Raw genomic sequence first — 126556 nt, forward strand, 5'->3', positions numbered from 1 at the left:
TATAGTGTTCCATTAGTACACTAGGTATATAGGGAATAGTGTTCCATTAGTACACTAGGTATATAGGGAATAGTGTTCCAGTAGTACACTAGGTATATAGTGTTCCATTAGTACACTAGGTATATAGTGTTCCATTAGTACACTAGGTATATAGTGTTCCATTAGTACACTAGGTATATAGGGAATAGTGTTCCAGTAGTACACTAGGTATATAGTGTTCCATTAGTACACTAGGTATATAGGGAATAGTGTTCCATTAGTACACTAGGTATATAGTGTTCCATTAGTACACTAGGTATATAGTGTTCCATTAGTACACTAGCTATATAGGGAATAGTGTTCCATTAGTACACTAGGTATATAGTGTTCCATTAGTACACTAGGTATATAGGGAATAGTGTTCCATTAGTACACTAGGTATATAGGGAATAGTGTTCCATTAGTACACTAGGTATATAGGGAATAGTGTTCCATTAGTACACTAGGTATATAGTGTTCCATTAGTACACTAGGTATATAGTGTTCCAGTAGTACACTAGGTATATAGGGAATAGTGTTCCATTAGTACACTAGGTATATAGGGAATAGTGTTCCAGTAGTACACTAGCTATATAGTGAATAGTGTTCCAGTAGTACACTAGGTATATAGGGAATAGTGTTCCAGTAGTACACTAGGTATATAGGGAATAGTGTTCCAGTAGTACACTAGGTATATAGGGAATAGTGTTCCAGTAGTACACTAGCTATATAGGGAATAGTGTTCCATTAGTACACTAGGTATATAGGGAATAGTGTTCCAGTAGTACACTAGGTATATAGGGAATAGTGTTCCAGTAGTACACTAGGTATATAAGAAATAGTGTTCCATTAGTACACTAGGTATATAGGGAATAGTGTTCCATTAGTACACTAGGTATATAGGGAATAGTGTTCCAGTAGTACACTAGGTATATAGGGAATAGTGTTCCAGTAGTACACTAGGTATATAGGGAATAGTGTTCCATTAGTACACTAGGTATATAGTGTTCCAGTAGTACACTAGGTATATAGGGAATAGTGTTCCAGTAGTACACTAGGTATATAGGGAATAGTGTTCCAGTAGTACACTAGGTATATAGGGAATAGTGTTCCAGTAGTACACTAGCTATATAGTGAATAGTGTTCCAGTAGTACACTAGGTATATAGGGAATAGTGTTCCATTAGTACACTAGGTATATAGGGAATAGTGTTCCATTAGTACACTAGGTATATAGGGAATAGTGTTCCATTAGTACACTAGGTATATAGGGAATAGTGTTCCAGTAGTACACTAGGTATATAGGGAATAGTGTTCCATTAGTACACTAGGTATATAGGGAATAGTGTTCCAGTAGTACACTAGGTATATAAGAAATAGTGTTCCAGTAGGGACACAAACAGAGTCAAGTGGCCTCTCCTTCTCAAGTACACTCATCTGTAGTACAAAAGTGTTTTTGAGTGTTGAGGTCTTTCTATCACATATAGTCCTGCTGAGTGGATTTCATCTGTGTACCTCTCCTATGGCCTTGAGTGGATGGGGAGGGAGGGAGGGAGAGAGAGAGAGAGAGAGAGATAAATAAATGAAGAGAGAGAGCGAGAGAGAGGAGGGAGAGAGAGAGAGAGGGAGAGAGAGAGAGAGATACAGAGAGAGAGAGACAGAGACAGAGACAGAGAGAGTGAGAGAGAAATAAATGAAGAGAGAGAGCGAGAGAGAGGAGGGAGAGAGGGAGAGAGGGAGAGAGAGAGAGAGATACAGAGAGAGAGAGACAGACAGAGACAGAGACAGAGACAGAGACAGAGAGAGAGAGAGAAATAAATGAAGAGAGAGAGCGAGAGAGGAGGGAGAGAGAGACAGAGAGAGAGAGAGATACAGACAGAGAGAGACAGAGACAGAGACAGAGACAGAGAGAGAGAGAGAAATAAATGAAGAGAGAGAGCGAGAGAGGAGGGAGAGAGAGACAGAGAGAGAGAGAGAGAGAAATAAATGAAGAGAGAGAGCGAGAGAGGAGGGAGAGAGAGACAGAGAGAGAGAGAGAGAGAGAAATAAATGAAGAGAGAGAGCGAGAGAGGAGGGAGAGAGAGACAGAGAGAGAGAGAGAGAGAGCGAGAGAGGAGGGAGAGAGAGACAGAGAGAGAGAGAGACAGAGAGAGAGAGAGAGAGAGAGAGAGAGACAGAGAGAGAGAGAGATTAAAGGAAAACCTTGACACCTTTTCTTAGAGAAATAAGTAAGGACAGATAGAATAATACATAATGATTCAGAGGGAGGGAGACTGCACTTCAATTACAACATCACTTACCATCTTAAAGGCCGTTGTTTTGGTAAACAGCCGGGCGATGGGGCTGGAGAGATGAAATGACTCTCAGAGCTACGGAGAAATTAAATTACTCTCAGAGCTATGGAGAGATGAAATGACTCTCAGAGCTATGGAGAGATGAAATGACTCTCAGAGCTACGGAGAAATTAAATGACTCTCAGAGCTACGGAGAGATGAAATGACTCTCAGAGCTACGGAGAGATGAAATGACTCTCAGAGCTACGGAGAAATGAAATGACTCTCAGAGCTACGGAGAAATGAAATGACTCTCAGAGCTATGGAGAAATGAAATGACTCTCAGAGCTATGGAGAGATGAAATGACTCTCAGAGCTATGGAGAGATGAAATGACTCTCAGAGCTATGGAGAGATGAAATGACTCTCAGAGCTATGGAGAGATGAAATGACTCTCAGAGCTATGGAGAGATGAAATGACTCTCAGAGCTACGGAGAGATGAAATGACTCTCAGAGCTATGGAGAGATGAAATGACTCTCAGAGCTATGGAGAGATGAAATGACTCTCAGAGCTACGGAGAGATGAAATGACTCTCAGAGCTATGGAGAAATGAAATGACTCTCAGAGCTACGGAGAAATGAAATGACTCTCAGAGCTGTGGAGAAATGAAATGACTCTCAGAGCTATGGAGAAATGAAATGACTCTCAGAGCTATGGAGAAATGAAATGACTCTCAGAGCTATGGAGAAATGAAATGACTCTCAGAGCTATGGAGAAATGAAATGACTCTCAGAGCTACGGAGAAATGAAATGACTCTCAGAGCTACGGAGAAATGAAATGACTCTCAGAGCTATGGAGAAATGAAATGACTCTCAGAGCTATGGAGAGATGAAATGACTCTCAGAGCTATGGAGAGATGAAATGACTCTCAGAGCTATGGAGAGATGAAATGACTCTCAGAGCTATGGAGAGATGAAATGACTCTCAGAGCTATGGAGAGATGAAATGACTCTCAGAGCTATGGAGAGATGAAATGACTCTCAGAACTACGGAGAGATGAAATGACTCTCAGAGCTATGGAGAGATGAAATGACTCTCAGAGCTATGGAGAGATGAAATGACTCTCAGAGCTAAGGAGAGATGAAATGACTCTCAGAGCTATGGAGAAATGAAATGACTCTCAGAGCTATGGAGAAATGAAATGACTCTCAGAGCTGTGGAGAAATGAAATGACTCTCAGAGCTATGGAGAAATGAAATGACTCTCAGAGCTATGGAGAAATGAAATGACTCTCAGAGCTATGGAGAAATGAAATGACTCTCAGAGCTATGGATACAAGGACTGACTACATTTAATTTAAAGTCCAAAAATGGACGTAACAAACACTGGACTGCCCCTTTACGTACATGACCCAATACCCACACACACTGCAGCACAAACAAGCAGTCTAATTTAATTTAGTTCTGAAATCTAAAACCACATCTCTCATTAATAACATAACTGCTACAAGCTCAGAGCAAAACAATTATAAATCATTATTTTAAAAATTATCATGTAAATTGTAAATCATTTCAACAACTTTGAATGTAAATTGTAAATAATTATAAAATATATATAATGTAAATTGTTAATATATATATTTTTTTATTCTCCATGTTTTTTAAATTTAAGATAAAGGATTTATAAACAAGACCCCTTACTCTCTGGGCTCCACACGTACATCTTCCACCACGACCTCTAACCTCTGTCTCTCTGTTTAACCCTGTCGATAATGTGTTATTTGACACTTAAAAGCTACGGCCCTGAAGATCAAGGATGAGTCCTAAAAGGCACCATTTTCCTAGATACTGTAGAGTGCTCTACTTTCGACCAGAGCCTTATGGGCATTGGTCAAAAGTAGTGCACTATATAGGGAACAGGCTGCGATTTGGAGTGTAGAACAAATCTATAGCCACAATAGTATTAAATGAATAGGTTTCATTCGTCAAGGCAAAGCACTGATAGTGTATAAAGAAGAAGATAACAAATAATATGAGGAGCTATTGGTCAAAACAATACTAGCATTTAGTCAGGAGAATTACTGTTAATGGAACTAATCTCTCTCTTTCATCTATAATCTTAGTCAGGAGAATTACTGTTAATGGAACTAATCTCTCTCTTTCATCTATCATCTTGGTCAGGAGAATTACTGTTAATGGAACTAATCTCTCTCTTTCATCTATCATCTTGTTTATTCCCAGTTAGTTGTGAATAGAGACAGAGACAGACAGACAGAGATAGCGATAGAGAGACAGACAGAGAGAGAGACACACAGAGATAGAGACAGAGATAAACACACAGACAGAGATAGCGATAGAGACAGACAGACCGAGATAGACAGACAGACAGATATTTGTAGTGAATAGAGAGATAGACAGACAGACAGACAGACAGACAGACAGACAGACAAACAGAGTGCAGGCATAGGACAAACTGAGCCCTCCCAGCGCCCCGGAGACACAGTACGCAGAGCCGGCGTAGGATACCCTGGGCCGAAACGGCTCACTGAAGACCAAACGCGCTGAGCTGGCACAATCCGCCCTGGCTGGATGCCCACTCTCGCATGGCACTTGCGGGGGGCAGGCATATAGCGCTCCGGGCTATGAGCGCGCACTGGAGACACCGTGCGCTTCACCGCATAACACGGTGCCTGACCAGTACTACGCAGTAAGCACGGGGAGTTGGCTCAGGTCTATCGCCTGACTCCACCAATCTCCCCCCAAAAAAGTTTTGGGGGGCTGCCTCTCATGCGTGCTGCGCTGCCTTGCCTCATATCGCCGCCTCTCAGCTTTAGTTGCCTCCAGTTCTTCTTGCGGGCAGCGATATTCCCCAGCCTGTCTCCAGGGTCCCTGTCCGTCCAATATCTCCTCCGAGGTCCAGGAGTCCTGAACCCTCTGCTCCTCGTTACCACGCTGCTTGGTCCGCTTGTGGTGGGTAGTTCTGCAACGGTATTCGTCGTCTGAAGAAGAGGAATCATCGGACCAAAGCGCAGCGTGGGAAGTGTTCATGCTTGTTTTAACACTATAACAAAATAACAAAATAACAGAGAGAATAACCGAAACAGTCCTGAAAGGTGCATAACACTAAACAGAAATTAACTACCCACAAAAACCCTGTGGGGAAAAGCTACCTAAGTATTGTTCCCAATCAGAGACAACGATAGACAGCTGTCCCTGATTGAGAACCACACCCCCGGCCAAAACATAGAAATACAAAACCATAGAAAAAGGAACATAGAACGCCCACCCAAATCACACCCTGACCAAACCAAAATAGAGACATAAAAAGCTCTAACGTCAGGGCGTGACAGTGATATGACATGCTATTCTATAAAATCCTTTCTCTGTAATTAATGTTACCTGATTACTTAAGGAGCACTTATCTTCCGACAGTGGTGAATAGAGAGACAGACAGACAGACAGACAGACAGACAGACAGACAGACAGACAGACAGACAGACAGACAGACAGACAGACAGACAGACAGACAGACAGACAGACAGACAGACAGACAGACAGACAGACAGACATATGATATGTATGTAGTGAATAGAGAGAGAGATACAGACAGAGACAGAGATATGTAGTGAATAGAGAGAGAGATACAGACAGAGACAGACATATGTAGTGAATAGAGAGAGATACAAACAGAGACAGAGATATGTAGTGAATAGAGAGAGAGATACAGACAGAGACAGACATATGTAGTGAATAGAGAGAGAGATACAAACAGAGACAGAGATATGTAGTGAATAGAGAGAGAGATACAGACAGAGACAGACATATGTAGTGAATAGAGAGAGAGATACAGACAGAGACAGAGATATGTAGTGAATAGAGAGAGAGATACAGACAGAGACAGAGATATGTAGTGAATAGAGAGAGAGATACAGACAGAGACAGAGATATGTAGTGAATAGAGAGAGAGATACAGACAGACAGACAGAGATATGTAGTGAATAGAGAGAGATACAGACAGAGACAGAGATATGTAGTGAATAGAGAGAGATACAGACAGAGACAGAGATATGTCGTGAATAGAGAGAGAGATACAGACAGAGATATGTAGTGAATAGAGAGAGAGATATAGACAGAGACAGAGACGGCCATGGAGATGCTAACAAAATAAAACACCATTCTCTGTCTGAGACCACACACAGTCCAACTAATGACACAACACCATTCTCTGTCCGAGACCACACACAGTCCAACTAATGACACAACACCATTCTCTGTCTGAGACCACACACAGTCCAACTAATGACACAACACCATTCTCTGTCCGAGACCACACACAGTCCAACTAATGACACAACACCATTCTCTGTCTGAGACCACACACAGTCCAACTAATGACACAACACCATTCTCTGTCTGCAGCCCTTCCATTCAAACACAGTAACACAGTCAGGGGACAATCGCAACAAACAACTGCAGCCTAAACAACTGTTGATGTTGGGAAAATCAACAGCCACAGTGTCTTCTTAACTCAGTCACATTGTTGTTGTTTCAAATCCCTGATTGCCCCTTTAACCCTCCAAACAGCCCGCGGCTACAGAGATTTCTGTAAATTAACCTCGACTTGCGTCATGAAAGCAGAAAGATCTGGTGAGAGCCATAGGCAGACATGGCTCTCAAGAGAAGACAGGCTATGCGCACACTGCCCACAAAATGAGGTGGAAACTGAGCTGCACTTCCTAACCTCCTGCCCAATGTATGACCATATTAGAGACACATATTTCCCTCAGATTACACAGACCCACAGATAATTTGAAATCAACATGTGAGTCATTTAGCAGACGCTCTCATCCAGAGAGACTTACAGCAGTGAGTGGATATGTGTTCATACTGGTCTGAGACCAGCCGCCCAAACAGCTGCACAACCAAAGAATTTCTGCACAAACTGTCAGAAACCATCTCGGGGAAGACCATCTGCGTGCTCCTCATCCTTGTTAAGTTCCCCAACATGAAAACCATCTGCGTGCTAGTCATCCTTGTTACGTTCCCCAACATGAAAACCATCTGCGTGCTAGTCGTCCTTGTTACGTTCCCCGACATGAAAACCATCTGCGTGCTCGTCATCCTTGTTACGTTCCCCAACATGAAAACCATCTGCGTGCTCGTCATCCTTGTTACGTTCCCCAACATGAAAACCATCTGCGTGCTCGTCATCTTTGTTACGTTCCCCAACATGAAAACCATCTGCGTGCTAGTCATTCTTGTTATGTTCCTAAACATGAAAACCATCTGCGTGCTAGTCATTCTTGTTATGTTCCCAACATGAAAACCATCTGCGTGCTAGTCATTCTTGTTATGTTCCCAACATGAAAACCATCTGCGTGCTCGTCATCCTTGTTATGTTCCCAACATGAAAACCATCTGCGTGCTCGTCATCCTTGTTATGTTCCCAACATGAAAACCATCTGCGTGCTCGTCATCCTTGTTACGTTCCCCAACATGAAAACCATCTGCGTGCTAGTCATCCTTGTTACGTTCAACAACATGAAAACCATCTGCGTGCTAGTCATCCTTGTTACGTTCCCCAACATGAAAACCATCTGCGTGCTCGTCATCCTTGTTACGTTCCCCAACATGAAAACCATCTGCGTGCTCGTCATCCTTGTTACGTTCCCCAACATGAAAACCATCTGCGTGGTAGTCATCCTTGTTACGTTCCCCAAAATGAAAACCATCTGCGTGCTAAATGTTGCTCGAATAGAAAAGGGAACAGTCACTGACCAACAAACAAGACGAAAAAGGTGGAGTTCTGAGAGACACCACAAGGGTGTCCACTGAGAGACACTATGGGGGTGTCCACTGAGAGACACTATGGGGGTGTCCACTGAGAGACACTATGGGGGTGTCCACTGAGAGACACTATGGGGGTTTCCACTGAAAGACACTATGGGGGTGTCCACTGAGAGACACTCATGGGGGTGTCCACTGGAAGACACTCATAGGGGTGTCCACTGGAAGACACTCATGGGGGTGTCCACTGAGAGACACTACGGGGGTGTCCATTGAGAGACACTATGGGGGTGTCCACTGAGAGACACTATGGGGGTGTCCACTGAGAGACACTATGGGGGTGTCCACTGAGAGACACTATGGGGGTGTCCACTGAGAGACACTATGGGGGTGTCCACTGAGAGACACTATGGGGGTGTCCACTGAGAGACACTATGGGGGTGTCCACTGAGAGACACTATGGGGGTGTCCACTGAGAGACGCTATGGGGGTGTCCACTGAGAGACACTATGGGGGTGTCCACTGAGAGACACTATGGGGGTGTCCACTGAGAGACACTATGGGGGTGTCCACTGAGAGACACTATGGGGGTGTCCACTGAGAGACACTATGGGGGTTTCCACTGAAAGACACTATGGGGGTGTCCACTGAGAGACACTCATGGGGGTGTCCACTGGAAGACACTCATAGGGGTGTCCACTGGAAGACACTCATGGGGGTGTCCACTGAGAGACACTACGGGGGTGTCCATTGAGAGACACTATGGGGGTGTCCACTGAGAGACACTATGGGGGTGTCCACTGAGAGACACTATGGGGGTGTCCACTGAGAGACACTATGGGGGTGTCCACTGAGAGACACTATGGGGGTGTCCACTGAGAGACACTATGGGGGTGTCCACTGAGAGACACTATGGGGGTGTCCACTGAGAGACACTATGGGGGTGTCCACTGAGAGACGCTATGGGGGTGTCCACTGAGAGACACTATGGGGGTGTCCACTGAGAGACACTATGGGGGTGTCCACTGAAAGACACTATGGGGGTGTCCACTGAGAGACACTCATGGGGGTGTCCACTGGAAGACACTCATGGGGGTGTCCACTGGAAGACACTCATGGGGGTGTCCACTGAGAGACACTACGGGGGTGTCCACTGAGAGACACTATGGGGGTGTCCACTGAGAGACACTACGGGGATGTCCACTGAGAGACACTATGGGGGTGTCCACTGAGAGACACTATGGGGGTGTCCACTGAGAGACACTACGGGGGTGTCCACTGAGAGACACTATGGGAGTGTCCACTGAGAGACACTATGGGTGTTTCCACTGAGAGACACTATGGGGGTGTCCACTGAGAGACACAATGGGGGAGTCCACTGAGAGACACTACGGGGGTGTCCACTGAGAGACACTATGGGGGTGTCCACTGAGAGACACTATGGGAGTGTCCACTGAGAGACACTATGGGGGTGTCCACTGAGAGACACTATGGGGGTGTCCACTGAGAGACACTATGGAGGTGTCCACTGAGAGACAGAACCTAAAAGACAACAACAATAAGACACCACTACATTTGTCCACTAAGAGTCAAACAAAAGAAAAACCCAAACTTAAAAACAGGAAGCAAAACAAAACCCGATAAAGGCTCGTTTATCCTCCAATAAGGAGCGTCCACTAAGAGTGACCCGATAAAGGCTCCTCCAATAAGGAGTGTCCACTAAGAGTGACCCGATAAAGGCTCCTCCAATAAGGAGCGTCCACTAAGAGTGACCCGATAAAGGCTCCTCCAATAAGGAGCGTCCACTAAGAGTGACCCGATAAAGGCTAGTTTATCCTCCAATAAGAAGCGTCCACTAAGAGTGACCCGATAAAGGCTCCTCCAATAAGGAGTGTCCACTAAGAGTGACCCGATAAAGGCTCCTCCAATAAGGGGCGTCCACTAAGAGTGACCCGATAAAGGCTCCTCCAATAAGGAGCGTCCACTAAGAGTGACCCGATAAAGGCTAGTTCATCCTCCAATAAGGAGCGTCCACTAAGAGTGACCCGATAAAGGCTCCTCCAATAAGGAGCGTCCACTAAGAGTGACCCGATAAAGGCTCCTCCAATAAGGAGCGTCCACTAAGAGTGACCCGATAAAGGCTAGTTTGTCCTCCAATAAGGAGCGTCCACTAAGAGTGACCCGATAAAGGCTCCTCCAAAAAGGAGCGTCCACTAAGAGTGACCCGATAAAGGCTCCTCCAATAAGGAGCGTCCACTAAGAGTGACCCGATAAAGGCTAGTTTGTCCTCCAATAAGGAGCGTCCACTAAGAGTGACAACCCGCCACATCTCCCAAGACAACAAGAGCTCTGCGTCGGCCACTCTTATTGAATAGAACCTGGGCCGGCGCAGGTGAAACACCTTCCCACTAACGAGATGGCAACCAGCACAGGTGAAACACCTACTGACTAACGAGGTGACACGAATCAGTGCGCCCTACGTGCTAACGAGCTGGACGTGGGGAAAGTCCAAACCGAAGGCTGGAACGTCCAGGGTCTTAACAGCATCATTACTGACTTCAGTGGACTAATGCTCACCTCTGATGACCACTGGCACGCTGGACAAGACTGCTCTTCACGGATGCATTTAGCATTTCACCGACGGCACTTTGAATGCACAGAGACGCCATGACAACGTCCTGAGGCCCGCTGTCATGGCGTTCATCATTTTACCTTTAATTCACTAGGCAAGTCAGTTCAGAACAAATTCGTATTTACAATGACGGCCTAGGAACAGTGGGGTTAACTGCCTTGTACAGGGGCAGAACGACAGATTTTTACATTGTCAGCTCTTGGGATTCGATCTAGCAACAGAGACACAAACAGAGAGACACACACACACACACAGAGACACAGAGACACAGACACACACTGGATAACACACAGACACACACACACACACACACACACACACACACACACACACACATAGGCAGCATGCAGACACACACACACTGGATAACACACAGACACACAAACACACACACACACACACACACATAGGCAGCATGCAGACACACACACACACACAGTGTGAAGGCCCTCTTCACCTTGAGAAATCAGATTACAATGAAACTGGTTGTATGAGCTGCACAGTGGCTCAGAGGGAGAGACAGCAACACACAGACACGAATCCAGACACACATATGTCACACACACTGGATAACACACAGACAACAGCAAGATTGACCACCAGCACACTTTCCTGCCAGCATGAATTTACCAACTGTTGCGGGTTCTGTACTCAGACAGAACCTCCCTCTCTCTCTCTTTCTCTCTTTCTCTCTCCCTCTCCACCCTCCCACTTTCTCTCTCTCTCTACCCTCCCCTCTCTCTCTCTCCCTCTCTATCTCTACCCTCCCCTCTCTCGCGCTCTCTCTCCACCCTCCCCCCCTCTCTCTCTCTCCCTCTCCACCATCCCCCTCTCTCTCCACCCACCCCCTCTCTCTCTCTCTCCCTCTCCACCCTCCCCCTCTCTCTCGCTCTCTCCATCTCCCCCTTCTCTCTTTCTCCCTCTCCACCCCCACTCTCTCGTTCCCTCTCCACCCCCCCCCCTCTCATTCCCTCTCCACCCCCCTCTCTCTCTCCCTTTCCACCCTCCCTCTCTCTCCCTTTCCACCCTCCCTCTCTCTCCCTTTCCACCCTCCCTCTCTCGCTCTCCTCTTTTAGTCTCTCCATCTCTCCTCCTTCTCCCTCCATCCCCCTTTCCCTTTAAAACAAACAGGTAAAGAGTGCCCCTATGTGGCCAACTAAGGAACTAGCACTATTCTCATCTTAGCCCTAGCTTTCTCTTGTTTGTGGTGGTGGGGGGGGGGGTTACGTCGTCAGTTGTACAACTGAATGCCTTCAACTGAAATGTGTCTTCCGTATTTAACCCTCTGAATCAGAGAGGTGGGGGGGGTCTGTCATAATCCACATCCACGTCTTCAGCGCTCGGGGGAACAGTGGGTTAACTGCCTTGTTCAGGGGAACAGTGGGTTAACTGCCTTGTTCAGGGGAACAGTGGGTTAACTGCCTTGTTCAGGGGAACAGTGGGTTAACTGCCTTGTTCAGGGGAACAGTGGGTTAACTGCCTTGTTCAGGGGAACAGTGGGTTAACTGCCTTGTTCAGGGGAACAGTGGGTTAACTGCCTTGTTCAGGGGAACAGTGGGTTAACTGCCTTGTTCAGGGGAACAGTGGGTAAACTGCCTTGTTCAGGGGAACAGTGGGTTAACTGCCTTGTTCGGGGGAACAGTGGGTTAACTGCCTTGTTCAGGGGAACAGTGGGTTAACTGCCTTGTTCAGGGGAACAGTGGGTTAACTGCCTTGTTCAGGGGAACAGTGGGTTCACTGCCTTGTTCAGGGGAACAGTGGGTTAACTGCCTTGTTCAGGGGAACAGTGGGTTAACTGCCTTGTTCAGGGGAACAGTGGGTTAACTGCCTTGTTCAGGGGAACAGTGGGTTAACTGCCTTGTTCAGGGGAACAGTGGGTTAACTGCCTTGTTCAGGGGAACAGTGGGTTAACTGCCTTGTTCAGGGGAACAGTGGGTTAACTGCCTTGTTCAGGTGTGGAATGACAGATGTGTACCTTGTCAGCTGAGGGCTTTTGATCAAGAAACCTTTCGGTAACTTGCACAACGCTCTAACGACTAGACTACCTGTCTCTCTAACCACTAGACTACCTGTCTCTCTAACCACTAGGCTACCTGTCTCTCTAACCACTAGGCTACCTGTCTCTCTAACCACTAGGCTACCTGTCTCTCTAACCACTAGGCTACCTGTCTCTCTAACCACTAGGCTACCTGTCTCTCTAACCACTAGGCTACCTGTCTCTCCAACCACTAAACTACCTGTCTCTCTAACCACTAGGCTGCCTGTCTCTCTAACCACTAGGCTGCCTGCCTCTCTAATCACTAGGTTACCTGCCTCTCTAACCACTAGGCTACCTGCCTCTCTAACCACTAGGCTACCTGTCTCTCTAACCACTAGGCTACCTGCCTCTCTAACCACTAGACTACTTGCCTCTCTAACCACTAGGCTACCTGCCTCTCTAACCACTAGGCTACCTGCCTCTCTAACCACTAGGCTACCTGCCTCTCTAACCACTAGGCTACCTGCCTCTCTAACCACTAACCACTAGGCTACCTGCCTCTCTAACCACTAGGCTACCTGCCTCTCTAACCACTAGGCTGCCCGCCCCTCTAACCACTAGGCTGCCCGCCCCTCTAACCACTAGGCTACCCGCCTCTCTAACCACTAGGCTACCTGCCTCTCTAACCACTAGGCTACCTGCCTCTCTAACCACTAGGCTACCAGACCCTCTAACCACTAGGCTATCTGCCTCTCTAACCACTAGACTACCTGTCTCTATAACCACTAGACTACCTGTCTCTCTAACCACTAGGCTACCCGCCTCTCTAACCACTAGGCTACCTGCCTCTCTAACCACTAGGCTACCTGCCTCTCTAACCACTAGGCTACCAGCCCCTCTAACCACTAGGCTATCTGCCTCTCTAACCACTAGGCTACCTGCCTCTCTAACCACTAGGCTACCAGCCCCTCTAACCACTAGGCTATCTGCCTCTCTAACCACTAGACTACCTGTCTCTCTAACCACTAGGCTACCTGCCTCTCTAACCACTAGGCTACCTGTCTCTCTAACCACTAGGCTACCTGCCTCTCTAACCACTAGGCTACCAGCCCCTCTAACCACTAGGCTATCTGCCTCTCTAACCACTAGACTACCTGTCTCTCTAACCACTAGGCTACCTGCCTCTCTAACCACTAGACTACCTGTCTCTCTAACCACTAGACTACCTGTCTCTCTAACCACTTGGCTACCTGCCTCTCTAACCACTAGACTACCTGTCTCTCTAACCACTAGACTACCTGTCTCTCTAACCACTAGGCTACCTGCCTCTCAAACCACTAGACTACCTGTCTCTCTAACCACTAGGCTACCTGCTGCTCTAGCCACTAGGCTACCAGCCCCTCTAACCACTAGGCTATCTGTCTCTCTAACCACTAGACTACCTGTCTCTCTAACCACTAGGCTACCTGCCTCTCTAACCACTAGACTACCTGTCTCTCTAACCACTAGGCTACCTGCTGCTCTAGCCACTAGGCTACCAGCCCCTCTAACCACTAGGCTATATGTCTCTCTAACCACTAGACTACCTGTCTCTCTAACCACTAGACTACCTGCCTCTCTAACCACTAGACTACCTGCCTCTCTAACCACTAGACTACCTGTCTCTCTAACCACTAGACTCCCTGTCTCTCTAACCACTAGACTACCTGCCTCTCTAACCACTAGACTCCCTGTCTCTCTAACCACTAGACTACCTGTCTCTCTAACCACTAGACTACCTGTCTCTCTAACCACTAGGCTGCCTGTCTCTCTAACCACTAGGCTGCCTGCCTCTCTAATCACTAGGTTACCTGCCTCTCTAACCACTAGGCTACCTGCCTCTCTAACCACTAGGCTACCTGTCTCTCTAACCACTAGGCTACCTGTCTCTCTAACCACTAGACTACTTGCCTCTCTAACCACTAGGCTACCTGCCTCTCTAACCACTAGGCTACCTGCCTCTCTAACCACTAACCACTAGGCTACCTGCCTCTCTAACCACTAGACTACCTGCCTCTCTAACCACTAGGCTACCTGCCTCTCTAACCACTAGGCTGCCCGCCCCTCTATCCACTAGGCTGCCCGCCCCTCTAACCACTAGGCTACCTGCCTCTCTAACCACTAGGCTACCTGCCTCTCTAACCACTAGGCTACCAGACCCTCTAACCACTAGGCTATCTGCCTCTCTAACCACTAGACTACCTGTCTCTCTAACCACTAGGCTACCTGTCTCTCTAACCACTAGGCTACCTGTCTCTCTAACCACTAGGCTACCTGCCTCTCTAACCACTAGGCTACCAGCCCCTCTAACCACTAGGCTATCTGCCTCTCTAACCACTAGACTACCTGTCTCTCTAACCACTAGGCTACCTGCCTCTCTAACCACTAGGCTACCAGCCCCTCTAACCACTAGGCTATCTGCCTCTCTAACCACTAGACAACCTGTCTCTCTAACCACTAGGCTACCTGTCTCTCTAACCACTAGGCTACCTGCCTCTCTAACCACTAGGCTACCAGCCCCTCTAACCACTTGGCTACCTGCCTCTCTAACCACTAGACTACCTGTCTCTCTAACCACTAGGCTACCTGCCTCTCTAACCACTAGACTACCTGTCTCTCTAACCACTAGGCTACCTGCCTCTCTAACCACTAGACTACCTGTCTCTCTAACCACTAGACTACCTGTCTCTCTAACCACTAGACTACCTGCCTCTCTAACCACTAAACTACCTGTCTCTCTAACCACTAGACTACCTGCCTCTCTAACCACTAGGCTACCTGTCTCTCTAACCACTAGGCTACCTGCCTCTCTAACCACTAGAATACCTGTCTGTCTAATCACTAGACTACCTGTCTCTCTAACCACTAGACTACCTGTCTCTCTAACCACTAGGCTACCTGCCTCTCTAACCACTAGACTACCTGTCTCTCTAACCACTAGACTACCTGCCTCTCTAACCACTAGACTACCTGTCTCTCTAACCACTAGGCTACCTGCCTCTCTAACCACTAGACTACCTGTCTCTCTAACCACTAACCACTAGACTACCTGCCTCTCTAACCACTAGACTACATGTCTCTCTAACCACTAGACTACCTGTCTCTAACCACTACACTACCTGTCTCTCTAACCACTAGGCTACCTGCCTCTCTAACCACTAGACTACCTGTCTCTCTAACCACTAGGCTACCTGCCTCTCTAACCACTAGACTACCTGTCTCTCTAACCACTAGGCTACCTGCCTCTCTAACCACTAGACTACCTGTCTCTCTAACCACTAGACTACCTGCCTCTCTAACCACTAGACTACCTGTCTCTCTAACCACTAGGCTACCTGCCTCTCTAACCACTAGACTACCTGCCTCTCTAACCACTAGACTACCTGTCTCTCTAACCACTAGACTCCCTGTCTCTCTAACCACTAGACTACCTGTCTCTCTAACCACTAGACTACCTGTCTCTCTAACCACTAGACAACCTGTCGCTCTAACCACTAGGCTACCTGCCTCTCTAACCACTAGACTACCTGCCTCTCTAACCACTAGACTACCTGCCTCTCTAACCACTAGACTACCTGTCTCTCTAACCACTAGGCTACCTGTCTCTCTAACCACTAGGCTACCTGTCTCTCTAACCACTAGACTACCTGTCTCTCTAACCACTAGACTACCTGTCTCTCTAACCACTAGGCTACCTGCCTCTCTAACCACTAGACTACCTGCCTATATAACCACTAGACTACCTGTCTCTCTAACCACTAGACTACCTGTCTCTCTAACCACTAGGCTACCTGCCTCTCTAACCACTAGGCTACCTGTCTCTCTAACCACTAGACTACCTGTCTCTATAACCACTAGACTACCTGCCGCTTCAATCTATTTAATTAAAATGTCTGGGAAAGAATGTACATAAAACCGATACAATTCCATTGTTATAAAACAGAATTCCATTGTTATAAAACCGAATTCCATTGTTATAAAACAGAATTCCATTGTTATAAAACAGAATTCCATTGTTATAAAACAGAATTCCATTGTTATTCTGACACCAGGGCCCATGTTAATAAAGCATCTCAGAGTAGGCAAGCTGATCTGGGATCAGGTCCCATCTGTCCACATAGTCTTATTCATTATGAACTAAAAGGCTAAACTGATCCTAGATCAACACTCCTACTCGGAGCCATCTCAAGGTCTATCCACACATTAATAATGTGGAATGAGAATGAGATAGAGGGATATCCTGGTGTGTAAAAATACAGTCTAGACAGCCTGTAAGCCTGTAAGATATTTCATTACTGAACAGGTAGAGCCTTTAAAGCTGTAGTATGTCCCTTTATGAGGCAACCCGACCAAACCCACGTAGAAATGTGAGTTATAGATCTGTCCTTCTCATTGAAAAGCAAGTATAAGAAGTGGTAGATATGTTCTATGCGCGCTATTTCTATGCTTTCCTTCTTGCGCGTTTTCCTTTGGGTTTTGTACACCAGCTTCAAACGGCTGAAAATACAATATGTTGGGGGTTTATTGAACTTATATCTCACGGTGGTTTAGATGGTACGGTGATCACCACACTCTGGCTGCTTGTTTGGTCAGATAAATGTGAAATTTCAGCGAACTGTTAGAATTTCAGCATCCAGGGAATGAGGGAATAATTTCTGCATATTGCACCTTTAACTCTCACTAGACGGTCAGCACCTTTAATGAGCAATAAGGTTTGAGACAGCAGAAGATATTATTGAAATGTTCTGGAGACTGGATGTTCTCTCTCTCTCTCTCTCTCCTTCTCTCCCCCTCTCCTTCTCTTCTCTCCCCCTCTCTCTCCCTCTCCTTCTCTCTCCTTCTCTTCTCTCCCTCTCTCTCTCTCCCTCCCCCTCTCTCTTCTCTCTCTCTCCCTCCCCCTCTCTCTCCTTCTCTCCCTCTCTCTCCTCTCTCTTCCGATCTCTTCTCTCCCTCTCTCTCCCAATCTCTTCTCTCCCGATCTCTTCTCTCCCTCTCTCCCTCTCTCTCCCGATCTCTTCTCTCCCGATCTCTTCTCTCCCTCTCTCTCCTTCTCTCCCTCTCTCTCTCTCTCTCCCAATCTCTTCTCTCCCCCTCTCTCCCGATCTCTTCTCTCCCTCTCTCTACCGATCTCTTCTCTCCCTCTCTCTCCCGATCTCTTCTCTCCCTCTCTCTCCCGATCTCTTCTCTCCCTCTCTCTCCCGATCTCTTCTCTCCTCTCTCTCCCGATCTCTTCTCTCCCGATCTCTTCTCTCCCTCTCTCTACCGATCTCTTCTCTCCCCCTCTCTCCCGATCTCTTCTCTCCCTCTCTCTACCGATCTCTTCTCTCCCTCTCTCTCCCGATCTCTTCTCTCCCTCTCTCTCCCGATCTCTTCTCTCCTCTCTCTCCCGATCTCTTCTCTCCCGATCTCTTCTCTCCTCTCTCTCCCAATCTCTTCTCTCCTCTCTCTTCCGATCTCTTCTCTCCCTCTCTCTTCCGATCTCTTCTCCCCCTCTCTCTCCTTCTCTCCCTCTCTCTCCTCTCTCTCCCTCTCTCTCCTCTCTCTCCCGATCTCTTCTCTCCCGATCTCTTCTCTCCCTCTCTCTCCCGATCTCTTCTCTCCCTCTCTCTCCCGATCTCTTCTCTCCCTCTCTCTCCCGATCTCTTCTCTCCCTCTCTCTCCTTCTCTCCTTCTCTCTCCTCTCTCTCCCGATCTCTTCTCTCCCTCTCTCTCCTCTCTCTCCCGATCTCTACTCTCCCTCTCTCTCCCGATCTCTTCTCTCCCTCTCTCTCCTCTCTCTCCCGATCTCTTCTCTCCCTCTCTCTCCCGATCTCTTCTCTCCCTCTCTCTCCCGATCTCTTCTCTCTCTCTCTCTCCTTCTCTCCCTCTCTCTCCTCTCTCTCCCAATCTCTTCTCTCCCTCTCTCTCCTTCTCTCCCTCTCTCCCTCTCTCCCTCTCTCTCCCGATCTCTTCTCTCCCTCTCTCTCCTTCTCTCCCTCTCTCTCCTCTCTGTCCCGATCTCTTCTCTCCCTCTCTCTCCTTCTCTCCCTCTCTCTCGTCTCTCTCCCGATCTCTTCTCTCCCTCTCTCTCCCGATCTCTTCTCTCCCTCTCTCTCCCGATCTCTTCTCTCCCTCTCTCTCCTTCTCTCCCTCTCTCTCCCGATCTCTTCTCTCCCTCTCTCTCCCGATCTCTTCTCTCCCTCTCTCTCCTCTCTCTCCCGATCTCTTCTCTCCCTCTCTCTCCCGATCTCTTCTCTCCCTCTCTCTCCCGATCTCTTCTCTCCCTCTCTCTTCCGATCTCTTCTCTCCCTCTCTCTCCCGATCTCTTCTCTCCCTCTCTCTCCTCTCTCTCCCGATCTCTTCTCTCTCCACTCTCCTCTCTCTCCCGATCTCTTCTCTCCCTCTCTCTTCCGATCTCTTCTCTCCCTCTCTCGCCCGATCTCTTCTCTCCCTCTCTCTCCTCTCTCTCCCGATCTCTTCTCTCCCTCTCTCCTCTCTCTCCCGATCTCTTCTCTCCCTCTCTCTCCCGATCTCTTCTCTCCCTCTCTCTTCCGATCTCTTCTCTCCCTCTCTCTTCCGATCTCTTCTCTCCCTCTCTCTTTTCTCCCTCTCTCTCCTCTCTCTCCCGATCTCTTCTCTAACTCTCTCTCCCGATCTCTTCTCTCCCTCTCTCTCCCGATCTCTTCTCTCCCTCTCTCTCCCGATCTCTTCTCTCCCTCTCTCTTCCGATCTCTTCTCTCCCTCTCTCTTCCGATCTCTTCTCTCCCTCTCTCCTCCGATCTCTTCTCTCCCTCTCTCTTCTCTCCCTCTCTCTCCTCTCTCTCCCGATCTCTTCTCTCCCTCTCTCTCCCGATCTCTTCTTTCCCTCTCTCTCCCGATCTCTTCTCTCCTCTCTCTCCCGAACTCTTCTCTCCCTCTCTCTCCCGATCTCTTCTCTCCCTCTCTCTTCCGATCTCTTCTCTCCCTCTCTCTTCTCTCCCTCTCTCTCCTCTCTCTCCCGATCTCTTCTCTCCCTCTCTCTCCCGATCTCTTCTCTCCCTCTCTCTCCTCTCTCTCCCGATCTCTTCTCTCCCTCTCTCTCCTCTCTCTCCCGATCTCTTCTCTCCCTCTCTCTCCCGATCTCTTCTCTCCCTCTCTCTCCCCATCTCTTCTCTCCCTCTCTCTCCTCTCTCTCCCGATCTCTTCTCTCCCTCTCTCTCCCGATCTCTTCTCTCCCTCTCTCTCCCGATCTCTTCTCTCCCTCTCTCTCTCTCCTCTCTCTCCCGATCTCTTCTCTCCCTCTCTTTCCCGATCTCTTCTCTCCCTCTCTCTCCCGATCTCTTCTCTCTCTCCCTCTCCCGATCTCTTCTCTCCCTCTCTCTTCCGATCTCTTCTCTCCCTCTCTCTTCCGATCTCTTCTCTCCCTCTCTCTTCTCTCCCTCTCTCTCCTCTCTCTTCCGATCTCTTCTCTCCCTCTCTCTCCCGATCTCCTCTCTCCTCTCTCTTCTCTCCCTCTCTCTCCTCTCTCTCCCGATCTCTTCTCTCCCTCTCTCTCCTGATCTCTTCTCTCCCTCTCTCTCCCGATCTCTTCTCTCCTTCTCTCTCCTCTCTCTCCCGATCTCTTCTCTCCCTCTCTCTCCCGATCTCTTCTCTCCCTCTCTCTCCCGATCTCTTCTCTCCCTCTCTCTCCTCTCTCTCCCGATCTCTTCTCTCCTCTCTCTCCCGATCTCTTCTCTCGATCTCTTCTCTCTTCTCTCCATGCATTTCTTTCACTTTTAGATTAGTTTGTTTTTGGTTCAAACAGACAAATGATGGAGGTAAAGTTAGAAAACCCAACTAGATAAAAGAGTTGCGGGTAGACCAATCACAGGAGGGAGGGAGGGAGGGAGGGAGGGAGGGAGGGAGGGAGGGAGGGAGGTTAGTTGGTTGTCTGAGGGAGAAAGTGAACATGGGTTGGAGAGATGGAGAGGTGAGACAGACAAAGGTGAGAGTGTTTTGGAAAGTGGGAAAGGACAAAGAGAACAAGGAATGAGATTTGGTGGCAGTGATGGCAGAGGAGAGAAAGAGCTGTTGACTAGAAAACACTGACTGACTGGCTGACCGGCTGATTGACTGGCTGACTGGTTGATTGACTGGCCAACTGGTTGATTGACTGGCTGACTGACTGACTGGCTGACTGGATGGATGGTGTGTCATGGTAGAAGCAGTTGTGAACAGCTACATTCTAGTTTAGAAAGGATAGGGTCACAAAATGTTAACTCAATTGGCACACTATTCCCTATATACTGCACACTCCAGTGTGGTATGTCAGAAGGGTTATCCCATCCTTCGTAGTGCAGTGCATACGTATATACAGTATCAATTAGGACACACCTACTCATTCAAGGGATTTTCTTTATTTTTACTATTTTCTACATTGTAGAATGATAGTGAAGACATCAAAACTATGAAATAACACATATGGAATCATGTAGTAACCAAAAACAAAATATATTTTATATATTTCTAAGTAGCCACCCTTTGCCTTGATGATAGCTTTGCACACTCTTGGCATTCTCTCAGAATCATGAGAAATGCTTTTTCAATCCGTTTTGAAGGAGTTCCCACATATGCTGAGCGCTTGTTGGCTGCTTTTCCTTCACTCTGCGGTCCAACTCATCCAAAACCATCTCAATTGGGTTGAGGTCAGGTGTTTGTGGAGGCCTGGTCATCTGATGCAGCACTCCATTACTCTCCTTCTTGGTTAAATAGCCCTTACACAACCTGGAGGTGTGTTGGGTCATTGTCCTGTTGAAAAACAAATAATAGTCCCACTTAGCGCAAACCAGATGGGATGGCGTATCGCTGCAGAATGCTGTGGTAGCCATGCTGGTTAAGTGTGCCTTGAATACTAAATAAATCACCCCCACAAAATCACACCTCCTCCTCCATGCTTCACAGTGGGAAGATCATCCGCACATGCGGAGATCATCCGTTCACCTACTCTGCGTCTAACAAAGACACGGCGGTTGGAACCCAAAATCTCAAATTTGGACTCATCAGACCAAAGGACAGATTTCCACCAGTCTAATGTCCATTGCTCATATTTCTTGGCCCAAGCAAAACTCTTCTTCTTATTGGTGTCTTTTAGTAGTGGTTTCTTGGGCATCCTCTTTTCCTCCTCCGCTTACTCTCTCCTCCTCCACCTCCTCTCTTCCTCCTCCCCTTCCTCTCGGCCACCTCTGCCACCTCTCTTCCTCCTCCTCCACTTCCTCTCCTTCTCTCTGCCCCCTCTCTTCCTCTCCTCTCGTCCTCTGCCTCCTCCTCTCCTCTCTGCCTCCTCTCTTCCTCCGCTTCCTCTCCTCTCTTCCTCTGCCTCCTCTCTTCCTCTCTGCCTCCTCTCTTCCTCTGCCTCCTCTCTTCCTCTGCCTCCTCTCTTCCTCCGCTTCCTCTCCTCTCTTCCTCTCTGCCTCCTCTCTTCCTCTCTTCCTCTGCTTCCTCTCCTCTGCCTCCTCTCTTCCTCCGCTTCCTCTCCTCTCTTCCTCTGCCTCCTCTCTTCCTCCGCTTTCTCTCCTCTCTTCATCTCTGCCTCCTCTCTTCCTCTCTGCCTCCTCTCTTCCTCTGCCTCCTCTCTTCCTCTGCCTCCTCTCTTCCTCTCCTCTCTTCCGCCGCTTCCTCTCTTCCTCTCTGCCTCCTCTCTTCCTCTGCCTCCTCTCTTCCTCTGCCTCCTCTCTTCCTCTCTTCCACCGCTTCCTCTCCTCTTTTCCTCTGCCTCCTCTCTTCCTCTGCCTGGAGGACACTGGGTCAAGCCCAGTCAGAGGCTGGATCAGGGAGATGGAGGACCCTGGGTCAAGCCCAGTCAGAGGCTGGATTAGGGAGATGGAGGACCCTGGGTCAAGCCCAGTCAGAGGCTGGGTCAGGGAGATAGAGGACCCTGGATCAGGGAGATAGAGGACCCTGGATCAGGGAGATGGAGGACCCTGGATCAGGGAGATGGAGGACCCTGGGGCAAGCCCAGTCAGAGGCTGGGTCAGGGAGATGGAGGACCCTGGGTCAAGCCCAGTCAGAGGCTGGGTCAGGGAGATGGAGGACAATGGGGCAAGCCCAGTCAGAGGCTGGATCAGGGAGATGGAGGACCCTGGGTCAAGCCTAGTCAGAGGCTGGGTCAGGGAGATGGAGGACCCTGGGGCAAGCCCAGTCAGAGGTTGGGTCAGGGAGATGGAGGACCCTGGGGCAAGCCTAGTCTGTCTAGAGGACACAGGTCAACATGCAGTAGTCTGTCTGGAGGACACACAGGTCAACATGCAGTAGTCTGTCTAGAGGATATAGGTCAACATGCAGTAGTCTGTCTAGAGGATATAGGTCAACATGCAGTAGTCTGTCTAGAGGATACAGGTCAAAATGCAGTAGTCTGTCTAGAGGATACAGGTCAACATGCAGTAGTCTGTCTGGAGGACACACAGGTCAACATGCAGTAGTCTGTCTAGAGGATATAGGTCAACATGCAGTAGTCTGTCTAGAGGATATAGGTCAACATGCAGTAGTCTGTCTAGAGGATACAGGTCAAAATGCAGTAGTCTGTCTAGAGGATACAGGTCAACATGCAGTAGTCTGTCTGGAGGACACAGGTCAACATGCAGTAGTCTGTCTGGAGGACACGGGTCAACATGCAGTAGTCTGTCTGGAGGATATAGGTCAACATGCAGTAGTCTGTCTAGTGGAAAATAACAGAATGTTCTGAGCTCTGTTATCCCCTTCTGCTCCTCCTCTAGCCTCTCTTCCTCCTTCACTTCCACTCTCCTCCTCCTCCTTCTCCTCTTTTCCTCCTCTGCTTCCTCCTCTAACTCCTCACAGTAAACAAACACACAGCAGCTTGACTGTCAGTCCTGGCTGATTTCACTTGGGTCATGGTTTAATACTGGATCCTGGCCCGTCAGTCCTGGCTGATTGTCCTTGGGTCATGGTTTAATACTGGATCCTGGCCCGTCAGTCCTGGCTGATTGTCCTTGGGTCATGGTTTAATACTGGATCTTGGCCCGTCGGTCCTGGCTGATTGTCCTTGGGTCATGGTTTAATACTGGATCCTGGCCCGTCAGTCCTGGCTGATTGTCCTTGGGTCATGGTTTAATACTGGATCCTGGCCCGTTGGTCCTGGCTGATTGTCCTTTGGTCATGGTTTAATACTGGATCGTGGCCCGTCAGTCCTGGCTGATTGTCCTTGGGTCATGGTTTAATACTGGATCCTGGCCCGTCGGTCCTGGCTGATTGTTCTTGGGTCATGGTTTAATACTGGATCCTGGCCCGTCGGTCCTGGCTGATTGTCCTTGGGTCATGGTTTAATACTGGATCCTGGCCCATCAGTCCTGGCTGATTGTCCTTGGGTCATGGTTTAATACTGGATCCTGGCCCATCAGTCCTGGCTGATTGTCCTTGGGTCATGGTTTAATACTGGATCCTGGCCCGTCGGTCCTGGCTGATTGTCCTTTGGTCATGGTTTAATACTGGATCCTGGCCCGGGAAAACTGTTCTGTGTGTTTACTTGTGGATCATAGGACGTCCCAAATGGCACCCTATTGCCTAATACTCTGGTCAGAAGTAAAGTACTATATCAGTGGAGGCTGCTGAGGGGAGGACGGCTCATAATAGTGTCTGGGAGAGAATGGAATGGCATCAAACACATAGAAACCATGTGTTTTATAGCATTACCACGAGCCTGTCTTCCCCCAACTAAGATGCCACCAACCTCCTGTGCTATAAAGGGAACATGGTGCCATTTGGGATGCTAGGTGCTTTATGAAACACAAGGGTGATGAAACATACAGGTAGAGGTAGTTAACCAGAGGGAGAGGAGGCTGTGTTGGAGCACGAGGGTGATGAAACATACAGGTAGAGGTAGTTAACCAGAGGGAGAGGAGGCTGTGTTGGAGCACGAGGGTGATGAAACATACAGGTAGAGGTCGTAAACCAGAGGGAGAGGAGGATGTGTTGGAGCACAAGGGTGATGAAACATACAGGTAGAGGTAGTTAACCAGAGGGAGAGGAGGCTGTGTTGGAGCACGAGGGTGATGAAACATGCAGCTAGAGGTAGTTAACCAGAGGGAGAGGAGGCTGTGTTGGAGCACAAGGGTGATGAAACATACAGGTAGAGGTCGTAAACCAGAGGGAGAGGAGGATGTGTTGGAGCACAAGGGTGATGAAACATACAGGTAGAGGTAGTTAACCAGCTTCAAATGATTAAAGCTTGATGATGAGTTAGTTATTTGAACCAGTTGTGTATTGCTGGGGAAAACCCCCCAAAACGAGCACCAAGGAGGGGACCCAAGGACCGAGTTCAGAAACCCTGCGATAGAGGACTAACGCCTTGATCACACTGAGCGTAATATAGTACGAAGCATCATCTGGATATGTGCGCAACAAAAGTTCAACATTCACCTTCTGCTACCATTTCTGTCAAGCCGTCAACGCATACAGTTTCACGCATACGTCACCGTGCGCGCAACAAAGAACGCACTGCAGGGCAAACGCAACGTTCCATTGGACACGAAGGTACTTACGGTGTACTAAAAATGCCTAACACTGTCGGTGTGATCAAGGCGGAAGCAAATTAAACTAAAACCCATGCATAATTTATTTTTTAGGGATTTTAAAATGTAATTCTATTCCTTGACTTTTCACAAGTACCACGATATGCGTTGTATATGGTTGCCAGTGTAAAGAGTAATGCTACTTTCAGAATAGTTTTTTCTTTCAGAATCAGAAGTGGTTACAGAACCTCTGTACTAAGTGACACCCAAAAACCTGCTTGGCAGGCCTTGCTGTTATTATGAAAGGAGAAGCGGAGTCCCTAGTTACGAAAGAGTGACGGGAAGTGTCCTTTTTCTGAAGCTGGAGACATTAGGTGTCGCCTTTTGCCCAATCTCATAAGGCTCAAGACTACTAAAGAGAAGTTAACATCGTTTTTGAATATCTTTTAACCGGTAATCCGATCCGCGACATGCACGCACACAGGGAGATAAACAGTGATTACCCCACAGGTGGGCAAAGCCCCGGTGAAAAAGAGACGGAACCACCACCTGCAAATGCCATGTATCATCAAAGTCCTGCGGCGTCACGACTGTCAAGTAGTCTACTGACGCTGCCTAAAGAGTTACCGGCTTTCTGTGCGTCCAAGCACGGCATGCTCGTGATGAACCCGGGGTTGCTGAATTCACGGGCGGGTTCTCCTTATTATTCGGAGACCTACAGCGATAATCTTAACAATACACGGAAGAAACCTGCGATCCAAACAAGACGGGAACGCTTCGCAGGTTCCGGAAACGGTGAGTTGGTTTAGTAACAATGTTACAGCACAATCACTCAACGAGTCAGATAAATGGTGTCTCAACTCTTATCGATCCAAGACTTAATGCTAAAGTTTGAAATGTTCTCTTACTGATTTAAAGATGGGCATCTTGTAAAGATGTAACTTAGATATCCTAGCAAATTCGGGGGGTGGCCCCGATTGGGACTCGAAATCGGGTCAAATCAAAACCCGTTACGCAAGGAGGTCCAAACCTCTTGACGAGGTCGTTAAGTGTTGGGTTCAAGTCACTACAACATAGTTAATTGTGCTGTTGTTGAGAGAAGCGAAGCTGGTAACTACTCTAAAAGCATCATTAGAAAATGCAACAAAGTTATGATTCATGTCCAGTGGTATTGTATCAGGGGTAATCTCGTTTAAACTATAAGAATATTATATATACATAAATGCCTCCATTTATGCAAGTTGGGAATGTGCATGTTTGTTCCACAAATTCTAAACGTCATTCCAATAATTTAACCCCCAAAGCGCTTGCATTACTTCAAAGGCTCTCCTCCGCCTTTCACATGGCAACTGCAGGCTTTTGCTCCAGCCCTACTCTAACACCAGGAGCTGGGTTCATAGATTTGGGTCAGGTATGTTAGAGAAGGAGAAACAGCAGACATCCATCCAGCACAGCCTCTGATTTGAAAAGGCTACCCCCTGGTTCTCTATCTCAACTTTGCGTGTGGAGGCTTTTGCTTCTGGCCCTGCGCCAACATACCTGAACGGTCATTTACATAGCTGCTGTTTCTCCAGTTCACCAGTAGGTGACAGTAGAACCCATGTTTTCACACTGACTCATTCCAATGACCTTGTAGTGCAGCTGTTGAAAAGCACAGCGCTACCACGCTTCTCCACACGGTCACACACACATACTGGACACGCAGGAGTAAGAAACGCACACACAGTGAATCTGTTGAGGATACGATAGCTCCAGTCTGGTAAGTTAACGTTTCAACAGTAGCCTGTCAACCAGGATTCTAACCATGTTTTATAGAACGTTTCAACAGTAGTCTGTCTACCAGGATTCTAACCATGTTTTATAGAACGTTTCAACAGTAGCCTGTCAACCAGGATTCTAACCATGTTTTATAGAACGTTTCAACAGTAGCCTGTCAACCAGGATTCTAACCATGTTTTATAGAACGTTTCAACAGTAGCCTGTCAACCAGGATTCTAACCATGTTTTATAGAACGTTTCAACAGTAGCCTGTCTACCAGGATTCTAACCATGTTTTTGAAGTTGAACCTCTTCTACTGTTGGTTCATTGCTCAACTCTCTTTCATTTTCTCGATCTTTTTCATGGCTCTGGAACAGTTATGGAATAACACTCTACTCTCAAGCAAACTGTTTTATTCTCTCTCTCTCTCTGGGGCTTGTGGGTAAGATTGTTGTATGTTGTTTGATGTACAGTGACTTGTCAAAGTATTCACCCCCTTTGATATTTTTCCTATTTTGTTGCCTTATAACCTGGAATTAAAATAGATTTTGGGGGAGGGTTGTACAATCACTTTGATTTACACAACATGCCTACCACTTTGAAGATGCAAAATATTTTTTGTGAAAGAAATAAGACAAAAAACTGAACTGGAGCGTGCCCCCCTCAAAGTCAATACTATGTAGAGCCTCCATTCACAGCAATAACAGCTGACAGTCTCTTGGTATGTCTCTATAAGCTTGGCACATCGAGCCACTGGGATTTCTGTCCATTCTTCAAGGCAAAACTGCTCCAGCTCCTTCAAGTTGGATGGGTTCCGCTCGTGTACAACAATCTTTAAGTCATACCACAGATTCTCAATTGGATTAACCTCTCTGAACCATCCATCCCGGATCCGGGATAATTGTCATCAGCAACGCTGAATAGCGTAGCGCCACAGTCAAATAATATTACTAGAAAATATTCATGAAATCAATCCAAGCGTTTGTTTAAGTTTATCGATCACTAGACAAAACATTAAGTACACTTAGCATCAGGTAGCTCGGTCACGAATCAGAAAAGCAGAAATCAAATGAATCGTTTACCTTTGATGATCTTCGGATGTTTTCACTCACGAGACTCCCAGTTAGACAACAAATGTTCCTTTTGTTCCATAAAGATATTTTTTTATATCCAAATACCTCCGTTAGTTTGGTGCGTTATGCCCAGGAATCCACCGGAAAGAGCGGTCACGACAACGCAGACAAAAATTCCAAATTATATCCATAATGTCCACAGAAACATGTCAAACATTTTTTATAATCAATCCTCAGGGTGTTTTTCAAATATTTATTCGATAATATATCAACCGGGACAGTTGGCTTTTCACTAGGACCGGGAGGAACAATGGCCGCATTTCTCTTTTGCGCACATCTCACTCTGAGAGCCCCCATCCACTTACGCAATGTGGTCGTTCACGCCAATTCTTCAAAATAAAAGCCTGAAACTATGTCTAAAGGCTGACAACTTAGGGAAGCCATAGAAAAAGGAATCTGGTTGATATCCCTTTTAAATGGGCAATAGGGATGCATAACAAGAGGTTTCAAAAACAGGCACTTCCTGATTGGATTTTCCTCAGGTTTTAGCCTGCAATATCAGTTCTGTTTAATTCCGACACAATTTTGACAGTTTTGGAAACTTTAGAGTGTTTTCTATCCTAATCTGTCAATTATATGCATATTCTAGCATCTGGCCCTAAGAAATAGGCCGTTTACTTTGGGAACGTTATTTTTCCAAACATAAAAATAGTGCCCCCTAGCTTCAAACTGCACTGGAACTTTGACAAACTGCACTGGGCCTTTGACAAACTGCACTGGGGTCTTTAGCAAACTGCACTGGGGCCTTTAGCAAACTGCACTGGGGCCTTTAGCAAACTGCACTGGGGCCTTTAGCAAACTGTACTGGGGCCTTTAGCAAACTGCACTGGGGCCTTTAGCAAACTGTACTGGGGCCTTTAGCAAACTGCACTGGGGCCTTTAGCAAACTGCACTGGGGCCTTTAGCAAACTGCACTGGGGCCTTCAACAAACTTGTTGCCCTACACCTTCCCTCACCGTGCTCCTACACTTTCCTAAGACGTGTAGGCCTGCGTGTTGGTACCAGACTCTTTCAGACCTGTGTCTGTTCATGGCAGAACTCTGACAAAACCATTGGGGGTGGTTTCCTGGATAGTGGTTAGGCATTGGATTAAAAAGCAAGCTCTTTAGAGAATCCCAATTGAAAGTGCTTTTTAGTCCAGGACTAGGCTTTATCCGTGTCCGGGAAACCGCCACGTTTAATTTAGTTTTCTAGAGATGGATAGATGGAACCCATTAGTGGCAACACTGTTGTAGGCTCTGCCCCTTTATGGTGTGGCCGACCTAACTTACTTACTTAATCATTTTAGCCATGAGCAAATATCTTCCATGATCTAGTAGATGTCTAGATCACCCAGTGGAAACGCTGTAGGAGGCTGATCTAGTAGATGTCGAGATCACCCAGTGGAAACGCTGTAGGAGGCTGATCTAGTAGATGTCTAGATCACCCAGTGGAAACGCTGTAGGAGGCTGATCGGGTAGATGTCTAGATCACCCAGTGGAAACGCTGTAGGAGGCTGATCGGGTAGATGTCTAGATCACCCAGTGGAAACGCTGTAGGAGGCTGATCGGGTAGATGTCTAGATCACCCAGTGGAAACGCTGTAGGAGGCTGATCGGGTAGATGTCTAGATCACCCAGTGGAAACGCTGTAGGAGGCTGATCGGGTAGATGTCTAGATCACCCTGTGGAAACGCTGTAGGAGGCTGATCGGGTAGATGTCTAGATCACCCAGTGGAAACGCTGTAGGGGGCTGATCTGGTAGATGTCTAGATCACCCAGTGGAAACGCTGTAGGGGGCTGATCTGGCCCTTTTGTAGAACAACGAGACCAGAGGTTACAATTGAAGGTTTTGGAGACCATTAAAACCATTTGAATGTCACAACTATACCCATCCCAGTAGAGACCTGCTAGCTGGGTTACTGGGCCCGTCCCTCACCGCGCTCCAGTAGAGACCTGCTAGCTGCGTTACTGGGCCCGTCCCCCACCGTGCTCCAGTAGAGACCTCCTAGCTGGGTTACTGGGCCCGTCCCTCACTGCGCTCCAGTAGAGACCTCCTAGCTGCGTTACTGGGCCCGTCCCTCACCGTGCTCCAGTAGAGACCTGCTAGCTGGGTTACTGGGCCCGTCCCTCACCGTGCTCCAGTAGAGACCTGCTAGCTGCGTTACTGGGCCCGTCCCTCACCGTGCTCCAGTAGAGACCTCCTAGCTGGGTTACTGGGCCCGTCCCCCACCGTGGTCCAGTAGAGACCTCCTAGCTGGGTTACTGGGCCCGTCCCTCACCGTGCTCCAGTAGAGACCTGCTAGCTGGGTTACTGGGCCCGTCCCTCACCGTGCTCCAGTAGAGACCTGCTAGCTGGGTTACTGGGCCCGTCCCTCACCGTGCTCCAGTAGAGACCTGCTAGCTGGGTTACTGGGCCCGTCCCTCACCGTGCTCCAGTAGAGACCTGCTAGCTGGGTTACTGGGCCCGTCCCTCACCGTGCTCCAGTAGAGACCTGCTAGCTGGGTTACTGGGCCCGTCCCTCACCGTGCTCCAGTAGAGACCTGCTAGCTGGGTTACTGGGCCCGTCCCTCACCGTGCTCCAGTAGAGACCTGCTAGCTGGGTTACTGGGCCCGTCCCTCAACGTGCTCCAGTAGAGACCTGCTAGCTGGGTTACTGGGCCCATCCCTCAACGTGCTCCAGTAGAGACCTGCTAGCTGGGTTACTGGGCCCGTCCCTCACCGCGCTCCAGTAGAGACCTGCTAGCTGGGTTACTGGGCCCGTCCCTCACCGCGCTCCAGTAGAGACCTGCTAGCTGGGTTACTGGGCCCGTCCCTCACCGCGGTCCAGTAGAGACCTGCTAGCTGGGTTACTGGGCCCGTCCCTCACCGCGCTCCAGTAGAGACCTGCTAGCTGGGTTACTGGGCCCGTCCCTCACCGTGCTCCAGTAGAGACCTGCTAGCTGGGTTACTGGGCCCGTCCCTCACCGTGCTCCAGTAGAGACCTGCTAGCTGGGTTACTGGGCCCGTCCCTCAACGTGCTCCAGTAGAGACCTGCTAGCTGGGTTACTGGGCCCATCCCTCAACGTGCTCCAGTAGAGACCTGCTAGCTGGGTTACTGGGCCCGTCCCTCACCGCGCTCCAGTAGAGACCTGCTAGCTGGGTTACTGGGCCCGTCCCTCACCGCGCTCCAGTAGAGACCTGCTAGCTGGGTTACTGGGCCCGTCCCTCACCGCGGTCCAGTAGAGACCTGCTAGCTGGGTTACTGGGCCCGTCCCTCACCGCGCTCCAGTAGAGACCTGCTAGCTGGGTTACTGGGCCCGTCCCTCACCGTGCTCCAGTAGAGACCTGCTAGCTGGGTTACTGGGCCCGTCCCTCACCGTGCTCCAGTAGAGACCTGCTAGCTGGGTTACTGGGCCCGTCCCTCACCGTGCTCCAGTAGAGACCTGCTAGCTGGGTTACTGGGCCCATCCCTCACTGCGCTCCAGTAGAGACCTGCTAGCTGGGTTACTGGGCCCGTCCCTCACCGTGCTCCAGTAGAGACCTGCTAGCTGGGTTACTGGGCCCATCCCTCACCGTGCTCCAGTAGAGACCAGCTAGCTGGGTTACTGGGCCCGTCCCTCACCGTGCTCCAGTAGAGACCTGCTAGCTGGGTTACTGGGTTGACACCCAGCCTCCTGTTGGCTCTGGTCCTTTTACCGAGGGCTATGTAACAGTTGAGTAATCAGAACATATGGTTCCCTCCCAGTTAGTACCAGGCATGTTCAAGCCTGCCTGTTTAACCAGAACTAGTCGATGGCACACCATGTCTGTGTATCTGAGGCAGCTGTTGTGTAATATAGTAGAGGATTGGCTGTGTTTAAATACATCTGTAGAGGTTATGTTTTGGGAAACCTGTATTGTAGAATGGTGGTGTGTGTTTGATTTCAGAAGACATTCCCAGCGGTGTTCTATTCTGGAATTCTACAGCGTAGCCGGAATGTTTTGTAGACAATGGATGGAACAGCTAAGACGTCCTTCTTCAAATGACATCCCGTTCTCTGTAGGTATGAGACCTGGTGTGAGATGGACGGACCTGGTACGACCTCTAGGTTGTATGATGGTAGAGTGGCTTTGGGAACTGTTGAGTATCTCTCACATCACGTGTCATTACAAAAAACATTGAGTTCTGTGTGGGCAGTCAAGCAGTATCAGTGTTAACCATCATTTATATAGCCAGCCAATGTTTGGTCCTAAGGGTCTAGTCTAGTGGTATAGATGGGTCTAGTTGTATAGATGGGTCTAGTCTAGCTATATCTAGGGTCTAGTGGTATAGATGGGTCTAGTGGTGTAGTCTAGTTATATCTAGGGCCTAGTGGTATAGATGGGTCTAGTGGTGTAGTCTAGTTATATCTAGGGCCTAGTGGTATAGATGGGTGTATTTATATCTAGGGCCTAGTGGTATAGATGGGTCTAGTTGTATAGATGGGTCTAGTCTAGCTATATCTAGGGCCTAGTGGTATAGATGGGTCTAGTCTAGTGGTATAGATGGGTCTAGTGGTGTAGTCTAGTTATATCTAGGGCCTAGTGGTATAGATGGGTGTATTTATATCTAGGGCCTAGTAGTATAGATGGGTCTAGTCTAGTTATATCTAGGGCCTAGTGGTATAGATGGGTGTATTTATATCTAGGGCCTAGTGGTATAGATGGGTCTAGTTGTATAGATGGGTCTAGTTGTGTAGATGGGTCTAGTGGTATAGATGGGTCTAGTTGTATAGATGGGTCTAGTTGTATAGATGGGTCTAGTCTAGCTATATCTAGGGCCTAGTGGTATAGATGGGTCTAGTCTAGTGGTATAGATGGGTCTAGTGGTGTAGTCTAGTTATATCTAGGGCCTAGTGGTATAGATGGGTCTAGTGGTGTAGTCTAGTTATATCTAGGGCCTAGTGGTATAGATTGGTCTAGTCTAGCTATATCTAGGGCCTAGTGGTATAGATGGGTCTAGTCTAGTGGTATAGATGGGTCTAGTCTAGTGGTATAGATGGGTCTAGTTGTATAGATGGGTGTAGTCTAGTTATATCTATGGCCTAGTGGTATATATGGGTCTAGTCTAGTGGTATAGATGGGTGTAGTCTAGTTATATCTAGGTCCTAGTGGTATAGATGGGTGTAGTCTAGTTATATCTAGGGCCTAGTGGTATAGATGGGTCTAGTCTAGTGGTATAGATGGGTGTAGTCTAGTTATATCTAGGTCCTAGTGGTATAGATGGGTGTAGTCTAGTTATATCTAGGGCCTAGTGGTATAGATGGGTGTAGTCTAGTTATATCTAGGTCCTAGTTGTATAGATGGGTGTAGTCTAGTTAGATAGATCTAGTGGTGTAGTCTAGCGGTATAGATGGGTGTAGTCTAGTGGTATAGATGGGTGTAATCTAGTTATATCTAGGGCCTAGTGGTATTGATGGGTCTAGTGGTGTAGTCTAGTGGTATAGATGGGTGTAGTCTAGTTAGATAGATCTAGTGGTGTAGTCTAGTGGTATAGATGGGTGTAGTCTAGTGGTATAGATGGGTGTAGTCTAGTTATATCTAGGTCCTAGTTGTATAGATGGGTGTAGTCTAGTTAGATGGGTCTAGTGGTGTAGTCTAGTTGTATAGATGGGTGTAGTCTAGCTATATCTAGGGCCTAGTGGTATAGATGGGTGTAGTCTAGCTATATCTAGGGCCTAGTGGTATAGATGGGTGTAGTCTAGCTATATCTAGGTCCTAGTTGTATAGATGGGTGTAGTCTAGCTATATCTAGGGCCTAGTTGTATAGATGGGTGTAGTCTAGCTATATCTAGGGCCTAGTGGTATAGATGGGTGTAGTCTAGTTATATCTAGGTCCTAGTTGTATAGATGGGTGTAGTCTAGTTATATCTAGGTCCTAGTTGTATAGATGGGTGTAGTCTAGTTATATCAAGGTCCTAGTTGTATAGATGGGTGTAGTCTAGTTATATCAAGGTCCTAGTTGTATAGATGGGTGTAGTCTAGTTATATCTAGGTCCTAGTTGTATAGATGGGTGTAGTCTAGTTATATCTAGGTCCTAGTTGTATAGATGGGTGTAGTCTAGTTATATCTAGGTCCTAGTTGTATAGATGGGTGTAGTCTAGTTATATCTAGGTCCTAGTTGTATAGATGGGTGTAGTCTAGTTATATCAAGGTCCTAGTTGTATAGATGGGTCTAGTCTAGTGGTATAGATGGGTGTAGTCTAGTGGTATAGATGGGTGTAATCTAGTGGTATAGATGGGTGTAGTCTAGTTAGATGGGTCTGGTTATATCTAGGTCCTAGTGGTATAGATAGGTCTAGTGGTGTAGTCTAGTGGTATAGATGTGTGTAGTCTAGTTATATCTAGGGCCTAGTTGTATAGATGGGTGTAGTCTAGTTATATCTAGAGGAAAAAGGGGGATTCTTGCAAGCTGAAGAAAACCATCCCAACATTGAAGCACGGGGTGGCAGCATCATGTTGTGGGGGTGGCAGCATCATGTTGTGGGGGTGGCAGCATCATGTTGTGGGGGTGCTGCTGCAGGAGGGACTGGTGCACCTCACAAAATAGTTGGCATCATGAGGTAGGAAAATTAAGTGGATATATTGAAGCAACATCTCAAGACATCAGTCAGGAAGTTAAAGCTTGGTCACAAATGGGTCTTCCAAATGGACAATGACCCCAAGCATACTTCCAAAGTTGTGTCAAAATGTCTTAAGGACAACAAAGTCAAGGTATTGGAGTGGCCATCACAAAGCCCTGACCTTAATCCTATCAAAAATATGTGGGCAGAATGGAAAAAGCATGTGCGAGAAAGGAGGCCTACAAACCTGACTCAGTTACACTAGCTCTGTCAGGAGGAATGGGCCAAAACTCACCCAACTTATTGTGGGAAGCTTGTGGAAGCCTACCCAAAACATTTGACCCAAGTTAAACAATTTAAAGGCAATGCTACCAAATACTAATTGAGTGTATGTAAACTTTTGACCCACTGGGAATGTGATGAAAGAAATACAAGCTGAAATAAATCATTCTCTCCAGTATTATTCTGACATTTCACATTCTTAAAATAAAGTGGTGATTCTAACTGACCTAAGACAGGGAATTTTTACTAGGATTAAATGTCAGGAATTGTGAAAAACTTAGTTTAAATGTATTTGGCTAAGGTGTATGTAAACTTCCGACTTCAACTGGTTGTGTGTGTGTGTGTGTGTGTGTGTGTGTGTGTGTGTGTGTGTGTGTGTGTGTGTGTGTGTGTGTGTGTGTGTGTGTGTGTGTGTGTGTGTGTGTGTATATATATATGAGTTAATTGGTCTAATTTCTAATATTAGGGCCAAGTGGTATAGAAATGACATGAGCAGGTAAGCCAGTGGAAAGTTATCTGGCATTTAATTGAAGGACACACTGGTATGTACTCTCTCTCACCCACACACACACACACACACACAATACACACACACAGTACACACACACACAGTACACACACACACCGTCTCAGAGAGATGTTCACTCAGACAGTGTCACTTTATCCGTGCGTGACACATTGACATTTCCACCCTGGCAGTGTACTGTGTGTTCCATCCCCTCTGCTTCTCTGATGTACCCTTCTCACACAGTCTGTTTGCTCTGATCTACCCTTCTCACACAGTCTGTCTGCTCTGATCTACCCTTCTCACAGTCTGTCTGCTCTGATCTACCCTTCTCACACAGTCTGTCTGCTCTGATCTACCCTTCTCACACAGTCTGTCTGCTCTGATCTACCCTTCTCACACAGTCTGTCTGCTCTGATCTACCCTTCTCACACAGTCTGTCTGCTCTGATCTGCCCTTCTCTGTCTGTCTACTGCTCTGATCTACCCTTCTCTCTCTCTCTGTCTGCCTGTCTGTCTACTGCTCTGATATGCCCTTGTCTGTCTGTCTCTGTCTCTGTCTCTGCCCTTCTCTCCAATAAGATATGACATCTCGTGAATAAACTTTATTGACTATTTTAGCTGGGCCTCCATCTGTTTCATTTCATTTAAAAATATATATATTTTTCTCCCCATTTTCGTGGTATCCAATTGTTTAGTAGCTACTATGTTGTCTCATCGCTACAACTCCCGTACGGGCCTGCTACCCAGCCGACAAAGATTAGGGGAATCCGTGAGACTTACTCCCCATCCTCCCTCAAGATAGGGAGACCGAGAGGATAGGACAGTTAGACATGATAAGAGAGGAGAGGACAGTTCGACATGATAGGAGAGGAGAGGACAGTTAGACATGATAGGAGAGGACAGTTAGACATGATAGGAGAGGACAGTTAGACATGATAGGAGAGGAGAGGACAGTTAGACATGATAGGAGAGGACAGTTAGACATGATAGGAGAGGACAGTTAGACATGATAAGAGAGGAGAGGACAGTTCGACATGATAGGAGAGGATAGGATAGGACAGTTAGACATGATAGGAGAGGAGAGGACAGTTAGACATGATAGGAGAGGACAGTTAGACATGATAGGAGAGGAGAGGACAGTTAGACATGATAAGAGAGGAGAGGACAGTTAGACATGATAAGAGAGGAGAGGACAGTTCGACATGATAGGAGAGGATAGGATAGGACAGTTAGACATGATAGGAGAGGAGAGGACAGTTAGACATGATAGGAGAGGAGAGGACAGTTAGACATGATAGGAGAGGACAGTTAGACATGATAGGAGAGGACAGTTAGACATGATAGGAGAGGACAGTTAGACATGATAGGAGAGGAGAGGACAGTTAGACATGATAGGAGAGGACAGTTAGACATGATAGGAGAGGACAGTTAGACATGATAGGAGAGGAGAGGACAGTTAGACATGATAGGAGAGGACAGTTAGACATGATAGGAGAGGACAGTTAGACACGATAGGAGAGGACAGTTAGACATGATAGGAGAGGACAGTTAGACATGATAGGAGAGGACAGTTAGACATGATAGGAGAGGACAGTTAGACATGATAGGAGAGGAGAGGACAGTTAGACATGATAGGAGAGGAGAGGACAGTTAGACATGATAGGAGAGGACAGTTAGACATGATAAGAGAGGAGAGGACAGTTCGACATGATAGGAGAGGATAGGATAGGACAGTTAGACATGATAGGAGAGGAGAGGACAGTTAGACATGATAGGAGAGGAGAGGACAGTTAGACATGATAAGAGAGGAGAGGACAGTTAGACATGATAAGAGAGGAGAGGACAGTTCGACATGATAGGAGAGGATAGGATAGGACAGTTAGACATGATAGGAGAGGAGAGGACAGTTAGACATGATAGGAGAGGAGAGGACAGTTAGACATGATAGGAGAGGACAGTTAGACATGATAGGAGAGGACAGTTAGACATGATAGGAGAGGACAGTTAGACATGATAGGAGAGGACAGTTAGACATGATAGGAGAGGAGAGGACAGTTAGACATGATAGGAGAGGACAGTTAGACATGATAGGAGAGGACAGTTAGACATGATAGGAGAGGAGAGGACAGTTAGACATGATAGGAGAGGACAGTTAGACATGATAGGAGAGGACAGTTAGACACGATAGGAGAGGACAGTTAGACATGATAGGAGAGGAGAGGACCGTTAGACACGATAGGAGAGGAGAGGACAGTTAGACACGATAGGAGAGGAGAGGACAGTTAGACACGATAGGAGAGGAGAGGACAGTTAGACACGATAGGAGAGGAGAGGACAGTTAGACACGATAGGAGAGGAGAGGACAGTTAGACACGATAGGAGAGGAGAGGACAGTTAGACATGATAGGAGAGGAGAGGACAGTTAGACATGATAGGAGAGGAGAGGACAGTTAGACACGATAGGAGAGGAGAGGACAGTTAGACACGATAGGAGAGGAGAGGACAGTTAGACAATATGAAGTGGAAAAATTTAATTTCTGAAATGCTTGAATAAATGTGTTTTTCCTACGTCATCTGTGGTCAGGAACATGAGCAGATACAACGGGTCTGTGGACGTCTCATGTCACCGTTCTGTCTCTGGACGTATTGAGGAACTGTGTGTGACGCTGAAGTGGCTGTTGGCTAAGGACTGACATTGATTCCACTAACTCTATTATCATGAACCAAACCACAAACCCTGTGTGGTGAAATAACCCTCCCTACGTCTACGTCTGTTTATACAAGAACGCACCCTGTGTGTGTGAATCAGCGGTTGAGATTGTGTAGCTTTATATCCTGTCCCCAAGCACATGATCTGTGGTGACGCCTCATATGGACTGCTGCCCTCACTCCCTCCTAATCTCTCTCTCTCTCCCCTTCCCTCCCTCCCTCCCTTCCCTCTTTCTGTTCTCCCGCCCTCCCTCCCTCCCTCCCTCTGGGTTATAAGGTGTAGTGAACATTGAGCTCACTCAGAAACACACTGAGTACGTCTCTCAGACACTCGACGAGAGACGAGACACCAAGTGTTTATCAAACGTTGAGCAACATTTTACTGCCGGTTCTTTCTCAAGACTGTCAGTCAGATACACACGGAAGGAAGAGACTGATGGAAACTATGGGTGAGCATGACTGTGGTATGTTTATTAAAGTCTTGTGTTAGCAGGTTTTATATTGGTCGTTGTAATGGGAAAGGCTCTCTTACGTCTGAGGTGACTTGTTGCAGATGGGGATTATCTGACAGTGAATTAAAAGGGAAACACCAGTACACTACAAGTACCACTGGTGTTTATTAAAGTCTTGTGTTAGCAGGTTTTATATTGGTCGTTGTAATGGGAAAGGCTCTCTTACGTCTGAGGTGACTTGTTGCTGATGGGGATTATCTGACAGTGAATTAAAAGGGAAACACCAGTACACTACAAGTACCACTGGTGTTTATTAAAGTCTTGTGTTAGCAGGTTTTATATTGGTCGTTGTAATGGGAAAGGCTCTCTTACGTCTGAGGTGACTTGTTGCTGATGGGGATTATCTGACAGTGAATTAAAAGGGAAACACCAGTACACTACAAGTACCACTGGTGTTTATTAAAGTCTTGTGTTAGCAGGTTTTATATTGGTCGTTGTAATGGGAAAGGCTCTCTTACGTCTGAGGTGACTTGTTGCAGATGGGGATTATCTGACAGTGAATTAAAAGGGAAACACCAGTACACTACAAGTACCACTGGTGTTTATTAAAGTCTTGTGTTAGCAGGTTTTATATTGGTCGTTGTAATGGGAAAGGCTCTCTTGCGTCTGAGGTGACTTGTTGCAGATGGGGATTATCTGACAGTGAATTAAAAGGGAAACACCAGTACACTGCAAGTACCACTGGTGTTAATTAAAGTCTTGTGTTAGCAGGTTTTATATTGGTCGTTGTAATGGGAAAGGCTCTCTTACGTCTGAGGTGACTTGTTGCTGATGGGGATTATCTGACAGTGAATTAAAAGGGAAACACCAGTACACTACAAGTACCACTGGTGTTAATTAAAGTCTTGTGTTAGCAGGTTTTATATTGGTCGTTGTAATGGGAAAGGCTCTCTTACGTCTGAGGTGACTTGTTGCTGATGGGGATTATCTGACAGTGAATTAAAAGGGAAACACCAGTACACTACAAGTACCACTGGTGTTTATTAAAGTCTTGTGTTAGCAGGTTTATATTGGTCGTTGTAATGGGAAAGGCTCTCTTACGTCTGAGGTGACTTGTTGCTGATGGGGATTATCTGACAGTGAATTAAAAGGGAAACACCAGTACACTACAAGTACCACTGGTGTTTATTAAAGTCTTGTGTTAGCAGGTTTTATATTGGTCGTTGTAATGGGAAAGGCTCTCTTACGTCTGAGGTGACTTGTTGCAGATGGGGATTATCTGACAGTGAATTAAAAGGGAAACACCAGTACACTACAAGTACCACTGGTGTTTATTAAAGTCTTGTGTTAGCAGGTTTTATATTGGTCGTTGTAATGGGAAAGGCTCTCTTACGTCTGAGGTGACAGATGGGGATTATCTGACAGTGAATTAAAAGGGAAAAACCAGTACACTACAAGTACCACTGGTGTTTATTAAAGTCTTGTGTTAGCAGGTTTTATATTGGTCGTTGTAATGGGAAAGGCTCTCTTACGTCTGAGGTGACAGATGGGGATTATCTGACAGTGAATTAAAAGGGAAAAACCAGTACACTACAAGTACCACTGGTGTTTATTAAAGTCTTGTGTTAGCAGGTTTTATATTGGTCGTTGTAATGGGAAAGGCTCTCTTACGTCTGAGGTGACTTGTTGCTGATGGGGATTATCTGACAGTGAATTAAAAGGGAAACACCAGTACACTACAAGTACCACTGGTGTTTATTAAAGTCTTGTGTTAGCAGGTTTTATATTGGTCGTTGTAATGGGAAAGGCTCTCTTACGTCTGAGGTGACTTGTTGCTGATGGGGATTATCTGACAGTGAATTAAAAGGGAAACACCAGTACACTACAAGTACCACTGGTGTTTATTAAAGTCTTGTGTTAGCAGGTTTTATATTGGTCGTTGTAATGGGAAAGGCTCTCTTACGTCTGAGGTGACTTGTTGCAGATGGGGATTATCTGACAGTGAATTAAAAGGGAAACACCAGTACACTACAAGTACCACTGGTGTTTATTAAAGTCTTGTGTTAGCAGGTTTTATATTGGTCGTTGTAATGGGAAAGGCTCTCTTACGTCTGAGGTGACTTGTTGCTGATGGGGATTATCTGACAGTGAATTAAAAGGGAAACACCAGTACACTACAAGTACCACTGGTGTTTATTAAAGTCTTGTGTTAGCAGGTTTTATATTGGTCGTTGTAATGGGAAAGGCTCTCTTACGTCTGAGGTGACTTGTTGCAGATGGGGATTATCTGACAGTGAATTAAAAGGGAAACACCAGTACACTACAAGTACCACTGGTGTTTATTTAACTGATTGAGCTCCTGGATGTTGTCATGTAACAGATGAATTCTCCTTCATATTGTTGTGGATATCCTCATGTTTTGGTAGATGTGTGTGATGTTTTCTTAAATTGTAGTGTGATCCTGGTTTGGTTGAGAGCGGAGTTGTTTGGGGGGAGGGGTGTTCTATTTCACCCAATAAGGTCAGACTTTGCGAGGGCCCCTAGTGGGTCAACACAGAGGTGTTTATGTTGGTTGAGAAGCACACAGTTGTCTTGGTCACTGTCAAGGTGACGCAAAGGGACTGGGACGCTAGCGACATCTCTCTGTATGTAAACTCTGTTGTCTTTCTGTGATGAGTCTTCAGAGCTGCCATTCATTTAGATGGAGGGACTTCGTTCAGAACGAGGTGCAGTAGTGATTCAGATCTGTTTAGATAAGGGGTCGGAGACTAGGGGTCAGAGACTAGGGGTCGGAGACTAGGGGTCGGAGACTAGGGGTCGGAGACTAGGGGTCAGAGACTAGGGGTCGGAGACTAGGGGTCGGAGACTAGGGGTCAGAGACTAGGGGTCGGAGACTAGGGGTCAGAGACTGGGGGTCAGAGACTAGGGGTCAGAGACTAGGGATCCTGTTGGAAAATATCCATATGATGCATGTGGTTCATTAGTCAGCGACCGACACACTGAACATGTAGACCGACGTGCAGTATTTGTTTACGAGCAAAACCTTTATCCATCACTGTGTCTGACCTGGTTACCATAGCTCTGGTTCAAACCATGCACCTGCTCATCACACCCTGGTAAACAGCCATGTCCTGGTCTCAGAGCAACAGATAGGGAGGGACATGTGGTGTGTCCTCAGGACATATGGGCCAGTATGAGATCCTCAGGACATATGGGCCAGTGTGAGATCCTCAGGACCTATGGGACAGTGTGAGATCCTCAGGACCTATGGGCCAGTGTGAGATCCTCAGGACCTATGGGCCAGTATGAGATCCTCAGGACCTATGGGCCAGTATGAGATCCTCAGGACCTATGGGCCAGTGTGAGATCCTCAGGACCTATGGGCCAGTGTGTGATCGTCAGGACCTATGGGCCAGTGTGAGATCCTCAGGACCTATGGGCCAGTGTGAGATCCTCAGGACCTATGGGCCAGTGTGAGATCCTCAGGACCTATGGGCCAGTGTGAGATCCTCAGGACCTATGGGCCAGTGTGAGATCCTCAGGACCTATGGGCCAGTGTGAGATCCTCAGGACCTATGGGCCAGTGTGAGATCCTCAGGACCTATGGGCCAGTGTGAGATCCTCAGGACCTATGGGCCAGTATGAGATCCTCAGGACCTATGGGCCAGTATGAGATCCTCAGGACCTATGGGCCAGTATGAGATCGTCAGGAATCAGCAATAGAACAAACAGCAGATAGTTAAACTGCTGACCACTGACTGTTTCTGGATGGCTATTGGTCTTGGCACAGAGATGAGGTTTTAGTGGTAATGTCAACAAAAGGTCTGTTTGTTGCTTAGTAACCTACCTAATCGTTTTAGGTTTTGATTTACTCATACATTATTGTTTTATTTAACTGTATTTAACTTGGCAAGTCAGTGAAGAACAAATTCTTATTTTACAATGACAGCCTACCCCGGCCAAACCCTCCCTTAAGCCGGACGACACTGGGCCAATTGTACTCTGCCCTATGGGACTCACGATCACGACCGGTTGTGATACAGCCCGGGATCAAACCAGGGTCTGTAGTGACACCTCTAGCACTGAGATGCAGTGCCTTAGACAACTTCTCCTCTTGGGAGCACCAGTTAGATCAGATCACCCTTCGCCTTTTAAATGGGTTGATTCACCATTCACAGATCTAGGATCAGATCACCTTTCCCCTTTTATATGGGTTGATTCACCATTCATAGATACTCAGGAGTTTCCATTAACCACAGATCTAGGATCAGATCACCCTTCTCCAGACATAACCTTTTACCTTCATGAGGTTAATAACCATACTGACCCTAGATCAGTATTGAGGTAGAGAGATACTAATGTCAGGGGACTAGATGAGGCTAATCCAGTTCAACTGAAGGCCATCAGAGATTCAACTAGAATTTAGAAACAATGAAGACTAGACAGAGCTGGGAGATGTAGTCCAACTACAAGCTGCCATTAGACCGGGAGATGTAGTCCTTTATAAACTGAGCCTTACTGGTTCATGTGAGAGCTGGGAGATGTCATCCTACTAAAAACTGAGCCTTACTGGTTCATGTGAGAGCTGGGAGATGGAGTCCTTTATAAACTGAGCCTTACTAGTTCATGTGAGAGCTGGGAGATGGAGTCCTTTATAAACTGAGCCTTACTGGTTCATGTGTCCAGAGTGGGCAAGAAGAGGAACACACAGTCAGCTGACAGTGATGTTTATCTCACAGCATACTGTTGTCCATGTGCTCACACACACAGTCACTACAAACTGGGCTGTAGGGTCACTGGTGCATGTGACTAGTTGAGAGTAAAGAGGAAGCAGGGAAATAAATACTACACACACACACACACACACACACACACACACATATTGACCGACTGAAAGTGGAGTGAGACGGAGCCAGAAGAATACACACACTATGGAGGAAGGAAACACACATATACACTGACTGTCTGAAACCAGAGATGAGACACACACTATGGAGGAAGGAAACACACATATACACTGACTGTCTGAAACCAGAGATGACACACACACTCCCTCATAGCACACAGAGCTACTGTTGTCCCAGGACAAGGTAAGGCACATCAGCCAGCTGTGACAGTCAGAACCAGCTAACAAGCAGTCTTTCTGTATCCACACATGAACTGAACCACACAATTTGCTTTGCAAACACACACACCGTTCCGATAGTCCACCCATAGATGTCCTATTCAGATAGTGTTTTTCATAGAAAACTTTCTGGGGCGAAAACAAAAAGGCCTTTGGTTGTCAATATGTTCTGTGTTCCAAGTCAAATGGCGAGTCAATAGGTGACCTTTACCCCTTCACCTGGCAACAACCCCAATCTCACCTTTGAACTTACTCCTGATTGACCAAGGGGATTAGGTTAGTCGGATCCTCCCTGAATTGAGAGAGAGAGAGAGGATAAATGTCACCCTTAAGCACAGATCTAGGATCAGCTTCCCCAAATCCTTAACCATAAAGGGCTGGAGGGAAAACTGACCTAAGATCAGTGTGTAGGGAAAAGCTTCAGTAGACATGGATCAGTACAACACTAGGCCCTGTTACAGTGTGAGGAACCAGACACGTGGGGAGTGAGGCCCAGGGTTCGCAGGACTTCTCCCTAGAGACTGACACCTATTTCTGGGATGGAATCAACCTCGGGCTACCCTTGTTGGCCCTTTGTGTGGTTCTATGTTGTGGGGATCACAGAGTTGTGGTTAAAATAGTTTGGGACTTGGTATTGGATTAAAGTGTCCTGTGAAATATCATATTATCATGTTATTGTTGTAACTCAACTCCTACAATGTTTTCTATCTCCCTACACCCTCTCTCTGTCTCTCTCCAGTCTGTCCAATGGGCAGTGGTGCCAGTAGACTCTACAGCTCCCTGGCCCAGACCCTAGTCAGCACCAGCACCACTACCACCCCGCTGGCCCAGCACCCCTCCCCCTCACAGGGGTGTCACTCTCCCCCGGGGGGGCACCCCCTGCAGCTGCTGAGGGAGTGTGAGGAGGCTCTACGGGACAGGCCTCCTCGCCTCCTCAGAGCCTTCATCTGCCCCGGGGAGGGAGAGGTGGACAGGGAGGAAGTGGACAACGATGCCACCCAGAGGACCATCAGAGTTATGCAGTGGAACATACTGGCTCAAGGTAAATGTTTTTTTTTAAATTGTAGCCTTTCTTTAGCAAAAATAGTCATGAACATTTCATCTCATTCAGGGCTATTAAATGGTATATTATTGCTCATTTTAATTGGCATCGAGGACAGTGAGATGGATGGATGGACTGACGGATGAATTCTCTCTCCCTCCAGCTCTAGGTGAAGGCATGGACAGTTTCGTCAACTGTCCCCTGGAAGCCCTGAACTGGGCGGAGCGTAAATACCTCATCCTAGAAGAGATCCTCACCTACCGACCTCACATCCTGTGTCTACAGGAAGTCGACCACTACTACGACACCTTCCAGCCAATCCTGGCCAGCCTGGGTTACCGCGGCAACTTCTGCCCCAAGCCCTGGTCTCCGTGTTTGGATGTGGAGGGCAACAACGGTCCGGATGGATGTGCTCTGTTCTACGATGAAGCCCGGTTGGACTTGGTGGATAGTGTGAATGTCCGGCTGTGTGCCCTTTTCACACCCACCAACCAGGTTTGTAAAACTATGCCAGTCGAACTGTCCTTCCTTCCTTGAAGTAAATCACTGGTCTGACAACGTCTAATAGGATGGAAACTCTGATTTACAAGCACGTCGATTACCTCAAGGAATGAAGGACTCCGACAGGATCCTATTTTATAACAGGCAAGAGAGGTCAGAGGTCAACCCTCCTCCTGGACAGCCACTGTTTGTGTAGATTGTTAAAAAATACAGACTGGAACGTAAACCCTTAACTGTTTAATGCATTTGTCTTCCCTACAGGTGGCGGTCGTCACGACGCTGCGTTGCAGGGTGACAGGCCGGCGGCTGTGTGTTGCCGCGACGCACCTCAAAGCCCGGAGCGGCTGGGAATGCCTCCGTAGTGCCCAGGGTTCCGACCTTCTCCGGAACCTCACCACCCTCACCCAATCACCGGGGGGTCCTTCGGGTCCCATCGGCGTCGCCCCAGACACCCCTCTCCTCGTCTGCGGCGACTTCAACGCTGTGCCTTCCGAGGACGTCTACCATCGTTTCGCCTCGTCACCGTTGATCCTTGACTCCGCCTATAAACGGTTAAGCCGGGACGGGCTTTCGGAACCAGCCTACACCACGTGGAAGATCCGGCCGACGGGAGAGTGTTGCAACACATTGGATTATATCTGGTACTCTAGAGAAGCGTTCAGTGTGGACGCCGTGTTGGATATGCCTACAGAGGAACAGATTGGCCCCAACAGGCTTCCGTCGTACAACTACCCCTCCGATCACCTCTCGCTGGTGTGTGACTTCAGCTTTAAAAAGCAGGAGGAGGAGTGAAGTGGATCATATGGACATTTGATTGACAGAACGAGGGATGGAGGGAACAGAACGAGGGATGGAGGGAATAGAAGCACCACTGTCCCTCTGAGTCCGAACCCATCTCTCTGGAGTATGATGACTGGAGAACAGGAGGAGGGAAGTAGGGAGGAGACTACCCGCTTGGTGTGAGCTTACTTTTCAGAAGTCATGTTATCGATTTAAAACACTCTGATTGAAGGAGAGACCGAGAGGAATGGACTGGACAGACTGCTGAAACTAGGCTCTATGGTTCCTGTCTACAGTAGAGCTGCTGTTGTTGTACCTCTGACACTGTGATGATTGCACACTACCTGCTACTATTCAACTCTACTTGTCCTGGGCTGCTTCAGTTCAAGCGGGTAATCCTACAGAGCAGGATCAAGGGGTTAGCCGGCTAACTAGGAGTTAACGTGCCTAAATATTCTGAAGTATTACAGTGCATTTTGGGAAGTATTCAGACACCTTGACTTTCTTCAAAATGTTGTTACATTACAGCCTTATTCTAAAATTGTTTTTCTTCACAATGGACAAAGCAAAACCATGTTTTTAGAAATACCTCACTTTAGCAAAGTATTGCTATGGGCCTTGAAATTGATCTCAGGTGCATCCTGTTTCCATTGATCATCCTTGAGATGTTTCTACAACTGGATTGGAGTCCACCTGTGGTCAATTCAATTGATTGGACATGATTTGGAAAGGCACACGCCTGTCTATATAAAGGCCCCACAGTTGACAGTGCGTGACAATGGAATTGTCCGTAGAGCTCCGAGACAGAATTGTGTCGTGGTTCAGATCTGGGGAAGGGTACCAAAACATTTCTGTAAAAATGTCTTAACCTGTTTTTGCTTTGTCATTACGGGGTATTGTGGGTGTCGATTGATGAAAAGTATTACATTTTAAAATGAATCTGTAACAAAATGTGGGGAAAGTAAAGGTGTCTGAATACGTGTTAAACTTGTTTTGTAATGTTCATCAGCATTTCCTCAACTGCAGAGGGGGGTTTTGCTCTTACTGTGTGTATATATATATATATATATCCTTTTCTGGTCAGGTGTGTCATTAATGCCTACTGATACTTGTTCAGTACAAAAACATTATTGAACATTGCATATAGAAATACCACTAAATAGAGCCAACGTGATTCCTTACTGTATACAGAGATGATGACTGTCAGAGATGAGCGTTTGTTCTAAATAGCATATTTCTATCTGAACGTACCCCTGGTCAGCTGGGGGTGAGTGTACCACCACGGTACATTTAATTTGTAATGTAAACAGGATCTAGATGTATTTTATCCAAAACAAACTTCCAGTAGTGTGTGTCTACATTGTATGGGTGGCCCCAGTAGGAAACTAAACCATATCCCTGGCATGGTGCCACATACTACCAACTGACCCAGTTATTTACAGAGCATCAGTCCCAGGACAGTAGTTTATATTCAAACTGTCAGCCTATGTGCAATAAAATAATCTGCCCTTCTTTTCTGCCTCTGTGTGGTGTTCTACACATTTATAAATCACTTCCTACCTCACCAGTTGAAATGCCATCCAATGTCCCCTGGTGGTAAGCTGTGGAACTACAGTTATCACCAGCATGTGAAATGTGGACATTAACTACGACATAGTGAAGTCTGCTGTGTGTTCCTGATGGGGATGGAACCTAGAACTCTGATTAAATGAACCGGAGCTACTAAACTTCTGTACTCCGTCTACACATGTTCCTTATGGGGATGGGAACCTAGAACTCTGATTACCGGAGCTACTAAACTTCTGTACTCCGTCTACACATGTTCCTGATGGGGATGGGAACCTAGAACTCTGAATAACGGAGCTACTAAACTTCTGTACTCCGTCTACACACATTACAGCCGTTTGTAAGTCAGGCGGGTGGTGAACGCCGTCACTCTGCAACAACCAGCTGAGCCATTGAAGCCAGTCTGTTGCCTCCCGTTCAACTAGTTCTGGTTAAACCCTGAATGGGACTGTTTAGAAACAGAATCCCGGCAACCAAAGGGTTACTAGTTGTCGTCAGCTACGTTGTATTTCACTGCATGTCGGCTGGAACAGAGAGAAGGGTTCCTGGTGGATCACCTCTAACAGGTCCTAGTGGATCACCTCTCTAACAGGTCCCAGAGAGAAGGGTTCCTGGTGGATCACCTCTCTAACACGGCCCAGAGAGAAGGGTTCCTAGTGGATCACCTCTCTAACACGGCCCAGAGAGAAGGGTTCCTAGTGGATCACCTCTCTAACACGGCCCAGAGAGAAGGGTTCCTAGTGGATCACCTCTCTAACACGGCCCAGAGAGAAGGGTTCCCAGTGGATCACCTCTAACAGGTCCTAGTGGATCACCTCTCTAACAGGTCCCAGAGGATCACCTCTCTAACAGGTCCCAGAGAGAAGGGTTCCCAGTGGATCACCTCTAACAGGTCCCAGTGGATCACCTCTAACAGGTCCCAGTGGATCACCTCTCTAACAGGTCCCAGAGAGAAGGGTTCCCAGTGGATCACCTCTCTAACAGGTCCCAGTGGATCACCTCTCTAACAGGTCCCTGAGAGAAGGGTTCCCTGTGGATCACCTCTAACAGGTCCCTGTGGATCACCTCTCTAACAGGTCCCAGAGAGAAGGGTTCCTAGTGGATCACCTCTCTAACAGGTCCCAGAGAGAAGGGTTCCCAGTGGATCACCTCTAACAGGTCCCAGAGAGAAGGGTTCCCGGTGGATCACCTCTCTAACAGGTCCCTGAGAGAAGGGTTCCCGGTGGATCACCTCTCTAACAGAGATCCTAGAACAGCCCGCAGTCTTGTAAGAGCTGATCCTAGAACAGCCCGCAGTCTTTCGTGTGGTTTGTTTACGCACAGTGATTCGGCAAATCAAATGCTGGTCGTACACAGATACATTTCTATACAAACCCCCCCCCCCCCCTCCTCCTCCATCTCTCTCCTTTCCAGTTCACATTTGTTTTGGTTTTTAATAATTAGCCTTTTAGTGTTCTCGTTTTGTCCGTTGTAGCTTAGTCAGCTAGTGTCTCATCTGTCAGAAACAGAACATGTAGTGTTTTAAACTTGACTTGGTCCCTTTTTCTGAAGGAGATTCTTCCCTGTTGAAAAGTCATTGCTGGGTTCCTATGTTGGCCGGGTAACCGACAGTATTGTACGACTCAAATGACACCCTTATTCCCTACAGAAGTAGTGTACTGTATAGGGAATAGGGGGCCATTTGGGATGCATACTGGGTCTCCATAGAGATGAGGCTGTGGTAGGAAGGTAGACCCCCCCCCCCCCCAGGGTAAATCAGAGCTGGTTGTGGGTCTTTATAGTCTCTCAGACTGTCATGTAGAAAAAGAAGAACAAACTACGTGGGCAAAAACTGTACAAACAATGTTGAAGTGTGTGTGTGTGTGTGTGTGTGTGTGTGTGTGTGTGTGTGTGTCCGTACTTGTGGCCTCAACACTCCGGATCTTCTGACTTGATCTCAGGCGGGACCCTCCTCTGATTTAGACGACTACCGTGATGATCTCCGGTGCTTCCGGTAACGTGGTCTGGACGGGGAGGGCCTGTACCGTTTTAACGGTCAGCGTCTTGGCTTGCTGCTGCTGCTGCGGTTCTCTCGTCGCCGTGGCAGATCTCTTGATGATGCCGCTGATGATGTGGGATGCCGCCACCGGAGCGCTCTGATTGGCTGTCGTCGTCGTCACGGTGACCACCGCCGTCCCGGTCCCGCCACCTTGCGTCGTCGTGACGATATGATGTGTCTGTTGTTGTTGTTGATGATGATGATGATGATGCAGCGTTGTGGGAACGGCCAGCCTCATCACCTTGGTCACAGGGGATACAATTTGTTATTCCATAAATGAAGACAATGTTTGAATTTGTAACAATAATAAATACAAATTAATACACAAAGAAACACATTAAGTCTGTGTCCAAATGCAATACTTTTACACTTGTATTTCAGTATTGATGTTTCAAAATATGTGTTTTCCGATTTTTAGCTTAAAATGGCCAATAAAAAAACTATTTTTAAAACAGACACCTGTGTCCCTGCAGCCATGGTAACATGAGGTGCCAGGGCTCGTACCCCCCAGGAGTTTGTCCCGCCCAGGAGAGAGATGCTGCCCGTCGGGGAACCCCCCAGGCCAGGCTTGGTCTGCTGCTGGTACTGGGCCAGCTGGTGGGCCGGGATGGTGATGATCTTAGCCAGTTGGACCGTGATCTTGTCTCCGTTCTCCGCTGTGGCTGGAACCATAGTGGGGATGGTCTGGATCACAACCTGGAGAGAAGAGATATGGTTAGGAACAGGTCTACACATTCTAGATCTATACAGTGGGGATAGTCTGGATCACAACCTGGAGAAGAGATATGGTTAGGAACAGGTCTACACATTCTAGATCTATACAGAGTGGGGGGGGGGGTCTGATTACAACCTGGAGAGATGGTTAGGAACAGGTCTACACATTCTACATCTATACAGAGTGGGGGGGGGTATGGATCACAACCTGGAGAGAAGAGAGATGTTAGGAACAGGTCTACACATTCTAGATCTATACATACAACTTCCAGTAGTGTGTGTCTACATTGTATGGGTGGCCCCAGTAGGAAACTAAACCATATCCCTGGCATGGTGCCACGTACTACCAACTGACCCAGTTATTTACAGAGCATCAGTCCCAGGACAGTAGTTTATATTCAAACTGTCAGCCTATGTGCAATAAAATAATCTGCCCTTCTTTTCTGCCTCTGTGTGGTGTTCTACACATTTATAAATCACTTCCTACCTCACCAGTTGAAATGCCATCCAATGTCCCCTGGTGGTAAGCTGTGGAACTACAGTTATCACCAGCATGTGAAATGTGGACATTAACTACGACATAGTGAAGTCTGCTGTGTGTTCCTGATGGGGATGGAACCTAGAACTCTGATTAAATGAACCGGAGCTACTAAACTTCTGTACTCCGTCTACACATGTTCCTTATGGGGATGGGAACCTAGAACTCTGATTACCGGAGCTACTAAACTTCTGTACTCCGTCTACACATGTTCCTGATGGGGATGGGAACCTAGAACTCTGAATAACGGAGCTACTAAACTTCTGTACTCCGTCTACACACATTACAGCCGTTTGTAAGTCAGGCGGGTGGTGAACGCCGTCACTCTGCAACAACCAGCTGAGCCATTGAAGCCAGTCTGTTGCCTCCCGTTCAACTAGTTCTGGTTAAACCCTGAATGGGACTGTTTAGAAACAGAATCCCGGCAACCAAAGGGTTACTAGTTGTCGTCAGCTACGTTGTATTTCACTGCATGTCGGCTGGAACAGAGAGAAGGGTTCCTGGTGGATCACCTCTAACAGGTCCTAGTGGATCACCTCTCTAACAGGTCCCAGAGAGAAGGGTTCCTGGTGGATCACCTCTCTAACACGGCCCAGAGAGAAGGGTTCCTAGTGGATCACCTCTCTAACACGGCCCAGAGAGAAGGGTTCCTAGTGGATCACCTCTCTAACACGGCCCAGAGAGAAGGGTTCCTAGTGGATCACCTCTCTAACACGGCCCAGAGAGAAGGGTTCCCAGTGGATCACCTCTAACAGGTCCTAGTGGATCACCTCTCTAACAGGTCCCAGAGGATCACCTCTCTAACAGGTCCCAGAGAGAAGGGTTCCCAGTGGATCACCTCTAACAGGTCCCAGTGGATCACCTCTAACAGGTCCCAGTGGATCACCTCTCTAACAGGTCCCAGAGAGAAGGGTTCCCAGTGGATCACCTCTCTAACAGGTCCCAGTGGATCACCTCTCTAACAGGTCCCTGAGAGAAGGGTTCCCTGTGGATCACCTCTAACAGGTCCCTGTGGATCACCTCTCTAACAGGTCCCAGAGAGAAGGGTTCCTAGTGGATCACCTCTCTAACAGGTCCCAGAGAGAAGGGTTCCCAGTGGATCACCTCTAACAGGTCCCAGAGAGAAGGGTTCCCGGTGGATCACCTCTCTAACAGGTCCCTGAGAGAAGGGTTCCCGGTGGATCACCTCTCTAACAGGTCCCAGAGAGAAGGGTTCCCAGTGGATCATCTCTCTAACAGGTCCCTGAGAGAAGGGTTCCTAGTGGATCACCTCTCTAACAGGTCCCTGAGAGAAGGGTTCCCGGTGGATCACCTCTCTAACAGGTCCCAGAGAGAAGGGTTCCTAGTGGATCACCTCTCTAACAGGTCCCTGAGAGAAGGGTTCCCAGTGGATCACCTCTCTAACAGGTCCCAGTGGATCACCTCTCTAACAGGTCCCAGAGAGAAGGGTTCCTGGTGGATCACCTCTCTAACAGGTCCCTGAGAGAAGGGTTCCCGGTGGATCACCTCTCTAACAGGTCCCAGAGAGAAGGGTTCCCAGTGGATCACCTCTCTAACAGGTCCCTGAGAGAAGGGTTCCTAGTGGATCACCTCTCTAACAGGTCCCTGAGAGAAGGGTTCCCAGTGGATCACCTCTAACAGGTCCCAGTGGATCACCTCTCTAACAGGTCCCAGAGAGAAGGGTTCCCAGTGGATCACCTCTCTAACAGGTCCCTGAGAGAAGGGTTCCTAGTGGATCACCTCTCTAACAGGTCCCTGAGAGAACGGTTCCCAGTGGATCACCTCTATCAGGTCCCAGTGGATCACCTCTCTAACAGGTCCCAGTGGATCACCTCTCTAACAGGTCCCAGTGGATCACCTCTCTAACAGGTCCCAGTGGATCACCACTCTAACAGGTCCCTGAGAGAAGGGTTCCCAGTGGATCACCTCTCTAACAGGTCCCAGAGAGAAGGGTTCCCTGTGGATCACCTCTAACAGGTCCCAGTGGATCACCTCTCTAACAGGTCCCAGAGAGAAGGGTTCCCAGTGGATCACCTCTCTAACAGGTCCCTGAGAGAAGGGTTCCTAGTGGATCACCTCTCTAACAGGTCCCTGAGAGAAGGGTTCCCAGTGGATCACCTCTAACAGGTCCCAGTGGATCACCTCTCTAACAGGTCCCAGTGGATCACCTCTCTAACAGGTCCCAGAGAGAAGGGTTCCTGGTGGATCACCTCTCTAACAGGTCCCAGTGGATCACCTCTCTAACAGGTCCCAGTGGATCACCTCTCTAACAGGTCCCAGAGAGAAGGGTTCCCGGTGGATCACCTCTCTAACAGGTCCCTGAGAGAAGGGTTCCCAGTGGATCACCTCTCTAACAGGTCCCAGAGAGAAGGGTTCCCGGTGGATCACCTCTCTAACAGGTCCCTGAGAGAAGGGTTCCCAGTGGATCACCTCTCTAACAGGTCCCTGAGAGAAGGGTTCCCAGTGGATCACCTCTCTAACAGGTCCCTGAGAGAAGGGTTCCCGGTGGATCACCTCTCTAACAGGTCCCTGAGAGAAGGGTTCCCAGTGGATCACCTCTAACAGGTCCCTGAGAGAAGGGTTCCCGGTGGATCACCTCTCTAACACGGCCCAGAGAGAAGGGTTCCCAGTGGATCACCTCTAACAGGTCCCTGAGAGAAGGGTTCCCGGTGGATCACCTCTCTAACAGGTCCCAGAGAGAAGGGTTCCTGGTGGATCACCTCTCTAACAGGTCCCAGAGAGAAGGGTTCCCAGTGGATCACCTCTAACAGGTCCCAGAGAGAAGGGTTCCCAGTGGATCACCTCTCTAACAGGTCCCAGAGAGAAGGGTTCCCGGTGGTGTGTGGATCACCTCTCTAACAGGTCCCTGAGAGAAGGGTTCCCGGTGGATCACCTCTCTAACAGGTCCCTGAGAGAAGGGTTCCCGGTGGATCACCTCTCTAACAGGTCCCAGAGAGAAGGGTTCCCGGTGGATCACCTCTAACAGGTCCCTGAGAGAAGGGTTCCCAGTGGATCACCTCTCTAACAGGTCCCTGAGAGAAGGGTTCCCGGTGGATCACCTCTCTAACAGGTCCCTGAGAGATGTGTTCCCGGTGGATCACCTCTAACAGGTCCCTGAGAGAAGGGTTCCCGGTGGATCACCTCTCTAACACGGCCCATGTCGGCTGGAACAGGTCCCTGAGAGAAGGGTTCCCGGTGGATCACCTCTCTAACACGGCCCATGTCGGCTGGAACAGGTCCCTGAGAGAAGGGTTCCCGGTGGATCACCTCTAACAGGTCCCTGAGAGAAGGGTTCCCGGTGGATCACCTCTAACACGTCCCAGAGAGAAGGGTTCCCGGTGGATCACCTCTAACAGGTCCCTGAGAGAAGGGTTCCCGGTGGTGTGTGGATCACCTCTCTAACACGGCCCATGTCTGAGCCAACAACAGGTGTGTGGATCACCTCTCTAACACGGCCCAGGTCTGAGCCAACAACAGGTGTGTGGATCACCTCTCTAACACGGCCCAGGTCTGAGCCAACAACAGGTGGGTGGATCACCTCTCTAACACGGCCCAGGTCTGAGCCAACAACAAGTGTGTGGATCACCTCTCTAACACGGCCCAGGTCTGAGCCAACAACAGGTGGGTGGATCACCTCTCTAACACGGCCCAGGTCTGAGCCAACAACAAGTGTGTGGATCACCTCTCTAACACGGCCCAGGTCTGAGCCAACAACAGGTGTGTGGATCACCTCTCTAACACGGCCCAGGTCTGAGCCAACAACAGGTGTGTGGATCACCTCTCTAACACGGCCCAGGTCTGAGCCAACAACAGGTGTGTGGATCACCTCTCTAACACGGCCCAGGTCTGAGCCAACAACAGCATTTACCACAAATGCAGAAACGTCACCTTTGGAAAAGCATCATTTCATTTAAACAAAAGACAAAACAGGAAGTCGTTTAATTCAAATGTTTTTTTTTTATATATTTCAGTAAAATCTACTTGAATACACTTTGAAACAAGAGTACAACAAAATATACTTCAAATGTTGAATATACAAACTAGTTCAGTCCGAACAGCTTTCTCCCTCTTCATACGATTAAGGAAAGCAGAAACTGCTAAAGGAAAGGTAGGGGGCGGAGCCAAGATGGCTGACGAGCAGTTACCCTAGAGACGGTTACCGTGGGGATGTAGTAAGCCTATGGTCAAGGCCTACTAGAACCAACCAGGGTTGGGAGTCAATTCCATTTCTATTACAGTCAATGCTAATTGTTTTATCATTGAAGAGAATTGTAATGGTTTTGACCCCAAACCCTGTAACCAACCCACTGACCTGGGCTTCAGACTATAGTAGAACAATGGTATTGTTTTATAACACTGTGCTTGGTACAAGGTATCCAAAAAGGTCAAGAAACCGTAACACACAAAAAAAAAGCTAAATTATCTTATAAACAATGAATGACAAATAAAAACAGATCATTCTAAGGCTGTTTTGTTGTGAATTGAATTCCCCCTAAACTGTATAATAGTTATATACACACACACACAAGTCCCTTTGGCTCTTTTTATTTTCCCCTTGTAAGAGCTGATCCTAGAACAGCCCGCAGTCTTGTAAGAGCTGATCCTAGAACAGCCCGCAGTCTTGTAAGAGCTGATCCTAGAACAGCCCGCAGTCTTTCGTGTGGTTTGTTTACGCACAGTGATTCGGCAAATCAAATGCTGGTCGTACACAGATACATTTCTATACAAACCCCCCCCCCCCCCTCCTCCTCCATCTCTCTCCTTTCCAGTTCACATTTGTTTTGGTTTTTAATAATTAGCCTTTTAGTGTTCTCGTTTTGTCCGTTGTAGCTTAGTCAGCTAGTGTCTCATCTGTCAGAAACAGAACATGTAGTGTTTTAAACTTGACTTGGTCCCTTTTTCTGAAGGAGATTCTTCCCTGTTGAAAAGTCATTGCTGGGTTCCTATGTTGGCCGGGTAACCGACAGTATTGTACGACTCAAATGACACCCTTATTCCCTACAGAAGTAGTGTACTGTATAGGGAATAGGGGGCCATTTGGGATGCATACTGGGTCTCCATAGAGATGAGGCTGTGGTAGGAAGGTAGACCCCCCCCCCCAGGGTAAATCAGAGCTGGTTGTGGGTCTTTATAGTCTCTCAGACTGTCATGTAGAAAAAGAAGAACAAACTACGTGGGCAAAAACTGTACAAACAATGTTGAAGTGTGTGTGTGTGTGTGTGTGTGTGTGTGTCCGTACTTGTGGCCTCAACACTCCGGATCTTCTGACTTGATCTCAGGCGGGACCCTCTGATTTAGACGACTACCGTGATGATCTCCGGTGCTTCCGGTAACGTGGTCTGGACGGGGAGGGCCTGTACCGTTTTAACGGTCAGCGTCTTGGCTTGCTGCTGCTGCTGCGGTTCTCTCGTCGCCGTGGCAGATCTCTTGATGATGCCGCTGATGATGTGGGATGCCGCCACCGGAGCGCTCTGATTGGCTGTCGTCGTCGTCACGGTGACCACCGCCGTCCCGGTCCCGCCACCTTGCGTCGTCGTGACGATATGATGTGTCTGTTGTTGTTGTTGTTGATGATGATGCAGCGTTGTGGGAACGGCCAGCCTCATCACCTTGGTCACAGGGGATACAATTTGTAATTCCATAAATGAAGACAATGTTTGAATTTGTAACAAAAATAAATAAATTAATACACAAAGAAACACATTAAGTCTGTGCCCAAATGCAATACTTTTATACTTGTATTTCAGTATTGATGTTTCAAAATATGTGTTTTCTGATTTTTAGCTTAAAATGGCCAATAAAAAAACTATTTTTAAAACAGACACCTGTGTCCCTGCAGCCATGGTAACATGAGGTGCCAGGGCTCGTACCCCCCAGGAGTTTGTCCCGCCCAGGAGAGAGATGCTGCCCGTCGGGGAACCCCCCAGGCCAGGCTTGGTCTGCTGCTGGTACTGGGCCAGCTGGTGGGCCGGGATGGTGATGATCTTAGCCAGTTGGACCGTGATCTTGTCTCCGTTCTCCGCTGTGGCTGGAACCATAGTGGGGATGGTCTGGATCACAACCTGGAGAGAAGAGATATGGTTAGGAACAGGTCTACACATTCTAGATCTATACAGTGGGGATAGTCTGGATCACAACCTGGAGAAGAGATATGGTTAGGAACAGGTCTACACATTCTAGATCTATACAGTGGGGATAGTCTGGATCACAACCTGGAGAAGAGATATGGTTAGGAACAGGTCTACACATTCTAGATCTATACAGTGGGGATAGTCTGGATCACAACCTGGAGAGAAGAGATATGGTTAGGAACAGGTCTACACATTCTAGATCTATACAGAGTGGGGATAGTCTGGAGCGAAGAGATATGGTTAGGAACAGGTCTACACATTCTAGATCTATACAGAGTGGGGGGTCTGATTACAACCTGGAGAGATGGTTAGGAACAGGTCTACACATTCTAGATCTATACAGAGTGGGGGGTCTGATTACAACCTAGAGAGATGGTTAGGAACAGGTCTACACATTCTAGATCTATTCAGAGTGGGGGGGGGGGGGGGGGGGTATGGATCACAACCTGGAGAGAAGAGAGATGTTAGGAACAGGTCTACACATTCTAGATCTATACAGAGTGGGGATAGTCTGGAGCGAAGAGATATGGTTAGGAACAGGTCTACACATTCTAGATCTATACAGAGTGGGGGGTCTGATTACAACCTGGAGAGATGGTTAGGAACAGGTCTACACATTCTAGATCTATACAGAGTGGGGGGTCTGATTACAACCTAGAGACATGGTTAGGAACAGGTCTACACATTCTATATCTATACAGAGTGGGGGGGGGGTCTGATTACAACCTGGAGAGAAGAGACATGGTTAGGAACAGGTCTACACATTCTAGATCTATACAGAGTGGGGGGGGGGTCTGATTACAACCTGGAGAGAAGAGACATGGTTAGGAACAGGTCTACACATTCTAAATCTATACAGAGTGGGGATAGTCTGGATCACAACCTGGAGAGGAGAGATGGTCAGGAACAGGTCTACACATTCTAGATCTATACAGAGTTTTGAATCGTGGACTTGGTTAGTATGAGGCGTGTCTGTGTCGCTCAGCCGTCTAACTGTCCATTCTGTCTACACTACAGAGTAGCTAGCTGACACACCAACTAGCGTGGTTACCCACCTTCGGTTGGGAGTTCGCGTTGCCCGTTGCCGTGCCGATGGGAGAGGCGTTGGCCAATTGGTACGTCGGTTGGCCTCCCGACGTCCCTGGCGCCTGTTGCACGGCAACCGTTGAGATCTTCTGGCCCAGTGACGTTGTCATGACTACAGGCACTTGCATGGCAACCCGTACAGTCCTGGAGACGGAAACGATAACAAAATGGAGTTCGTGACAAAGTTTTGTAAATACAAACTTACTAGATATCGCTAGATAGATAAACTGTTTTACATTCAGCATAAAGCCTGCAAAGTGAATTGTATGTTTCAGTGTCAGTATCAGGGTGTGTCTCTAACCTGGGTCCTGAGGAAGTGGGGATGATGGCCGTGTGAGAATGCTGCGTCTGGGTTCCGTCTGGCGCCGTGGAAATGGTCACTATCCTCGGAACCCCCCCCACCGCCGCCCCGCCCCCCGTCATCACCGCCTTGTTGCCCTTAGCAACCGGAGGATGGACTACGGTTCTAGTCCCACCCCTCAGGATGGTGGGCGTCGTGGCGAGCTCGGCCACGTTCAGTATCGTCTCCGACGAGGGCAGGACTCTCTCGTGGTAAGACTTCTCTGAGCCAATAAGATCGCCCGATCTGGAGTCGGCCTTGTCGTCCTCGATGACAACGATGTTCTTGGGCATCTCCTTGAACTGGTAGACCAGCCGCTGACCTTCGACCTTGGCCAGTATACCACGTTGGTAGTAGTATCTGGTAGAGAGGGAGGAGAGGGCGGGAGAGAGGAGAGTGAGAGAGAGGGAAGACGGAGGGAGGGAAATAGAGGAGGGAGGGAAATAGAGGAGGGAGGGAAATAGAGGAGGGAGGGGAATAGAGGAGGGAGGGGAATAGAGGAGGGAGGGGATAGGGAGAGAGGAGAGAGAGACGGAAGACGGAGGGAGGGAAATAGAGGAGGGAGGGGAATAGAGGAGGGAGGAGAGGGGGAAGACGGAGGGAGGGAAATAGAGGGATGGGATAGGGAGAGAGGAGAGGGGGAGAGAGGGGGAAGACGGAGGGAGGGAAATAGAAGAGGGAGGGGAATAGAGGAGGGAGGGGAATAGAGGAGGGAGGGGATAGGGAGAGAGGAGAGAGAGACGGAAGACGGAGGGAGGGAAATAGAGGGATGGGAGGGGATAGGGAGGGAGGGGATAGGGAGAGAGGAGGGAGAGAGAGAGAGGGAAGACGGAGGGAAGGAAATAGAGGAGGGAGGGGATAGGGAGAGAGGAGGGGGATAGGGAGAGAGGAGGGGGGGAGAGAGAGAGGGAAGACGGAGGGAAGGAAATAGAGGAGGGAGGGGATAGGGAGGGAGGGGATAGGGAGAGAGGGGATAGGGAGAGAGGGGATAGGGAGAGAGGGGATAGGGAGAGAGGAGGGGGAGAGAGAGAGAGAGGGAAGACGGAGGGAGGGGATCATGTTCCTCAGAGGAACTCATCCAAACCAACAACCTACACAGCTAACTCAGCTTCCACAGTCAATGCCATTTCAAGTGCTAGACGGTTGTAGGGTAAACCCTCACCTCAGAGCCCGTCCCATGGTCTCATAGTTCATGTCAGGTTTGTTCTTGTGTTTGCCCCACAGCTTGGACACGGCCTTGGAGTCCACCAGCTTGAAGATGCCCTTCTCCCTCTGAGTCCACTTGATGTACCTGGGACACGTGTTCTTGTCCTGGAGCAAGTCCAACAGGAACTCCCACAGGTACGTGGTGCTGCCTGGGGGACCAGAGACAGACGGGTCGGTCGAACAGAGAGACAGGCGGGTCGGTCGAACAGAGAGACAGGGGGGTCGGTCGAACAGAGAGACAGGCGGGTCGGTCGAACAGAGAGACAGGAGGGTCGGCCGAACAGAGAGACAGGCGGGTCGGCCGAACAGAGAGACAGGCGGGTCGGCCGAACAGAGAGACAGGCGGGTCGGCCGAACAGAGAGACAGGCGGGTCGGCCGAACAGAGAGACAGGCGGGTCGGCCGAACAGAGAGACAGGCGGGTCGGCCGAACAGAGAGACAGGCGGGTCGGCCGAACAGAGAGACAGGCGGGTCGGCCGAACAGAGAGACAGGCGGGTCGGCCGAACAGAGAGACAGGCGGGTCGGCCGAACAGAGAGACAGGCGGGTCGGCCGAACAGAGAGACAGGCGGGTCGGCCGAACAGAGAGACAGGCGGGTCGGCCGAACAGAGAGACAGGCGGGTCGGCCGAACAGAGAGACAGGCGGGTCGGCCGAACAGAGAGACAGGCGGGTCGGCCGAACAGAGAGACAGGCGGGTCGGCCGAACAGAGAGACAGGCGGGTCGGCCGAACAGAGACAGGCGGGTCGGCCGAACAGAGAGACAGGCGGGTCGGTCGACAGAGAGACAGGCGGGTCGGTCGACAGAGAGACAGGCGGGTCGGCCAACAGAGAGACAGGCGGGTCGGCCGAACAGAGAGACAGGCGGGTCGGCCGAACAGAGAGACAGGCGGGTCGGCCGAACAGAGAGACAGGCGGGTCGGCCGAACAGAGAGACAGGCAGGTCGGCCGAACAGAGAGACAGGCGGCTCGGTCGAACAGAGAGACAGGCGGCTCGGTCGAACAGAGAAACAGGCGGGTCGGCCGAACAGAGAGACAGGCGGGTCGGTCGAACAGAGAGACAGGCGGGTCGGTCGAACAGAGAGACAGGCGGGTCGGTCGAACAGAGAGACAGGCGGGTCGGCCGAACAGAGAGACAGGCGGGTCGGCCGAACAGAGAGACAGGCGGGTCGGCCGAACAGAGAGACAGGCGGCTCGGTCGAACAGAGAGACAGGCGGGTCGGTCGAACAGAGAGACAGGCGGGTCGGCCGAACAGAGAGACAGGCGGGTCGGTCGAACAGAGACCATATTTATCCCTCCCTCTACAGGCTTAAACAACAGGTTAAACTTCACAAAGAATATGGTTGATGAACACTTGGTTGTGGGAAAATTAAGTCCAAACCCCTTAATCAACACATGAAATCCTAGGGGTTTATGGAGGTGTCCTTTCTGTATGTTTGGTGTGTCCCACCTTTTCCTTCTCTGGTTTTCTTCTTGATGCTGAGGTCCGGCGATCCGTTGGACACAGCAGGCGGGTGGGTCTTTGGCTTCCTCCCCGCTACACAGACAAACAGACCAATAAAGTTATTCAAAAATCAATAAAATCAATTGACATGAGTCGAAGACGTGAACATTTCACATTGCGTGCAATCTCCCAATATACGGCGCTCTTTCTGTCTACAAGATACAGCAAGTCCTATTTAACATCCACATCCTGTCTACAAGATACAGCCAGTCCTATATAACATCAACATCCTGTCTATAAGATACAGCCAGTCCTATTTAACATCAACATACTGTCTACAAGATACAGCCAGTCCTATTTAACATCAACATCCTGTCTACAAGATACAGCCAGTCCTATATAACATCAACATACTGTCTACAAGATACAGCCAGTCCTATTTAACATCAACATCCTGTCTACAAGATACAGCCAGTCCTATTTAACATCAACATCCTGTCTACAAGATACAGCCAGTCCTATATAACATCAACATCCTGTCTACAAGATACAGCCAGTCTGACAAGTCAGTCCTCTTTACCATCAACATCCTGTCTACAAGATACAGCCAGTCTGACAAGTCAGTCCTCTTTACCATCAACATCCTGTCTACAAGATACAACCAGTCCTATTTAACATCAACATCCAGTCTACAAGATACAGCCAATCTGACAAGTCAGTCCTCCTTACCATCAACATCCTGTCTACAATATACAGCCAATCTGACAAGTCAGTCCTCTTTACCATCAACATCCTGTCTACAAGATACAGCCAGTCTGACAAGTCAGTCCTCTTTACCATCAACATCCTGTCTACAAGATACAGCCAGTCTGACAAGTCAGTCCTATTTAACATCATCTTTATAGTACCTTTATCATTAAAACCATTTAGGCTCTTGAGCATTACTTTGATGTCTTAATCAACAGCCAGTATCTCCAATCAACAGCCAGTATCTCCAATCAACAGCCAGTATCTCCAATCAACAGCCAGTATCTCCAATCAACAGCCAGTATATCCAATCAACAGCCAGTATCTTCAATCAACAGCCAGTATCTCCAATCAACAGCCAGTATCTCCAATCAACAGCCAGTATCTCCAATCAACAGCCAGTATCTCCAATCAACAGCCAGTATCTCCAATCAACAGCCAGTATCTCCAAATCAACAGCCAGTATCTCCAATCAACAGCCAGTATCTCCAATCAACAGCCAGTATCTCCAATCAACAGCCAGTATCTCCAATCAACAGCCAGTATCTCCAATCAACAGCCAGTATCTCCAATCAACAGCCAGTATCTCCAATCAACAGCCAGTATCTCCAATCAACAGCCAGTATCTCCAATCAACAGCCAGTATCTCCAAATCAACAGCCAGTATCTCCAATCAACAGCCAGTATCTCCAATCAACAGATAGTATCTCCAATCAACAGACAGTATCTTTGGGTAGTATTATGGAAAGTTTCTTGATTTCTCAGTGGATAGCCAGTATTCTATTCTGTCTTAGAGTCATCTTAACCTTCCTGACAGGTTGGTGGTCAGGCTCTGGTTCCTCTAGGAGGGTGACCTCCGTGTCCTCATCACTAACCTTTCTGACAGGTTGGTGGTCAGGTTCCTCTAGGAGGGTGACCATGTCCTCATCACTAACCTTTCTGATAGGTTGGTGGTCAGGCTCTGGTTCCTCTAGGAAGGTGACCTCCGTGTCCTCATCACTAACCTTTCTGATAGGTTGGTGGTCAGGCTCTGGTTCCTCTAGGAGGGTGACCTCCGTGTCCTCATCACTAACCTTTCTTCTTCCTGACAGGTTGGTGGTCAGGCTCTGACTCGTCTGGTTCCTCTATGAGGGTGACCTCCATGTCCTCGTCCATACAGTCTTCCGTAGACACCTCCACCACCGTCTCGGTCATCACGTCTGGACGCATCGCCGCGTGGATGAAGTCTGGGGTGGCCCCACACCCTGCCGGGATGAACACATCTAGTGGGACAAGAGGGAAAACGTTTAGGAGAGAGGAACGGTGTGTGTGTTCTGGTGGATGTGACGTTGTGTGATCACCAACATTCGTACGAAATCATCTGAGATCTACGACATCAATAATGTCTCTCTGTTCTTGTCTCTCGGCTGCTTATGGATGGAATATGTCATGGTGAATACCTGGGCTGCGGTCTCAATAATGTCTCTCTGTTCTTGTCTCTCGGCTGCTTATGGATGGAATATGTCATGGTGAATACCTGGGCTGCGGTCTCAATAATGTCTCTCTGTTCTTGTCTCTCGGCTGCTTATGGATGGAATATGTCATGGTGAATACCTGGGCTGCGGTCTCAATAATGTCTCTCTGTTCTTGTCTCTCGGCGGCTTATAGATGGAATATGTCATGGTGAATACCTGGGCTGCGGTCTCAATAATGTCTCTCTGTTCTTGTCTCTCGGCGGCTTATAGATGGAATATGTCATGGTGAATACCTGGGCTGCGGTCTCAATAATGTCTCTCTGTTCTTGTCTCTCGGCTGCTTATGGATGGAATATGTCATGGTGAATACCTGGGCTGCGGTCTCAATAATGTCTCTCTGTTCTTGTCTCTCGGCTGCTTATGGATGGACTATGTCATGGTGAATACCTGGGCTGCTGCTTATAGATGGACTATGTCATGGTGAATACCTGGGCTGCGGTCTCAATAATGTCTCTCTGTTCTTGTCTCTCGGCTGCTTATGGATGGACTATGTCATGGTGAATACCTGGGCTGCGGTCTCAATAAGGTCTCTCTGTTCTTGTCTCTCGGCTGCTTATGGATGGAATATGTCATGGTGAATACCTGGGCTGCAGTCTCAATAATGTCTCTCTGTTCTGGTCTCTCGGCTGCTTATGGATGGACTATGTCATGGTGAATACCTGGGCTGCGGTCTCAATAATGTCTCTCTGTTCTTGTCTCTCGGCGGCTTATAGATGGAATATGTCATGGTGAATACCTGGGCTGCGGTCTCAATAATGTCTCTCTGTTCTTGTCTCTCGGCTGCTTATGGATGGAATATGTCATGGTGAATACCTGGGCTGCTGCTTATAGATGGACTATGTCATGGTGAATACCTGGGCTGCGGTCTCAATAATGTCTCTCTGTTCTTGTCTCTCGGCTGCTTATGGATGGAATATGTCATGGTGAATACCTGGGCTGCAGTCTCAATAATGTCTCTCTGTTCTGGTCTCTCGGCTGCTTATGGATGGACTATGTCATGGTGAATACCTGGGCTGCGGTCTCAATAATGTCTCTCTGTTCTGGTCTCTCGGCTGCTTATAGATGGACTATGTCATGGTGAATACCTGGGCTGCGGTCTCAATAATGTCTCTCTGTTCTTGTCTCTCGGCTGCTTATGGATGGAATATGTCATGGTGAATACCTGGGCTGCAGTCTCAATAATGTCTCTCTGTTCTGGTCTCTCGGCTGCTTATGGATGGACTATGTCATGGTGAATACCTGGGCTGCTGCTTATAGATGGACTATGTCATGGTGAATACCTGGGCTGCGGTCTCCTCTCAGGCTGGTAACAGAGTCCATGTGCAGCAGAGCCTCGGCAGCCTCGATGGTCTTATCAGAACAGTAGATACTGGTGCCAGACTGTTGGTAATGGACGGACGCCTCCACTGACACACAGAAAACACACGTTAGTGAGGGTGAAAAGCCCCGGTGCAGGTCTGTACAGCCGCTGTAGACATTTCATCACTTGTACAGTACAGAGGGGTTCTGATGCATCCTACTGGAAATAAAAGGTGTGTTTGGTTACCTCAGACTGTTACCACGGTTTGGTTTTTATTGTGAAAACACCACTAACGGTTTACTACCAAACTAAAAGGCTGAGACACCTCAAATGGCTTGTTTACTACAACCTCACACAGGACTTCTAAAGTCTGTCAAAGCTGACATCGTCTCTCTGGCGCCCCCTAGCAACCGTTCAGTCTCCAGTTACTATGGCCTAACTGATGTAGGATCAGCTGCAAATAAAAGTATTTCTTTACCACTATGACCTACAGTGTCAGACTGACCTTACAATAGATGTTACAGAGCATCAAGTAACTAACTAACCATAACTAACTAACCACAACTAACTAACCACAACTAACTAACCACAACTAACTAACCATAACTAACTAACCACAACTAACTAACCACAACTAACTAACCACAACTAACTAACCATAACTAACTAACCATAACGAACTAACCATAACGAACTAACCATAACGAACTAACCATAACGAACTAACCATAACGAACTAACCATAACGAACTAACCATAACGAACTAACCATAACAAACTAACCATAACGAACTAACCATAACTAACTAACCATAACTAACTAACCATAACTAACTAACCATAACGAACTAACCATAACGAACTAACCATAACTAACTAACCATAACTAACTAACCATAACTAACTAACCATAACTAACTAACTAACCATATAATAAGTATTGGTTAGAAGTCATGGTTTCCTCCTTTCCTTTGGGCCCTGAGGTTTTTCCCTCATAAAATGACCCAATCTGTTTTCCTCATTACGGTCAGTCTACAACAGGGGGTCTAGAGGGTTTCCTTGTGCTCCTCTGGTAAATCATTTGGGCCAGGAATTATTTCACAAACAAAAGGAGACAAGGAAAAATTATGCAATTTATTAGTATGGGGTATGCAGTCATTCTGAGGAACTAGGAGACAGACTAAGCCCAGGGATTCCATTTACAGTACACTACTTTTGACCAGAGCGCTCTGGGCCCTGGTCAAAAGTAGTGCACTGTATAGTGGATAGGGTGCCATTTGGGACCAAACCCAGGGCACCTGTTGTTGTCCCTCTCTGGGAAGCACGTATCTGGTTACCATCACCCCTGCCCATGTTTGGCTACGAGGCAGGCACAGGTTAGGGGAGAGGGGTTATATTTAGGAAGAGTGCCTGCCCCCCCCCCCAATCCCTCTCATTCAGACCCTGACACACACACTACCCGTCGTCCCAAGCGCAAACAAACTGTAGCCCCCCCCCCCCCCCCCCCCCCCCACACACACACATAAACAAGCAGAACTACTATAGGCACCTGATAGGCCGAGCTGCCGTTGAAACCAGGCAGGACTACCTAAATAAACCCACCATAGACCATAACATAGACTGGGCACTGGATACTTTGACAGATAGGCTAGAAATAAACACAGACATTTGACATACATACTAAGATGCATTTATCTGTAAGCACATTATACATACGGGTTTAACTGTAAAGGTGTTAACACTTAAAAAATATAAAAAAAGTTAACATTTAACTGTAAAAGTGAAATAAAATGTTATGCATTTTCATATTTCTAGGGATTCGTTCAACAGTGAGTGTTTGGTTAATAAGCGAGGTTGGTTATCCGAATATTTGGTTGGGCACGGACTCGGGTTGAAATAGTACTGCTGCACTACCTTATTCAGTCATTGTATTTAAGAAAATGAATTAACATCTGTAAAAAGCAATTGAGGCTAAAAGTCAGCATATTTCAAAAGTACAAAATGCGTGTGAATAAATATGATTCTCATCATTACTTCTCGACAAGAAAGAAAGAAAAAGCTGGTACTATTTGACCGAGCCAATAATAGCAAGTCCGACACAAAGTAGTGCAGTCCCCTATGACTTCCGTGTTTACACTCGCGTAGCCTTTCCCTCCAGTTCTCTTCGAAGACGGTGAAGACGGTCTCCATGCCCACGTCACTCACTCCCCGCCCCGGACACCATTGGATAAGTCAGTCATCTACGCCCACCCGTCTAGCAGCGCTCATTGGCTGGTGGGAGGATTTCGAACGCCTCACGAGCGCCGTTGGTCAAATGGACCTGTCAATCAAGCCAACAACCCGCCTAGATGCATAACAATGCTTCCGCCATCGAAATTATCCAAAAATATTTTTAAATGTATCGTTAAATCAAGGAAGAAAATGTAACACTCTAGCCAATGCAAAAAATAATAACCTTTTGTAAGGCGAACTGAACTTAAACGAGACACGATTTTCACTTAAAAATCGCTAGCGAGTGAACGCAAAAGCCAGCATTGAGTGCACCGTTAGCAGCCACACACTTCACGGGATAAACCACTGGGCCCACACTTAGATAACGGTCCGAATCTGACTCAGAAAAACGGTACATGGCTGAAAATGGATGGGGGGGGGGGGGGGGAGTCACAAAATGACTAGAATACAGCTTTGAACTAAATGTTTACACTCACTTCCGTGTCATTCAATGTTTGAACAAACTGGCTGTATGTGTTATTCAACAAGGATATTTCGATAGACTATATTTCAATACAGGGATAAAATCACAACATAACTTATTCAATATAGGTAGATCATATAAAACAGATTGTGTATTTAAAGCCACGATAAACGCGGAATAAACATAAATCCACATGCCCTTCCGACTCAGACAGCGTGGCAAAGACGTAGGAAAGACAACACATCTACAACACTTCCTGGTTTCAGCGGGGGCTCCCTCTCTGCCAGAATAACCAGTTATTATGATACACATGGACGAATAAACTATAAATCACGATATGCACGCGCTGCTACGTGCAGATTGCGGTCTAATCCTCCGGTGCTCAAATCCAAACGGTAATTTTAAACATTTTAAGAACGACTGAAGAAAAGCGGACATCGCCATGCAGGTTACTAAGCAAGGTGATCACTTCCTGCTTTGCCCTCCATTATTTCACGAAACTACTTAACGGATATGGGGGCGCAGCGGTCGCTAAAATAAACACATAACGTGTCAACAAACGGTCGCCGGTAGAACGAGTTCTAAATAAATTCCGTTACCTGCTCTGATGAGCAGATCGAGTTGGTTAGCGGGCCCCTCATGAAGTGAAGTCGCCATGTTCTTCCCGTGTTGCAGATTCGTATTGACTTCACACTGAAATGCAAAGGCAGCCAAAAGCTCAGATCACTCCGCCGCCAGAGGAAATCTCAAATTCATCCAGACCGCTTCACAACCCTCACACCGCGGCAGACGGGTGTCCTTCCGCGCTAAACACAGGAAATCCTCCGCTCTCTCTTGAGCTCTTGCCAAAGATGGTGGATACATTTAGATGTCCCACTCAGGCCGTTAACCATGTTTTAAAGTTCCTGTCTGCTTAAGGGGTGGCTCTCCCATAGGCACCAATAAATTAGCAGCTGGGTCTGATTCGCTTAGTCCATTCACTGTTTATGAAGGAGGGAAAAAAAGGAGCGAGTGAGATGTCTCGCTTTCTTTTCCATCTCTGCTCTTGCATCGATCGAACGTCAACCAAAGCAGGAAAAAAGGACAATTCCCCCATAATAGGCCCGTGCATTCAACATTTAAAAAAAGCATAACAGAGCATTTTAAGACACCATTAATATAATGTATGTATTGCATTCCTAACAAGGAACATTCAACGCAAGGAATAAAGATTTTAAGAGCATATTAACGTGTTTTCATTGAAACAGTCTGCTGAGGTACCGAGTGCAGAAATGTTTAGATCGATGCCAGAGCATGTAGGTACTTAGTTCATCATCCACTTTAATGGGTTAAGTTCTCTGACTGGAGTCTCACACCAAGTCTACGCCCCCAGACAGCACTCAGCGACTCGCACAACAAGTCATCGTGTCAGCAATCAATGACGGAATTTTTAAAAAAAGGGAAGAAAAACAAGGAGTTAAAAAAATAAGAATAAGTTTAGGATGGTACAGTAGAGGTTGGCTCCTTTAGAAACGCTGAGGGAAGGAGAACACACCGTTGTCTGTCTGCTTACTTGGCTGTACCACACTCCTTCCCAAAGAGAACACACCGTTGTCTGTCTGCTTACTTGGCTGGACCACACTCCTTCCCAAAGAGAACACACCGTTGTCTGTCTGCTTACTTGGCTGGACCACACTCCTTCCCAAAGAGAACACACCGTTGTCTGTCTGCTTACTTGGCTGGACCACACTCCTTCCCAAAGAGAACACACCGTTGTCTGTCTGCTTACTTGGCTGGACCACACTCCTTCCCAAAGAGAACACACCGTTGTCTGTCTGCTTACTTGGCTGGACCACACTCCTTCCCAAAGAGAACACACCGTTGTCTGTCTGCTTACTTGGCTGGACCACACTCCTTCCCAAAGAGAACACACCGTTGTCTGTCTGCTTACTTGGCTGGACCACACTCCTTCCCAAAGAGAACACACCGTTGTCTGTCTGCTTACTTGGCTGGACCACACTCCTTCCCAAAGAGAACACACCGTTGTCTGTCTGCTTACTTGGCTGGACCACACTCCTTCCCAAAGAGAACACACCGTTGTCTGTCTGCTTACTTGGCTGGACCACACTCCTTCCCAAAGAGAACACACCGTTGTCTGTCTGCTTACTTGGCTGGACCACACTCCTTCCCAAAGAGAACACACCGTTGTCTGTCTGCTTACTTGGCTGGACCACACTCCTTCCCAAAGAGAACACACCGTTGTCTGTCTGCTTACTTGGCTGGACCACACTCCTTCCCAAAGAGAACACACCGTTGTCTGTCTGCTTACTTGGCTGGACCACACTCCTTCCCAAAGAGAACACACCGTTGTCTGTCTGCTTACTTGGCTGTACCACACTCCTTCCCAAAGAGAACACACCGTTGTCTGTCTGCTTACTTGGCTGTACCACACTCCTTTCCAAAGAGAACACACCGTTGTCTGTCTGCTTACTTGGCTGGACCACACTCCTTCCCAAAGAGAACACACCGTTGTCTGTCTGCTTACTTGGCTGGACCACACTCCTTCCCAAAGAGAACACACCGTTGTCTGTCTGCTTACTTGGCTGGACCACACTCCTTCCCAAAGAGAACACACCGTTGTCTGTCTGCTTACTTGGCTGTACCACACTCCTTCCCAAAGAGAACACACCGTTGTCTGTCTGCTTACTTGGCTGGACCACACTCCTTCCCAAAGAGAACACACCGTTGTCTGTCTGCTTACTTGGCTGGACCACACTCCTTCCCAAAGAGAACACACCGTTGTCTGTCTGCTTACTTGGCTGGACCACACTCCTTCCCAAAGAGAACACACCGTTGTCTGTCTGCTTACTTGGCTGGACCACACTCCTTCCCAAAGAGAAAACTTCAAAAACAATGAAATAAATACCGAACTTTTTACATCTTAAATGCTTTTGGTTTGTTGTGTTTTTCCCCACCGTGACCAATCAAATACAGGCTTTAAACTGTTTGCATAAATCGACCAATCAAATACAGGCTATAAACTGTTTGCCTAAATCGACCAATCAAATACAGGCTTTAAACTGTTTGCCTAAATCGACCAATCAAATACAGGCTTTAAACTGTTTGCCTAAATCAACCAATCAAATACAGGCTTTAAACGGTTTGCCTAAATCAACCAATCAAATACAGGCTATAAACGGTTTGCCTAAATCAACCAATCAAATACAGGCTTTAAACGGTTTGCCTAAATCAACCAATCAAATACAGGCTTTAAACTGTTTGCCTAAATCAACCAATCAAATACAGGCTTTAAACTGTTTGCCTAAATCAACCAATCAAATACAGGCTTTAAACTGTTTGCCTAAATCAACCAATCAAATACAGGCTTTAAACTGTTTGCCTAAATCAACCAATCAAATACAGGCTTTAAACTGTTTGCCTAAATCAACCAATCAAATACAGGCTTTAAACTGTTTGCCTAAATCAACCAATCAAATACAGGCTTTAAACTGTTTGCCTAAATCAACCAATCAAATGTATTTATAAAGCCCTTCTTACATCAGCTGATATCTCAAAGTGCTGTACAGAAACCCAGCCTAAAACCCCAAACAGCAAGCAATGCAGGTGTAGAAGCATGGTGGCTAGGAAAAACTCCCTAGAAAGGACAAAACCTAGGAAGAAACCGAAAGGAACCAGGCTATGTGGGGTGGCCAGTCCTCTTCTGGCTGTGCCGGGTGGAGATTATAACAGGACATGGCCAAGATGTTCAAAATGTTCATAGATGACCAGAAGGGTCAAATAATAATAATCACAGTGGAATCACAACAGCAATCAACTCATGTTTACAACTTCCAAACAGTACACTTGTGGACTTTTTAATGTACTACAGTGGACGGCCACAAGAGGGCGATGTCTACTGGCAGACAGGCCTTACATATCCGCTTGCTGAGTTTCCTAGCAACCACAGCAAAGCTGTGAGTGACTGTAGTACTGTGGATGAAGGTGTGGAAACTAATGTACATCTCCCCAAATGAAAACAACATCTGTAAACTGGGGTGGGGTGTGTATGTCAAGTGAATGTAAAAATCAAAGTGTAATACTTCACCATCACGCTCTTAACACTTCGCTTTATTATCAACAACTAGTGCCAAAGCTGAAAGCTGTCCCACTTCTACTCTTATTTTAACTGTGTGTGTATTCAGGTTGTATATAAAAAGGTGTGTGTGTGTGTGTGTGTGTGTGTGTGTGTGTGTGTGTGTGTGTGTGTGTGTGTCAAAAGTTTGGACACACCTACTCACTCAAGGGGTTTTCCTTTATTTTTTACATTGTATAATAATAGTGAAGACATCAAAACTATGAAATAACACATATCAAAGTCATGCAATAACTGAAAAAGAGTTAAACAATTCAAAATATATGAGATTGTTCAAAGTAGCCACCCTTTGCCTTGATGACAGCTGTGCACACTCTGTTTAACACTTGTTTGGTTACTACATGATTCCATATGTGTTATTACATAGTTGTGAAGTCTTCACTATTATTCTACAATGTAGATGATAGTACAAATAAAGAAACACGAGCAGGTGTGTCCAAACGTTTGACTGGTACTGAATGTATATACCACTAGTGTATTCAGGTTGGGTAGGAAGATGGTAGATGGTATATGATATATGTAGAGCTAGGCCTGTGTGTACATCCCACCCCGGTCTCTCACCTGTCTCCACCACCTCAGTCTCCACCTCCTGTTCTTCCCCCACGTCCTGTATCAGGTAGGTTCCGTCTTCGTAGACCAAAACCTGGGCAGAGAAATACTGCTCCAGCCCCCTGCCTGGGACCTCCTCCACGATCACTGCTGGGTTCTCCTCTTCATCCAGGTCCTCGTCTGTCTCTTCTTCCATCACGTCTCCCTCCACCTCTACCTCCACCTCCACCTCAGCTTCACCGTCTCCCTCCTCACACTCTCCCTCCTGGAGAACAGGGGTGAGGGAGTAGGACAAAGAGGAACAGAGATGGAGAGAGGGACGAGGATAGAAAAACAGAAGGGGAGCTTGGTTAAGAAGACAGAACATCCCAAACAGAGCACTTTCTCTACTGTTATACAGTCCTTAAAGTATAGGAGGCGTGTAAAGGAAGCCAGTGTAGGTAACATTATGTACCGCAGCCCTGATCATGTCCTTTCATAAAAGCAAGGAAACAAGGAAAGGAAGCCAGTGAGTGTGAATATTGGAGCGCAGCACCTATCTAGTCCTGTCTTTAAGGAAAGGAGACGTGTAAAGGAAGCCAGTGAGTGTGAATATTGGAGCGCAGCACCTATCTAGTCCTGTCTTTAAGGAAAGGAGACGTGTAAAGGAAGCCAGTGAGTGTGAATATTGGAGCGCAGCACCAATCTAGTCCTGTCTTTAAGGAAAGGAGACGCGTAAAGGAAGCCAGTGAGTGGGAATATTGGAGCGCATCACCTATCTAGTCCTGTCTTTAAGGAAAGGAGACGTGTAAAGGAAGCCAGTGAGTGTGAATATTGGAGCGCAGCACCCATCTAGTCCTGTCTTTAAGGAAAGGAGACGTGTAAAGGAAGCCAGTGAGTGTGAATATTGGAGCGCAGCACCAATCTAGTCCTGTCTTTAAGGAAAGGAGACGCGTAAAGGAAGCCAGTGAGTGTGAATATTGGAGCGCAGCACCTATCTAGTCCTGTCTTTAAGGAAAGGAGACGCGTAAAGGAAGCCAGTCTAGGTCCTAGGTGATTTCACTGCTCATATTACATTTGAGTCATTAAGCAGATGCTCTTATCCAGAGAGACTTACAGTTCATCTTCAGATAGCTAGGTGGGACAACATCTCAGTCACAGTTAGTGAATTCATCATCAGAGAGCTAGGTGGGACAACATCTCAGTCACAGTTAGTGAATTCATCATCAGAGAGCTAGGTGGGACAACCACATCTCAGTCACAGTTAGTGAATTCATCATCAGATAGCTAGGTGGGACAACCACATCTCAGTCACAGTTAGTGAATTCATCATCAGATAGCTAGGTGATACAACCACATCTCAGTCATAGTGAATTCATCTTCAGATAGCTAGGTGAAACAACCACATCTCAGTCATAGTAAATTCATCTTCAGATAGCTAGGTGGGACAACCACATCTCAGTCATAGTGAGTTCATCTTCAGATAGCTAGGTGGGACAACCACATCTCAGTCATAGTGAATTCATCTTCAGATAGCTAGGTGGGACAACCACATCTCAGTCATAGTGAATTCATCTTCAGATAGCTAGGTGAAACAACCACATCTCAGTCACAGTTAGTGAATTCATCTTCAGATAGCTAGGTGGGACAACATCTCAGTCACAGTTAGTGAATTCATCATCAGATAGCTAGATGGGACAACCACATCTCAGTCATAGTTAGTGAATTCATCTTCAGATAGCTAGGTGGGACAACCACATCTCAGTCATAGTAAATTCATCTTCAGATAGCTAGGTGGGACAACCACATCTCAGTCATAGTGAATTCATCTTCAGATAGCTAGGTGGGACAACCACATCTCAGTCATAGTGAATTCATCTTCAGATAGCTAGGTGGGACAACCACATCTCAGTCATAGTTAGTGAATTAATCTTCAGATAGCTAGGTGGGACAACCACATATCAGTCATAGTTAGTGAATTCATCTTCAGATAGCTAGGTGGGACAACCACATATCAGTCATAGTTAGTGAATTCATCATCAGATAGCTAGGTGGGACAGCCACATCTCAGTCATAGTGAATTCATCTTCAGATAGCTAGGTGGGACAACCACATCTCAGTCATAGTTAGTGAATTCATCTTCAGATAGCTAGGTGGGACATCCACATCTCAGTCATAGTGAATTCATCTTCAGATAGCTAGGTGGGACAACCACATCTCAGTCATAGTGAATTCATCTTCAGATAGCTAGGTGGGACAACCACATCTCAGTCATAGTTAGTGAATTCATCTTCAGATAGCTAGGTGGGACAACCACATCTCAGTCATAGTGAATTCATCTTCAGATAGCTAGATGGGACAACCACATCTCAGTCATAGTGAATTCATCTTCAGATAGCTAGGTGGGACAACCACATCTGTCATAGTTAGTGAATTCATCTTCAGATAGCTAGGTGAAACAACCACATCTGTCATAGTTAGTGAATTCATCTTCAGATAGCTAGGTGGGACAACCACATCTCAGTCATAGTTAGTGAATTCATCTTCAGATAGCTAGGTGAAACAACCACATCTCAGTCATAGTGAATTCATCTTCAGATAGCTAGGTGGGACAACCACATATCAGTCATAGTTAGTGAATTCATCTTCAGATAGCTAGGTGGGACAACCACATCTCAGTCATAGTTAGTGAATTCATCTTCAGATAGCTAGGTGGGACAACCACATCTCAGTCATAGTAAATTCATCTTCAGATAGCTAGGTGGGACAACCACATCTCAGTCATAGTGAATTCATCTTCAGATAGCTAGGTGGGACAACCACATCTCAGTCATAGTGAATTCATCTTCAGATAGCTAGGTGGGACAACCACATCTCAGTCATAGTTAGTGAATTAATCTTCAGATAGCTAGGTGGGACAACCACATATCAGTCATAGTTAGTGAATTCATCTTCAGATAGCTAGGTGGGACAACCACATATCAGTCATAGTTAGTGAATTCATCATCAGATAGCTAGGTGGGACAGCCACATCTCAGTCATAGTGAATTCATCTTCAGATAGCTAGGTGGGACAACCACATCTCAGTCATAGTTAGTGAATTCATCATCAGATGGCTAGGTGGGACACCCACCTCTCAGTCATAGTGAATTCATCTTCAGATAGCTAGGTGAAACAACCACATCTCAGTCATAGTGAATTCATCTTCAGATAGCTAGGTGGGACAACCACATCTGTCATAGTTAGTGAATTCATCTTCAGATAGCTAGGTGAAACAACCACATCTGTCATAGTTAGTGAATTCATCTTCAGATAGCTAGGTGGGACAACCACATCTCAGTCATAGTTAGTGAATTCATCTTCAGATAGCTAGGTGAAACAACCACATCTCAGTCATAGTGAATTCATCTTCAGATAGCTAGGTGGGACAACCACATATCAGTCATAGTTAGTGAATTCATCTTCAGATAGCTAGGTGGGACAACCACATCTCAGTCATAGTTAGTGAATTCATCTTCAGATAGCTAGGTGGGACAACCACATCTCAGTCATAGTAAATTCATCTTCAGATAGCTAGGTGGGACAACCACATCTCAGTCATAGTGAATTCATCTTCAGATAGCTAGGTGGGACAACCACATCTCAGTCATAGTGAATTCATCTTCAGATAGCTAGGTGGGACAACCACATCTCAGTCATAGTTAGTGAATTAATCTTCAGATAGCTAGGTGGGACAACCACATATCAGTCATAGTTAGTGAATTCATCTTCAGATAGCTAGGTGGGACAACCACATATCAGTCATAGTTAGTGAATTCATCATCAGATAGCTAGGTGGGACAGCCACATCTCAGTCATAGTGAATTCATCTTCAGATAGCTAGGTGGGACAACCACATCTCAGTCATAGTTAGTGAATTCATCATCAGATGGCTAGGTGGGACACCCACCTCTCAGTCATAGTGAATTCATCTTCAGATAGCTAGGTGGGACACCCACCTCTCAGTCATAGTGAATTCATCTTCAGATAGCTAGGTGGGACAACCACATCTCAGTCATAGTTAGTGAATTCATCTTCAGATAGCTAGGTGGGACAACCACATCTCAGTCATAGTGAATTCATCTTCAGATAGCTAGGTGGGACAACCACATCTCAGTCATAGTGAATTCATCTTCAGATAGCTAGGTGAAACAACCACATCTCAGTCATAGTGAATTCATCTTCAGATAGCTAGGTGAAACACCCACCTCTCATAGTCAGTACATTTTTCCTCATTAAAGTAGTTAGCAAAGTCAAGTGCGAGTGTTAGTTCAGTAAAGGTGTTTGTTACTCAGTCCAACCCTCTCACCACTCACCTGATGAGGGTCCTCCACGGCGGTCATATACTCCACCACCGCCCCTCCACTGTCAACGAGCACCACCGAGGTCATGACACATACCCCTCCAGGCTAGATCCAGCCCTACTCACTGCTGCCTCCTGGCCCCACCTCGCTCTGCTGCCCCACGCTGGTGGCCTCTGGTACTGCAGCCAGGCCACAGCTCAGACCACTGAGGAAGAGACAGAAGAAAAGTTATTTAAACTTTATAAAGCCAGTCGTTGAGAGCCTAAGAGAGCCCGGACAGGCCTACATGATGGTAAGAGAGCCCTGGACAGGCCTACATGATGGTAAGAGAGCCCTGGACAGGCCTACATGATGGTAAGAGAGCCCTGGACAGGCCTACATGATGGTAAGAGAGCCCGGACAGGCCTACATGATGGTAAGAGAGCCCGGACAGGCCTACATGATGGTAAGAGAGCCCGGACAGGCCTACATGATGGTAAGAGAGCCCGGGCAGGCCTACATGATGGTAAGAGAGCCCTGGACAGGCCTACATGATGGTAAGAGAGCCTGGACAGGCCTACATGATGGTAAGAGAGCCTGGACAGGCCTACATGATGGTCTAGAGAAACATCTAGTTGCTACTCTCTTCCCTTCTGAGCCACTGAGCCAGTACCAGGTTTCATACCTCTAAGGGCCTGTTCCCTCTCCCTTCTTCATATGGCTAAGGGCCAATGGTTGCTAAGGGCACAAGGCCCTCGTTTCCTGCTCAAAGGAAGAATGATTGGACTTTGAGAGGAGGAAATACGGACCGGACACACATTCCCTCCTACACACACTACAACATCACTTGATCACGCACACACTACACATTTTCTTTAATTATTTTACCTTTATTTAACTAGGCAAGTCAGTTAAGAACAAATTCTTATTTACAGTGACAGCCTAGGAACAGTGGGTTAACTGCCTGTTCAGGGGCAGAATGACAGATTTGTACCTTGTCAGCTCGGGGATTCGAACTTGCAACATTTAGGTTACGAGCCTGTTACGGATACAGGTATCCTGTGTCTGTGTGTATCCTGTGTGTGTTTCTTTTCTCTCCTTCTCCCCTCACAGGTGAAAATCATTACTCCCCAATCAGTCAACAATCAACCCATCGATCAGAAGACACACCACCTCCTGTTTCCTACCCAATCACAGTTCCTTTCCCTTGGTTTAAAAACCCCATCAGTTGTTTGCTCTAGAGCTCAATCTCTCTGTAAATGCCATGTAATGTAGATCGCTCTGTTTCACTCTCTCTTTGTGTCTTAACCTATCCTTTTGTTTGAGCACCTCCATAGCACTTTGTCCTCATCTGTGAGTATTGTTTTTGGTTATGGTGTTTGTATTTGATTGCTGGTGGGAAAAGGGGAAACCAAGACAAGTCGCCCATGGGCATACACTACCCGTAGGTAAACTTTGTTAAATACACTAGTTAGAACTGGGCGGACCACCCACTGTATTTTTGGTTAGTTAGTTAGCTGTTGTTAAAGTAGGCTAGTCTAGCTTAAGGGTGTTTTAGTATACTTATTGTTTCTTTCCTTGGGTCCAGCTCAGCCCCTTTTCCTGCTCCCCCCATTACCGTGTGTTTATAAATAAACCTTGAGTTTGACGGTAGATTTCAGTTGTCCTGGTTATTTCGTTCACACTTTTACTTTGTCACAATTATAATTTGCATGAGTTATGTTACGGGTCTCATTACCATCCCCCCCTAGACTGTCGGGCCAAAAGGGATTCGTAACAGAGCCCAACGCTCTAACCACTAGGCTACCCTGCCGCCCCATTTCCCACACACCTTTCACTTTCTCTCCCACACACAGCAGAGCTGTAGGAGGCAGATCATTGACAAAACTTAACGACTGTTCCCTCCTCCTCTGATACAGGACAGGTCAATACCAAGACATAATGACTGTTCCCTCTGATACAGGACAGGTCAATACCAAAACATAATGACTGTTCCCTTCTCTGATACAGGACAGGTCAATACCAAAACATAATGACTGTTCCCTCCTCTGATACAGGACAGGTCAATACCAAAACATAATGACTGTTCCCTCTGATACAGGACAGGTCAATACCAAAACATAATGACTGTTCCCTCTGATACAGGACAGGTCAATACCAAAACATAATGACTGTTCCCTCTGATACAGGACAGGTCAATACCAAAACATAATGACTGTTCCCTCCTCTGATACAGGACAGGTCAATACCAAGACATAACGACTGTTCCCTCCTCTGATACAGGACAGGTCAATACCAAGACATAACGACTGTTCCCTTCTCTGATACAGGACAGGTCAATACCAAAACATAATGACTGTTCCCTCTGATACAGGACAGGTCAATACCAAAACATAATGACTGTTCCCTCCTCTGATACAGGACAGGTCAATACCAAAACATAATGACTGTTCCCTCTGATACAGGACAGGTCAATACCAAAACATAATGACTGTTCCCTCCTCTGATACAGGACAGGTCAATACCAAAACATAATGACTGTTCCCTCTGATACAGGACAGGTCAATACCAAAACATAATGACTGTTCCCTCTGTTTGACACAGGACAGGTCAATACCAAAACATAACGACTGTTCCCTCTGATACAGGACAGGTCAATACCAAGACATAACGACTGTTCCCTCCTCTGATACAGGACAGGTCAATACCAAAACATAATGACTGTTCCCTCTGATACAGGACAGGTCAATACCAAAACTTAACGACTGTTCCCTCCTCCTCTGATACAGGACAGGTCAATACCAAAACATAATGACTGTTCCCTCCTCTGATACAGGACAGGTCAATACCAAAACTTAACGACTGTTCCCTCCTCCTCTGATACAGGACAGGTCAATACCAAAACATAATGACTGTTCCCTCTGATACAGGACAGGTCAATACCAAAACATAATGACTGTTCCCTCCTCTGATACAGGACAGGTCAATACCAAAACTTAACGACTGTTCCCTCCTCCTCTGATACAGGACAGGTCAATACCAAAACATAATGACTGTTCCCTCTGATACAGGACAGGTCAATACCAAAACATAATGACTGTTCCCTCCTCTGACACAGGACAGGTCAATACCAAAACATAATGACTGTTCCCTCTGATACAGGACAGGTCAATACCAAAACATAATGACTGTTCCCTCTGATACAGGACAGGTCAATACCAAAACATAATGACTGTTCCCTCCTCTGATACAGGACAGGTCAATACCAAAACATAATGACTGTTCCCTCCTCTGATACAGGACAGGTCAATACCACAACATAATGACTGTTCCCTCTGATACAGGACAGGTCAATACCAAAACATAATGACTGTTCCCTCCTCTGATACAGGACAGGTCAATACCAAAACATAATGACTGTTCCCTCTGATACAGGACAGGTCAATACCACAACATAATGACTGTTCCCTCTGATACAGGACAGGTCAATACCAAAACATAATGACTGTTCCCTCTGATACAGGACAGGTCAATACCAAAACATAATGACTGTTCCCTCTGATACAGGACAGGTCAATACCAAAACATAACGACTGTTCCCTCCTCTGATACAGGAGAGGTCAATACCAAAACATAATGACTGTTCCCTCCTCCTCTGATACAGGACAGGTCAATACCAAAACATAATGACTGTTCCCTCTGATACAGGACAGGTCAATACCAAAACATAACGACTGTTCCCTCCTCTGATACAGGACAGGTCAATACCAAAACATAATGACTGTTCTCTCCTCTGATACAGGACAGGTCAATACCAAAACATAACGACTGTTCCCTCCTCTGATACAGGACAGGTCAATACCAAAACATAACGACTGTTCCTTCTGATACAGGACAGGTCAATACCAAAACATAATGACTTCCCTCCTCTCATACAGGACAGGTCAATACCAAAACATAATGACTGTTCCCTCTGATACAGGACAGGTCAATACCAAAACATAACGACTGTTCCCTCCTCTCATACAGGACAGGTCAATACCAAAACATAATGACTGTTCCCTCCTCTGATACAGGACAGGTCAATACCAAAACATAATGACTGTTCCCTCTGATACAGGACAGGTCAATACCAAAACATAATGACTGTTCCCTCTGATACAGGACAGGTCAATACCAAAACATAATGACTGTTCCCTCTGATACAGGACAGGTCAATACCAAAACATAATGACTGTTCCCTCCTCTGATACAGGACAGGTCAATACCAAGACATAATGACTGTTCCCTCCTCTGATACAGGACAGGTCAATACCAAGACATAATGACTGTTCCCTCCTCTGATACAGGACAGGTCAATACCAAAACATAACGACTGTTCCCTCCTCCTCTGATACAGGACAGGTCAATACCAAAACATAACGACTGTTCCCTCTGATACAGGACAGGTCAATACCAAAACATAATGACTGTTCCCTCTGATACAGGACAGGTCAATACCAAAACATAATGACTGTTCCCTCCTCTGATACAGGACAGGTCAATACCAAAACATAACGACTGTTCCCTCCTCCTCTGATACAGGACAGGTCAATACCAAAACTTAACGACTGTTCCCTCCTCCTCTGATACAGGACAGGTCAATACCAAAACATAACGACTGTTCCCTCTGATACAGGACAGGTCAATACCAAAACATAATGACTGTTCCCTCCTCTGATACAGGACAGGTCAATACCAAAACATAACGACTGTTCCCTCCTCTGATACAGGACAGGTCAATACCAAAACATAACGACTGTTCCCTCTGATACAGGACAGGTCAATACCAAGACATAACGACTGTTCCCTCCTCCTCTGATACAGGACAGGTCAATACCAAAACATAATGACTGTTCTCTCTGATACAGGACAGGTCAATACCAAAACATAACGACTGTTCCCTCCTCTGATACAGGACAGGTCAATACCATAACATAATGACTGTTCCCTCTGATACAGGACAGGTCAATACCAAAACATAATGACTGTTCCCTCTGATACAGGACAGGTCAATACCAAAACATAACGACTGTTCCCTCCTCTGATACAGGACAGGTCAATACCATAACATAATGACTGTTCCCTCTGATACAGGACAGGTCAATACCAAAACATAATGACTGTTCCCTCCTCTGATACAGGACAGGTCAATACCAAAACATAATGACTGTTCCCTCTGATACAGGACAGGTCAATACCAAAACATAATGACTGTTCCCTCCTCTGATACAGGACAGGTCAATACCAAAACATAATGACTGTTCCCTCCTCCTCTGATACAGGACAGGTCAATACCAAAACATGACTGTTCTCTCTGATACAGGACAGGTCAATACCAAAACATAATGACTGTTCCCTCCTCCTCTGATACAGGACAGGTCAATACCAAAACATAATGACTGTTCCCTCTGATACAGGACAGGTCAATACCAAAACATAATGACTGTTCCCTCCTCTGATACAGGACAGGTCGATACCAAAACATAATGACTGTTCCCTCTGTTTGACACAGGACAGGTCAATACCAAAACATAATGACTGTTCCCTCCTGATACAGGACAGGTCGATACCAAAACATAATGACTGTTCCCTCTGTTTGACACAGGACAGGTCAATACCAAAACATAATGACTGTTCCCTCTGTTTGATACAGGACAGGTCAATACCAAAACATAATGACTGTTCCCTCTGATACAGGACAGGTCAATACCAAAACATAATGACTGTTCCCTCTGTTTGATACAGGACAGGTCAATACCAAAACATAATGACTGTTCCCTCCTCTGATACAGGACAGGTCGATACCAAAACATAATGACTGTTCCCTCCTCTGATACAGGACAGGTCAATACCAAAACATAATGACTGTTCCCTCTGATACAGGACAGGTCAATACCAAAACATAATGACTGTTCCCTCTGACACAGGACAGGTCAATACCAAAACATAATGACTGTTCCCTCCTCTGATACAGGACAGGTCAATACCAAAACATAATGACTGTTCCCTCCTCTGATACAGGACAGGTCAATACCACAACATAATGACTGTTCCCTCTGATACAGGACAGGTCAATACCAAAACATAATGACTGTTCCCTCCTCTGATACAGGACAGGTCAATACCAAAACATAATGACTGTTCCCTCTGATACAGGACAGGTCAATACCACAACATAATGACTGTTCCCTCTGATACAGGACAGGTCAATACCAAAACATAATGACTGTTCCCTCTGATACAGGACAGGTCAATACCAAAACATAATGACTGTTCCCTCTGATACAGGACAGGTCAATACCAAAACATAACGACTGTTCCCTCCTCTGATACAGGAGAGGTCAATACCAAAACATAATGACTGTTCCCTCCTCTGATACAGGACAGGTCAATACCAAAACATAACGACTGTTCCCTCCTCTGATACAGGACAGGTCAATACCAAAACATAATGACTGTTCTCTCCTCTGATACAGGACAGGTCAATACCAAAACATAACGACTGTTCCCTCCTCTGATACAGGACAGGTCAATACCAAAACATAACGACTGTTCCTTCTGATACAGGACAGGTCAATACCAAAACATAATGACTGTTCCCTCCTCTGATACAGGACAGGTCAATACCAAAACATAATGACTTCCCTCCTCTCATACAGGACAGGTCAATACCAAAACATAATGACTGTTCCCTCTGATACAGGACAGGTCAATACCAAAACATAACGACTGTTCCCTCCTCTCATACAGGACAGGTCAATACCAAAACATAATGACTGTTCCCTCCTCTGATACAGGACAGGTCAATACCAAAACATAATGACTGTTCCCTCTGATACAGGACAGGTCAATACCAAAACATAATGACTGTTCCCTCTGATACAGGACAGGTCAATACCAAAACATAATGACTGTTCCCTCTGATACAGGACAGGTCAATACCAAAACATAATGACTGTTCCCTCCTCTGATACAGGACAGGTCAATACCAAGACATAATGACTGTTCCCTCCTCTGATACAGGACAGGTCAATACCAAGACATAATGACTGTTCCCTCCTCTGATACAGGACAGGTCAATACCAAAACATAACGACTGTTCCCTCCTCCTCTGATACAGGACAGGTCAATACCAAAACATAACGACTGTTCCCTCTGATACAGGACAGGTCAATACCAAGACATAACGACTGTTCCCTCCTCCTCTGATACAGGACAGGTCAATACCAAAACTTAACGACTGTTCCCTCCTCCTCTGATACAGGACAGGTCAATACCAAAACATAACGACTGTTCCCTCTGATACAGGACAGGTCAATACCAAAACATAATGACTGTTCCCTCCTCTGATACAGGACAGGTCAATACCAAAACATAACGACTGTTCCCTCCTCTGATACAGGACAGGTCAATACCAAAACATAACGACTGTTCCCTCTGATACAGGACAGGTCAATACCAAGACATAACGACTGTTCCCTCCTCCTCTGATACAGGACAGGTCAATACCAAAACTTAACGACTGTTCCCTCCTCCTCTGATACAGGACAGGTCAATACCAAAACATAATGACTGTTCCCTCCTCTGATACAGGACAGGTCAATACCAAAACATAATGACTGTTTCCTCCTCTGACACAGGACAGGTCAATACCAAAACATAATGACTGTTCCCTCCTCTGATACAGGACAGGTCAATACCAAAACATAATGACTGTTCCCTCTGATACAGGACAGGTCAATACCAAAACATAATGACTGTTCCCTCTGATACAGGACAGGTCAATACCAAAACATAATGACTGTTCCCTTCTCTGATACAGGACAGGTCAATACCAAAACATAATGACTGTTCCCTCCTCTGATACAGGACAGGTCAATACCAAAACATAATGACTGTTCCCTCTGATACAGGACAGGTCAATACCAAAACATAATGACTGTTCCCTCCTCTGATACAGGACAGGTCAATACCAAAACATAACGACTGTTCCCTCCTCTCATACAGGACAGGTCAATACCAAAACATAACGACTGTTCCCTCCTCTGATACAGGACAGGTCAATACCAAAACATAATGACTGTTCCCTCCTCTGATACAGGACAGGTCAATACCAAAACATAATGACTGTTCAATCCTCTGATACAGGACAGGTCAATACCAAAACATAACGACTGCTCCCTCTGATACAGGACAGGTCAATACCAAAACATAATGACTGTTCCCTCTGATACAGGACAGGTCAATACCAAAACATAATGACTGTTCCCTCTGATACAGGACAGGTCAATACCAAAACATAACGACTGTTCCCTCCTGATACAGGACAGGTCAATACCAAAACATAATGACTGTTCCCTCTGATACAGGACAGGTCAATACCAAAACATAATGACTGTTCCCTCCTCTGATACAGGACAGGTCAATACCAAAACATAATGACTGTTCCCTCCTCTGATACAGGACAGGTCAATACCAAAACATAATGACTGTTCCCTCCTCTGATACAGGACAGGTCAATACCAAAACATAATGACTGTTCCCTCTGATACAGGACAGGTCAATACCAAAACATAATGACTGTTCCCTCCTCTGATACAGGACAGGTCAATACCAAAACATAATGACTGTTCCCTCCTCTGATACAGGACAGGTCAATACCAAAACATAATGACTGTTCCCTCCTCCTCTGATACAGGACAGGTCAATACCAAAACATAATGACTGTTCCCCCCTCTGATACAGGACAGGTCAATACCAAAACATAATGACTGTTCCCTCCTCTGATACAGGACAGGTCAATACCAAAACATAATGACTGTTCTCTCTGATACAGGACAGGTCAATACCAAAACATAACGACTGTTCCCTCTGATACAGGACAGGTCAATACCAAAACATAATGACTGTTCCCTCTGATACAGGACAGGTCAATACCAAAACATAATGACTGTTCCCTCTGATACAGGACAGGTCAATACCAAAACATAACGACTGTTCCCTCCTCTGATACAGGACAGGTCAATACCAAAACATAACGACTGTTCCCTTCTCTGATACAGGACAGGTCAATACCAAAACATAATGACTGTTCCCTCCTCTGATACAGGACAGGTCAATACCAAAACATAATGACTGTTCCCTCCTCTGATACAGGACAGGTCAATACCAAAACATAACGACTGTTCCCTCCTCTGATACAGGACATGTCAATACCAAAACATAATGACTGTTCCCTCCTCTGATACAGGACAGGTCAATACCACAACATGATGACTGTTCCCTCCTCTGATACAGGACAGGTCAATACCAAAACATAATGACTGTTCCCTCTGATACAGGACAGGTCAATACCAAAACATAATGACTGTTCCCTCTGATACAGGACAGGTCAATACCAAAACATAATGACTGTTCCCTCCTCTGATACAGGACAGGTCAATACCAAAACATAATGACTGTTCCCTCTGATACAGGACAGGTCAATACCAAAACATAACGACTGTTCCCTCTGATACAGGACAGGTCAATACCAAAACATAATGACTGTTCCCTCTGATACAGGACAGGTCAATACCAAAACATAACGACTGTTCCCTCTGATACAGGACAGGTCAATACCAAAACATAATGACTGTTCCCTCTGATACAGGACAGGTCAATACCAAAACATAATGACTGTTCCCTCCTCTGATACAGGACAGGTCAATACCAAAACATAACGACTGCTCCCTCTGATACAGGACAGGTCAATACCAAAACATAATGACTGTTCCCTCCTCTGATACAGGACAGGTCAATACCAAAACATAATGACTGTTCCCTCCTCTGATACAGGACAGGTCAATACCAAAACATAACGACTGTTCCCTCCTCTGATACAGGACAGGTCAATACCAAAACATAATGACTGTTCCCTCCTCTGATACAGGACAGGTCAATACCAAAACATAATGACTGTTCCCTCTGATACAGGACAGGTCAATACCAAAACATAATGACTGTTCCCTCCTCTGATACAGGACAGGTCAATACCAAAACATAATGACTGTTCCCTCTGATACAGGACAGGTCAATACCAAAACATAATGACTGTTCCCTCCTCTGACACAGGACAGGTCAATACCAAAATATAATGACTGTTCCCTCTGATACAGGACAGGTCAATACCAAAATATAATGACTGTTCCCTCTGATACAGGACAGGTCAATACCAAAATATAATGACTGTTCCCTCTGTTTGACACAGGACAGGTCAATACCTAAACATAACGACTGTCCTGTGTTCCCTACTGTAATGTAGAGGACAGGGCTGGTGTTCCCTACTGTAATGTAGAGGACAGGGCTGGTGTTCCCTACTGTAATGTAGAGGACAGGGCTGGTGTTCCCTACTGTAATATAGAGGACAGGCTGGTGTTCCCTACTGTAATGTAGAAGACAGGGCTGGTGTTCCCTACTGTAATGTAGAGGACAGGGCTGGTGTTCCCTACTGTAATGTAGAAGACAGGGCTGGTGTTCCCTACTGTAATGTAGAGGACAGGGCTGGTGTTCCCTACTGTAATGTAGAGGACAGGCTGGTGTTCCCTACTGTAATGTAGAAGACAGGGCTGGTGTTCCCTACTGTAATGTAGAAGACAGGCTGGTGTTCCCTGCTGTAATATAGAGGACAGGCTGGTTTTCCCTACTGTAATGTAGAAGACAGGGCTGGTGCTCCCTACTGTAATGTAGAAGACAGGGCTGGTGTTCCCTACTGTAATATAGAGGACAGGGCTGGTGTTCCCTACTGTAATATAGAGGACAGGGCTGGTGTTCCCTACTGTAATGTAGAAGACAGGGCTGGTGTACACTACTGTAATGTAGAGGACAGGGCTGGTGTTCCCTACTGTAATGTAGAGGACAGGGCTGGTTCCCTACTGTAATATAGAGGACAGGCTGGTGTTCCCTACTGTAATGTAGAAGACAGGGCTGGTGTTCCCTACTGTAATATAGAGGACAGGGCTGGTGTTCCCTACTGTAATGTAGAAGACAGGCTGGTGTTCCCTACTGTAATGTAGAAGACAGGGATGGTGTTCCCTACTGTAATGTAGAAGACAGGGCTGGTGTTCCCTACTGTAATGTAGAAGACAGGGCTGGTGTTCCCTACTGTAATGTAGAAGACAGGCGGGTGTTCCCTACTGTAATGTAGAAGACAGGGCTGGTGTTCCCTACTGTAATGTAGAAGACAGGGCTGGTGTTCCCTACTGTAATGTAGAGGACAGGCTGGTGTTCCCTACTGTAATGTAGAGGACAGGGCTGGTGTTCCCTACTGTAATATAGAGGACAGGGCTGGTGTTCCCTACTGTAATGTAGAAGACAGGGCTGGTGTTCCCTACTGTAATGTAGAAGACAGGGATGGTGTTCCCTACTGTAATGTAGAGGACAGGGCTGGTGTTCCCTACTGTAATGTAGAGGACAGGGCTGGTGTTCCCTACTGTAATGTAGAAGACAGGGCTGGTGTTCCCTACTGTAATGTAGAGGACAGGGCTGGTGTTCCCTACTGTAATGTAGAAGACAGGGCTGGTGTTCCCTACTGTAATGTAGAGGACAGGGCTGGTGTTCCCTACTGTAATGTAGAGGACAGGGCTGGTGTTCCCTACTCCTACTCCCTGAGTGACTGAGTGAGTGACTGAGTGAGTGACTGAGTGAGTGACTGAGTGAGTGACTGAGTGAGTGAGTGACTCAGTGAGTGACTGAGTGACTGAGTGAGTGACTGAGTGAGTGACTGAGTGAGTGACTGAGTGAGTGACTGAGTGAGTGACTGAGTGAGTGACTGGCTGAGTGAGTGAGTGAGCGTGCACAACTGTGCATGTGGGCAGTGCAGTGGAAGTTGCCTGGTCACACAGTGAAATGTCAAGACCTTGGAATGTGCAGCCCCATCATCCAAGCAACATAGTGTGTGACTGTTAAAGCACACAGGTCTGCATCCTTGAGGGCTGCAACATCCACAAGTTTCTTTCCACTCTGGCCCAAGGCTGGTGGAAAACGTTGACACTAAGATAACAGTCAAGGAAAGGATGACATCAGCAAATCACAAACCAGCTGAAGGATGATCTCTCCCACTCCCTCTCCCTCTCTCCCATTACCTCCCACTCCCTCTCTCCCATTGCCTCCCACTCCCTCTCCCCCATTGCCTCCCACTCCCTCTCCCTCGCTCCCATTACCTCCCACTCCCTCTCTCCCATTACCTCCCACTCCCTCCCTCTCTCTCCCATTACCTCCCCCTCCCTCTCTCCCATTACCTCCCCCTCCCTCCCATTACCTCCCCCTCTCCTATTACCTCCCCCTCCCTCCCTCTCTCTCCCATTACCTCCCCCTCCCTCTCTCCCATTACCTCCCACTCCCTCTCTCTCTCTCCCATTACCTCCCACTCCCTCTCTCCCATTACCTCCCACTCCCTCTCTCCCATTACCTCCCCCTCCCTCTCTCCCATTACCTCCCCCTCCCTCTCTCCCATTACCTCCCCCTCCCATTACCTCCCACTCCCTCTCCCTCTCTCCCATTACCTCCCCCTCCCTCTCTCCCATTACCTCCCACTCCCTCCCTCTCTCTCCCATTACCTCCCACTCCCTCCCTCTCTACCTCCCTCTCTCCCATTACCTTCCACTCCCTCTCTCCCATTACCTCCCACTCCATCCCTCTCTCTCATTACCTCCCACTCCATCCCTCTCTCTCATTACCTCCCCCTCCCTCTCTCCCATTACCTCCCCCTCCCTCTCTCCCATTACCTCCCACTCCCTCCCTCTCTCTCATTACCTCTCCCTCTCTCCCATTACCTCCCCCTCCCTCATTACCTCCCCCTCCCTCTCTCCCATTACCTCCCACTCCCTCCCTCTCTCTCTCTCTCATTACCTCTCCCTCTCTCCCATTACCTCCCTCTCCCTCTCTCCCATTACCTCCCCCTCCCTCATTACCTCCCCCTCCCTCTCTCCCATTACCTCCCACTCCCTCATTACCTCTCCCTCTCTCCCATTACCTCCCTCTCCCTCTCTCCCATTACCTCCCTCTCCCTCTCTCCCATTACCTCCCTCTCCCTCTCCCAGAAACATAGGAAATGCAGTGGCGCCAGCTGTAGTTGTTTCATAAACATGATATCAAAGTCCACAAACACAAACATTCCCTGACAGCTGCTGCACCCGATGTTCCTTTGTTCAAAACAATACTGGAACGGAGTAGTATATTCTTTGTAGCTAGTTACTGTGGGATAAACACAGGTATGACGGCCTTACACACACACACACACACATACACACAGCAGACTAAACAAGTCTCAAACAAGACCTTCAACATTGAAACCAGAATTACAGGCTGGTCAAGAGAGACTGCCATGTCACCACAGAAGTACACAACAGTTCCAAACCCTAAAAGTCAACAAAAGACAGGCAAAAAAATAACCCCACCAAACTGTAGTTCTTAGTTAGCTAGCGTGATTAGTTTGGACTACTGGCATAAAAACACTAGTGAACGCCTATCCATATAACCTACATTCTCTTTATGTAATGTATCACTCAGTCCAAAGTCCTGTCATTCCAACGTCTATCGAAAGCCAACATCTTCACCATACAAGATACAGAGGAGCCACACAACCACTGCAAACGTTCCTCAGACAGGCTACTTACCAAGGAACACCATGGAACAGAGAGAGCAGGTTTAGATACAGTCACAGAGTCTCATGACCTGCTCCACATGCTCAATCTGAACCCTGCACATTCATCCCCAGACTGGATCCAGTCTATTAGAGTTGAAAAAAAAGCATAAATTTCTATATTGGTGTGCTGTCAAAAGGAACGTAACAAAATGTCATATTGTTAGAGGAAAAACAAATAGAACTTACAGTCCAATATGGGAAGGATTCCAACATTCCACACAAGTATCCAACATTCCCCACAAGTATCCAACATTCCATACAAGTATCCAACATTCCATACAAGTATCCAACATTCCATACAAGTATCCAACATTCCATACAAGTATCCAACATTCCCCACAAGTATCCAACATTCCATACAAGTATCCAACATTCCATACAAGTATCCAACATTCCATACAAGTATCCAACATTCCGAGGAATCCCACAACATTCTGACTTACTCCTGCTGTTGATTCATCCATGACATCTAGAAAATGGTAGGAGCTTTGTTTGACTGTCTTTCAACAAGCTAAATAAACAAGTAGTGATACAAGGAGGAGAAAGAGAGAGAGAATGTGGCCTTGCTGCATTGCAGAACCATTCTCCTTGCCTCCATTTCTCTGTAACCTCTCTTCCTTCCATCTCTCTCTCTTCCCATCCCTCTATCCTCCTCTCTTTCCATCCCTCTCTCCTCTCATCCGTCTTCTCCATGCGGTGGAAAGAGAGTGAGCCTCAGAGAGACTCAGCACTTTGAGAGTGTGAGCCCTGCCCCCAGATCACATGATGAGGGTGGAACACACACAGCGTCACATGATACTGCAACAAACAGAGCTTTTGTTCAGACTGAGGCTAGTTGCAAAAAGATACAACGCCCTGCCTTGTGCCCTGCCCTCACTCTCGCGCACAAACACACACACACACACACTTTAGGCTAAGATGACCTAAAGTGCACACACACAGGCCAACATTAGATGATCTCACACACCCACAGACAAACACTAGCAGTTATTCATCATCAACTATAACATCTTCCACAGCAACATCAACAGTTACAGACAGACACTAGCAGTCATTCACCATCAACTGTCATATAATTTATACCAGTAAGTGTCTGAGAGGTCATATTATTAATACCAGTCAGTGAGAGGTCATATTATTTATAACAGTCAGTGAGAGGTCATATTATTTATAACAGTCAGAGAGGTCATATTATTTATACCAGTCAGTGTCTGAGAGGTCATATTATTTATACCAGTCAGTGTCTGAGAGGTCATATTATTTATACCAGTCAGTGAGAGGTCATATTATTTATACCAGTCAGAGTCTGAGAGGTCATATTATTTATACCAGTCAGTGAGAGATCATATTATTAATACCAGTCAGTGTCTGAGAGGTCATATTATTTATACCAGTCAGTGTCTGAGAGGTCATATTATTAATACCAGTCAGTGTCTGAGAGGTCATATTATTTATACCAGTCAGTGTCTGAGAGGTCATATTATTTATACCAGTCAGTGAGAGGTCATATTATTTATACCAGTCAGTGTCTGAGAGGTCATATTATTAATACCAGTCAGTGTCTGAGAGGTCATATTATTTATACCAGTCAGTGAGAGGTCATATTATTTATACCAGTCAGTGTCTGAGAGATCATATTATTTATACCAGTCAGTGTCTGAGAGGTCATATTATTTATACCAGTCAGTGTCTGAGAGGTCATATTATTTATACCAGTCAGTGTCTGAGAGGTCATATTATTTATACCAGTCAGTAAGAGGTCATATTATTTATACCAGTCAGTAAGAGGTCATATTATTTATACCAGTCAGTAAGAGGTCATATTATTTATACCAGTCAGTGTCTGAGAGGTCATATGATTTATACCAGTCAGAGAGGTCATATTATTTATACCAGTCAGTAAGAGGTCATATTATTTATACCAGTCAGTGTCTGAGAGGTCATATTATTTATACCAGTCAGAGAGAGGTCATATGATTTATACCAGTCAGAGGTCATATTATTTATACCAGTCAGTGAGAGGTCATATTATTTATACCAGTCAGTGTCTGAGAGGTCATATTATTTATACCAGTCAGTGTCTGAGAGGTCATATTATTTATACCAGTCGGTGTCTGAGAGGTCATATTATTTATACCAGTCAGTGTCTGAGAGGTCATATTATTTATACCAGTCAGTCAGAGGTCATATTATTTATACCAGTCAGTGAGAGGTCATATTATTTATACCAGTCAGTGTCTGAGAGGTCATATTATTTATACCAGTCAGTGAGAGGTCATATTATTTATACCAGTCAGTGTCTGAGAGGTCATATTATTTATACCAGTCAGTGTCTGAGAGGTCATATTATTTATACCAGTCAGTGTCTGAGAGGTCATATTATTTATACCAGTCAGTGTCTGAGAGGTCATATTATTTATACCAGTCAGTGTCTGAGAGGTCATATTATTTATACCAGTCAGTGTCTGAGAGGTCATATTATTTATACCAGTCAGTGTCTGAGAGGTCATATTATTTATACCAGTCAGTGTCTGAGAGGTCATATTATTTATACCAGTCAGTGTCTGAGAGGTCATATTATTTATACCAGTCAGTGTCTGAGAGGTCATATTATTTATACCAGTCAGTGTCTGAGAGGTCATATTATTTATACCAGTCAGTGTCTGAGAGGTCATATTATTTATACCAGTCAGTGTCTGAGAGGTCATATTATTTATACCAGTCAGTGAGAGGTCATATTATTTATACCAGTCAGTGAGAGGTCATATTATTTATACCAGTCAGTGAGAGGTCATATTATTTATACCAGTCAGTGAGAGGTCATATTATTTATACCAGTCAGTGAGAGGTCATATTATTTATACCAGTCAGTGAGAGGTCATATTATTTATATCAGTCAGTGAGAGGTCATATTATTTATACCAGTCAGTGTCTGAGAGGTCCTATTATTTATACCAGTCAGTGTCTGAGAGGTCATATTATTTATACCAGTCAGTGTCTGAGAGGTCATATTATTTATACCAGTCAGTGAGAGGTCATATTATTTATACCAGTCAGTGAGAGGTCATATTATTTATACCAGTAAGAGAGAGGTCATATTATTTATACCAGTCAGTGTCTGAGAGAATGGATGTAGACTAGACTGTGTGCTCAGCACGGCTCCAAGATGAAGTAGCCTATCAGGTGGAGATATATACAGTGGTATGCTACTCTACAAGGACAGTCTCCTATCAGTGCCAGAGTTTGACCAACCCTCACCGTGAGCATTTATTCATCCCCCGCCACCCCTTCTCATATCACTATGGTAACCCTGGGGTCCATCCCACCACTAGACCTTGGTTTCCCACCCCCCCTGTTGGGAACCAACCAAACATTCACCCAATATGTAATATTCAAGTAAACGTATGCTTTTTGTTCAACAGTCGGTACACTGCAAGTTTCACTGTGTAAACGGTGTCTGGTTGCCTAACAAGGACATGGGTGCCAGGCTGAAACCGTTGTTCACTTGTGAGATGACTATCCTTCAGGGCCTAGCTCGCTGGTTCAAAGGTTACTCTAGGCCTGCGCTTCTCATTTAGTTAGTTATCAGTTGTTTGCATTACCAGCTCGTCACAAATTCTTTGTGAGGGAAGCAGTTATTACAGGCCAAATGTCAAGTGCCGCCATAGTCTTATCTAGGGCAAGATAACGCTGCTGTCAGACAGACAGAGTAACGTCTGTTTTTATCTAGTCTGATTAACTTATTAATAATGTACGAAAATTAAATATGAAAATGTATCCACTCACTACTTACTGTAAGCCGCTCTGGAAAAGAGTGTCTGCTAAATGACACAAATATCAAATGTAGCAGAGTAGCTACGAGTGATTGACAAAACCCACTGACGCCTGTGCAGCTATTGCCGACACTACTGCTGTGTGTAGTCCTGCTCTTGGGCAATAGTATATTGTGGTTGTAGGGGGTTAAATGGTGATTACCAGGGGCATTGCCTGTGTAAATGTATGGTATTAAACACAACTGAGGGCGACATGTGGGAGACTAAGTTAACTAGAGGGACATTTTACTGTAACTTCCTGGAGCCCTCTCTCTCGCTCTCAAACATTAACATTGATTAAAGACTTTATTTATTTAATAACCACAGCAACTAGCTAACTAGTTACCATTATTAACTAACGCTAGCTAAATTGTGACGCCCCATCCTCTCTATAGTTAGTTAGCGAACATGCATATGTTCTGGTACTCACGATTACCAGCTTGTCGTTAAGATAGTTTAGCAGAATTAGCATATGGATAGTTTACAAGACTCTCCTTACCTTGAAATGCCTCCTCTGCCCAGTCCAAAAGGGGGTTGCTGATGGCAGACCGAGTCAACAACAGACAATGGTAACGCTAGCTGCTGCCTGTGCCGCTCCGTAACCTCCTCCCGGTCAGAGCCAGCTAGCGGTGCTAACGTCAAAGCTAGCTGACGGTAACTAGCAGCCCGTTTGTTGTGAGCGACCCAGATCACTATGCCGCATAGTGTAAAACTAGCTACACTTAGATTTGGATTTGGTTGTTTCTGGTCGTTGTGAAAGCACGTTTCTATGTTATTCTGAACGATATATAAAACGGTGTTTTTTTTTTTTTCCAAGGGGGCTGGACTCGTTGTTGCTGGGAGGAGAGATTCGGGTCAAAGAAACGACACACCGGCCGTGACGTCACGCAGAACAGCAACTGCCTTCCCCATAAATAGTATCATATGTATATTTTGCGACGTTTTCCAAAATTGTTATACTACTGATGTTATGTTTCGTAGCATTGAAATATAATAACTTTATTTCTCTGTTGTGTATCAAATTATTTTCTGAAGGATATGCCCGCTCTCTGTGCGTTTCTTTACATATAATTTGCACTACTGCTGGTCAATCATTTTGCACTGCTGCTAGTCACTACTGCTAGTCACTACTACTAGTCACTACTGCTAGTCACGACTACTAGTCATGTAGCCATCCAGTCACTAATGAATACATGTCAATAAACATTGGCTGAATGAGACTGTTACCCATTCAAACGGATTGAAGGAGAATGAATGGAAGTGTTGAGCTCCATCTACTGTCCCAAATGTTGTCGTTTTATCCTGTAGTATACAAAAACATCACAATAATTACATGGACAACCAAACAGTTTAAAATCACCTTTATTTATTTACAAAGAATTTGTCTTCACAATAACAGATACTATACATAATAAAACAATTATTGAATTGATAATTTCATACATAAAAAAAGGGCTCTCCAAATTGAGTCGCATAATTAGATCTGGAATCATGTCAATGAAGTTCAAAGTCAAAAGTGTACAGTCCACTTGTCCATTCTGAATAAGCGTCCAGTCCACTTGTCCATTCTGAATAAGTAGGCAGTCCACTTGTCCATTCTGAATAAGTAGACAGTCCACTTGTCCATTCTGAATAAGTAGACAGTCCACTTGTCCATTCTGAATAAGTAGACAGTCCACTTGTCCATTCTGAATAAGTAGACAGTCCACTTGTCCATTCTGAATAAGTGTAGTCCACTTGTCCATTCTGAATAAGTGTAGTCCACTTGTCCATTCTGAATAAGTGTAGTCCACTTGTCCATTCTGAATAAGTAGACAGTCCACTTGTCCATTCTGAATAAGTAGACAGTCCACTTGTCCATTCTGAATAAGCAGACAGTCCACTTGTCCATTCTGAATAAGTAGACAGTCCACTTGTCCATTCTGAATAAGTAGACAGTCCACTTGTCCATTCTGAATAAGCGTCCAGCTCCATTTCATTTAGAAATACAACATATGACACGTTTCTGAGTATGACATCATAGTAACTTTTTTAGTAATTACATAATGACTTTAAGTGACAGGATATTGTTAGTTTGGATCTTCAAACGAGTCTTTCTATACAAAATATGCACATGGATATAGTGACAGGATAGTGTTAGTTTGGATCTTCAAACTAGTCTTTCTATACAAAATATACACATGGATATAGCAACAGGATAGTGTTAGTTTGGATCTTCAAACTAGTCTTTCTATACAAAATATACACATGGATATAGTGACAGGATAGTGTTAGTTTGGATCTTCAAACTAGTCTTTCTATACAAAATATACACATGGATATAGCGACAGGATAGTGTTAGTTTGGATCTTCAAACTAGTCTTTCTATACAAAATATACACATGGCTATAGTGACAGGATAGTGTTAGTTTGGATCTTCAAACTAGTCTTTCTATACAAAATATACACATGGATATAGTGACAGGATAGTGTTAGTTTGGATCTTCAAACTAGTCTTTCTATACAAAATATACACATGGATATAGTGACAGGATAGTGTTAGTTTGGATCTTCAAACTAGTCTTTCTATACAAAATATACACATGGATATAGCGACAGGATAGTGTTAGTTTGGATCTTCAAACTAGTCTTTCTATACAAAATATACACATGGCTATAGTGACAGGATAGTGTTAGTTTGGATCTTCAAACTAGTCTTTCTATACAAAATATACACAAGCAACATGAATATATAACCAACCACCCCAACCACCCCCATATATAACCATAGGATAGTTTGGACAACTAGTCTTTCCATACTGTGTCACACACAACCACCCCATCAACCACCCCACCAACCAACCCACCAACCAACCACCCATCAACCAACCCTACAACCATCCCACCAACCAACCCTACAACCACCCCACAACCAACCAACCCCACAACCACCCCCACCAACCACCCCACAACCAACCAACCCCACAACCACCCCCACCAACCAACCCTACAACCAACCCTACAACCAACCCCACAACCAACCAACCCCACAACCACCCCACCAACCAACCCCACCTGCAAAGCTATTACATAAATTATTATTGGACTGAAAAAAAAACATTTTATTTTTTACATCACATGGGTACAACACTGTCTACCAACAGTCTACTGGCTTGAGAACTCAACTTAATCTAGATATTCCCTGATTGAATAAAAAAAACTCCATGCAGAACTAACTCAACAGTCTTTGAAGAACACAATCATCTAGATGTTGTCTAATAGCCTACTGTTTAATACATCAATTCAGATCTTATTTCATTGAATCAAAAGTCAGATTTCATTAGGCAATGTCAAGTCCACAATCATTTATCAAGTAACTTCGAATACGTTCAAGTGGTCTTCGTCAGCTTGGTAACAGGGACACCGTGGGGAACAGGGTGGTACTGAGAAATAGTTGATACCCCATCCCAAATGGCACCCTATTCCCCCGGGCCCTGGTCAAAAGTAGTGCACTATATAGGGTATAAGGTGTCAATTGGGTCTGATCCTAGGAATAAAGTCAGACTTCAAACCCTTATAGAAGTGTCACCTCACCATGGGTAGGGGAAAATACAAGACCAGGAAACTGAGTGAGAACCGGGAATGTAGTTACCGGGTTGACAACGGTTGTCATTAGACAACATTTAAATATATAATGAGTTAAATAGAATTATAGAATTCAATTCAAACCAGTTCTAATTCTGTGTGTGTTTTATGTTGATCGTCCTGTTTGATTGACAGCTGTGGGTGTTGACTGTTCCAGAAGGCACATCTCGCTGGTCTCCAGTCAGGACTGGGCTGTCAGCAACATCAGGCTCATACTCTGTGCACCTGGGGAGGAAAAAGAATAACAGTATTTAGTGAAAATCCATGTATCCTTCCTAGCAGCTAAGCCAATGTGTAATGCAACATGCAAGCATTAGCAACTACTAGCTAGCTGGGGCCAATGTGCAATGCAACATGCAAGCATTAGCAACTACTAGCTAGCTGGGGCCAATGTGTAATGCAACATGCAAGCATTAGCAACTACTAGCTAGCTGGGGCCAATGTGTAATGCAACATGCAAGCATTAGCAACTACTAGCTAGCTGGGGCCAATGTGTAATGCAACATGCAAGCATTAGCAACTACTAGCTAGCTGGGGCCAATGTGTAATGCAACATGCAAGCATTAGCAACTACTAGCTAGCTGGGGCCAATGTGTAATGCAACATGCAAGCATTAGCAACTACTAGCTAGCTGGGGCCAATGTGTTCTGTCCATAGAATTTGAATAAATTGAGCAGACATACAGTAGCTGTGGAAATAATGTAATTTGCTTGTGTGAAAGATTCGGAATGTACGGAATTATGAAGGGGCACAGAATTCTAATGACATGATCAAACTTCATGATCAAAATTCGAATGGAATGTTGTTTAGAATGGGAACGTCTGTGGTCCTAGTTCTAATTCTAGTTCTATGCTGGTGTCATTCTATTTACCTTCTGTACTATCACATCACTGAGCAGGACCTCTTTACTGGCCTGGCAGTCTCTCCTGTTGGCACAGTAAAGGTGGGACAGAAACGGGCCACAGTAGGTATTGTATTATATGTGGTATTGGACAGGGTCTTACATTTGTTTTTTATCCTAATTAATAATATTATAAAAATTAAACATGTCCTCTGTTGTTAGTGACCAAAGGGCCCTTAACTCAAAGAATACAAGCAATATATTAATCTAAATTGTCTGCCTTTTCCTAACTCTAAATATATGTAAAAAAATAAATAATAATAATTAAAAACCTACACTAAAAATCTCACATAAGAAGTAGAGTGTAGAGATCTGATTTACCTTCCACCTTGGCTTCCTCCACTGCCTCTGCGGTCACCTCAGCAGGCCAATCGGTGGCGCGCTCCTCTGCGGTCACCTCAGCAGGCCAATCGGTGGCGCGCTCCTCTGCGGTCACCTCCACTGCCTCACCCTCGACGACTGCCTCCTCCACACCAGCAGGGGGAGCCTCTACTTCCCCCACAGACGCAGCCTCTACAACCTCCATGGGGGTGACTGCCACATCAGCCTCAGAAGCTGGGGCTTCACATTGGTGGCATGAAGTGAAGAGGGCCTCCTTGACTTCCTCAGCCGGGGCTGCCTCTGCCTCCACTGCCTCGACATCCAGGGCTGAGGCTGCTGCCAGCATCGCCGCCTCCACGACGAGCGCCTCATCCTCAGACACTTGGGCTGTCTCCACAGCCTCCTTTGCCGCTGCTGGTTCCTCCATTTCTGGGGCTTCCTCCACTGGGGCTTCCTCCACTGGGGCTTCCTCCACTACTGGGGCTTCCTCTACTACTGGGGCTTCCTCTACTACTGGGGCTTCCTCTACTACTGGGGCTTCCTCTACTACTGGGGCTTCCTCTACTACTACTGCTACCTCTTCGGCTGCAGGTAACTCTGCCTCAACTGGTGCTGCCTCTTCGACTGGGGCAGCCTCTTCTGGGGAAAATTCCTCTACTATTGGTCCCTCCTCGGCAGAAGCCTCAGCCTCAGGTGCTTCCACAGCGGCAGAAGCCTCAGCCTCAGGTGCTTCCACAGCGGCAGAAGCCTCAGCCTCAGGTGCTTCCACAGCGGCAGAAGCCTCAGCCTCAGGTGCTTCCACAGCGGCAGAAGCCTCAGCCTCAGGTGCTTCCACAGTGGCAGGGAGCTCTGTGGCCTCTAGGGGAGCCGCAGCCGTCTCCTCCTCTGCAACAGCAGCTGGAGCTTCCTCTATGGCGACCGGAACTACTTCCTCTGGCTCAGGGGTCTCCTCCGCAACCACTTCCTCTGGCTCAGGGGTCTCCTCAGCAACCACTTCCTCTGTGACATTAGGGGCAGCAACAACAGCCTCCTCTTCTGGTTTGGGCTCTTCAGTTTCCAAGACTTCTGCAGCTGGTGCTTCTGCCACTTCCCCCTCCACAGATAATACTTCCTCCTTTACCTTAGCTTCAGGAACCTCCAGGGAATCTAGAATGTCCTCGGCGGGAGCGAGTGAGGATTCTTCAGTCCGGTCTTCTAGGTGTTGGACGGCGTGCATGAGCCTCCTCTCAGCTACCGAGGCAGCAGCGATCTCAGAGCTGGCCAGGAGCTTCATGGAGGCAGACGTGATGTCAGACACAGCATCTAAAAAGAGAAGCAAGTCATGTCAGTCATGCAAGAAAGACAAAAAGGCTGCCTGTATAACTGCAGAAACACACAGCTTTTCAGAAAAGTATTTACAAAAATATTGTATATACAAAAGATGGAGCAGATCAGCAGATGCCATACTAAAATCAGTCACAACCTTCACAGAGTAGCCATGTTAGATGTGGGTAAGTGTTATTGTTACAACCGTCACAGAGTAGCCATGTTAGATGTGGGTGATAGTGTTATTGTTACAACCTTCACAGAATAGCCATTACAGATATCAATTCATGTGTGAATAAGTAATAACATTCTGGGAAAATTCAGTCTTTATAAAAAATAATTAAAACATTGTTTACCGTCTACTGGACTTACCTTCCATTCACCTCAGGGCTCAGGATGACATACCTTGACATCATTCTGCCATGGGGGGGGGCACGTGACCATCTGGGGGGAGTCTAACACATGGGACTAGTCCAGCAGCCGTGTCATGCCCCTCGTCTGTGTCGTGAGGATATAAACCTGGAGGTTTGTTGATAAAGACCCTACTACAGGCTGGTGTGTGATGACTGATTAACACTCCACTTCGGGAGCAGCCAACCGTGTACGGATCCATTTTGTTCTCTGAACTGCTCGTTCAATCCAGTTCCTGGTCGTGTTTGGATGTGCACAGGGCCTAAGGCCATTGGACAGTGTTGATCAACTGCTGGGAGTCTGACTGCCTGGTATGTGTGCACTACTTTAACAAGCCTACAAATTAAAAACTAGAAAACAATTCATGCCAAGTACCATTATACTAAACACATGAAGACAAAGCATTAAAAAGGTGAATGTTATTTAATAATTAATCATGGTTTAGTGTTTTTACATTCGCTTTGATGTCGTAAAACTCGTAGAGCCACACCTGTCAAATCTATCTGCTGCTGCGGCTACGGACCAGTTTGGACCAGTATGGACCAGTTTGGACCAGTTTGGACCAGTTTGGCCCAGTATGGACCAGTTTGGACCAGTTTGGACCAGTATGGACCAGTATGGACCAGTTTGGACCAGTTCTGGGATGGAAGCCTGACAGGCACAGAGACTAGACAATTCTGAAATCTGGTACAAGAGGTCTATGCTGAACTAAAAGATCACACACACATCACACATAAAACCCTTCAATACACATGGGAGCATGAACATGGCATTGATGGACATGATAGAGATGATCATAAAAGGAATATCCAACTGTTACCAAAACCCTAAACTCAAAGCAATGTACGGTGATGGGTATGTCTAGACTAGAGGAGTTCTAGGTTACGGATGGGTGGGTGTGGGAACTATTAGGTTCTACATAACTGGTAAATATTTAACAAAACCTGCCTTTTGATAAAATAATCTATATGTTGAAAGATAATGATTTTAAAAAATCCACTCTGAAACCTTATAACTGTATAAAATTGATTAGAATCAAAATTATAATCTGATGATGTGTGTAGTTTTAGTCGGAATGAGGTTAAACAATGTATCTGTATAGTGGAAAAACAGACTGAGCAGGGTGTAGTTTAGGATTTGAACTTGTATGTGGGGGCCGAAGAAAAAAAAAACAGAGAACATTTAAACTGTGTTTGGACCGACCTGGCTAGGCCTCTGAGGATCCTATGATAGCATAGGGAGCACTTCTCAAGGTTTCCCTCATCTCGGGGGAATGGAACTGTCGGCTGGGTAGTGATACACTGTGGTGAGAACTACGGAGAATGATAAAACTCACCTACTGTTTGTGTGGAAGTGTGTGCGCAGCTATAAAATGGATGTCTTTGTATAATGAGCTTCAGAACGTTCTCTGAATAAACTGTACTCTCTTTTTGCATAAGCCAAGTCTTTTAATTATTATTAAACCCATGGTCTTACAGATCTCGGGGATTGGTCAGAGCTATTGATTGTCAGTTATTATCATTGGGATTGAAAATTCTTTTGACACCTTTTCCCACAGTGTGTAAGTTCAGGCTTAGATATTGATTTTAAAACACATTTCCTGGAAAACTGTTTAATCATGTGTTCTGTTCAGGAACTCTGACCTAATATGCAAATGTTTTGTAAAAAAAAAAAGTTGTAAAATCTGAAATGGTCATTTCATTGGATAAAAACAGACAAAACGCAGCAAGTGTTTATTACACACGTGAGGGTAAGACAATAGAAGAAATGGACGCAATAGAAGTAACTGACAACGTCTTTATTGAAGGACTTCAGCTTCCTGAATCTCTCCTTCACTGATACTTTAGAAAACATTTCCTTAAAGGTGTCAAGGTGCGTTATTAGTTGGCCCATGGCGACCATCTCCAGACAGAACAACATTTCCTTAAAGGTGTCAAGGTGCGTTATTAGTTGGCCCATGGCGACCATCTCCAGACAGAACAACATTTCCTTAAAGGTGTCATGGTGCATTATTAGTTGGCCCATGGCGACCATCTCCAGACAGAACAACATTTCCAATGTCGATGAGTCGGAGAGGAATAGAACAGTAGTGTTGAAGTGAGATCGTTGGGTTTATTATAAAAATGTTCCCTTAATGTTGACCTTTCACAGTTAGGAAATAAAAAGACAGACTCGTAACAGCATCGGCGCAAATAAACTAAATGAACAAAACAAAGCTTGGACCTTTTTGAAGTTCTATTGAGAGATGGTGAATGATTGGTTGGCTGAAGGAAAATAAAACAGTGTGACAGTATTAGTAGAATGTGTGTCTGCATCACAAATGGATCCCTATTCCCTATAAAGTGCACTAGTTTTAACCAGGGCCCATAGGCAACAAACATAGGGCTCTGGTGAAACGTAGCGCACAATAGGGCCCGGCATCGTCCGGGTTAGGGGTGGGTTTGGCCGGTGGAGGCAGTCACTGTAAATAAGAATTTGTTCTTAACTGACTTGCCTAGTTAAATAAAGGTAAAATAATTAAATTAAATGTGCAGTGTGTGTGTGTGTGTAGGAGGGCAAGTGAAATGTGGGATGCAGCCTGGGAGCATCGTCCTGGACAGCTTCATTACATCATGTAAGTCCTGGCTGGTTTGTGTGTCAGTCACTGTGGTTACGACGCAGTGTTGGTTGATTAAAGTAGCAGTGGACTGTTCTAGATCAAAACGTTCCACTAGGAGGTAAGGCAGGTAAAGAAGAAATGCACGACTACAGTTTGTTACGTGAGGTTTGAAGTTGAAGGTAGAGGCTGAAGGTTCTGTAAACAACAAGGTATTTTAGTGGAAGTCCCTTCCCACCAAGCACTTATCCAAGACCCCGCTTTTAATGAAACACTTCCTAGGGCTGCAACGGGCCCCTCTTCCCACAGTTACGGTTCCAGGAACTGACAGGGCCACAAATTATTTGTATAAACACTTGTTTAAAATATATGCTGCTTACCGCAGTTTCAAATGATGAATAGCTACACAAATCTACAGGATGAACCAATAATTGAAAAGATTAGAAATGGCTTTAAAATGTTTTTATAAAAGTGTACCGGGGGGGGGGGGGGGTCTGTGTCATCCAATCACAAAGCAGAATACAAGTAATGTGGTTTGTTAGCGAACACATGATGGTACACGATAGCTGTAGTATCTTCCAACCACAGAGCAGATCCAAGTCACGTGATCTGTTCGACGCCACATCAAGTGACTTGGATCTGCTTTGTGATTGGACAATACAGACCGCGAGGCTCCATGGTGAGTGGAGGCTTTGGTGCTCTTTGAAACAAACTGACAATACAAACGTGATTTCTCAGAGGTTTAAACATTCATAACCGATGGGCACTACATCAACAATAAGAAATTGTTTTGTAATCTCGGTTGAAAATGGAAAATCTACGTTGCACAGTAATATTGCTAATATTTGATACCACTACGGGCTTTGAGGGTTGAGAATCCACTTCCGGAACCACTGGTTGCAGCCCTATTTACTCAGCATTGGGGGCAGGGGGGAAGTGATCCCTTATCTGTGCTTGGTGGGGGCAGACTTCTCCCTGGCACAGTGTCTAGGACGTGATAAGAAGGATCAGACAGATATGATGTCATAAAGAGATCAGTGAGGACACAGAACCAACTGATCCCCAAAGTTCCGATCACTGGGAGTTCCATTTGGGCACTGGAACACGGAGCTTTATGACATCACCGACTAATCCTTCTAGAGCTTATCCTAGGGAGAGGTGTGAGCAGCACTTAGAGGAGGAGGAGGAGAGAGCAGGGAGGAGGAAGGAGCTAGCAGTTTTTTGGTCACATTTCACAATAAGATGCAGTTCACAAAGCAATTAAAATGCTTCTCTGACTGGTATATTTATTACTTGCATAATAACCATTTAACCTGCTTGAAGTGCTTATCGTCTCGAGGTTCATACACATGACCTTCCTTTCAATCTGAATTTGGAGCACGTTCAACGCATCGTCAGAATGGACTGCAAACTTTAACAAAGCCCAGATGGCAGACTGACATTATTATGTAGAACTCCGCCATCCATCTGGAATCTTGAGGGACAAAGTCATTCAGACAAAAGTGAAGGAAAAGAGGTTGCCATTTTCTGTCCTGAATTCTAAGGGCCACATGGGAAAACTTTCCATTAGAAGAGTCCAAAAAAAGGCAACCTATTCCCTATGTAGTGACAATGTACCAGAGCCTATGGGCCCTATATAGGGAATAGGGTGCCATTTCAGAGGCACATAGGTTTGTGGGTCAGGACAACATGTACCATCATAAATCCAATATCTCCCTTTACTTCCCCTTTAACACCTAGGAACTCCTCAGAAAAACAGAGCCAGGAGTTTTCCCCAACAACCATGATCCGACCAGAAAAGAAACACCCCTGTCCCCACTGATAAATAGGACCATGTTGCTTGACAAATAGAGCGGGAATGATTTAAAAACCTGAAACGGCTATGTATTTAGCTGTGGTGTAAAGGAGTCAGAAAGGAGACAGCTGTCCCCGTCACCATGACATCATACCTAACTAAAGTGTTCTTTAACAGAACAGAACATAGTCCACCTCCTGCTTCCTATTGTAACATGTGCTATTAGATAGGGGGCTGTGATCCAGAAAGGTACCCTATTCCGTACGTAGGGTGCTACTTTAAACCAGGGAAAGTAGTGCACTACATAGGGAATAGGGTGTAGAGGGGGCCTGTGAGGGGGGGGGGGGGGGGGGTCAGGTGTAGGGTTGGGGGGGTAGTAGTAAGAGGGGGGGGGGGGGGGTAGTAGTAGTAAGAGGGACACCATAGCTAAACACACCCCTCTAGGTTGACCTTTGACCCCTCATGCTGCTACTTCGGCGGCAGGGGCTGCTTCTGCCTCAGGGGCGGTGGGAACCGTCTCGGCCACTACTTCGGCCACTACTTCCTCACCGGCGGCCTCCACGGCAACGACCTCTTCCACGACGCCAGGAGCCGCATCTGCGACGTCCTCGATGACGGCCTCTGCGTCAGCCTCCGGTGCAACTTCTTCCGTAACCACGGCAACTTCCACTGCGGGCGCTTCCTCAACTGCGACGACCTCTGGTTCCGCAGCAACCTCTGCAACCGCCTCTAGGACAGCGACCTCTGCCACGACTTCCTCTGCTGCTGCAGGCACCTCCTCGACTGCGGCCGTCTCAGCGACCACCTCGGCTAACACCTCTGCTTCTACTGGTGCCGGTTCTTCTGGGGATTCTACTTCCTCTGCTGCTGGTGCTGCTTCCTCTGCTGCTGGTGCTGCTTCCTCTGCTGCTGGTGCTGCTTCCTCTGCTGCTGGTGCTGCTTCTGGAAGGAGATGGAGCGAGAGAGAGAGAGAGAGAGAGAAGTGGAAGAGAGAAAGATGAGGACACGGTCTTATCCCTCCCTACAGGGTTTTGTCCAATTCCAACATCGATCCCCTAAAGACAGATTCTAAATTGTACCATGTGGTCTGGTATCTGGGTAGAAAGGATCCTGATCAGGAACAAAAGGATAGGTGGATCCAACACGGAGAAAAATACTAAATTAAGTTTAAACTGCTTTCAGTTATTAGTCCTCTGCTAAGCAGTTAACTACCTTCTAATGTGTGACGCAGTTTGACCTTTGAACCCTCCAGAAACCCCTGAGACGTATCCTACAAACGTAGCTAGATATACTCAGGCCTTTCTGAAATGAGCTAGCTTCAGGTAGCTTCACATTCCAGCTCAGGCCTTTCTGAAATGAGCTAGCTTCAGGTAGCTTCACATTCCAGCTCAGGCCTTTCTGAAATGAGCTAGCTTCAGGTAGCTTCACATTCCAGCTCAGGCTTTTCTGAAATGAGCTAGCTTCAGGTAGCTTCACATTCCAGCTCAGGCTTTTCTGAAATGAGCTAGCTTCAGGTAGCTTCACATTCCAGCTCAGGCTTTTCTGAAATGAGCTAGCTTCAGGTAGCTTCACATTCCAGCTCAGGCTTTTCCCATTAAGTAGATATTGATTGTGCACCTGTCACTTCCTCGAGCCTGCTCAAGCCAGGCTTGTAACTACATAACTAGTCGAACACCGAACCCGTCAGACACCGAACCCGTCAGACACCGAACCCGTCAGACACCGAACCCGTCAGACACCGAACGAACCCGTCAGACACCGAACGAACCCGTCAGACACCGAACGAACCCGTCAGACACCGAACCCGTCAGACACCGAACGAACCCGTCAGACAACGAACCCGTCAGACACCGAACGAACCCGTCAGACACCGAACGAACCCGTCAGACACCGAACGAACCCATCATTGACAATTTTAAAACATCAATCCATGTGCCAGAGTGACACATTTTCATGTTTGACTAAATAAAAAAAAATGAAACAAAAAAGTCACCCTGCAATTTCAGCAGACTATGGTGTGGAGACCACGGTGTGGAGACCACGGTGTGGAGACAATTTGCAATTTTTAACACGAGAACAGTTGATTAATAAAATATTGAGTCAGTCGTCTCCTTTGAATATGGAGAATAAAGAGATGATCCACTCAGAGGGAGGAAGTCTAATTGGAACGGTCCTCAACTCTAAGCTGTAATGCTTCATTCAGGATAAGTATAGTTAACCTGCCCGGGGCAAGTTCCTTCTGAAGGATTCACTGGCATAGAAATGAAGCTGGCTAAAATAAAAAGGTGAGCCACATTCGCAGTCAGCAGTCATCCTGAGTTGAACTCAGAGTTGAACAAAGACAACGCAAACCACATTCGTTGTTTAGGGCTCCGACCAGGTTGGTGACACCTGCAAAGGACCCCTATGGCTTTGAAAAAAAAGTCAAATCCCTATTCCTCAATTACAAGCCCTCAAAGGTCATTGGAGGGAGGTCAGAGGGGCAAAGAGCGCGGATCCTTTGAGAGAGCGGCGAGAAATAGTGGAATCTAGGATGGGGATTTGACAGCTTGTTAATGCCACAGAGGTGAACTGCAGCTCATTAGGTGTCAACTTAAGGATCGTCAGAGAGTCACTCTTGCCAAAAATCTGTCCAAAATAAGTCCAATGAGTTTCTATGGCTGGTTTTGGACCGAAGCTCGTCGCCTGCCTTCACGCCATTGGGACAACAACTCCCATCGTTCGGGTGGAGACCTGATATACAGATCTCTGGTCCAAGGGCGTTAATGATTAACAGGAGGCGGCAAGAAATGGAGGGAACAAGGACAGAGGGAGGAAGCCAGGATTTCTTTGACGGCTAGTAACCTTATCGGACACAGAGACAATCCCAAGATGCACCCCATTTCCCTACATAGTGCACTACATTTGACCAGAGCTCTATGGGCCCTATGGGTCCTGGTCAAATGTAGTGCACTAAATAGGGTGCCTCTTGGGACACACTCCCAGCCAGAGGGAACACCTGGAGCAGGGTTAAGGTCAATGTTAAATGAAAACAGCTGTTTTTTTTATAAACAAACCATTATAATAGGTAACAAGGATAATATCAACCGATTAGCCACAGTGGTCTGTATTGGTATTTAAACAGGCCCCTGACTAGCTAAAGGTCCAGCCACATTCTGTTGTAGAAGTATACCCAAGTACACGAACAAGGATAAGATCTCAACTAATTAGCCAGGAATGACAGCAGTAGCCTCAACTGGTTTTAAACGGTATAATTAAGAAGACGAGGAACTTGGGGTCAGGTACTCAGGGCGATAGAGCTGTGACAGACTAAGCAACGAGCAAACATCCAAACGTAACATGCAGGCAGGACAGAAAACAAAATAACAAGCTTTTTGGAATACACCAAAATATATGCAAATGAGGAAAAGAGAAAAGGACCAACAAATGAAGGGAATGAATGAGTTCCCGTGGCTTTAGTCTGAACAGTGTGGAGATATGTGCAGAGTAAACGATACTACAGACTAAAACCACAATAATAAGCAAGCAAAGATAAGTCGGACGCCGGTAAGAACATCTGATGTTTGGATCAGGTGTTAATGCATTGTTCCCTGACCAAGTTCAGGAGCCAAAGCTCAACATTACCCTTTTCTTTTCAAGTGTGCCCAGCTTATGGAGCTATTTTGGAAACAGGTTTAGAATGTTTAAAAGGGGTAGAGGTTGTTGAATACGTGTAGGCCAGGTGTAGAAATCAGAGTTAGTTATTGAAAGTTTGTTGGCTAGCAATGACAAACTGGCTACCAGTGTTGAGGGTGTGTCTATATATATATATATAGGTTGAGGGTGTGTGTATATATATATATATATATATAGGTTGAGGGTGTGTGTATATATATATATATATATATATATATATATATATATATATATATATATATATATATATATATATATATATATATATATATATATATATAGGTTGAGGGTGTGTCTATATATATATATATATAGGTTGAGGGTGTGTCTATATATATATAGGTTGAGGGTGTGTCTATATATATATATAGGTTGAGGGTGTGTCTATATATATATATATAGGTTGAGGGTGTGTCTATATATATATATAGGTTGAGGGTGTGTCTATATATATATATATATATAGGTTGAGGGTGTGTCTATATATATATATATATATATATAGGTTGAGGGTGTGTCTATATATATATATATAGGTTGAGGGTGTGTCTATATATATATAGGTTGAGGGTGTGTCTATATATATATAGGTTGAGGGTGTGTCTATATATATATATAGGTTGAGGGTGTGTCTATATATATATATAGGTTGAGGGTGTGTCTATATATATATAGGTTGAGGGTGTGTCTATATATATATAGGTTGAGGGTGTGTCTATATATATATAGGTTGAGGGTGTGTCTATATATATAGGTTGAGGGTGTGTATATATATATATATAGGTTGAGGGTGTGTCTATATATATATATATAGGTTGAGGGTGTGTCTATATATATAGGTTGAGGGTGTGTCTATATATATATATATATATATATATAGGTTGAGGGTGTGTCTATATATATATATATATATATAGGTTGAGGGTGTGTCTATATATAGGTTGAGGGTGTGTCTATATATAGGTTGAGGGTGTGTCTATATATAGGTTGAGGGTGTGTCTATATATAGGTTGAGGGTGTGTCTATATATAGGTTGAGGGTGTGTCTATATATAGGTTTAGTCTATATATAGGTTTAGGGTTTGTCTATACACTATGGCCACTAGTGTACTAAGGATGGGTGAATGTAGGTAGGAACAGAAAACTAGACTCTACATGAACCAATCAGAGCTTTCAGCGACACCATGTGAACCAAGGAGCTTAGCCCAACAGACCAATCAGGCAATCTGGGCACAGGGCCCAGGAACCCAGACAGGTCAATTAATCACTGACAGAAATCAGCCCTGACAGTCTAGATTAATCGCATTCAGAGTGATCATTCCACCATGCTGGCATGTCGGTGGCAGCGCCAAAACAGGGTCCATGCCAAAAGAAAACCTTTGGCTAGGCTTAGTGTGGACAAAAACATTATTGTCATGGTTGCAACGTTCTGATGAGACATTCCTTCTCCAACTGACACTAGAACTCTGGCCATTCTTGTCCACTATGATGACGAATTCTGGAATACTGAGAGTACAAATTCTAGAACTCCCCTAGGATTCTACATTCTATGGTTCTAAATTCTATGGCTCATGTCTATTGGTAGAATGTCAAGAGTGTGGATCAATGGAGTGTGAGGCAGTGCAGACAGTAGGCTACTGAGAACTCACCCTTGGGCCTCGAGTTCATCTCGGCGAGTCGGTCATTGTACCGCTCACTGTCACCATTCACTGTCTTGTAAGCCTGAATGGAACAGACAGACCGAGAGGTTGGAGGGACACGCCAAATTAAAAGAACACAGAAAGTGAATCTAGCTGCATTTCAAAATGGCTGCCTTGCTCTAAGTTGAGAAGCTGAATCCTCTCTTCCCTCAGCACTAGTAAGTAACAGTGTAGGGTTCAATAAAGGAGTGGCCTGAGCTAACGTCCTTGCCAACGGTTCTCTGTAGAACTGGTATAACGGTCTTTAAAAAGCTCCACAGCTGCGGTAAGGACTCTCCATGACAACAGTTACCACAAGGCTATACAGTGAGCTCCAGAAGTGTGTTTTGGCTCTGTACTCCTGTACATACAAGTTAAAATCCTAAGCTACACCCTGCTCAGTGGGTTTGTCCACCATACAGATACATTGTTTAACCTCATTCCGACTAAAACTACACACATCATCAGATTATAATTTTGATTCTAATCAATTTTATACAGTTATAAGGTTTCAGAGTGGATTTAAAAAAAAATCATTATCTTTCAACATATAGATTATTTTATCAAAAGGCAGGTTTTGTTAAATATTTACCAGTTATGTAGAACCTAATAGTTCCCACACCCACCCATCCATAACCTAGAACTCCTCTAGTCTAGACATACCCATGACCGTACATTGCTTGTGAACCGTTTAGAAATTACAAAACTTTTTGTACATAGTCCCCCCCCCCCCCCCCATTTTAGGGGGCCAACAGTTTTGGGAGAATTTCACTTGTATGGGTGTTATGTAGTGAAAAGTGTAGTATTTGGTCCCATATTCAGAGCACCACACGACTGCGTCAACCTTGTGACTAAACTACTTTGTTGTGGTTGTTCCAGATTATTTTGTGCCCAATAGAAATAAAATGGTAAACAATGTGTAATTTTAGAGTCATTATAAATAAGAATAAAATATGATATAGTAATGTGGATGCTACCATGGTTACGGACCATCCTGAATAATGATGAGTGAGAAAGTAACACAACAATATCATACCTCCAGGACATGCTAACCTCTCATTAATACAATTACAAATGGAGGTTAGCATTTTATATCATACCCCCCAAGACATGCTAACCTCTCATCATTACAATTACAAATGGAGGTTAGCATTTTATATCATACCCCCCAAGACATGCTAACCTCTCATCAATACAATTACAAGGGGGAGGTTAGCATTTTATATCATACCCCCCAGGACATGCTAACCTCTCATCAATACAATTACAAGGGGGAGGTTAGCATTTTATATCATACCCCCCAAGACATGCTAACCTCTCATCAATACAATTACAAGGGGGAGGTTAGCATTTTATATCATACCCCCCAGGACATGCTAACCTCTCATCAATACAATTACAAGGGGGAGGTTAGCATTTTATATCATACCCCCCAGGACATGCTAACCTCTCATCATTACAATTACAAGTGGAGGTTAGCATTTTATATCATACCCCCCAGGACATGCTAACCTCTCATCATTACAATTACAAGTGGAGATTAGCATTTTTTGGGGGGTGGGGTATGATATTTGTGCGTGAGAGATTTACAGAGCAGGTGTTTAACTGAACCATAGCCAACCTGTGTATTGTTCCTAGTTGAGGCGAGGGCTGTTGAGTTTCAGCCACATAAGAGAAAAATATGGTGGGGTTTTCATCCTACAGTAACGTGATACTACGGTATTATATTGGGTCCTGTAGAACACCATCATTATGTGATCTTGCACACATTCAGTTTTCATCAAACTTAATTAAAAAACGACCTCCGTTCACCAGAGTAGCCTGTTCTCTACAGGTAGAGGGTCAAGTGGGTAGAGCGTTGGACTAGTAACCGGAAGGTTGCAAGTTCAAACCGCCGAGCTGACAAGGTACAAATCTGTTGTTCTGACCCTGAACAGGCAGTTAACCCACTGTTCCTAGGCCGTCATTGAAAATAAGAATTTGTTCTTAACTTACTAGTTAAATAAAGGTAAAACCACTGGCCTGGGATCTGTTCCCTAACCAAACCACTGGCCTGGGATCATGTGTCCTAATGTTTATGCATTGTTCCCTAACCAAACCACTGGCCTGGGGTCATGTTCCCTAACCAAACCACTGACCTGGGGTCTGTTCCCTAACCAAACCACTGGCCTGGGATCATGTTCCCTAACCAAACCACTGACCTGGGGTCTGTTCCCTAACCAAACCACTGACCTGGGGTCTGTTCCCTAACCAAACCACTGACCTGGGGTCTGTTCCCTAACCAAACCACTGGCCTGGGATCATGTTCCCTAACCAAACCACTGACCTGGGGTCTGTTCCCTAACCAAACCACTGACCTGGGGTCTGTTCCCTAACCAAACCACTGACCCGGGGTCTGTTCCCTAACCAAACCACTGACCTGGGGTCTGTTCCCTAACCAAACCACTGGCCTGGGATCATGTTCCCTAACCAAACCACTGACCCGGGGTCTGTTCCCTAACCAAACCACTGACCCGGGGTCTGTTCCCTAACCAAACCACTGACCTGGGATCATGTTCCCTAACCAAACCACTGACCTGGGATCATGTTCCCTAACCAAACCACTGACCTGGGATCATGTTCCCTAACCAAACCACTGGCCTGGGATCTGTTCCCTAACCAAACCACTGACCTGGGATCTGTTCCCTAACCAAACCACTGACCTGGGATCTGTTCCCAAACCACTGGCCTGGGATCTGTTCCCTAACCAAACCACTGACCTGGGATATTTCCCTAACCAAACCACTGGCCTGGGATCATGTTCCCTAACCAAACCACTGGCCTGGGGTCATGTGTCCAAATGTTAATGAATTGGATTAATGTGTGGAAAACTGACCTGGGAAGAGGAAAAATCAATTCTTAATGTCAATATGCTTGAAATTAAACTATATAGCATGCTTAGTTCAAGTTAACCTTCAGGCACAGACTTCAGATCAGTGTTTGCTCTCCAGATCACCTTAACCACTATGGGAGGAAACAAAAAAACTGATACTCAAATAAGAATACAGTTCTGAGTAGATGGAGCCCTTCAGGAACAAATCTGATCTAGGATCAGCATGTACTGCCCAGGCCTTATCCTTTAAACTTACAACCCACACACAACCGATCTTGAATCAGTACTTACGTAGACCACAGCGGCAGTGAGGCCTCCTCCACACAGAACGGCGTACGCCACGTTGGTGGCAGAGCCACCGGGGATCCCGACGGACATCTGCCGCACTGGAACCACTGTGAGGAGACACAGTGGAGAGGGGGACACGGTTAGGGGACGGACCGGAAGAGAGAGCTACCTAAGACTGTGGATAATGAAGATCTCAAAAAGGCGGTTTACCAGTTCACCAAAAATGGTCAAGGTTCCTGTCTGTGAAAGATTCTTCAAAGTAGCAGCCACCACCGTAAAGCTTGGAGGAGGTGTGATGGGGATTTGCTGGCGACACAGATTTATTTAGATTTCAAGGCACACTTAACCAGCGATACACCATCCCATCTGGTTGGCACTTAATGGGACTATCATTTGTTTTTCAACAGGACAAAGACCCAACACACCTCCAGGCTGCATAAGGGCTATTTGACCAAGAAGGAGAGTGATGGAGTGCTGCATCAGATGACCTTGCCTCCACAATCACCCGACCTCAACCCAATTGAGATGGTTTGGGATGAGTTGGACCGCAGAGTGACGGAAAAGCAGCCAACAAGTGCTCAGTATATATGAGAACTCCTTCAAGATTGTTGGGAAAAGTATTCCAGGTGAAGCTGGTTGAGAGAATGCCAAGAGTGTGCAATGATCAACGCAAAGGGTGGCTACTTTGAGGAATCTAAAATATATATATATATTCAGATTTGTTTAACACTTTTTTGGTTACTACATGATTCCATGTGTGTTATTTCATAGTTTTGATGTGTTCACTATTATACAATGTAGAAAATAGTCCAAATAAAGAAAACCCCTTAAATGAGTCAGTGTCCAAACATTTGACTGGTACTGTAGATACAGAGGGAGATCTACATATATACAAACTATAAAGCATGTAAATATATGAAGAGAAAGCTAGATGTACACTTTTTGTTAATCTACTCAGACAGTAAGGAAAATGCTAGTTTTGCATTGGACAGAGCTAAACAAGCTAAACACAAGCTAAACACGACTAGCCAACCAATCCCAGTCCATCCTACCAAGCTAAACACGACTAGCCAACCTATCCCAGTCCATCCTACCAAGCTAAACGCAACTAGCCAACCTATCCCAGTCCATCCTATCAAGCTAAACACGACTAGCCAACCTATCCCAGTCCATCCTACCAAGCTAAAGACGACTAGCCAACCTATCCCAGTCCATCCTACCAAGCTAAAGACGACTAGCCAACCTATCCCAGTCCATCCTACCAAGCTAAACGCAACTAGCCAACCAATCCCAGTCCATCCTACCAAGCTAAAACGCAACTAGCCAACCAATCCCAGTCCATCCTACCAAGCTAAAACGCAACTAGCCAACCTATCCCAGTCCATCCTACCAAGCTGAAACGCAACTAGCCAACCAATCCCAGACCATCCTACCAAGCTAAAACGCAACTAGCCAACCTATCCCAGTCCATCCTACCAAGCTAAAACACAACTAGCCAACCAATCCCAGACCACCCTACCAAGCTAAAACGCGACTAGCCAACCTATCCCAGTCCATCCTACCAAGCTAAAACGTGACTAGCCAACCAATCCCAGTCCATCCTACCAAGCTAAAACGTGACTAGCCAACCAATCCCAGTCCATCCTACCAAGCTAAAACGTGACTAGCCAACCAATCCCAGTCCATCCTAATCCAGACCAGGGTTGAAATAATATTTGAAATAATTTCAAGTAGTTTCTGTTGTTGATTGAGCCTGGTTTAATGGACCAACAGACAGACCAACCCTACCCACCTGGCGATAGTGGTAGACACCTGGCTACCCTGCCTAGTGGTTAGAGCTGATGTAATATCACTGTCAGACTGTAGGACACTGAATCATCTTCACAGAACCATCATATTAACAACACTAAAGAAAGACCCAAATGCAGAAATAGAGATTTGAGATTAGACCATAAATCTCCATAATGGGTTGTGGTTGTTGTTATTGTTGTGTGGGTGGCATGGTCCACATGGCCAGTAGGGCTGGGTGGAGAGCAGGAGCCTAGTCTTCAGTAAACAGACTGCCAGGGTTGACAGGATTGGCTCTCCTCGGGCTAAATAGCCTGATCCTATCAACACTGGCACACTCCCTAAAAATCACACACAGAACACATACACACAACCAGTCAATCACATACACACAACCAGTCAATCACATACACACACCATAGAAACGACACCATAGAAACGACACCATAGAAACGACACCATAGAAACGACACCATAGAAACGGCACAGCCACACGACATAAAACCAGTCAACGACACAGGAAATCGTGGCAGTGTTTTGCTGTCTACTTCTGCCTGTTAGTCCATTAGAGACTAGTAAAGGACTTCTATAGATGAATGTATACATTCAGCCCTGAGTAGAAAACACCAGGAATATAACTGTACTGTGGCGGTGTACAGGGGACTAGGTTCAAAGTTCAACATGTGTCCCAGAATGCAAAGGTCTGGCAGAGGGGCGCCTACAGGGAAAAACAAGAGACACTTTTCTATAAGTAGTGCCTCTGTGGTGTGTGCTCATGAGGGATGTGTGTGTGTGTGTGTGTGTGTGTGTTTCCACACCCGTCTCTGGGTGAGTGTGTGAGCAACATATGTGCTCTATAAGAGGTGTGTGTGTTTACCTGTCTCTGGTTGAGAGAGTGTGTGTGTTTACCTGTGTCTGGGTGTGTGTTCACCTGTCTCTGGTTGAGAGAGTGTGTGTGCGCACCTGTCTCCCCTCCATGTAAAAAAGTATCACATTTCATCCTGCAGCTCTGCAGAGAACACATCTACCCCCTCCTGATAGAGGTCAACAGAACCCACATGTACCCTACCATGCTGACTCCTCATCTACCCCCCCCCTGATAGATGTCAACAGAACCCACATGTACCCTACCATGCTGACTCCTCATCTACCCCCCCCCCGATCGAGGTCAATGGCACCACATGTACCCTACCAAGCTGACTCCTCACACCACCCCCCCCACCCCCCCGATCAAGGTCAATGGCACCCCATGTAACACGTCAGTGAGCTGATCAGATACATAAATCTTATCAGCTCCATAGATGACCACCCCCCCCCCCCCCCAGCTCCATAGATGACGACCCCCCCCCCCCCCCCCCCCCCCAGCTCCATAGATGACCGAAGCAACCTACATAACATCCCAGAACTCGGACCAATAGTTTGTGCTTCAAACACACACGGGGGAGGCAGGTGGCCTAGTGGCGGCCTAGTGGCGGCCTAGTGGCGGCCTAGTGGCGGCCTAGTGGCGGCCTAGTGGTAAGAGCGTTGGGCCAGTAACCAGAAGGTTGCTAGATTGAATCTGAGCTGACAAGGTAAAAATATGTTGTTCTGACCCTGAACAAGGCAGTTAACCCACTGTTCCCCTGAACAAGGCAGTTAACCCACTGTTCCCCTGAACAAGGCAGTTAACCCACTGTTCCTAGGCCGTCATTGTAAATAAGAATTTGTTTTTAACTGACTTGCCTAGTTAAATAAAGGTTAAATTAAAAATATAAAAACACACCACCTTTTACATAGAGGCCATTTAGCAGACTCTGGTCCAGAGAGACGCCCAGTCAATACATTCAACTAAGGTAGGACAAGACAAATCACAACAGTCAGTGCCAGTAAAACGTTCCTCAAAAAAACACAGCCATCAGTGGTTACCAGACGTTGATCCTGGCTGACCCAGAGCTACTCTGCTGCCCTCTCTAATCCCATGACACGGCAAGTGGCCTCCTGTCTGTACCTGTGAAGGCCCAGTTATTTATACAGGTAGCTAGGCACTAATCAGTTAAGCTGAGCTAGAGGTCAGACGTGTCACAGACACGCGTGATTCCAGTCTCCTCCCTGACAGCCAATCATAGCACAATAGCATTGAACCCCCCCCCCCCACCGATTCCTTCCAGCTGAATAGAGACCATTCACAGCAGTGACACACACAGGACTATACACGCATGAAGAAATGCCCGCCCCTATGTAGGCCCAAAGCCTAACCATGAGGCCCATCTGCCCTGACATAGACCTAGTCATGACTGACTAGTGATCAATAAGTCATTAGTCAGCTACATATAATCCAGAGCAGGGTGAAATACACAGAGGATAAAGCTACCGCTACAATGCATGTCTATGCTTCTAGCTGTAGGGGGATATACACAGAGGATAAAGCTACCGCTACAATGCATGTCTATACTTCTAGCTGTAGATCAGGGTGAATATACACAGAGGATAAAGCTACCGCTACAATGCATGTCTATGCTTCTAGCTGTAGATCAGGGTGAATATACACAGAGGATAAAGCTTCCGCTACAATGCATGTCTATACTTCTAGCTGTAGATCAGGGTGAATATACACAGAGGATAAAGCTACCGCTAAAATGCATGTCTATGCTTCTAGCTGTAGATCAGGGGGGGAATGTACACAGAGGATAAAGCTACCGTTACAATGCATGTCTATGCTTCTAGCTGTAGATCAGGGGGGGAATGTACACAGAGGATAAAGCTACCGTTACAATGCATGTCTACGCTTCTAGCTGTAGATCAGGGTGAATATACACAGAGGATAAAGCTACCGCTACAATGCATGTCTACGCTTCTAGCTGTAGGGGGATATACACAGAGGATAAAGCTACCGCTACAATGCATGTCTACGCTTCTAGCTGTAGGGGGATATACACAGAGGATAAAGCTACCGCTACAATGCATGTCTATGCTTCTAGCTGTAGATCAGGGTGAAATACACAGAGGATAAAGCTACCGCTACAATGCATGTCTATACTTCTAGCTGTAGATCAGGGTGAATATACACAGAGGATAAAGCTACCGCTACAATGCATGTCTATGCTTCTAGCTGTAGATCAGGGGGGATATACACAGAGGATAAAGCTACCGTTACAATGCATGTCTATGCTTCTAGCTGTAGATCAGGGGGGGAATGTACACAGAGGATAAAGCTACCGTTACAATGCATGTCTATGCTTCTAGCTGTAGATCAGGGGGGATATACACAGAGGATAAAGCTACCGTTACAATGCATGTCTATATGCATGTCTGCATATCTACAGCTAGAAGCATAGACCAGGGTGGATATACATCCTAGTGTCAAAGCACAGAGGTTGGAGAGGCTCTAACATTTATAAAACAGGAAATTAAACCAGCCCTGTTCAGATCTCCCTCAGGGCAAATTCCTTAAGCAACAAAGCAAACAGGGATTCTAGTTCCGGAATGAAGCCAGACTAGAACCAGTCTATCGATGAAGCTCGTGCATGGGAAAGTAGCTACACTAAAAATACAACCCAAATCCATTATTCTCCTTGCTTTGACTCAAATCCACACAAAGCTGTTAACTCAACAATAACATTTTCCCTCTCCCTGACAAAACGCTTTGATGAGTCTGGGGAGACTGAATACAACATCACGATCAATTTCGATTATAGAGTTTGAGGCCTCTGCAGAACTCGACAGGTCAAATTCAAGTAGGGCTGTTATAGGCCAATCCAGATAACTATATTCACACAACCCCTATCCCTATACACGCGCTACCATCACACGTGAAGAATATCCATAGGACATCATATAGACTACGACATCTCCACTTAGCCTTCAAAAAAACAACGATTTAGGGGATATATATCAGATAAATACATGCACTTGATGCTTGGATGTTACATAACACCGATTATGTCGTTTTTGGACGGGGATGCGCTGTTTCGTAACTAAAATGTGCAGAGCTGCATGTTCTAATCTTTGTGGACATGGGACACACCTCCCCAACGGAAAAGGGGGCGTACTGCCTCAACAAGCGCTCAGCAATAATGTAAGATTGAAATGATTACAAGGTAACTTTTCTTGCAATGTTTTTCAATAAACTATTAAAGAATGGCGCAGTGGATCATCCCGGAATGAATAAAGTACATACATGTCGCGCAATTTGAAGGAAACTGCATTGATTGAAAAATCCTGAAACTTTGCATACAAAATTCACCCAATGTTAGACAAACCATCCAAATGTATAAAATCAAGCTCAACTGTTTACACAGACGGTCATTAAAACCAACTGTAATTGCATTGACCTTCGCGTAAATCCCCACATCACGCACGCGTGACGCGTCAGCTAGGATGTAACAAACGCTTAATATAAAAATGCCCCAAACTAATACAATATACTCCATCAAATTGGACCACTTGTAATCCACTCACCATTTCTGGATAAAGGCAGGGCGACTGCCATTCGTGCAAGGAGCCCCAGTCTCTGCCAAGCCGATCTACAGAAAAACATTTCTGATCAAGTCCAGGATCTAGTGTACAGTGCGTGTGGTGGTACAGGACGCTTGCAGGATGACTGACTGAGGAGAGACCAGCTGTGAACACGCAACTACAGACTGCGCTCGTTAGAGGCTGTTAACCCACTGTTCCCCTGAACAAGGCAGTTAACCCACTGTTCCCCTGAACAAGGCAGTTAACCCACTGTTCCCCTGAACAAGGCAGTTAACCCTCTGTTCCTAGGCTGTCATTGTAAATAAGAATTTGGTCTTAACTGACTTGCCTAGTTAAATAAAGGTAAAAAAAATGATAAAAAACACCTCCTCCGTGTTGTCCCACTATAGCTCCTCCCACAAAAGCTCCTCCCACTATAGCTCCTCCGTGTTGTCCCACTATAGCTCCTCCCACTATAGCCCCTCCGTGTTGTCCCACTATAGCTCCTCCCACTATAGCTCCTCCCACAAAAGCTCCTCCCACTATAGCTCCTCCCACGATAGCTCCTCCGTGTTGTCCCACTATAGCTCCTCCCACTATAGCTCCTCCGTCTTGTCCCACTATAGCTCCTCCCACAATAGCTCCTCCCACTAAAGCTCCTCCGTTTTGTCCTACTATAGCTCCTCCCACTATTGCTCCTTCCACTATAGCTCCTCCCACTACATTTTATAACCTTAACATCAAAACACAAACAAAGAGTTGATCTTCTGTCACTGATCTAACCATGGGGTGAGCTTCCTGTTTGAAGCTCTGCCACCCTCTATGACGTCACACCCTGATCTGTTTCACCTGTCTTGTGATTGTCTCCACCCCCTCCAGGTGTCGCTTATTATCCCCTGTGTTTCCTGTCTCTCTGTGCCAGTTGGTCTTATATGTTTTTCAAGTCAACCCATATGTTAGCCTGTATGTTTTCCCGTACTCTTGCTTCTAGTCTCTTTTTTGACCCTTGCCTGTTTTCTGGACTCCGTACCTGCCAGCCCTGACCTCGAGCATGCCTGCCCATTCTGCCTGCCTGACCATTCTGCCTGCCCTCGAGCATGCCTTCCCATTCTGCCTGCCTGACCATTCTGCCTGCCCTCGAGCCTGCCTGACCATTCTGCCTGCCCTGCCTTCGAGCCTGCCTGACCATTCTGCCTGCCCTGACCTCGAGGCTGCCCTGACCTCGAGCCTGCCTGCCCATTCTGCCTGCCTGCCCATTCTTCCTCCCCATTCTGCCTGCCTGACCATTCTGCCTGCCTGACCATTCTGCCTGCCTGACCATTCTGCCTGTCACTCTGTACCTCCTGGAATCTGAACTGATTTTGACCTTTTGCCTGTCCCTTTTGGATTGTTTAATAAATATCAACACTGAAAACCATCTGCCTCCCGTGTCTGGGTCTGGGTCTGCCTCCCGTGTCTGGGTCTGGGTCTGGGTCTGCCTCCCGTGTCTGGGTCTGGGTCTGGGTCTGCCTCCCGTGTCTGGGTCTGGGTCTGCCTCCCGTGTCTGGGTCTGGGTCTGGGTCTGCCTCCCGTGTCTGGGTCTGGGTCTGGCTCCCGTGTCTGGGTCTGGGTCTGCCTCCCGTGTCTGGGTCTGCCTCCCATGTCTGGGTCTGGGTCTGCCTCCCGTGTCTGGGTCTGTGTCTGGGTCTGTGTCTGGGTCTGGGTCTGTGTCTGGGTCTGCGTCTGCCTCCCGTGTCTGGGTCTGGGTCTGGGTCTGCCTCCCGTGTCTGGGTCTGTGTCTGGGTCTGTGTCTGCCTCCCGTGTCTGGGTCTGGGTCTGTGTCTGGGTCTGGGTCTGTGTATGGGTCTGGGTCTGCCTCCCGGGTCTGGGTCCGGGTCTGGGTCTGTGTATGGGTCTGGGTCTGCCTCCCGTGTCTGTGTCTGGGTCTGCCTCCCGTGTCTGGGTCTGTGTCTGGGTCTGGGTCTGTGTCTGGGTCTGCGTCTGCCTCCCGTGTCTGGGTCTGGGTCTGGGTCTGCCTCCCGTGTCTGGGTCTGTGTCTGTGTCTGCCTCCCGTGTCTGGGTCTGGGTCTGTGTCTGGGTCTGGGTCTGTGTATGGGTCTGGGTCTGCCTCCCGTGTCTGGGTCTGTGTCTGGGTCTGTGTCTGCCTCCCGTGTCTGGGTCTGGGTCTGCCTCCCGGGTCTGGGTCTGTGTATGGGTCTGGGTCTGCCTCCCGTGTCTGTGTCTGGGTCTGCCTCCCGGGTCTGGGTCCGGGTCTGTGTCTGTGTCTGGGTCTGTGTCTGTGTCTGGGTCTCGCCTTGTGCCCTTATGATGTCACACCAAGTAATGTGATTTTGATCATGTGGTTTCACTGTAATGGTTTAGTAACAATATCTTAGATGTTCTCTTGTCAAACCAATAAATAAACGCGTCAGGATTAAGATGTCCCGTTCTTTCCTGAATTCACCCTGAACTCGTGACAGGCTGTGACTTTCAGACCTATTGGGACTGTCACAGTCACATACCAGCAAAAAAAGTTATATTTGCCTTTCTTGTGTCTTTCACACATCTGTGGGCCAAGGATCAGCATGCGCAAGACACCTCTTCCTCCTCCTTCTTCTGTGGATTTTATATGGCGTTTGGCAACCAACTTTGAGGTGCATTACTGCCACCTACTGGACTGGAGTGTGGACCAGAGACAGTGAAGGTCTAAATCCTACCCAATAATCTGGTCTCCCTTTGGTCTCCCTAAGGAAACTAAATACAGAATTAAACACTACTTCCCTGAAGATTTCCCCAGAAGTTCACTTAATCCTGGCTCTTCAAGCCCATCAATCCTCAAATCTAATAACGTGCTCCCTTTCTCTCACATATTTCTGGCACTGAAATAGAACGTGTTCCACTGTCTCCATCTCCTACTGACACTGATCACACCTCCCAGTCTCAGCCTTGTGTGTCCCAGTCTCAGCCTTGTGTTTCCCAGTCTCAGCCTTGTGTGTCCCAGTCTCAGCCTTGTGTGTCCCAGTCTCAGCCTTGTGTGTCCCAGGCTCAGCCTTGTGTGTTCCAGTCTCAGCCTTGTGTGTTCCAGTCTCAACCTTGTGACTACACTTTCTTCCCTTCTCTCTCCCTGCCCACCACCCGTTCCTGGATCTTATACAGGGGTCTTCCCTTCTCTCTCCCTGTTCCTGGATCTTATACAGGGGTCTTCCCTTCTCTCTCCCTGTTCCTGGATCTTATACAGGGGTCTTCCCTTCTCTCTCCCTGTTCCTGGATCTTATACAGGGGTCTTCCCTTCTCTCTCCCTGTTCCTGGATCTTATACAGGGGTCTTCCCTTCTCTCTCCCTGTTCCTGGATCTTATACAGGGGTCTTCCCTTCTCTCCCTGTTCCTGGATCTTATACAGGGGTCTTCCCTTCTCTCTCCCTGTTCCTGGATCTTATACAGGGGTCTTCCATTCTCTCTCCCTGTTCCTGGATCTTATACAGGGGTCTTCCCTTCTCTCCCTGTTCCTGGATCTTATACAGGGGTCTTCCCTTCTCTCCCTGTTCCTGGATCTTATACAGGGGTCTTCCTTTCTCTCCCTGTTCCTGGATCTTATACAGGGGCCTTCCCTTTCTCTCCCTGTTCCTGGATCTTATACAGGGGTCTTCCCTTCTCTCCCTGTTCCTGGATCTTATACAGGTGTCTTCCCTTCTCTCCCTGTTCCTGGATCTTATACAGGGGTCTTCCCTTTCTCTCCCTGTTCCTGGATCTTATACAGGGGTCTTCCATTCTCTCTCCCTGTTCCACAACTCTGACCATTTGTTTTTAACCACTGTTCTTATTAACCCCTTGGCTTCTGCTTTACTGATTGACAATTCCATCTCAACATTAGGATGTTTAAGAGCCTGCTTGGCAATAATATCCACTTCCTCTTTCCCCTCTACTCCCACATGAGCTGCTACCCAGAGGAACATCACAAACACTCCCCCATCTGTTTCAACCTATACAAACCCTGTAAGACCTCATACAATACATCCTGTCTGCTCTGAGACACACATGAATTTAAACTCATCAGTGCTGCACATGAGTCAGAGCAGATGACCTGCACAAGGCACCCCTATCAGACTTAACATACGGACCCATGACATCACACATCCCCTTTTGTAGCCTATAGATTTGTGGAATTTGTAGTTTTTTTCATGTGGAATTCTGTAGTTTTTAAATGACACCGTTGTCATGCTACCATCATGCTACGGTATTTCAATAATCCCAGGATGGTTGTTGTCTGTTTTGGTTGGTGTCACTTGTAAATAATTATATTCTAACTATTCTGTTCTTGCCAGGGATATTACAATGACCAGCCCTCTTTCAATTCAAAACGAATGAATCCTTTCCTCCCTTCTCCCCCTCTCCTCCCTTCTCCCCCTCTCCTCCCTCCTCCCCCTCTCCCACTCTCCTCCTCTCGTCCCACTGTCCTCACTTCCTCTCCCCCTTCCATTCCCCTCTCCTCCCTTCTCCCCACTTACCCTCCTCTCGTCCCACTGTCCTCACTTCCTCTCCCCCTTCCATTCCCCTCTCCTCCCTTCTCCCCCTCTCCTACCCTCCCTTCTCCCCCTCTCCTCCTCCTCCTCCCCCCACTCTCCTCCTCCTCCCCCTCCTCCCACTCTCCTCCTCCCTTACCCTCCTCTCGTCCCACTGTCCTCACTTCCTCTCCCCCTTCCATTCCCCTCTCCTCCTCCTTCCCCTCCTCTCCTCTCCTCCTCAGAGTCCCCGTTGATCTGACAAGGATGGATTGGTGAGAGTCAAAGCAATCCTAACCTAGCTTCCACTTATCCAGCCACAGGTCAGTGATTATTGACCAGTATTAGAACAGAACAGGGTATGATTATCTGCTGGTCCCAGATCTGTTTGACTGTCTTGTCAAATCCTACATGACAATGACCATAGGAGTTGGCAAGACAGCACACAAACAGATCTGGGACCAGGCTACAGTGCTGCTGCTACTTCTGCTGCTACTGGTCCCTCCTCTTCCCTTCCCTCAGACTCTATGTCCCTATCATCAAGGAGAGAGGAAGGAAAGGAGGAAGGATGCATAACGTATTAGAATGGGTCCTGAGCTGCAGGTCCCTCCTCTTCCCTTAGGCTCCATGTCCCTATCATCAAGGAGAGAGGAAGTAAAGGATGAAGGATGCATACAGTATTAGAATGGGTCCCTCCTCTTCCCTTCCCTCAGGCTCCATGTCCCTATCATCAAGAAGAGAGGAAGGAAAGGAGGAAGGATATTAACAGTATTAGAATGGGTCCCTCCTCTTCCCTTCCCTCAGGCTCCATGTCCCTATCATCAAGGAGAGAGGAAGGAAAGGAGGAAGGATGCCAACAGTATTAGAATGGGTCCCTCCTCTTCCCTGAGGCTCTGAGCACCACGTCCAACAGCAGACATTTAGACAGGAATGTCATCTCCTTCTCAACAGAGCATGACAAACAGGAACATCTCGTTCCTGGAAACGAACATTTTGCAGTCTTTTTATTTATTTTAGTCAGTTAAGAACACATGTTTTATTTACTAGGACGGCCTACCGGAAGGCAAAAGTCCTCCTGCGGGGACGGGGGCTGGGATTAAAATTATAAATATAGGACAAAACACACATCACGACAAGAGAGAGACACCACAACACTACATACAGAGAGACCTGAGACAACAACATAGCATGGTAGTAACACATGAATACACAGCATGGTAGCAACACAACATGACAACACAGCATGGTAGCAACACATGACAACAACATGGTAGCAACACAACATGACAACACAGCATGGTAGCAACACATGACAGCAACATGGTAGCAACACAACATGACAACAACATGGTAGCAACACAACATGACAACACAGCATGGTAGCAACACAACATGGCAGCAACATGGTAGCAACACAACATGACAGCAACATGGTAGCAACACAACATGGCAGCAACATGGTAGCAACACAACATGACAACAACATGGTAGCAACACAACATGACAACATGGTAGCAACACGACATGACAGCAATATGGTAGCAACACGACATGACAGCAACATGGTAGCAACACAACAGCAACATGGTAGCAACACAACATGACAATAACATGGTAGCAACACAAAACATGGTTCAAATATTATTATTATTATTGGGCACAGAAACCAACACAAAGGGCAAGAAGGTAGAGACAACAATACATCACGCGAAGCAGCCACAACTGTCAGTAAGAGTGTTCGTGCTTGAGTCTTTGAATGAAGAGATGGAGATAAAACTGTCCAGAGTCAGAGGATAACATCCAGGACTGTGTTTGTGTGTCGATCATCAAACGATATGCTGTCTGTGTATATGTCTGTGTATATGTCTGTATGCTGTCTGTGTATGTGTCTGTGTATATGTCTGTGTATGTGTCTGTGTATGCTGACTGTGTATATGTCTGTGTATGCTGACTGTGTATATGTCTGTGTATGCTGACTGTGTATATGTATGTGTATATGTCTGTGTATATGTCTGTGTATATGTCTGTGTATGCTGTCTGTGTATGTTGTCTGTGTATGTGTCTGTGTATGTGTCTGTGTATGTGTCTGTGTATGTGTCTGTGTATGTGTCTGTGTATGTGTCTGTGTATGTGTCTGTGTATGTGTCTGTGTATGCTGAGGGTAAACTCACTAAGACCATACTGATTGTAGTGAGGCATAGTGATTTTATCGACCATAGTGAGGCATAGTGATTGTAGTGAGGCATAGTGATTGTACCGACCATAGTGAGGCATAGTGATTGTATCGACCATAGTGAGGCATAGTGATTGTATCGACCATAGTGAGCCATAGTGATTGTATCGACCATAGTGAGGCATAGTGACCATAGTGATTGTATCGACCATAGTGAGGCATAGTGATTGTATCGACCATAGTGAGGCATAGTGATTGTATTGACCATAGTGAGACATAGTGATTGTATCGACCATAGTGAGGCATAGTGACCATAGTGAGACAGTGATTGTAGTGACCATAGTGAGGTATAGTGATTG

The 126556-nt window shown here is 46.4% G+C and overlaps 4 protein-coding genes across 12 annotated transcripts; 1 reads left to right on the forward strand and 3 right to left on the reverse strand.

The window, feature by feature from the left end:
- Nucleotides 1-25547: 25547 nt before the first annotated feature.
- On the forward strand, nt 25548-47532 carry LOC110497192 (nocturnin). 4 transcript variants are annotated; one of them, XM_090188043.1, is made up of 4 exons: nt 25548-25983; nt 44437-44739; nt 44903-45234; nt 45502-47532. In XM_090188043.1, exons 1-4 carry the CDS (start codon nt 25659-25661, stop codon nt 46030-46032), a joined length of 1491 nt encoding a protein of 496 aa, XP_090044169.1. In that variant the 5' UTR covers nt 25548-25658; the 3' UTR covers nt 46033-47532. The 4 variants fall into 4 exon arrangements, with proteins under 4 accessions (XP_090044169.1, XP_090044173.1, XP_090044172.1 ...); XM_090188047.1 differs by lacking the exon at nt 25548-25983 and adding an exon at nt 26844-26947; XM_090188046.1 differs by lacking the exon at nt 25548-25983 and adding an exon at nt 38270-38569.
- A 1904-nt stretch (nt 47533-49436) lies between these two features.
- LOC149980325 (uncharacterized) lies at nt 49437-50378 on the reverse strand. Of its 2 annotated transcripts, none has more exons than XM_090188049.1 (2): nt 50129-50378; nt 49437-49865 (listed from the first exon to the last, which is right to left on the reverse strand). In XM_090188049.1, exons 1-2 carry the CDS (start codon nt 50357-50359, stop codon nt 49545-49547), a joined length of 552 nt encoding a protein of 183 aa, XP_090044175.1. In that variant the 5' UTR covers nt 50360-50378; the 3' UTR covers nt 49437-49544. The 2 variants fall into 2 exon arrangements, with proteins under 2 accessions (XP_090044175.1, XP_090044174.1); XM_090188048.1 differs by having other exon boundaries at nt 50084-50366.
- A 5273-nt stretch (nt 50379-55651) lies between these two features.
- LOC110503431 (ETS-related transcription factor Elf-2) lies at nt 55652-94755 on the reverse strand. Of its 5 annotated transcripts, none has more exons than XM_090188050.1 (11): nt 94358-94755; nt 76354-76546; nt 72032-72284; nt 64624-64749; nt 62903-63091; nt 61089-61175; nt 59596-59788; nt 58395-58793; nt 58063-58237; nt 56702-56938; nt 55652-56485 (listed from the first exon to the last, which is right to left on the reverse strand). In XM_090188050.1, the coding sequence occupies exons 2-11, from the start codon at nt 76426-76428 to the stop codon at nt 56171-56173; spliced, it is 2049 nt and encodes a 682-aa protein (XP_090044176.1). In that variant the 5' UTR covers nt 76429-76546; nt 94358-94755; the 3' UTR covers nt 55652-56170. The 5 variants fall into 5 exon arrangements, with proteins under 5 accessions (XP_090044176.1, XP_090044177.1, XP_036827817.1 ...); XM_090188051.1 differs by lacking the exon at nt 94358-94755 and adding an exon at nt 90490-90755; XM_090188052.1 differs by having other exon boundaries at nt 55992-56485; nt 56747-56938.
- Nucleotides 94756-96938: 2183 nt separating this feature from the next.
- Nucleotides 96939-119954, reverse strand: LOC118946766 (uncharacterized). Its single transcript, XM_090188570.1, has 7 exons — nt 119550-119954; nt 113328-113431; nt 110135-110207; nt 105274-105753; nt 98705-100018; nt 98354-98408; nt 96939-97707 (listed from the first exon to the last, which is right to left on the reverse strand). The coding sequence occupies exons 1-6, from the start codon at nt 119626-119628 to the stop codon at nt 98365-98367; spliced, it is 2094 nt and encodes a 697-aa protein (XP_090044696.1). The 5' UTR covers nt 119629-119954; the 3' UTR covers nt 96939-97707; nt 98354-98364.
- Nucleotides 119955-126556: the final 6602 nt, after the last annotated feature.

This window comes from Oncorhynchus mykiss, chromosome 10 (genome assembly GCF_057628025.1).
Source record: "Oncorhynchus mykiss isolate SJ-2025 chromosome 10, ASM5762802v1, whole genome shotgun sequence".
Taxonomy (NCBI): Eukaryota; Metazoa; Chordata; class Actinopteri; order Salmoniformes; family Salmonidae; genus Oncorhynchus; species Oncorhynchus mykiss.

What these genes read in the sequence shown, in the direction of transcription:
- LOC110497192 (XM_090188043.1), top strand. Translation starts at nt 25,659, where the DNA reads ATGCACGCACACAGGGAGATAAACAGTGATTACCCCACAGGTGGGCAA. An exon ending in GTGGAACATACTGGCTCAAG is followed by an intron (nt 44,740 to 44,902) that starts GTAAATGTTTTT and finishes CTCTCCCTCCAG; the next exon opens with CTCTAGGTGAAGGCATGGAC. An exon ending in TTTTCACACCCACCAACCAG is followed by an intron (nt 45,235 to 45,501) that starts GTTTGTAAAACT and finishes TCTTCCCTACAG; the next exon opens with GTGGCGGTCGTCACGACGCT.
- LOC149980325 (XM_090188048.1), bottom strand. Translation starts at nt 50,359, where the DNA reads ATGTGTAGACCTGTTCCTAACCATATCTCTTCTCTCCAGGTTGTGATC. An exon ending in CCATGGCTGCAGGGACACAG is followed by an intron (nt 49,866 to 50,083) that starts GTGTCTGTTTTA and finishes CCTGTGACCAAG; the next exon opens with GTGATGAGGCTGGCCGTTCC.
- LOC110503431 (XM_090188050.1), bottom strand. Translation starts at nt 76,428, where the DNA reads ATGACCTCGGTGGTGCTCGTTGACAGTGGAGGGGCGGTGGTGGAGTAT. An exon ending in GACTGAGGTGGTGGAGACAG is followed by an intron (nt 64,750 to 72,031) that starts GTGAGAGACCGG and finishes TCTGTGTGTCAG; the next exon opens with TGGAGGCGTCCGTCCATTAC. An exon ending in ACGCGAACTCCCAACCGAAG is followed by an intron (nt 56,939 to 58,062) that starts GTGGGTAACCAC and finishes TCTTCTCTCCAG; the next exon opens with GTTGTGATCCAGACCATCCC.
- LOC118946766 (XM_090188570.1), bottom strand. Translation starts at nt 119,628, where the DNA reads ATGTTTTTCTGTAGATCGGCTTGGCAGAGACTGGGGCTCCTTGCACGA. An exon ending in TCACTGCCGCTGTGGTCTAC is followed by an intron (nt 110,208 to 113,327) that starts GTAAGTACTGAT and finishes TGTTCCATTCAG; the next exon opens with GCTTACAAGACAGTGAATGG. An exon ending in TGCCGCCGAAGTAGCAGCAT is followed by an intron (nt 100,019 to 105,273) that starts GAGGGGTCAAAG and finishes GACATGACTTGC; the next exon opens with TTCTCTTTTTAGATGCTGTG.